We start from the raw sequence: 102,142 nt of genomic DNA, 5'->3' as shown, positions 1-102,142 counted from the left end.
CTTGGTTGGAAACGTAGAGGACAGCATCATACAACAAAATGATTCAGTGTACTGTTGAGTGGCCTTCAGAAACTTTGTATAGCAGTGTGAACACTAAAAATTAAACTCCAGATCTAGATATTATCACCAATGAGTACTTTGGAATTTATGTACAATGTATACCATCGCTCTTACGGTTAAGTAATTAAAACATCGTGATAAAACCTGCACATCTAGATTTTCGAACCCACCAACCTGCAGAGGACCAGCGTGGTAGGAAATGGTCCAAGCTTAGGAGTGGAGTTTAGACCTTAAGGCGATATGCACAAAGGCTCCATTCGAGTGAGCCAGGTGCAGGTACTGACACCCCCACAAATAATATAATACTTAGGGTCTGTTTCACAATGTCTGGTTAGTGGCTACCTGACGGATAAAATACATGCTGTCACTCTCTGTTATAATTTTTTAGACAGTGACAGCATGTATTTTATCCGACAGGTAGCGCCTAACCAGACATTGTGAAACAGGGGCTTAGTATACTATACTACCATTATTTAGTTTCAACTAACAACTCAACCAGCATTCATTGTGTGGATTACTAATGTGTTATATTTTTTTGTATAGCAGTGTGTTTAAACGGAAAGGATAAATAAAAGTTAAATCAGTGTGTAATTCTTTTATTTTTATTGTATTTATTAAATGCCTAACTAATCCTTATTTACATTATGTTCTTTCTGAAATTGGTTATAATGATTTTCACAAACAAGAGATTGTCGGATAATAATTATTTCACATGCCACTGTTTTAGAACAGTTTTATCACTTGTTAACATAAGTCCTCCTTTTCTTTCCGAACATAACGGATCTACACTACATTGCGGCATAGTAACTCGATGTGATGATAGTTATTTTATAATTAATAAGCTTATAAGATTCAAAATTTTAAAACTTTATTTCGCGCCAATTTGATACAGTCTCTTTTGATAAGTTTGACAGCTATGGTACCTCTTTACCTCAGCCGACAGTGGCGCCAACTGGTGAGCAAAAAAACGGTAGTCCCCATTAAGTCAATAGTCTGATGGAATAACTACCGATATCAATTTTGCGCGCATTTAAAGCTATCGTAGCGTATTGCTTCGTCAGCTAGCCAGGTCTCACTCTCCATCTACATAACTCTCCAGGGTAAACATAAATTAAAAACATAATTCGCATAATTATTATATAATAACCACTTTTTAAAAACCCACACACCACATCCCACACTGCAAATCACCAATCAAAGTAATCGAACTCAAAACACGAGTTAGCATTCCCGCAGTGTTCCCTCTCAACCAGCGGGGGGCAGGCGCGGCCGCGGGGCGCGGGGGGGCGCAGCACGCGGCGGCGTCTCTGCTTGTCCCCGAAGCCGCAGGTCGCTGAGCACGGTGACCACTCGCCCCATGGGGAGACTAGGCAGTCGATATCTGGGGCGTAGGAGGCTTAGTTAGTGTTGTAAGGAAGTATGTATATAGGCACTGTTGCTGTTGGAAGGAAGCTACGGGAAACAAGTGACGACGAGAGAAAAAGACAATAATAGGGGGAGGTTAGTTACGTAGCACGGCGACCACTCGCCCCAGGGGGATACCGCGCAGTCGATATTTGTAGTGTGGTAGCCTAAGCCCCAGTTTTACTATACTCTGTTAGATCATAACAAGGTTAGTAGTTGATTTTTGACACATCTGTTAAGAATTTAATATTATGGAGATGAAGTATAATTGATTACAATGTGACAGGGTTGTTAATGATCTCAGACTATGGTGAAATTGGGGCTAGGTTTGATATCAAGAGGCACTGCCTGAGGTCTTTTGAGCAGTTGGCTTTTGTGGTTTAAATGTATACTGACAAAGAAGAAATGCTTTCGAATTGACTTGTACCCTTTACCCAGATCCTCCTCTTCTAGGGTCCCATAGTCTTAAAGCTCCTACTCACCGGTGAGTTTATTAACTGCATGGTGCAGTCTGGATCTAAAATGCCTTGGCAGATGCCGGCCCAGCCCCAGCTTGCGGCCGCGCGCCACCGCCAGCATCACGTCGTCCATGCTGCGGAGGTTGACGCCGAATTCTGGTTCTGTGGTGGTCGAGGTTGTAGTAGTGGTTGTTGTTGTGCTGGAAGTTTGGTACATATTATTGACAATATGTATAGCCACGGTGGACAGGACAGGATCAGACTCAGCATGACCTGAAGGAATTTGTTGAGTGGAATAGAAAGAATATCCATGTTTTGTTTGCTACAAAAAATATTTTTTGGATAATAGAAGCGTCCGTAGTCGATCCAGCATCTGTAGTGGGGTCCACCGACCCAAATTAGGCCAGCGTGGTGGACTAGTCCTGAAAGCTTTCTTTCATTGGAAGGAAACCTGTGTCCCAGCAATGGGGACGTGATGCGTTGTTATGGGGATAATAATAATATGGTGAGTTTGAGAACTGTTTACTACTTACGTAGTCTTAGGAGCTTCAGTGACAACTACAACATTATTTTCAGGGACGTTTGGCCTTGGAGTACCAACTGGATCCTCCTCTAAATCTTTCAATTGTTCCATAGAATCTTTAGTGGTTAATTCTTCAACTGGCTCTTGTTCATCTTTTTCCATAAGTCTTTTATTCTCTTCCTCTGCTAATCTTCTTGCTTCTAACAGCCGTTTTGGGATACCTTTACGGACGTCTTTGCGTTTCAATCTTGCCATGACTTCTTTACGAGCCAGTTCATTTAATTCTTTGGAGGAATACTCTTTGATCTGAAATAGATACACAGAAGTTATTATCATGGAGTGAAACTAGAGTTCAACCACTCTAAATGAACTGGATCAAATCATTCGAATAACATCAAACCAAAACCTGCTGACCGACGAAGAAGCTATATCCAGCAATGGACGATTACGAGCTGATGATGGAACATGCTAACAAACTTATAGGCTTCAGAGTAATCATGAGTCACAGGACAAACCCCTCATCTTAGCGAACTGCACCGTAGTAATCTAGTTATAAGCAAGTTTATAGGTATAACTGTGATATACTAAGATTTGGAGACTCAGGACTTACCTTAGCAAACTGCACCGTGGCAATAGTCGGCAGCGTGTTCAGCTCGGGGTAGTAGAAGCCGGCGGCGGGGTGCGCGGGCGCGCGGGGGGCGAGGCGCGCCACCGCCGCCGCGGGGGCCGTCTCCCAGCGCGGGGACGTGAAGGCCAAGCCTGACGCCGCGCCGCCGTCTAGCGGGTCTAGCTGGAAGTGGGATAGAAGGATGATTTGGCAGCGCTGATTTACATGAGACCGAAAATTAAGTGTACTTTGACGGTCGAATGGTGTAGTGGTTAGTGACTCTGACTGCTATGCCGAAAGTCCCGGGTTCGATTCCCGGCTGGGGCAGATATTTGTTTAAAGGCACATATTTATACTCGGGTCTTAGTTGTGTTGATATTTATATTTAATATGTATCTATCTATTTATTTGTGTAGATATCATATAATATCAGCTGTCCGATACCCATATCAAAGGATCTGCCAACTTTGGGGTCGGATGGCCGTTTGTGAGATGTCCCCACATATTAATTAATTTATTAAAGTAGTAGCTGATGTTTAAGGATAAGGTAAACCGTACAGTCTGGAACAAAGAAACCTGACAACTCAGCTCCATTCAGCCTCTGACAATGCTACTTCTTTGAGTCGCGTCAGGTGCAATTGCCCCGGGCTGTACAAAGTACATAACATAGCCAATATAACTTGCATCAAGAGTGATCTCCTCAACCCAAGCCGCGTCCACGCAGAGGTCTACACTGTCCACCCCCACGAACCAGTCCGGGGACGGCACCAGCCGACACATCAGCGACACCTGGAGCATACAAACAAACATTAGCAAAAGTAGCCAGCCTACCTTCAGGTGGACTTTCACCAAAAGATAAAGGTATTTAGTCAACCGTCAAAAAAAATATCAGTAGAAAACGAAATTAAAGTTGGATTTAATACAATTTTAAATCTGGATCAGTATCAAAATTGGTCTCGACACTAGGCTATATAAAATACTTACCTTCGTACGTTTAGAGTTTGCTGAAAGTCATCCTAAATTAATAATTGTGGCGCAGTTTTTTTTTGGTTAGTGACCCTGACTACTGAGCTGAAGGTCCCGGGTTCGAAATTGCTAACCTTACAAAAAACAAACCACACTCACAACCAAAAACACACACTCACCAAACTATGCCTGCCATCAACAAACACCATGTTCCCCGTCTCCCCCTCCCCGCTCTTCACCCCCGGGGCGGAGAACTGGTCGTACACCTCCCCCCGCCCCTCGCCCTCCTCGACCAGGGCGGGCAGGGCACCCGTGGCAGTGTACTGGAGGACTGAGGGACGGGAGACCAAGCCGACGCGGTGTAGGGTGTAGGATGAGTTGTGTGATTGACCTGTAGTTAGTTGTACACAAAAACATGGACAAAAATTAAAAAAAAATAATAATTGTCTAACACATATGAAAGTAATTTATGAAAAGAACAACTTATAAATAAATCAGCACAAAATCGCCTTATTGCTTAAGGAAATCTCTACCAGACAACCTTTTAAGAAGTAGAAGGAAGTGAGGTCTGCTGTGATATACACTGGAGCTGGGCTAGAGTTTGTCGCCGTGGAGAAAGAATTAGCTTAGCTTGGGATTGGGGCCCCGGAACATTTGTTTCAACTCGGGGCGGCAACTTTCATGCACACTTTTACAGCAAGTTACAAGAAAATCATGCTACGCGATGCAGGTCTGTGAATATAGCAGCAGAAACTAGCAGCAATTTTTGTATGGCCAAAAAAAGGCAATTGTAGCAAAATTCTGTTAGCACTACATGCTAGAGAATATATCAATGAACTTATAGACATATATCACATTTACCAACGTGCTCCGGGAGATGAATTACGTCACAATTACTTTACGGCGTGGCGTGCGCCTTATAAAGTGCAGCTAGCAGCAGTTACCAGTTTTGCTAAACTGCTAGCTGCGTGTCCTAAGGCGCGGGTGTGTGACGATGACGTCATGTCATCCAAAATCGCTGCTGGCTGGCAGCGATTTTAATAACGCCGAAGTAATTGTAATGTAATTAATCTCTGGGAGCACGCTGTTAAATGTTTTGTATGCCCATAAGTTCATTGCAGTGTCCTCTATCATGTAGTGCTAAGCGTATCGTGTAGAATTGGTATTTTTCTTAATAATTATGAAAAAATAGTCGCCCATATAGGAAAATTTTATGTTAATCAAGTTAAAACTTGATAAGAACTAAATCTACCACTCACCGAGTGTATGTAATGGATAGACGATGGTATATAGATCGTAGCAATAACTATAGTGTGGCAAGTTACTTGGCGACCCTCCTTGCGGGGTGAAAGAAGTGGCGGGGGCGAGGTAGCACGACATGCTACACACGTAGAAAAGTTTGCCCAGATTAATCTCGCGATAGCTTGTAACTATTTCTGACGTAAGTAAAATTTTATTCTATGAGTGTTCCCGTAAATGTCATATTTAGCTTAAAATGTATAGTTTGACAGCATTAAAATTTGGATGTTTACCTTCAGAATATCTACCAATTGGAATTTATTTTTGTAAAAGTGTTTTATTTTATAAATCAATTTCCATGTCACTTTCATGTTCACTCTCTGTTTGAACTTGTTCATCGTCGTCGTCATCCTCATCTTCATCATCGTTTTCATTAACTTCAATTATAAATCTAAGACAAAAACCAAAAAACATTATACCTACTTTAAAGTATAATGTACTAGAGTACGCCAGTCATATTAGTTCAGTGTACACCTATAATATTTTATGTTTAATTTATATTAAATTATAAATAAACAATAACATACCTGTCCAATACATCGTCAAATACTCTATCAGATTTATAATATTCGTCTTAATTTTTTATGACATGGTCGTCACAATTTCTCCACTTTTCAGGCGAATAATTAGAGAAAAGCAACTCTAAGTCTTTTATCTCTTTATCTAAGTTAGAGTCAATCGACGTTCTTGCGAGCTCGCCTTTCACGTACCGCCACACAAGTTCAATAGGATTTAATTCCGGGTGGTATGGGGGTAGGCGAAGCACGATATGACCATTTTCTTTCAAAATTTCATCAATTTTGTAATTTTTCTCTGTGTTTTGCTCATTAATTACTTTCATTAAATCACATAAATTTTGGTTGCTTTCCTAGTTACAAGAACTGACAACTGACGCACTGTCATATGGACTCTTCGTCTTTGTTGTTTACTTTTTCGTATCTGACTGCGCAGTACCAACCTTTAGCCGCGTAGCATGACTGATCCGGTACGCTGTTCTACAAGAAGCCCCTATATTGAGATATTATACAATTTGTTGTTTTTAACGTTATTTTTTTGACGAATTATAGATACCTAATAATAATATAACGATAATATTAAAATGGCCTCAACACTCATCCTAAGACTAATGGTCTCAGGATCAATGATCTCATGTGGGTCGCACTCAAATTATGACAGACTATATAAGACATGTGGCCGCCTCGGCTGCGCGGCCGAGACTGCCGTAACAATGACATGCAGTGTGTAACAGGTGGCGAAGGATGGCGAAAAATAAAGATGGCTGGCACTTTCACTTTATTTTATTTTCGGGCAGAGGTTCCCCTTAACTAGGTGTCTAGGTGACGGTGCAGTAAAGAGTGAGGCTCTCTCGGCCCTTACATCTAGTTTTATAAGAACTCCCAACAATTTGAAAAGTATCGTAATCAAAGCGGAAATGGAAACGCTTACAGTATCTGGATATTCTAAATATTAAAATTATATAATCCAAAACAACTCGTAAAATCATTAATCATTTAGATTATAATTACTACATATTAATTATATTTTTTAAATGGTTCTTTTAATTATATAACAAAACTTGATACTTAATTTAACTGTTCCGGTAGTATAATGACGCCACTGTCGCTAGTGCGAAAATAATGTAATATTATAAAGCTATTTATAACTGTATATTTATAATTTCAGATATAAATCATATTCTATAAACCTTAACAATAATTTGATCAACATATAAACAATAATTCAAATCCCTACTAATATTAGAATGTACATCCGGTAGTGACGTAGCTACTGCTGGGATGCATTCGCTAACACTCGGCCATCCTGGAAAGCGCGTGTCCCACGTCGCTCGGGCTGCACCCTGGAGTCTCCACCGCTGCCGCTGCCTCCATTTTGTATCTGAAAAATAAATAAATTCAGGCAGAAAATTGGTCGTCGAATAAAATATAAAGTGGAGTGATGAAGTATACTTATATTATTGAAAGTGAAGCAACATCTCGTTCCTCAAGCGAATGGTAAGTTAGTAAAGTATAATATGTATATTCAATTGCTTTCATGTCTACATTTTGTTCAAGTCACACAGACTTATTTTTTATTAGTAAGTACCCCTCATTGTTAAAACATGTCACACAGACATTTTTGATCTCATGGACTTATTGGCTGTCACACAGACTTTAAATAACACCTAGCATTGTCACACAGACTTTGTTGCATCTAGAATTGTCACATAGACCCATTATTATGTTATACACATCATCACACACCATGTGCTTGCTTCTACGTGTCACATAGACCTTAAGAGCTAAGTATGTTTAAAATTCGCAAGGCGCCATGACGTCACACAGACTAGTTTTGCCACATAGACTTAGGTTAGGTAACGGTTATCAATAATGCTATATATGTTTTTAATTGCAGTTTACCGCATGAGAAGATCTTCGTGGAGTTGCAAGTATTCAGCCAGATAATGTACCTACTTATATCCATAATATTGTTTGTACTGTTTACCATATATTCAAAATACCAAGACTCTGTAAATCATTATTTCTATTAAACATACTATTTGGCCTGCTTTTAATTTCATACTCGTACACAAGATATAAGTTAATAGTCAGTGAATCAAGCCTATAACATCATAATTATTCGACATTATTTTGCAAAGCTCTATTTTGATTATGAACAGTCTATTTACAGGATTAACTTCTACTTATTTTATACATCATTAACTCTCTAGCAAGTCTATTAAATCATCTCTATCCACATCTTTATCACTAGATGAACAGCTATCTGCATCGGAAACACATGATTTATATGGTCTTAATACTTCACCCCGAACAACTGCACTGAATTTCTTATATCCTTTCATCCCTTTTACACTACATATTGTATAACGATCTATGTTTGGTTCTGCCTTGCATACCCTGTACGGCCCGCTGTACGGACTTTTCAGTTTTTGTGAAACTTTTGCTGTCGTTACTCTACTAGCGCCGCCTTTCCACAAAACTAATTGACCTACTGTGTATTTTTTGCACTTCTTACGGGAACGATCGAATCGACTTTTCATTAGTGTCATATTCCTATCAATACGTAACTTTGCGTTCTCTCTCCTATCTTTTAAAGCTTCCTCTTGAGAAGTAGGCCTATTAGTAGGGTAGGCCGGCAAACGGGAGTTTTCGTGTCCGAACATAAGTTTGAATGGGGGGAATGAGGTAGTAGCATGAGGCGTATTGTTGATTCCCCACACAATATCAGCAAGTTTATCGTCCCAAGTACTCTCGCTCTCAGACATTGTATTGAGACCATCTATGATAGTGCGGTTGACACGCTCAACTTGGCCATTCGACCTCGGACTAGCTATAGCATTGAGAATGTGTTTAAATTGGGTTTCTTCCGCGAACTGCTTAAAATAACGACTCGTAAAGGCCTTTCCTCGATCTGTAATGACTCTATTTGGATTTCCAAACATTGTAATAATTTCTTTCATGTGTTTTACTGTTTCTATAGAGCTGCAGTTTCTGACAGGTCTTGCAAACACGAATTTTGTGAAAGAGTCTATTACCACCAAGATGTATGCATTTCCTTTTCGAGTTTTTGTAAAGGGGCCTAAGTGATCTGCATGCAAAGTATGCATGGGGATCGGTTGTTTTTCGATTGGGTATAGCTCACCCTGCGCTCTACCATACTCTGACTTGCCATATGCGCACTGTAGACAGGAATTCAAGTATTTTCTGATAAACCGTGTCATACCCGGAAACCAAAATTGTTCCTTAATAGTTTTCTCGCACCTATCAAACCCCGGATGTCCTATTTGATCATGGTACTTCTGTAAAAGGCCATATTTTGCTAATTTTGGTATTACAAAGCGTTCTCCGTGCAATGTTTTTCGGTACAAAAGATTTTCTTTCAGAATATAATTGTTGGTTATATCTGGGTTGGTTGTATTTTCTCGTAATTGGGTAATAATATTTTGTAAATTATCATCCTGTAACTGAAGGGTCACAAGCCAATCAGACTCGTCTATTTGGTACACGTTTTCAGTGACAGGGTTCCTACTAAGCGCGTCTACGTGTTTCATTCGTTCCCCCGGACGGTACTCTATTTGCAAGTCAAAATCCTGTATAGTAAGCCACCAACGGGCAATGCGTGGTATTAAGTCCTTTTTAACCAGTGTAGAACGTAAAGCTGCGCAGTCGGTAACAACTTTTACTGGTATTCCCGTTAAATAAATTCGAAAACGTTTTAACGACTCTACAACCGCTAAAGTTTCTAACTCATAGCTATGATAGAACTGCTCCTCTCTAGTAGTAACCCTGCTAAAATACGCAATTGGTTTTAAGGATCCATCAGGCTGTACCTGCATAAGTATACCACCTAATCCTAGTTTGCTGGCATCGGTATGCAGTTGGGTCTCGGATTTACTATCGTAGATACCTAGTACCGGTCTTTCAATCAGCCGTTGTTTTAGAGTTTGAAATGCGTTTTCCTGTTCTGGACCCCACTGCCACTCTACGTCTTTTTTTGTCAAACGCGTTAAGGGTAGAGCAATTTCAGCGAATCCGCGGATAAATTTGCGAAAGTACGAGGTTAATCCAATAAATTGTCTGATCTCGTGGACATTTCGAGGTTGACGATACTCGGAAACACAATTAATTTTGTTTTGACCTGGTCGTATAGTACCTTCAGTAATTTCGTGACCTAAATAGTTGACACTAGTTTTTAAAAACGAACACTTTTTTAGGTTCAATTTTAAATTGGCTCTTTCGAGAAGTTCCAAGACACGTTCTAATAATTCTAGTCCTGACTCTACAGTAACGGTTGGTAGCATGACGTCATCAAGATACGTTGCTACGTCATTTCTGACGTCATGTAGAGCTAGACGTATTAATCTAGAGAAAACTGCGGGAGCATTAGCTAGACCAAACGGCATTTTGAGGAATTCGTACTGTCCCGACGGTGTAACAAACGCAGTTTTAGGTACTGACTCCTCTGATATTTTAACCTGGTAATAACCTTGGGCGAGGTCCAAGGTCGAAAAGTAGCATTTTCCCGCTAATTTCGTAACTTGGTCATCAATATTTGGTAACGGATAGCGATCTTTAATAGTTTGTGAATTTAGTGCTCTATAATCAATGCAGAGCCGGTAATCTCCATCTTTCTTTTTTACAAGTATAACGGGACTTGCATATTCAGACATCGACTCACGAACAATTTCCGAATCGATTAAATCCTGCACCTTTTCATTAACTATTTCGTTTTCTTTATGTGACAATCGGTATGGCTTAAAATGAACTGGTTTGTCAGTCGTTGTCTGAATTTGCATCTTAATTAGATCTGTGCAGCCTAAGTCTTTTGTATCTTTGGCAAACATATGACTATATTTACTAAGCAAGGTCAATAATTTATCATTATCTTCTCCTGAAAGTTCACCTATGTCAATTTCGTTAGGATCTAATAATGGCACGTTACGTGTGGACTTTGTATGTAATTCAACAGCCATGACGTCGCGAAAATTATCAGGAACCAGCGAAACAAGCTCGGCTCGGGCCACTAATTTATGGGCTGGTAAAGATATGACCTCATCACTTAAGTTAATGAATTTCAAATATCCCTCGATGCAGATAACTCGCCCGGGTATAGCATAGCACATCTGACCGTTATGAACATATATCGAATTAGTCAGAAAACAACAACTATTGTCATTACTTTCAATATCTACAAATACGTTAATGTAACAGGCGCTTTGAGCTGGTATTTTAACATCACACTTGAGATACACACAATACTTTGAGTTGAAATCATTGTCCTCTAGTTTACAATTCATAAGACAGTTTTCTACTTCCTTAGTTTGTACGAACTCTACAGTATTTGTAGTAGTGACTAGACTAATACCAGGTTGATTGATCATAGACTGTCCTATGATTAGATCTATATCTGATAAATCGTAATCAGTAATTTCAACTTCTCCACTTAAGCAAATATCATCTATTGATACATCTATGCGCGTTCTGCCTAACGATTTTATATGAGCACCCCCAAATCCTCTCATTACTATATCCGATGGAACGACATTAAGATCTAGCATTTTGGCCCGCTTTGATGTAAGTATATTCAATTTACTGCCAGTATCAATGAATGCTAATAGGACAATCGCACCAATGTAAACTAGTCGTTTATAGATGTCCTGACAGGTACTGATAGTTGTAAACATAATACGACTCACCCGTGATGTCGCCTGCTGCACCGGTGCCCGAGATGAACTTGGGGCGGATGCAAACCAGCAGGTGGTAGAGGTGTGGCCGGCCCGCTGGCAGGTGTCGCAGCGTTGTTGAGTCCGGCAGTCCCGTGCGTCATGTCCCACTCGTCGGCACGCGTAGCACCGCTTCACTCCAGACGGCTGTGATGTTGCGACATATACGTCAGTCGCGCCTCTTCTCCATGTTGACCGCTTGGTTGATGCAGCCGCTTCGACTTTTCGGTAGTTTTCTAGTGACGACAGGTAGCCGTAATAGAGAAGCTCAGGTGTTTCGCATTGATACGCTTTAGCATTAGCGCGCAGTTCCACAGGCAGACCACGAATAATGCATGAGATTGCACTTTCACCTTCTATTTCACACTTTTTGAGGAGTGAAACTTTGTCGTGGAAATAGTTGGTCATGGTTTCCGTGTCCCTTTTTGTTCTGGACAACATGGCCTCAAGACGATCCACGTAGTCAGTTGATCGTGGAAATGCAGTTCGTAGTGCACTTTTCCAATCTTCCCAGCGTAGATTGTAGTTTTCTAGCTCGTCATACCAACGTCGAGCCGAACCTCGCAGGCGGAGTTGCATCACGAACTGCTTCTCGGTCGCGTCCCATCCGTAGACGTCTCCCAGCTGGTCGATCTTGTGTAGCCAGCTACTGACGCTGCTGTTGCTGTCTTCTGGTCGAAATTTTGGGACTACTTCAGCGTCGGCATGTGTGACTCGCCGTCTTTTCGTCGGGGCAGGCATGGCGTCGTTGGAAGAAAAAAAATTTTCTTCGTTTTCTTCGTCGTCGGTGGTGGACACGTGGCTGATTGTCCTCTTCTTCATGCCCAAACCAGCAGCATATGGGCCGGACATCTTGGGCTGATCCCACTTCTGAGGTGTAACAGGTGGCGAAGGATGGCGAAAAATAAAGATGGCTGGCACTTTCACTTTATTTTATTTTCGGGCAGAGGTTCCCCTTAACTAGGTGTCTAGGTGACGGTGCAGTAAAGAGTGAGGCTCTCTCGGCCCTTACATCTAGTTTTATAAGAACTCCCAACAATTTGAAAAGTATCGTAATCAAAGCGGAAATGGAAACGCTTACAGTATCTGGATATTCTAAATATTAAAATTATATAATCCAAAACAACTCGTAAAATCATTAATCATTTAGATTATAATTACTACATATTAATTATATTTTTTAAATGGTTCTTTTAATTATATAACAAAACTTGATACTTAATTTAACTGTTCCGGTAGTATAATGACGCCACTGTCGCTAGTGCGAAAATAATGTAATATTATAAAGCTATTTATAACTGTATATTTATAATTTCAGATATAAATCATATTCTATAAACCTTAACAATAATTTGATCAACATATAAACAATAATTCAAATCCCTACTAATATTAGAATGTACATCCGGTAGTGACGTAGCTACTGCTGGGATGCATTCGCTAACAAGTGCACGCGTTCCCCTCCACCACTACCCCTCCCGCTACCCGCTGTCGTCTTGGGTGCCTCGTCCCCTCCGCGTCTTTCACCCCGCAAGGAGGGTCGCCAAGAAACTTGCCAATCTATACTTTACATACGTACATGGTCAAGGGACTTCAAAATAATGAATTAAATTGTAAGTAACTGAAAAATAGTCACGCTAGGAAAGAATGTGAAGGAGTTTTTCACTGATTCAATTATCAGTACCGTGGTCTAGTTGGTTAAGAGATCTATACGTTTGTCCTTATCAGTCGTTGGTTCGCGACACACCGCGGATCTTTCTTTTGTTTTATGTTATTAGTGTGAAGCGTTTTTCTTTTTGTATTTTATTTATTTTGATAGTGTAAAGCGTTTTTCTTCTTTTATTTTATTTTGATAGTGTGCAGTGTTTTGGGATTTAACGTTTAATGTTTTTGATGGATGTTCGACATGTTAAACTGCTCAACATTAAATTTAATTTTGCTAATGGGTGCAGATAGGAAAATATTATGTTTTGTAAATAAAGTTAAACCTTGATAAGAATAAAAATCAGCAAGCTGGGTGTGTACAAACATAATTATATATTAAGTATAACTCATAGGTGACACATCTCATAAAAGCGCCATCTATATACATTTTAATTAACTATCTTGTACTCTTTAATACATATTATGTGTAAAATGACGCAGACGCAATGATAATTAGCATTAGGCCTAACCTACGTATTTGATGATGAATTGATGACGCATCATGATGCTATGAACTACTAAGTGTATCAATAAACATCAAAATCAACTATACCGTATGACAACTTACGTTGAAATAATAATTACATTTAAGTATTATATATTGATCCAGTAGCTAGTTAAAATAATTTTATTTATCAGTGTATGTAAATAAAAGTTACCGAGACAAAATGTTTTTATATTGTTCAAATCCACATTAGAAACTACATCAGCATATTAAATTATTTTTATTTTATTGCGATGAGTGTTGTTGCACGCTACTGACCAACAGATGGCGTTACTGATATCTTAAATGGTGTATTTAGAGATATTTACTTCTCGACGAGAGAGACCAATCTTCAAGGGATTTGAGTTGACGTGCAACCCACCCTAAGTGTAGTCAGAGATATAAGGGTGTATTGCATGATGAATCGAAAGCAAACATATACTTGCACATTCCTTCAACATCCCTCAAATTGTAAGTTGTTAAATTAAACACATTTTATACACATTCACTTTATATTTATTTAAACAACAAATTAATCACAGTTTGTTTATTTAAGTCTCTTTCCTAGAATAACCAAATTACCTAAGTATATGTTTTCTAAAGTCAGATATCCACTGCTGACTAAATCATCTTGGAAAACAACAAAGCTTTAATAAAACTAATAATATTAATGATAAAAGCCTTATTTCCCATATAAGTCTTTGAGTATTCTCATAATCATTCAGTAACAATCAAGTTATTACATAATTAGAACTATTCCTCCTTTTTCTCAAGAGCCTAGAAAAAAGTATATAACTTAGGTACCATGTTGATGCATTTAAAGACATGTTTTTGTTATATTAAGTAGGATTCATTAATGAATTACGATTAGGAATACTATCTACATTTTTCCACAACTCAAGTCCTGCTTCTATGAATGCCATTCATCTGGCATTGTGGGCCTAATTTACAGCAGTTTGTGTATTTCTTGCTGCAGCTACCATTTCCATGGTGTCCGCCTTCTTGCTATCGCATTGTATCTGCTCGCGCTGCAAAACCATCATGTCTCCTTTGGCTTCAGCCTCTGCGCTGGGAGTTCCTGAAATTTTGAAAGATGTTTAATGGATGTAACTATATAGGTATTCTATAATGTACTTTTTAATTTCTATGAATATAGGGGTATGTATCATCATCATCAGTCAATATTCATCCACTGCTGGACATAGGCCCCTCATAGAGGGTATGTATAATTTGTATTTTTAATACTCATGGCGCCCTTTTTTTGACTGGAGTGGGAGTAGGGCTACAGCTCTCTTCATTCTCAGTAGAATCTGAATAAGGCAAAAATGAATCAAGTTTTTTGTTATCTATACTAAGGCTTATATCTATCCAGTGCCTATAACACTTTTATTCATTAATAATTATACACACTTACACATAATTTCAATTCCGTCGGGCAAAGCACTATTTGTAGCAACAGCATCAGCATTAGTCACAGTGGCGGTGCGGCATTTTCATCACCAAGGGGAAGCACCCTGTAATTAAAAGGGTAGCACCAAATTATTACCCTATCATTAATAGTCATAGAAAGCAGCCCGCTTTAACAACTTTCTAAAGGCCCCCATTCACGGGCGTACCAAATCAGCGTGTGAATGGGTGGGTGCGTGCAGCTCGCGGTAGAGAAATAGGTTATGTGCCTTGTGTATAATGCCATAAATAGCTTTGTCAGTAGTAATTCTAAATCAATTCGACATAAGTAAATAAATTTCATATTAGGTACAATACCTTCTGAGTATTGCAATCTTTATATTCAAACCATCTAGGTATATTGATACTTACTTTGGATCTTCTTCTTCTTTTAGTGCCTCTCCACTACTGGAGGTTGGCAGTCAGCTCTGCATACTCCTCTCTATTCTTCGCCAAGCGCATCAGCTGTTCTACGCTGACCACTCCCGTCCATTCTCTTACGTTACGGAGCCACGACTTTCTCCTTCTGCCCACACGTCTTTTCCCCTCTACCTTGCCCATCACAATGACCTGAAGAAGTCTGTATCGATCGTGTCTGAGCACATGTCCAAGATAGCTTGTCTTCTTCAGTTTTATGGTCAAGGTGAGTTCTCGGGATCTTCCGACGCGTCGCAGAACTTCTTCGTTCGTCACTTTATGGACCCAACTTATCCTCAACATTTTTCTTACTTTGGATACTTAAAAGAAACTTCTTGAGACTTTTTCAGTTCAAACAGTTCAGACAATTTCGGCTAAAGTTTTCAACAGAAAAAAGAAAATAGTAACTGTCAAAAGTGACAAGACTTACACACATATAGTGCCACAATCTTATCTGTTCCGGTGGTCAAAATGTGCAACTAACGAAACGTCATTGTCAAACATCATTTCATACTCTGTGCGTTATTTGAGTTGTCAATTTCAATTGTTGTTATTTAATTTGTTTTGTGATTTTCTGGGTGAAATACTATCAAAAGCGCTGTAATGTAATGCAAGAAAAGTAGTACTATATATATTGGCTTTTATGCAGGAAGAATAACGTATTCAGGCGCCTTTAATTCCGTTTGAAAAATTGGAAGAACGAGTTGCAGCGGCTACAGGTTAGTGTTGCCAAATATGACGAATAATTTTACCCATATACTCCATGTAATTTTATGTAATATTTTCCAGAGAGGCCCGTGCCCCAGCAGTGGGGACGGGATGAGTCGTGATGATACTCGTGATGAAAATTATATAATCTTTATTTTTCTTTGATTACAGGTGTGATGACATGACATGATACTTTAAATCTTAGGCAGTATACCAAGAAGAATTTCGCGCACCTGCAGCGATTTTAGACGAAATAATGATGATTTATGACATGTCATTGTTTTCCCAACCAATCAAGAGTTGGCTGAAAGAAATTTCTATTTGGCAATTAGCCTTTGGAAGGAGACCCGTGCCCCAGCAGTGGGGACGTGATGGGTCAAGATGATGATGACGATGATGTATTAGCCTTTGCACACTGTCTGAATTTATTTTAATTGTATGCTATTGTTTCTTGTTACTTTAGAAAATGTAAAATAAAGTGTTCAAAAATAATAATAATAATAATACTTAATTAATTGTTTTTTTTAAGTCTATCTATCTCGTTATTCCCACGACCCACATATATTACCTATAGCATTGTAATCTAGATTTAGGGTCTGTTCCACAATGTCTGGTTAGTGGCTACCTGACGGATAAAATACATGCTGTCACTTTCTGTTATTATTTTTTAGACAGTGACAGCATGTATTTTACCCGACAGGTAGCGACTAACCAGACATTGTGGAACAGGGGCTTAATCTCCTATATCAGAAGCAGAACATAATCAGAACTACACTGAAACAAATGTCGTTTGATATATTATATCCACTTTCATTTACTATCGACCCTATATTTTGATTTATCTATAGTACTATACTTATGAATGTACCTAATTATTACAATAGGTAATAGCAGAAATGCATTGTCGTTTAAACCAGAAATAGGCAAAATTTAATCGAAAGCAACACTGGATTCGATCACAGCGATGTCGCCACCGGAACAGATAAGATTGTGGCACTATACATGGTTTTTTTCTTCAACGTTGAATAAAAAAGTCGTTCCTCGATACTTGATAAGATTAATATCGATTTTAAATCCCACAAAATAAGTTGTTGGAATAAATTGGTTTATTGAAATTTTCATTTATTTATTATAATATCGATAAAATTCTCGTACCTATTTATCAATAAAAATAAAACCCAATGATTCGTAAAGAACTGCTTTTATAATCATAAAATGCGATAAAATTAATGGTAGATATTGATTTTTTACGCATGGCAATTTTTATGATGAGATTTCATTTCAACGTGCCTATGCCTGCACCCACATTATCTAACTCGGGTGTCAACTATTCTCGAATACTTGCCGTATAAATCTATGATGGATTTCTAACCGTCTTTTGGTATCGGCTAACTCGGTCATGATCACTAAACGAATAATAGGTAACAGCCGGGCCATTATGTAACTCGGGTGTCAAAGATTCGCGATTACTAACCGTATAAATCTATGATGGGTTTCTAACCATTTTTTGGCATCGGCTATCTCGGTCATGATCACTAAACGAATAATAGGTATGAGATTTATCGATACACTAGACTAGAGGTTGAAAAATTTTTATGAAAATATTCTGTGATTTGGTTAGCCGACTAAATGACAACTTCATTTCACTTCAAACTACAAGTACTGACATTAGGGCTTTTTAATTTGCCGCATTATTTAGTTAGAAATGGCGAATAAATGTTGAAAATAATAAATGTTGACCGCTGACAGTTATGTGTTGATCATAGTTAATTCACTGCGGATGTGTTGATTTTGTGTGTAGGTAGATAGTTGATAAATATCTTGTCAGTCATAATGAATTGATAAATAAGTATAACACACAATCAATAATTGTGTTATTATTTTATTTCAATGGACAACATTTCATTTTTTACCCTATATTTTTATTAGCTATTCGGAAAGCTTGTTAAAAATTAGAGGACCTGTATTTTTTTATTTTTCATGTACATTTATTTTTCCATGTTATATTTAACTTTAAACTTTATTATTTTAAAACCGGAAGTGACGTAGGCATTTTAGGCTCAATTTCGATTTTAGTCCTTTGCCTTAGTCTCGAAAAAAAAACATTAATGACACTGACAAGTGACATAAACTTTGTTTACGTGCCAACCAACAAATGGGTCATTTTCAAATGACAGAAAAGTGTGACATTGATATTTCTGATGATAAAAAAATACTTATCATGAAATAATATTTTTACTAAGCATTAAAGTCAAGCATAATTGAATTCATAATATATTACTATTTTAAAATAAATATAATATACCCCAAAATTTTTCAGCTATGTAGGCCGGGGCATGCTCTGGGACATTTATTATACAGGGTGATTGGTAAGTCGATGTATTCCTTCAAATAGGTTATAGACGAAGGCATTTCCAGTCGATTGAACCCCATAATGCATTATCCGAAAGTCAACCATTTCAGAGTTATTTAAGTTTTAAGTTTTTTTAGGTTTTTGCCAAAATGTATGTTTAAAAGCAAAATATTTAAAAAAACTAACCATTTTTTTAATACTTTTTTTATTGTTTTGCATTGGTGACACCTTAGCCAACTAATTATAATCATTAAATGCGGAATATTCAACTTAATTAAGACAAAGTGCTTCAAAATAGTTGAAACATTAAGAAAATGTAGCGAAAGGTGAAAACAAAAATGCTAAATTAAAAAAGAATTTTATCTGAAAATTTTTCAGGCACTACAGCTTAAAAACATATTCAATTTATAAGCTTTAAAATGACATATTCAAATCTAAAGTCGATTAAGGTAACGATAGAATGCTTTTTCGACAGCACAGCATGTGAAATTGTTTAACCGAAAAATGACATCTCCTATAATACCTACTATTCGGTGAAACTTTTCAGCTAAAACATTTGGCACAGTGTTTGAACACGGTGAAGTTAAAACAATCATTATCGGTCAGTGCTACTGGAAAATCATGTTTTCGGCGAATTAACCGTCGTCGAACTACTGTTTTGGGGAACCGGGTTGTGAAGAATTAATTTGTTTTACCAAACATTACTGAATAATACTTTCGGCTAACGAGTTATCGGACAACCATTATTTCGGTGAAGCAACATTGTCGTCGATCTGTGCTTTTGAGGATCCGTGTTATCGGAGAACAATAATTAGTAAAAGGTTCAGAGCTCTACAAAGTCCAGTTATAAGACATTTTACCTTAAAACTGGAACAAATCTTGTTCGTTTCCCTACTGAGATTTGTCCGCCTATGCAGTTGTTTTTGGCTATATCTTGGAAATACCTTAATCGATTTTAGATTTGAATATGTCATTTTAAAGCTTATAAATTAACTATGTTTTTAAGCTGTAGTGCTTGAAAATTTTTCAGATAAAATTCTTTTTTAATTTAGCATTTTTGTTTTCACCTTTCTTAACATTTTCTTAATGTTTCAACTATTTTGAAGCACTGTGTCTAAATTAAGTTGAATATTCCGCATTTAATGATTATAGTTAGTTGGCTAAGGTGTCATCGATGCAAAACAATCAAAAAAGTATTAAAAGAATGGTAAATTTTTTAAATATTTTGCTTTTAAACATAAATTTCGGCAAAAACCTAAAAAAAACTTAAAACTTAAATAACTCAGAAATGGTTAACTTTCGGATAGTGCATTATGGGGTTTAATCGACTGGAAATGCCTCCGTCTATAACCCATTTAAAGGAATACATCAACTTAACAGTCACCCTGTATAGCGGGTCATCTCTTAATGCGTACTAACCATTTTATATGATCAATAATAAAAAAAAGTCTAAAAGTGTCAGAACAGAATTTATGAAAATGACCCAAATAAACAACAAAACGTCACGATAAAACGTCAACGTCAATCAAAAATGAAAGTGACAGTTATTTTTTTTTTTCATCTATATAGGCTTTGAGCAACAAAATGCATCGCACCTAATGAATGACATCATCAGCACTTTTAGACTATTTTATGAATTTCTCCAAAATGATATATCCTAAAAATTCAAAAATATTTTTTTTGTGGCCTTTAAAGCTAAATCTCGAAATGGTTTTCGATTTATAGCCGCTTAGGTTTTTTGAAATGTTGTCCATAGATATTACCTTCACTGTATAGCAAGTACTTACATGTAAACTAAATTATCTAAAAACATATAAGTAGTTGTCTTGATCACGTAGACTAGCTGGATTTCCGACATATAGGTAGGTGACCGGTACCTAAAGGAAGATGAAGGACAACATTTTATTCCGCTCCTATAAGGAGACATAAATCCAGCTATGGACTATGAATATTATGATGAATGATGATAGATTCCATGATGCACTTGGGTACCGAGACTACCGAGATATATTTTTATGAAGTACCACATAAGTGCATAATTAACTAACTACTTACCTATATTAATTTCAAATTCACATATGAATGCATTACCTACTAAGTCATATACCTAAATAGAAAAAAGTTTTATTATGTTCATAATTTTCATAGAAAATTCCCTTAGAATAATAATAGTCTCGCGCTAAGCTAGGAGAAAATCGTTTCAAATTTCACATTACGAATGCACGAGCCACTATATACTTATGAATTCTGGGTTTAGTCTCATAAAATTCACATTTGGACATAATATGAGCAATTTAATTGTTTATTTAAAAGCTACTGTTTACTAGTTGCCCAAGACAAGACAGTTGGGCCACCCAAATTTGTACTTATGATTCCAACTATCCAATACAAAATACCAATCTCGGGTTTCGATGAAATATTCGCATAATATATATAATTTTAACAAGATGGCGGCCGGTGGGGATTGAAGTCTATACCCATGATGACGTCATTATTGGCAACCAACCGGACTTACATAATGCGAATAGTATCAAAATTTGCTTTTTGACAGTCTGCTTACGGTGAAAAGAGTTATCAACGACATACATAATGACCATGCTGATGTACCTACTTTAAAATAAATACTTACGGTTCTATTCTAGTTAAGTAGGTATGTTAATGAAGGAACCTATTAATTTACAGGTAGGTAGGTATGTGAGTACTATTGAAAGTAGGGATGAGCTGAATATTTTTTCACGAAATTGCTGAACTTCGGTACTTACGTAGGTCATATTATAATTAAAACAAAATCAAACATATATTACTTTTCACTCTCTTACTGTCAAATTTCTCGAAATCAAATAGGTAGGAAGCTCAGACCAACTACAAAGTAGGTAGGTAGGTATTTCGGCAAAATACATTGTCTGCGCGGCGGCGCGGCGCGGTGGTGGCGGCGGCGGCGGCGGCGGCGGCGCGCGATAGCCACGCAGCCCACGCACACATAGTCAGGCTCACTTACACAACGATAGCGCGGTAACCGAGTTAAAAAGAGACGGCCACAGAGTATGAGCGGGACAAAGCATAATGCCATCAAAACAAAAACATACCTAACTTGTAAAAAATGCCAAGTCTCCCAAACGTAAAAAAGTCGGTTTCTTTTTTCTGTTTCTACCTACTAAAGGGTTCTCCTATTTTAAGTAATGAAAAAACCTTAACTCAACATAAGCTTGTAGTGACCATATTCATAGGTATATAATATATAAGAAATCTTGTGATGCGATTGGTGATCTATTTATTTAACGAACGAAATAAGTCCAAAGTGATATGTTTAGCGACCCCCATTGTACATTGTACCTATACCTACACCAACGCCAAGTTAATTTTAATGATCGACCCGTCATTGTATATCCACATCAAAAGTGCTACGAGTACGAAGGGAAGGATTTGTGGAAGAAACTACAAACTCTTGACATCAGAACCAAGAGGGCCGATGTCCATTTTTGAAACTTTTCAGTAGAGCCAAAATAAACTTTTACCACCGTTAAAACAAACAAAGATGTTTGTTTTGGAGTCGAAATACCTACATTATTTCGCTCGGCTAGTTAATGAAAATACAAAATCGTTTCATTTGAAGACAATATTTATGCAATATTAGCGAAAAAATCTAGTTTTGTATCTTTGAGTATGGATATCAGCCCCATTTTTCGACTATAAATATAAATAGTAACTTAGAGGCTCACGTCAATAAAAGACTTTACGGCAGTATAGATTTTAGACTAAAAGGCAAGGCTTTTGTTAACATCGGACCTTTTGGTCAAGAAAATAAAATTAACTTTAAAAAATGCGTATACCTATTATAACAACAGACTGTATGGTTCGGGGAATAAATAGTATTCAAGTTGAATTTTGGCTTGTGTATGTCTACATAGGGGGGCTTGTCGCTCACGTCCGTAGGTACAAACCCTAGTTACCCTACACGTGTCCCCTGGGTGGTGCTAACGAGTGACAACGCCGAATGTCGGGCGGCGGTAAATCGACCCGACCTCCTCTCCTAGCAGAGGCGGCGATCTCCCGCCGTAAAAAAGGAGAATCACCAACACGCCTGCCAAGCGCGGTGATTATGGCAAACACACCTCCTTATGATGGAACAAACAAAGCCCCGGCCCCCAGTCTCCGGCAGCCCCGCTATCCCGGACTCCGGTAGCGGTTACGGTAACGGCGGGGCAGGGGGTGCGAAGAATCTCCGGCAGAGAGTCGGCTACCAGCCCAACCGACCCTTGCACCTGGCAACATATAACGCACGGACACTGAGGGAAGACGTGAAGATAGAGGAGCTGGAAGAGGTCAAAAAAAAAAAAATCAAAAATCAAAAATGTTTATTTACATAACACTTAGCCTAATTTTGACAAGTGCGTGCGGTATCCCCATTTAAGCTAGAAGGCCTGTGTTTGGAGATACCGCTCTTCCATAATAATAGGTTACTTAATAACTAAGAATGGCCGAATGGCATACATAGCATAATCTTAAGAAAAGAAAAGAAAAGAAATTTAATTATTGATAAAGGTAACTAAAGGTATACATAGTCAAGTTAAAGTGCTAATCAGCAAATTAAAATGGGACATTATAGGGTTATCCGAAGTCCGACGAGAGGGAGAGGATACGGAAATTCTCCAGTCCGGAAACGTGCTGTACCACCGGGAGGGCGACCAACTGTCCCAGGGGGGTGTCGGGTTCATCGTCAACAAGTCCCTCGTCAACAACATCGTTGAAATCGGAAGTGTGTCGACACGGGTTGCGTACCTCATCCTGAGAATATCTAAACGATACTCAATGAAGGTCATACAGGTTTACGCACCCACATCTAAGCACACCGATGATGAGGTCGAACTGGCGTATGAAGACGTATCGTCTGCCCTGCGTAAGTTCACTACTAATTTCACGGTGGTGATGGGAGACTTTAATGCGAAACTCGGAAAACAAGAAAGCGGCGAAAACCTGGCCGTATCAAAACTGGATCACCTGCCGGAATGGCTGGAAAAGTGGTGGGCAACGTGGGCACCGAGATGTTGTCCGCCGCACCTGGCTAAGAAGCTGCAACTCCGAAGTCATTTCGTCTCAGTCAAGTACCTGGGGGTGGCGATCGAGCGCACGCTCACCATGAGTGTGCAAGCGGTCAACTCAGTCTACTAGGCGAAGGCCGCACGGGCTATGCTCTGTCCCATGTTGGCTTCCCGACTCCCCCTGCGCAAGAAGCTGAGGATCTTTAAAACATACATGCGTTTCCGTATTACCTACGCTGCTCCGGCGTGGTACGCACTATGCTCGATGACCAACTGCATGAAGCTCCAGCTACAGCAGAACCTGACTCTGAGGGCCGTTCGGGGTTGTATGAACTTAACTGAATGTGTTTCGAACCATAAGGTCTGACGTGAAAATTTGACCGCATATAAGTAATATTTAGTTGGACAAAAGGGTACGTTATTGATATGGGACGAACTATTTGCAGGTATTTTTGAACTGTTGTTTACAACCGACCGTATATAAAATAACATTATTTTCATATTTGTACAGCCATAACGTCTGAAATTATAAAAAGTCCGTATGGTTCCAGTGTACTGTGGATATGCGACCACTTTTAGGAAAATGAAGTTTTGAACAAAAAGAGATAGAGATACGTGTGTTAGACTAAAAGAAAGAAGGGTCTTTAAAAAAGTGATTTTCGCAAAAATTTTACATCGGCCCTAATGGTTCTGATGTCGAGAACTATGTTCGACGATTCCGGATTCTCTCGAAGAATAACTTTATTGCGAAACCTGAAATCAATTCGTCTGGACACCAGCGATTCAATGACGAATTATACAATACAATACAATACTCTTTATTTGCACCAAAATAGATCAACATACAAAATTAAACTTAAAAATAAAAACAGATTAAAAAGGCGGCCTTATTGCTTATAGCAATCTCTACCAGACAACCTTATTTATTAATTATGAATTAGTTATGTGACGCTAATCTAATAATGGAAACGGCGCGGCGTAGAAATTGTCTGGAACAGGTTTTAAAGTGGATGACGAGTGGATTGGATGCCTAATACTAGCGGGTTTGCCAAAAAATACTTCCCTATGATAATGGTAATAGAAAATTCGGGAATCACCATTACGGGTGACGTAGTTACAGAGTACATTATGACGTAGTGAAGACAAAGTTGATAGATCTTGCAGTAAACTACAATAGTACCGAGCTAGCAAGTGCTTTTTTGAGCAGAGAGTAGCACAGTCAACAATATAAGGTTTGCAGCACTGCTAAGAATAAAATTCACAGCTTAAATATAACATTTCGTAAAGTTTTCAAGAACAGGGGTATCAATATTTACAATATAAATAAATACACATGCAATGTCATTACATGATACTGGCAGAAATTGTTGGCACACCCGACAGATTGCCATAAAAATGCCATCATAGCGATAGCGGCAAGATGGCGGCGAAGCAGATGTTGGCAGCAAGTGAAGAAAACTAATGCCTTATTATTATGCCTGTATTCTGTGAAGGAAAGCAGTCTCGTCTGCCATTTGGTCACAACGGTGCAAGGAGCAGTGGACCCCTGGATGTAATAAACATGCCGATGTCTGTGGGCCAATGGAGATTGGAGGATCCAGGTATTTCCTAGTTTTTGTTGATGACTATAAATCTTGATATAATGATTATAATATTTCATATTATCCTTTATCAATTAACCATTATTCAGTTTAAACGCTTTCTCATCTCTAATCATCAATTCATCACATTTCAAACTTTGGATTTGCTATCCAGTCAGCCAACAGTGATTATAAACTCACTGTTCTATCATGCATTGTCCCCAACATAACATCTTCAATGCCTCATTTCCGTGTCAATGTACAGGACATCAACATACCATCTCACATTCAGCTTGCCGATGCTTCAGCGAACCTAGAAATATAGATATTTTACTTGGGTGTGACATCATGTTTCAGATCCTACTGCGTGAGAGACTGCCAGTGATACCAGGTCAGCTGTTTCTACACAACACTCAGTTCGGCTACATTGTTGCTGGCACTGCACCATTGAACAGCGAGGGATGTTCATCACTACCAAGTAACTTTTGCAAGTCAGTATCTGAGGCTGTCTCAACAGAGTCTTTAAATAGGAAAATAGATAGTTTCTGGGAATGTGAGCAGGTACCTGAAAAAGGGAACTATATTCCTACTGAATTAAATCCAGCTGACTGTCTGTCAAGAGGTGTAGATCCTCACAGTCTACTGAATAATCAATTTCATGAAACTGAATTCAAACATAGTGTAGAATCAGTAAATGTGCCTCAGAACTTACCTGAGTTAAAGTGTGAGGCTGAGAAAACAAATATGATACATGCTTAGAGTATATAGATACCTACATGCAATCGGTTTAATATAACCATAAGCCCATAAGCAGTTTATTTGGTTCTTTATGATTGGCTTTGCAGACATACCATCCCATTGTCAGCTTGCCTTCTTACATCTCTTCTTATATCTTTATTTAATATTTTTTTTCTTCTAAATTTCAGCTTTCCTATTTTTTCGGGAATACCGCCGCTGCCCCCGGGCCATGCCTCTATAATGAGAAGGTAAGTGTAGAAATACATTAATTTAAAACAATAAAGTCATTTAAATGATATTGAAACTGATAGACCAGTGTAGCTCAGTCGGATAAGCGCCCGCTTCTCGCGCCAGAGATACGGGGGTCAACACCCACATGTGCCAATGAGTTCTTTGAATTTAAGTACAATGTATACCATCGCTCTTACGGTGAAGAAAAACATCGTGAGGAAACCTGCATATCTAGATTTAGCTCATCTAGATATGTGATCTGTTCCTCTCTACTAACCCGCAGTGGACCAGCTGTATCAGGGCCTCTAGTACGGGTTTTGCAATTTACGTAAACGAAAATTTTTTTGTTTTCTTCTGTCACCTGCATAGATTATCTGTCAAAAGTTTCATGATAGTTTCCGCTAGAGGCGCCACTTTGTATGCGAGAAAACTGAAACTTTTATAGTTTTTAGTTCACACAGCAATGTTATTTATTTGGCACGCCTATTTATTAATGTATCGTTTCTTGCCAACAGATCACCTGGGTGAAGATGACGATGCAACATCGACATGTCGAAGTACCCAGCGAATGTGACGACAAAACTACTAAATGGATTTTGATCAACAGACAACCTGGATAGGCAACTTTTTAAAAATCCTAGAATCACTACCAGAAAACTTTTTAGCTCTAAGTTTTATTTTACAGTTACTAGAAAATAAAACCGAGAGCATGTTAAATAAAACAAACCAACACCTATCCCAAAAGAAATGGTAGAAACATAATCAACAAAATATATCATACAGGTTACCAGATAAGGCAAGTAATAATGAAAAATAATTTATCTATCTTTTATCATTGCATGTTATTGTTATAATGTATTTCTACCTATGGGTACAATAGTGGGAGTAGCCTGTATTTATAGTTGGTGAACAAATTGCTTGCTAATGATAAGGCACGGAATTAAAAGGGACAGACAAATATTTAACAAGACAGAAATTAAAACCCTAAAGAATACGTATGTTTATAAAAATGAAAACAGCTGTATTTATTTTAACTCTTTGGACACATGGCGCCATCTGTTGCCGAGTAGCGGTAATAATAGCGACGGGTTCCGCTCATCTGGCATAATCTTTATTGACCAAAACCCATTTCGCATAACTCGTATGGTCTAAACTTTTTTGGCCGAACCATCACTTTGCCAAGACTTATGTGGCATAAGGCTCGTTTCGTCTAAAACTCTTTAGGCACAATCTTTAAACACCTAAGTTTCGTTTGCTCAAATTTATGTTCGTCTATACCTATGTATAATCTTGTTTCTCCTAATGTTAACTTACACACACACACACACACACACACGCACTCACGCCTTGTACTAATGTACTCCCTTGCGGGGTAGGCAGAGGTGCATTGCTGCACCCACTTTTCGCCAGAGTGTTATGTTAGTCCCAATGTAATAGGGGGCGAGCCTATTGCCATTTTACGGGCACATCCAAGACCCGAGAACAAATATCTGTGTTTAAACAAATATCTGCCCCAGCCGGGAATCGAACCCGGGACCATCGGCTCAGTAGTCAGGGTCACTAACCACTACGCCATTCGGTCGTCAACTTAATAAATAATATATTAAGTATGTAGTAAATGTACAAATTGTGGTATTTTTCTCCTACATCCCGAAAATCACGATATTGTATGATCAAAAAATCGAAAGTTAACGACCAATATAATTATTACAAACCCCATGAGATCGAAACCTAAAAATAGATGCGACGACGAGCAAAGCGAGGAGGAGCGTGTTAGGTGCACATGTTCATCAAAACCAAAGCGGAGCGCAGCGAAGCGGAGCGGAGCGTTTTCCAAACAGCGGAAACAATACAAGGCACCAGTTTGCGCTATGTAGGCAGACGCTCCGTCAAAGTTAAAGCCAAACGAATATTATTACTTTGTATAATATAAACCTATGCCATAGCATTATTAGGCTATTCAAGATTTGGCCATACCATTATTAGGCTAAACAATGTTATGCGAAATAACTTTTTACTAAACGAGATTTATGCCATACGATTTTCGGCGTAACGAGACTTTGACCAAACGTTACTATGCAATACGAGATTAGGCAAAAAAATCTTATGCCAAAAAAGGTAGAACCAATAGCGACACCTGTTGTCGAGTAGTAGTAACAATGAGTTAGTGCAGTGAGAGTGAAGTGAACGTAACAATTATATTATTTATATATATTTTAATATTTATAGGTTCTATTTAAGTTTAGGTTTATTAGTAGATCACATTTTATTCTGTTTTATTTAATAAAGTATGCTCTTACTTAAAAGAGCTATGATATAATTCAAGCTATCGATTTTAACTGTTACTTGTATCCATATTCTGATTGATAAATAATAAATTTAGAAATATCATTGTGATTTTAATCATACCTACTTATAACAATATAAAATAATTTAACATGATTGTGTTGATGTAGTTTCTAATGTGGATTTGTATACTTAAAATAAAATAAATTTGTCTTGGCATCTTTTATTTACCTACATATTAAGAACCCAAAATAAGTCTGTAATATAACTGGTTACATTCATTACTGTATGTATTTTTAAAAGTAACCATCATTAAAATAAAAAAAAGAAAAAAGATCTTTAGTTGCTTTAGTTAGATTCGATCCACAGACCACAGGGATTTAGTTCGAGGCCGTAACCAACTGGGCTGAGGTGCTGATTGTTGTTTTAGTGAAAAATTCCTTCACTTTCTTCCCTAGCCGACAACTTACTTAATACATATTTCAGATGCTTACACTTTTCATTATTTTGAAGTCCCTTGACCATATACGTACATAAAGTAGTTATTGCTACGATCTATATACCATCGTCTATCCATTACATACACTCGATGAGTGGTAGATTTAGTTCTTATCAAGTTTTAACTTGATTAACATAACATAATATTTTCCTATATGGGCGACTATTTTTTCATGATTATGAAGAAATAACCCATTGTGGCGGGATACTGTTAGCACTACATGCTAGAGAATACTTCAATGAACTTATAGACATACAACACATTTACTAACGTGCTCCGAGAGATTAATTACGTCACAATTACATTATATAGCGACATAACCGCAAATATGAGCGACAATTTTTTCATGATTTTGAAGAACAAGCAAATCTACCCAAATTCTGTTAGCACTAGATGCTAGAGAATATTTCAATGAACTTATAGACATATATCACATTTACCAACGTGCTCCGAGAGATTATTTACACCACGATAAATTTACGGCTTCTTTGCGCAATTTGCTGTACAATGTATTCAGGCGCTTTCTCTTTGATTGATTATTTTGAAGTCAATTGAGCAAACACAAAGATGACATATATAGATTTATAATGTATTTACCATCGTCTATCCGTTATTTACACACTCATGTGGGTAGATTTAGTTGTAATTTTTTTTTTAATGAGTGACATTAACTTGTAATGTAATTAATCTGCCGGAGCACTCTGAATGGTGTAATAGTAGTTAGTAAGTTAATTGCAGCATCCCCTAGCATGTAGTGATAACAGAATTTTGCTACTTTTTCTTATTTCTTCATAATCATGAATAATATTTGGCCGTATTGAGTGTCCTTATAATTAATAATTTTGACTAATTTCGAGCACACTGTTAAATGTGTAATATGTATATAGGTTCATTGCAGCATCCCCTAGCATGTAGTGATAACAGAATTTTGCTACTTTTTCTTATTTCTTCATGATCATGAAAACAAATTCACTCATACAAAAAATTTGCTTCTGCTGCTATGTTCACGGCGGTAGCAGGTCTGTGAATATAGCAGCAGAAACTAGCAGCAATTTTTGTATGGCCGAATATGTTTTAAAAAAAGGCAATTGTAGCAGAATTCTGTTAGCACTACATGCTAGAGAATATATCAATGAACTTATAGACATATATCACATTTACCAACGTGCTCCGGGAGATTAATTACGTCACAATTACTTTACGGCGTGGCGTGCGCCTTATAAAGTGCAGCTAACAAAAGTGCAGCAACAAAAATTGCTGCTAGTTTCTGCTGCTATATTCACAGACCAGGTCTGTGAATATAGCAGCAGAAACTAGCAGCAATTTTTGTATGGCCGAATATGTTTTAAAAAAAGGCAATTGTAGCAGAATTCTGTTAGCACTACATGCTAGAGAATATATCAATGAACTTATAGACATATATCACATTTACCAACGTGCTCCGGGAGATTAATTACGTCACAATTACTTTACGGCGTGGCGTGCGCCTTATAAAGTGCAACTAGCAGCAGTTACCAGTTTTGCTAAACTGCTAGCTGCGTGTCCTAAGGCGCGGGTGTGTGACGATGACGTCATGTCATCCAAAATCGCTGCTGGCTGGCAGCGATTTTAATAACGCCGAAGTTATTGTAATGTAATTAATCTCCGGGAGCACGCTGTTAAATGTTTTGTATGCCCACAAGTTCATTGCAGTGTCCTCTATCATGTAGTGCTAAGCGTATCGTGTAGAATTGGTATTTTTCTTAATAATTATGAAAAAATAGTCGCCCATATAGGAAAATTTTATGTTAATCAAGTTAAAACTTGATAAGAACTAAATCTACCACTCACCGAGTGTATGTAATGGATAGACGATGGTATATAGATCGTAGCAATAACTACTTTACATACGTACATGGTCAAGGGACTTCAAAATAATGAATTAAATTGTAAGTAACTGAAAAATAGTCAGGGTAGGAAAGAATGTGAAGGAGTTTTTCACTGAATCAATTATCAGTACCGTGGTCTAGTTGGTTAAGAGATCTATACGTTTGTCCTTAACAGTCGTTGGTTCGCGACACACCGCGGAACTTTCTTTTGTTTTATGTTATTAGTGTGAAGCGTTTTTCTTTTTGTATTTTATTTATTTTGATAGTGTAAAGCGTTTTTCTTCTTTTATTTTATTTTGATAGTGTGCAGTGTTTTGGGATTTAACGTTTAATGTTTTTGATGGATGTTCGACATGTTAAACTGCTCAACATTAAATTTAATTTTGCTAATGGGTGCAGATAGGAAAATATTATGTTTTGTAAATAAAGTTAAACCTTGATAAGAATAAAAATCAGCAAGCTGGGTGTGTACAAACATAATTATATATTAAGTATAACTTATAGGTGACACATCTCATAAAAGCGCCATCTATATACATTTTAATTAACTATCTTGTACTCTTTAATACATATTATGTGTAAAATGACGCAGACGCAATGATAATTAGCATTAGGCCTAACCTACGTATTTGATTATGAATTGATGACGCATCATGATGCTATGAACTACTAAGTGTATCAATAAACATCATAAATCAACTATACCGAATGACAACTTACTTTGAAATAATAATTACATTTAAGTATTATATATTGATCCAGTAGCTAGTTAAAATAATTTTATTTATGAGTGTATGTAAATAAAAGTTACCGAGACAAAATGTATTTATATTGTTCAAATCCACATTAGAAACTACATCAGCATATTAAATTATTTTTATTTTATTGCGATGAGTGTTGTTGCACGCTACTGACCAACAGATGGCGTTACTGGTATCTTAAATGGTGTATTTAGAGATATTTACTTCTCGACGAGAGAGACCAATCTTCAAGGGATTTGAGTTGACGTGCAACCCACCCTAAGTGTAGTCAGAGATATAAGGGTGTATTGCATGATGAATCGAAAGCAAACATATACTTGCACATTCCTTCAACATCCCTCAAATTGTAAGTTGTTAAATTAAACACATTTTATACACATTCACTTTATATTTATTTAAACAACAAATTAATCACAGTTTGTTTATTTAAGTCTCTTTCCTAGAATAACCAAATTACCTAAGTATATGTTTTCTAAAGTCAGATATCCACTGCTGACTAAATCATCTTGGAAAACAACAAAGCTTTAATAAAACTAATAATATTAATGATAAAAGCCTTATTTCCCATATAAGTCTTTGAGTATTCTCATAATCATTCAGTAACAATCAAGTTATTACATAATTAGAACTATTCCTCCTTTTTCTCAAGAGCCTAGAAAAAAGTATATAACTTAGGTACCATGTTGATGCATTTAAAGACATGTTTTTGTTATATTAAGTAGGATTCATTAATGAATTACGATTAGGAATACTATCTACATTTTTCCACAACTCAAGTCCTGCTTCTATGAATGCCATTCATCTGGCATTATGGGCCTAATTTACAGCAGTTTGTGTATTTCTTGCTGCAGCTACCATTTCCATGGTGTCCGCCTTCTTGCTATCGCATTGTATCTGCTCGCGCTGCAAAACCATCATGTCTCCTTTGGCTTCAGCCTCTGCGCTGGGAGTTCCTGAAATTTTGAAAGATGTTTAATGGATGTAACTATATAGGTATTCTATAATGTACTTTTTAATTTCTATGAATATAGGGGTATGTATCATCATCATCAGCCAATATTCATCCACTGCTGGACATAGGCCCCTCATAGAGGGTATGTATAATTTGTATTTTTAATACTCATGGCGCCCTTTTTTTGACTGGAGTGGGAGTAGGGCTGCAGCTCTTTTCATTCTCAGTAGAATCTGAATAAGGCAAAAATGAATAAAGTTTTTTGTTATCTATACTAAGGCTTATATCTATCCAGTGCCTATAACACTTTTATTCATTAATAATTATACACACTTACACATAATTTCAATTCCGTCGGGCAAAGCACTATTTGTAGCAACAGCATCAGCATTAGTCACAGTGGCGGTGCGGCATTTTCGTCACCAAGGGGAAGCACCCTGTAATTAAAAGGGTAGCACCAAATTATTACCCTATCATTAATAGTCATAGAAAGCAGCCCGCTTTAACAACTTTCTAAAGGCTCCCATTCACGGGCGTACCAATCCAGCGGATTTGTCGCTGGCGACAAGTCCGCGGACAAATCAGCGTGTGAATGGGTGGGTGCGTGCGGCTCGCGGTAGAGAAATAGGTTATGTGCCTTGTGTATAATGCCATAAATAGCTTTGTCAGTAGTAATTCTAAATCAATTCGACATAAGTAAATAAATTTCATATTAGGTACAATACCTTCTGAGTATTGCAATCTTTATATTCAAACCATCTAGGTATATTGATACTTACTTTGGATCTTCTTCTTCTTTTAGTGCCTCTCCACTACTGGAGGTTGGCAGTCAGCTCTGCATACTCCTCTCTATTCTTCGCCAAGCGCATCAGCTGTTCTACGCTGGCCACTCCCGTCCATTCTCTTACGTTACGGAGCCACGACTTTCTCCTTCTGCCCACACGTCTTTTCCCCTCTACCTTGCCCATCACAATGACCTGAAGAAGTCTGTATCGATCGTGTCTGAGCACATGTCCAAGATAGCTTGTCTTCTTCAGTTTTATGGTCAAGGTGAGTTCTCGGGATCTTCCGACGCGTCGCAGAACTTCTTCGTTCGTCACTTTATGGACCCAACTTATCCTCAACATTTTTCTTACTTTGGATACTTAAAAGAAACTTCTTGAGACTTTTTCAGTTCAAACAGTTCAGACAATTTCGGCTAAAGTTTTCAACAGAAAAAAGAAAATAGTAACTGTCAAAAGTGACAAGACTTACACACATACATGGTTTTTTTCTTCAACGTTGAATAAAAAAGTCGTTCCTCGATACTTGATAAGATTAATATCGATTTTAAATCCCACAAAATAAGTTGTTGGAATAAATTGGTTTATTGAAATTTTCATTTATTTATTATAATATCGATAAAATTCTCGTACCTATTTATCAATAAAAATAAAACCCAATGATTCGTAAAGAACTGCTTTTATAATCATAAAATGCGATAAAATTAATGGTAGATATTGATTTTTTACGCATGGCAATTTTTATGATGAGATTTCATTTCAACGTGCCTATGCCTGCACCCACATTATCTAACTCGGGTGTCAACTATTCTCGAATACTTGCCGTATAAATCTATGATGGATTTCTAACCGTCTTTTGGTATCGGCTAACTCGGTCATGATCACTAAACGAATAATAGGTAACAGCCGGGCCATTATGTAACTCGGGTGTCAAAGATTCGCGATTACTAACCGTATAAATCTATGATGGGTTTCTAACCATTTTTTGGCATCGGCTATCTCGGTCATGATCACTAAACGAATAATAGGTATGAGATTTATCGATACACTAGACTAGAGGTTGAAAAATTTTTATGAAAAAATTCTGTGATTTGGTTAGCCGACTAAATGACAACTTCATTTCACTTCAAACTACAAGTACTGACATTAGGGCTTTTTAATTTGCCGCATTATTTAGTTAGAAATGGCGAATAAATGTTGAAAATAATAAATGTTGACCGCTGACAGTTATGTGTTGATCATAGTTAATTCACTGCGGATGTGTTGATTTTGTGTGTAGGTAGATAGTTGATAAATATCTTGTCAGTCATAATGAATTGATAAATAAGTATAACACACAATCAATAATTGTGTTATTATTTTATTTCAATGGACAACATTTCATTTTTTACCCTATATTTTTATTAGCTATTCGGAAAGTTTGCAAAAAATTAGAGGACTTATATTTTTTTATTTTTCATGTACATTTATTTTTCCATGTTATATTTAACTTTAAACTTTATTATTTTAAAACCGGAAGTGACGTAGGCATTTTAGGCTCAATTTCGATTTTAGTCCTTTGCCTTAGTCTCGAAAAAAAAACATTAATGACACTGACAACTGACAAGTGACATAAACTTTGTTTACGTGCCAACCAACAAATGGGTCATTTTCAAATGACAAAAAAGTGTGACATTGATATTTCTGATGATAAAAAAATACTTATCATGAAATAATATTTTTACTAAGCATTAAAGTCAAGCATTATTGAATTCATAATATATTACTATTTTAAAATAAATATAATATACCCCAAAATTTTTCAGCTATGTAGGCCGGGGCATGCTCTGGGACATTTATTATACAGGGTGATTGGTAAGTCGATGTATTCCTTCAAATGGGTTATAGACGAAGGCATTTCCAGTCGATTGAACCTCATAATGCATTATCCGAAAGTCAACCATTTCTGAGTTATTTAAGTTTTAAGTTTTTTTAGGTTTTTGCCAAAATGTATGTTTAAAAGCAAAATATTTAAAAAAACTAACCATTTTTTTAATACTTTTTTTATTGTTTTGCATTGGTGACACCTTAGCCAACTAATTATAATCATTAAATGCGGAATATTCAACTTAATTAAGACAAAGTGCTTCAAAATAGTTGAAACATTAAGAAAATGTAGCGAAAGGTGAAAACAAAAATGCTAAATTAAAAAAGAATTTTATCTGAAAATTTTTCAGGCACTACAGCTTAAAAACATATTTAATTTATAAGCTTTAAAATGACATATTCAAATCTAAAGTCGATTAAGGTAACGATAGAATGCTTTTTCGACAGCACAGCATGTGAAATTGTTTAACCGAAAAATGACATCTCCTATAATACCTACTATTCGGTGAAACTTTTCAGCTAAAACCAATGATTTCAAAAGAAAGGATACGCCCTACAGAACATTTTACTCAAACCTTCTTCATACAAGCAAAATAACTGTCATCTGTCATAATTTGTTTGAACTATGTCAGAGCCGAAATACTTGTCCTGACGACGCAACCTTGTACGTGCGTTCATATTTTACCGTGATCGTCACCGGTCAGTAGGTAGGTAGGTTAGTATATAATAATATGAGTGAGTTGCATGCGGTTGCTTTGCGATGATATTAAACGGTGACAAATAAAAATGAACTGCACACATTGAATTTGAGGGTACTTATAATAAAACTGTAATGAAAAATCACGCTAATCACGCTTAGGTTTTTTGAAATGTTGTCCATAGATATTACCTTCACTGTATAGCAAGTACTTACATGTAAACTAAATTATCTAAAAACATATAAGTAGTTGTCTTGATCACGTAGACTAGCTGGATTTCCGACATATAGGTAGGTGACCGGTACCTAAAGGAAGATGAAGGACAACATTTTATTCCGCTCCTATAAGGAGACATAAATCCAGCTATGGACTATGAATATTATGATGAATGATGATAGATTCCATGATGCACTTGGGTACCGAGACTACCGAGATATATTTTTATGAAGTACCACATAAGTGCATAATTAACTAACTACTTACCTATATTAATTTCAAATTCACATATGAATGCATTACCTAAATAGAAAAAAGTTTTATTATGTTCATAATTTTCATAGAAAATTCCCTTAGAATAATAATAGTCTCGCGCTAAGCTAGGAGAAAATCGTTTCAAATTTCACATTACGAATGCACGAGCCACTATATACTTATGAATTCTGGGTTTAGTCTCATAAAATTCACATTTGGACATAATATGAGCAATTTAATTCTTTATTTAAAAGCTACTGTTTACTAGTTGCCCAAGACAAGACAGTTGGGCCACCCAAATTTGTACTTATGATTCCAACTATCCAATACAAAATACCAATCTCGGGTTTCGATGAAATATTCGCATAATATATATAATTTTAACAAGATGGCGGCCGGTGGGGATTGAAGTCTATACCCATGATGACGTCATTATTGGCAATCAACCGGACTTACATAATGCGAATAGTATCAAAATTTGCTTTTTGACAGTCTGCTTACGGTGAAAAGAGTTATCAACGACATACATAATGACCTACTTTGAAATAAATACTTACGGTTCTATTCTAGTTAAGTAGGTATGTTAATGAAGGAACCTATTAATTTACAGGTAGGTAGGTATGTGAGTACTATTGAAAGTAGGGATGAGCTGAATATTTTTTCACGAAATTGCTGAACTTCGGTACTTACGTAGGTCATATTATAATTAAAACAAAATCAAACATATATTACTTTTCACTCTCTTACTGTCAAATTTCTCGAAATCAAATAGGTAGGAAGCTCAGACCAACTACAAAGTAGGTAGGTAGGTATTTCGGCAAAATACATTGTCTGCGCGGCGGCGCGGCGCGGTGGTGGCGGCGGCGGCGGCGGCGCGCGATAGCCACGCAGCCCACGCACACATAGTCAGGCTCACTTACACAACGATAGCGCGGTAACCGAGTTAAAAAGAGACGGCCACAGAGTATGAGCGGGACAAAGCATAATGCCATCAAAACAAAAACATACCTAACTTGTAAAAAATGCCAAGTCTCCCAAACGTAAAAAAGTCGGTTTCTTTTTTCTGTTTCTACCTACTAAAGGGTTCTCCTATTTTAAGTAATGAAAAAACCTTAACTCAACATAAGCTTGCCGCTTGTAGTGACCATATTCATAGGTATATAATATATAAGAAATCTTGTGATGCGATTGGTGATCTATTTATTTAACGAACGAAATAAGTCCAAAGTGATATGTTTAGCGACCCCCATTGTACATTGTACCTATACCTACACCAACGCCAAGTTAATTTTAATGATCGACCCGTCATTGTATATCCACATCAAAAGTGCTACGAGTACGAAGGGAAGGATTTGTGGAAGAAACTACAAACTCTTGACATCAGAACTAAGAGGGCCGATGTCCATTTTTGAAACTTTTCAGTAGAGCCAAAATAAACTTTTACCACCGTTAAAACAAACAAAGATGTTTGTTTTGGAGTCGAAATACCTACATTATTTCGCTCGGCTAGTTAATGAAAATACAAAATCGTTTCATTTGAAGACAATATTTATGCAATATTAGCGAAAAAATCTAGTTTTGTATCTTTGAGTATGGATATCAGCCCCATTTTTCGACTATAAATATAAATAGTAACTTAGAGGCTCACGTCAATAAAAGACTTTACGGCTGTATAGATTTTAGACTAAAAGGCAAGGCTTTTGTTAACATCGGACCTTTTGGTCAAGAAAATAAAATTAACTTTAAAAAATGCGTATACCTATTATAACAACAGACTGTATGGTTCGGGGAAAATAGTATTCAAGTTGAATTTTGGCTTGTGTATGTCTACATAGGGGGGCTTGTCGCTCACGTCCGTCCGTAGGTACAAACCCTAGTTACCCTACACGTGTCCCCTGGGTGGTGCTAACTAACGAGTGACAACGCCGAATGTCGGGCGGCGGTAAATCGACCCGACCTCCTCTCCTAGCAGAGGCGGCGATCTCCCGCCGTAAAAAAGGAGAATCACCAACACGCCTGCCAAGCGCGGTGATTATGGCAAACACACCTCCTTATGATGGAACAAACAAAGCCCCGGCCCCCAGTCTCCGGCAGCCCCGCTATCCCGGACTCCGGTAGCGGTTACGGTAACGGCGGGGCAGGGGGTGCGAAGAATCTCCGGCAGAGAGTCGGCTACCAGCCCAACCGACCCTTGCACCTGGCAACATATAACGCACGGACACTGAGGGAAGACGTGAAGATAGAGGAGCTGGAAGAGGTAATCAGCAAATTAAAATGGGACATTATAGGGTTATCCGAAGTCCGACGAGAGGGAGAGGATACGGAAATTCTCCAGTCCGGAAACGTGCTGTACCACCGGGAGGGCGACCAACTGTCCCAGGGGGGTGTCGGGTTCATCGTCAACAAGTCCCTCGTCAACAACATCGTTGAAATCGGAAGTGTGTCGACACGGGTTGCGTACCTCATCCTGAGAATATCTAAACGATACTCAATGAAGGTCATACAGGTTTACGCACCCACATCTAAGCACACCGATGATGAGGTCGAACTTGCGTATGAAGACGTATCGTCTGCCCTGCGTAAGTTCACTACTAATTTCACGGTGGTGATGGGAGACTTTAATGCGAAACTCGGAAAACAAGAAGGCGGCGAAAACCTGGCCGTATCAAAACTGGATCACCTGCCGGAATGGCTGGAAAAGTGGTGGGCAACGTGGGCACCGAGATGTTGTCCGCCGCACCTGGCTAAGAAGCTGCAACTCCGAAGTCATTTCGTCTAAGTCAAGTACCTGGGGGTGGCGATCGAGCGCACGCTCACCATGAGTGTGCAAGCGGTCAACTCAGTCTACTAGGCGAAGGCCGCACGGGCTATGCTCTGTCCCATGTTGGCTTCCCGACTCCCCCTGCGCAAGAAGCTGAGGATCTTTAAAACATACATGCGTTTCCGTATTACCTACGCTGCTCCGGCGTGGTACGCACTATGCTCGATGACCAACTGCAAGAAGCTCCAGCTACAGCAGAACCTGACTCTGAGGGCCGTTCGGGGTTGTATGAACTTAACTGAATGTGTTTCGAACCATAAGGTCTGACGTGAAAATTTGACCGCATATAAGTAATATTTAGTTGGACAAAAGGGTACGTTATTGATATGGGACGAACTATTTGCAGGTATTTTTGAACTGTTGTTTACAACCGACCGTATATAAAATAACATTATTTTCATATTTGTACAGCCATAACGTCTGAAATTATAAAAAGTCCGTATGGTTCCAGTGTACTGTGGATATGCGACCACTTTTAGGAAAATGAAGTTTTGAACAAAAAGAGATAGAGATACGTGTGTTAGACTAAAAGAAAGAAGGATCTTTAAAAAAGTGATTTTCGCAAAAATTTTACATCGGCCCTAATGGTTCTGATGTCGAGAACTATGTTCGACGATTCCGGATTCTCTCGAAGAATAACTTTATTGCGAAACCTGAAATCAATTCGTCTGGACACCAGCGAGTCAATGACGAATTATACAATACAATACAATACCCTTTATTTGCACCAAAATAGATCAACATACAAAATTAAACTTAAAAATAAAAACAGATTAAAAAGGCGGCCTTATTGCTTATAGCAATCTCTACCAGACAACCTTATTTATTAATTATGAATTAGTTATGTGACGCTAATCTAATAATGGAAACGGCGCGGCGTAGAAATTGTCTGGAACAGGTTTTAAAGTGGATGACGAGTGGATTGGATGCCTAATACTAGCGGGTTTGCCAAAAAATACTTCCCTATGATAATGGTAATAGAAAATTCGGGAATCACCATTACGGGTGACGTAGTTACAGAGTACATTATGACGTAGTGAAGACAAAGTTGATAGATCTTGCAGTAAACTACAATAGTACCGAGCTAGGAAGTGCTTTTTTGAGCAGAGAGTAGCACAGTCAACAATATAAGGTTTGCAGCACTGCTAAGAATAAAATTCACAGCTTAAATATAACATTTCGTAAAGTTTTCAAGAACAGGGGTATCAATATTTACAATATAAATAAATACACATGCAATGTCATTACATGATACTGGCAGAAATTGTTGGCACACCCGACAGATTGCCATAAAAATGCCATCATAGCGGCAAGATGGCGACGAAGCAGATCATCAGTTGGCAGCAAGTGAAGAAAACTAATGCCTTATTATTATGCCTGTATTCTGTGAAGGAAAGCAGTCTCGTCTGCCATTTGGTCACAACGGTGCAAGGAGCAGTGGACCCCTGGATGTAATAAACATGCCGATGTCTGTGGGCCAATGGAGATTGGAGGATCCAGGTATTTCCTAGTTTTTGTTGATGACTATAAATCTTGATATAATGATTATAATATTTCATATTATCCTTTATCAATTAACCATTATTCAGTTTAAACGCTTTCTCATCTCTAATCATCAATTCATCACATTTCAAACTTTGGATTTGCTATCCAGTCAGCCAACAGTGATTATGAACTCACTGTTCTATCATGCATTGTCCCCAACATAACATCTTCAATGCCTCATTTCCGTGTCAATGTACAGGACATCAACATACCATCTCACATTCAGCTTGCCGATGCTTCAGCGAACCTAGAAATATAGATATTTTACTTGGGTGTGACATCATGTTTCAGATCCTACTGCGTGAGAGACTGCCAGTGATACCAGGTCAGCTGTTTCTACACAACACTCAGTTCGGCTACATTGTTGCTGGCACTGCACCATTGAACAGCGAGGGATGTTCATCACTACCAAGTAACTTTTGCAAGTCAGTATCTGAGGCTGTCTCAACAGAGTCTTTAAATAGGAAAATAGATATGTTCTGGGAATGTGAGCAGGTACCTGAAAAAGGGAACTATATTCCTACTGAATTAAATCCAGCTGACTGTCTGTCAAGAGGTGTAGATCCTCACAGTCTACTGAATAATCAATTTCATGAAACTGAATTCAAACATAGTGTAGAATCAGTAAATGTGCTTCAGAACTTACCTGAGTTAAAGTGTGAGGCTGAGAAAACAAATATGATACATGCTTAGAGTATATAGATACATGCAATCGGTTTAATATAACCATAAGCCCATAAGCAGTTTATTTGGTTCTTTATGATTGGCTTTGCAGACATACCATCCCATTGTCAGCTTGCCTTCTTACATCTCTTCTTATATCTTTATTTAATATTTTTTTTCTTCTAAATTTCAGCTTTCCTATTTTTTCGGGAATACCGCCGCTGCCCCCGGGCCATGCCTCTATAATGAGAAGGTAAGTGTAGAAATACATTATTTTAAAACAATAAAGTCATTTAAATGATATTGAAACTGAAGACCAGCATAATGCATAGGAAAGCCAAATAAATAAAATCATGGTGCAGCACATCCTGTATCAGGGCCTCTAGTACGGGTTTTGCAATTTACGTAAACGAAAATTTTTTTGTTTTCTTCTGTCACCTGCATAGATTATCTGTCAAAAGTTTCATGATAGTTTCCGCTAGAGGCGCCACTTTGTATGCGAGAAACTGAAACTTTTATAGTTTTTAGTTCACACAGCAATGTTATTTATTTGGCACGCCTATTTATTAATGTATCGTTTCTTGCCAACAGATCACCTGGGTGAAGATGACGATGCAACATCGACATGTCGAAGTACCCAGCGAATGTGACGACAAAACTACTAAATGGATTTTGATCAACAGACAACCTGGATAGGCAACTTTTTAAAAATCCTAGAATCACTACCAGAAAACTTTTTAGCTCTAAGTTTTATTTTAACAGTTACTAGAAAATAAAACCGAGAGCATGTTAAATAAAACAAACCAACACCTATCCCAAAAGAAATGGTAGAAACATAATCAACAAAATATATCATACAGGTTACCAGATAAGGCAAGTAATAATGAAAAATAATTTATCTATCTTTTATCATTGCATGTTATTGTTATAATGTATTTCTACCTATGGGTACAATAGTGGGAGTAGCCTGTATTTATAGTTGGTGAACAAATTGCTTGCTAATGATAAGGCACGGAATTAAAAGGGACAGTCAGAATTGATGGAGCATTTACAACGTAGGTAAACAAATTCCTACACATATCTCAAGTCCTACATATTCAGACACAGTCATATAAGAAAGGGAATGACTGTTTATAACCACAATAGCCGAAACTGATGTGGCATTTCTCAAAAATTAAACCGGGGGAAATTACAAAGATCTTATCAATGCTATGTAAAAATTGGATATTATCTATTAAGTTTTGTATTGACTTACCTGTAATTCTATTGTACACAAGCACCAAAACAAAACCAAAAGCTAGTAACTTTTTACAAACACTCAGCACCAAAAACAGCACAACGAAACGAAGAGGCTCTTGTTAGCACTGACAGTTCCGTTCCGTTCGCAGGTCGATCGACTCGAATGCGAATGCGCAATGTTTTGACTATGCGCATTGACCTTCATTAATGCCATGCGCACTAATTATTTCCAATATTGTAGTTTAATAATTGAATTAGCAGAATATTTAACAAGACAGAAATTAAAACCCTAAAGAATACGTATGTTTATAAAAATGAAAACAGCTGTATTTATTTTAACTCTTTGGACACATGGCGCCATCTGTTGCCGAGTAGCGGTAATAATAGCGACACCTGTTGTCGAGTAGTAGTAACAATGAGTTAGTGCAGTGAGAGTGAAGTGAACGTAACAATTATATTATTTATATATATTTTAATATTTATAGGTTCTATTTAAGTTTAGGTTTATTAGTAGATCACATTTTATTCTGTTTTATTTAATAAAGTATGCTCTTACTTAAAAGAGCTATGATATAATTCAAGCTATCGATTTTAACTGTTACTTGTATCCATATTCTGATTGATAAATAATAAATTTAGAAATATCATTGTGATTTTAATCATACCTACTTATAACAATATAAAATAATTTAACATGATTGTGTTGATGTAGTTTCTAATGTGGATTTGTATACTTAAAATAAAATAAATTTGTCTTGGCATCTTTTATTTACCTACATATTAAGAACCCAAAATAAGTCTGTAATATAACTGGTTACATTCATTACTGTATGTATTTTTAAAAGTAACCATCATTAAAATAAAAAAAGAAAAAAGATCTTTAGTTGCTTTAGTTAGATTCGATCCACAGACCACAGGGATCTAGTTCGAGGCTGTAACCAACTGGGCTGAGGTGCTGATAATTGTTTTAGTGAAAAATTCCTTCAATTTCTTCCCTAGCCGACAACTTACTTAATACATATTTCAGATGCTTACACTTTTCATTATTTTGAAGTCCCTTGACCATATACGTACATAAAGTAGTTATTGCTACGATCTATATACCATCGTCTATCCATTACATACACTCGATGAGTGGTAGATTTAGTTCTTATCAAGTTTTAACTTGATTAACATAACATAATATTTTCCTATATGGGCGACTATTTTTTCATGATTATGAAGAAATAACCCATTGTGGCGGGATACTGTTAGCACTACATGCTAGAGAATACTTCAATGAACTTATAGACATACAACACATTTACTAACGTGCTCCGAGAGATTAATTACGTCACAATTACATTATATAGCGACATAACCGCAAATATGAGCGACAATTTTTTCATGATTTTGAAGAACAAGCAAATCTACCCAAATTCTGTTAGCACTAGATGCTAGAGAATATTTCAATGAACTTATAGACATATATCACATTTACCAACGTGCTCCGAGAGATTAATTACACCACGATAAATTTACGGCTTCTTTGCGCAATTTGCTGTACAATGTATTCAGGCGCTTTCTCTTTGATTGATTATTTTGAAGTCAATTGAGCAAACACAAAGATGACATATATAGATTTATAATGTATTTACCATCGTCTATCCGTTATTTACACACTCATGTGGGTAGATTTAGTTGTAATTTTTTTTTTAATGAGTGACATTAACTTGTAATGTAATTAATCTGCCGGAGCACTCTGAATGGTGTAATAGTAGTTAGTAAGTTAATTGCAGCATCCCCTAGCATGTAGTGATAACAGAATTTTGCTACTTTTTCTTATTTCTTCATAATCATGAATAATATTTGGCCGTATTGAGTGTCCTTATAATTAATCATTTTGACTAATTTAGAGCACACTGTTAAATGTGTAATATGTATAAAGGTTCATTGCAGCATCCCCTAGCATGTAGTGATAACAGAATTTTGCTACTTTTTCTTATTTCTTCATGATCATGAAAACAAATTCACTCATACAAAAAATTTGCTTCTGCTGCTATGTTCACGGCGGTTCACAGACCTAGACCTGCTACGGGGTGCTACGGGCTACGAGTTGCTACGCACTTGCTACGAGCTACGCCGTAGAGGGTCTAATAGTACGCATTTGTACCAAAACAAATTATAATGTATTATTACCTTTTAAAATACAGTAATTTTATTTAGAAACATACTTATGTATAATGAATTATTGCAGTAAAAAGGGCACAAAAACAAAGGCTTTTATCAGTAAGGTTTATGACAGCATTCCCAACTTGATTTGGAAATGTTTAGCCATGATACATATTAGTTTTGCTAATATTCACTGGTTTACAGTTGCAACAAAACATTGGAAATAAATAAGACTAAACCAAACATTATAAAACAAAAAAAACTATGAATTCAGAGCATAATCCCTAAGGTTTCATTCGCAAAACCAATAACTCTTAGTTGCAATTCTAAAATCACTGAACCGAATAAAACGATAAAACTACAATTCGCATTTATCCCAATAATTAGAATGAAACCTTCATAAAATCCCGAGCTGCTTTATTTGCATATCTCTTTCGGCTATTCTGCAGTTAATGGTCTATAAAATGCTTCGATAAAAGCTAAGGTCGAACGCTGATTGGGTGATTCTACTGCTGGAGGTGCCATTTTATTCTCACAGTACTACTGCCTATAGCTTCATTCCTGTTGCTTTAAATCTTTTATTGTAATCTAATGAAACACTTGAGTACTTTAGATTGTAATTGAAACTCATGGTGAAAACCTTTGGAAAGTGAAGGTGAAAGTCAAAACATAATTAATTCAACGTTTAATAACATCACCTGAAAAAAAAAGACCACGTTAATTATTATGGTGATGTAGGTACGTACATATTTCAACGATATAACAGATACAATTTATATCTTTAAACGGTAACAGTTTCATACTACGTAGGTTTATCCTGCCTATAATAATAATACGTTATATAATTTGAAACCCGTTTCCTCCCACACCTAAGTACCGTGAATTAAAAGAGGATAATGCCTTTTAACTTTTCCTTATCGAATGAAAGTTTCATAGAGCAGGGAGAGACTGCATACTCCCGAGTTAAAGAAGATAACCTCATAGCAGGTTCTACTGGTACTTGCGGTAATGTTCAGATTCAGATAACCTGCAGAGCTGCTCTGTCGTAAAAATAAGGCAAAGAAGTATTAGATATAAGGCCATACACACATACATACATGTCATACAGCATTGAATTTTGATTTTCAAACCACGGACTACTACTGTCTACGGATGGATTCTTATCCTGCACAATAATAACAATGAGCGAAAAAACGAGTGCATAATATCAAGACAGTGCATAATATACCTACACAAATAATGTCATCCCTTTTAGAAATACATACTCATAGACATATACACTGATAATCACGTTAAATACTTTTAACAACCCTCTTTTACGGTTACGGTGGGATGGATAATAATTAAAACAAAAAAATAGGTATGAATACACAATCGCATAAGCAAAAGCATCCCTAAGTTCAACTTCAATACCTTACATGAAGTTGGTTAATCCAAAGGTTATCTAAAGAAAACTTAATCGGAATCATAGTTTTCTCAATAGGTACCTACTATGGTAAAAAGTTAATAAAGTTGGTATTGTGAATTGCGAATCTTCTGGCTTGTTTGCATAAAACCAAATAAACATGACTACTTATTTATTTAGCTATCGGTAAAATTAAGCTATATTAGAGAAGTGTATATTGATGGATAAATCCAAAGTTTACTCAGATTTTATGTAATTTCATCGAGAGATTTATAGCGTATTTTATACGCGACTCAGATATGCTCTTTAGTAACTATTAAACATCACTCAACGCACCTCATCATCATGCTAATAAAAATAAATAATAAATAAATCATGCTGAGGCACGAGTCTCTTTCCAATGAAGGAAGGGTTTTAAGGCTAGTCCACCACGCTGGCCTTGTGCGGGTTGTTAGACAACGCACCTATTCAAACAAAATTAAATTTACGTACGTACGTACCTAATAACAAAAAAACAAAAGCAATTCTCTCACTTCCATTTCTTTGACCTCAGCTATCCACATCGATTCATTGCTTCGTAATTAATTTTCCTAAAAGCACGTCGCCCAAACCCATCATCCTAAAAGGCTATACGGCGCGTACCTGTCATGTTGGTAAATACAATGGTATATTCGGTAACTAACGCACGCGTTTGATCTGTGTGACCAGCGGGCCGTATTAGCCGCGGCTGAATGCGGTACTATGAATTACATCCCGCTGTAATTATATTTTAGTGTCGAAATTTCGTAAGTGGAACTTTTTTATTGCTCGTGAGTGTTAAGATAATATTATGAAGGGGACATCTCGCACACGCTGTAATTTGGACCAAGAATGGACTCAGGTGCGGTGAGGTGTTGATTTGTGTCTGAAAGCGATTACCGGTAACTATACCGGCACCTACAACCTTTTAGTAAATAGTACCTACCAATATCCCAAACAGAACAAATAAATATATTTTAAATATTGCTTTTTGATCGATGAGCGAAGCCATTTGAATAAAACTTCTTTCAAACATTTCATTTAACCTCGTGATATGTTAATTGGAAAAAGTATAGCTTACCTTACACTAAATGATACGGGAACCATTTTTATTTTAGTTACACTCATTCTAGTCAAAATAAACGAGTACTTACCTAGATAATTTGTGCAACTTTATATAGGTATTGAAAAAGTTCAGAAACTCTAACTGATCGCTATCACAGCCGCGACCGCTCGCCATGGTACCGCAGCTACTTCCCTCCTTTTCATTGAAAACAGACAAAAGGATTTCTCGACGGGAAAAGGACAAATGCCTTTCGAATACCCGAAGATTTATATCCTACGAGATAATTCAATATCTCCGGCTTTTCTCATAACATAATGGAGATGACTGCTTTCTGGTCACGCCGTCCAGCCGTGGAAAATGCGATACTTTTTTGAATGAGTTTGATGGTAGATTGAAAAACCGTTTTTGCAACAAAAGGTTTCCGGTCGGGCGGATGATGAAATGAAATATGTCTTTGTTTGCTGAGCCGATTGGCGGGTGGGTCGAGGGGAGACACACAATTGACAAAAGGGATTTTGTAGACGGTAGTTATTTCGAAATATAGGTAGCTACTCGCACTGCACACATCACGAATTACTGTTCTCATAAGAAAGAGTTCTAAATCTAATGTTATCGGCATTCCTGCTCCAGTTACAATGCCGGAAAGCGGTTATCTATTTCAGCATTGCCTGTTATAATACGTATATTAGTTAGCTTTTATAACGTCATAAACACAAAATATACAACGCTAATAAATTATTCGAAAAAAAGTTAAAATTCATATCGCAAAAGTTTTTATTGTTCTCCTGATACAATAAAAGTTAATACAAATTCTGAAGTGATTAAAAAGTAAAAACAAAAGAAGTGGAGATTAAAATGCGAAAGTTTTCCCAATGGCCCTTCATAACGGGGTTGTTGCTCGATTTTATCTAAAGATTAATTGTTGTTTGAAGCTACAAAAGCCGGCTAAACGTTTTGTAATTATCGGAAAACCCTTCGGAAAATGACGAAACAAGTATATAAGCTGATAGGTTAGAATACCTACTTAACGTGACTTCTAGAGGTAGGTACCTACATCTTTACAAGATATTAGAGTCATTTTTTGGGTATATCTGGGACTCCAGAAATCTGTGTTTAAGAAAATATTTGTTATACATGGGATTCCATCTCTGGATCTTGTGGGTTTTAGTCAGTGTTCTGTAACTGCTACACCGTTTTTATGTCTTGCGTTATAAATTATCGTCATCGCACTTCAAATACGGCCGCTAATCTCATTCATACAACTGCGCAGGATTTTATCATAGTGCCAGAGTAATCAGAGTATAGACTACAGGTATACTGTATACGGATACACGACTGGACTTGAAAGAGTTTTTAACAAAGTATGCTCAACATGGTTATCTCTGGCAGTGATATATTTTTTTCTATGGAGGAGCGCAAAAATTCACTTTTCTTCGGTTTACTATACAACTTTGGAAACACCCTGTAAAATTTATTAAGTACTGATAAAAAAATCATCAATCACACATGTTTAGGTACTTACCAAAAAGCGGCGCCCATTGCGCTTTCGGCCAGGTCTTAGGGTAATCCTTCGGAAACCGTTCCTCGCTCCAGAGAGTACGCAGAGTCACTTTGTACACCGCCACCGTGTCCACGTCACATCCGGCACAAAAACAAAATGGCGACGCGAAAAAAAACAAGATGGCCGCCAGACGCAACTGAGCCGCCATGTCGAGCGGACGTTGGCGCCAATGCGCTGTTGAAACGAATTAATTTCACGGTCCCGCAGGTACGGGAAAGTTTTATTTCAGAAATTCAAATGTTTTAATTCCGTTTGGAATGCGCGTGTCCGCTCCACTCCCTCGCTGAGGAGATGTGAATGGCTCTTCTATTTTGGTTTCGAGTCGTCCGCGCACAGAAATAAACACGCGGTGATAGTTCGTATTACGTTTGTTGACTTCTGCATTTCATATTATAAAATGATTATTACTATGATATGAGTATTGGTAGCGTAAATTCATATTCTACTGACGAAATCATTTCGTATACAATCAGGTACTCATCATAACTCATAAACTAGCACTCATAAGACTCATAAGAGGGAACAATCTCATATTTGCGTTTCCAAGTTTACATAGGTACGTAGTACGCAATTACTTGCAACAAATTAATAAAGATATACATTTACATACCAATGAAAAACTTAACTAAAACTCTCACAAAACACGGTATATTAAAAAAAAACGATACAAGTAGGAAGTGCCCTAATGTGTACACTCATAAAGCCCACTGCATAGAGTAGGGGGTAGAGGTGTGTGTACATATTTATTCTCTCCTTCATCACGTACAGTCAACTAAAACTCAATACATCATCATTCATATTGACCTGTGGCCACGACTACACACTGTGTTAAACCGTCCCCGGAAACTGAAACGTAATCAATCAAGTTTTGGCCCTATAATAGTGTTGTACCTAATAATATCAGTTGTTAAACGTAAAGTTTTATAATTATTTGTTAATTGTAAAGATTATGAGTTTACCACACTTCAGTCGTCTTGAATTTGCGGTATAACCGGATAGATCACCTGCCTTCCTCTGAAAGGTTCATGAAATCACTCAATGTATCTTTACAGTAGTAGAAATAGTTTTCAGAAAACTGTAAAGCTGAAATAGTTTTCAGAAAACTTTAAAGCTAACGTTTTATCGCATACAAAGTGGCGCCTTTAGCGGAAACTACCATAAAAATTTACACAGATAATGTATGGAGATGACGAAAGAAAACGTAAACTAATTTCGTTTATATAAACTTCGAAACCAGTACCTGACGTACTGCATAGTGCACGCCTTAAAAAATAAATGCAATTTCTCAGCATCCGACTGTACCTACCCTGCTTGTCAGCCGGGTACAGACGGGTACAGACAGGGTGGTAATTCAATTTTTTGTTGCCTGTCGACTCGCATTCAATAGACACCTGTTGGTCTGTGAACTAATGGATAAAATCCCCCTGTATATAGTATATACGACTAGTGCGCTAAGTTTGTAGGTGTACTAACAATAGGTTGGTTTTTTTCGTTTTGCTGTGAGTTCCATCAAAAGTTGTTTGTTGAAAATAGTTGAATAGGGTTTTTCAGCTATTCCAATGGTAGGTTTTGTTTTTAGAATATATATTTTTGAATTCCATAACAAATAAATACTTAATTATTATATTTACACATAATATGGGAATTTTGTAATAAAAGAACCTATGGTATTATGGTTTATGATGTATAATTTTTACCTTTTAGTGGCTGATTGCTGATAAGTTGATAACTGATATTGTGGTGGCAAATATATTGAATATTATAGAAACCTACAAAGAATATCGTTCGTTAGGTATATCAAATAACTATAACATAAATGTTTAGTACACATAATAATACAATAATTATCTACGTATTTCAGGTATTAGTAACTTAATACGACCTGTATTATTTTAACATCTAATATAATATGTTAGTTAAGTTCGTATTTAATACCGTGTATTAATTGAGCCAATCACAGCGCTGCCAGTCATAGTCAAGATTTGCTTAATTTGAAGTTCTCAAGTCTGCAACCTACTATTCAACTGACCCTCTAGTACGGGTTTTGCTATTTATATGAAAACGAAAAAAGGTTAAGTTTTCTCCTGTCATCTGCATACATTATCTGTCAAAAGTTTCATGATAGTTTCCATTAGAGGCGCCAATTACAGTGCCACAAACTTATCTGTTCCGATGACAGCTCACGTTAAATGTGTAATATTTCTTCATTCTATAAGATTTTAAGATTGCCCATAGTAGTAATTCTCCCTTGCGGTATTAATAAACCCATCTAATCCTTAACAATATATAATTCATAAGTAAGTAATGAGATATGGATCAATTTAGTTCGCTCTCACCGGAACAGATAAGTTTGTGGAACTGTAGTATGCGAGAAAACGTAAAATTTTATAGTTTGCGACAAACTATCAAACCTGTACTAGACCTCCTGTACTAGTAGGAGGTAAGTCCATGCTTAGGTAGATTTGGCAACACTCTGTATACTTTAGGGAAAGGTAGGTAGCGTGAGTAGGTTTATTACATCTGTATGAATTTGAACGATGCCTAAACCTTTTATATGCAAAAGACCACTTAAAGCATTATGTAAGGAGATAATATCTGTTTATTTTTTAAGGGTTTCTATGGATTTTTTGGGAGTACGTGAAATACGAAAGAGTTTTGTGGAACTCTTTTAGCTATAAGTTATAACTTATGTACTTAAATTAAAGAACGTTAGGTTAGTTAAAATTGTCGATTTTAGTTTTTTGATTTTAAGCATTGCGGATATGGAACTCGTTATTACTCGTTTTTGTTGGTTTATAAAATATAAACATTTACAAACAGCCATTATCAAAATGAAAATAAACAAAAGAGTACTGAAAGAGGTAGCTTTTGCGTTATTAAAAAACTTTTCAAAGATGAACGTTGCTTCTCAGTTGAAGGTGGAATTTTAGTTACTTCAGATACTAACATTTTTATTACTATTCTTAGCTTTTTCTTCAGAACAACAGTATTTCAAAAGAATGTGTAACGGGAAGTTCGTCGAAACTTTGCTTCCTTGGAAATTATTTTGTTAATTTCTTGATGAAATTTTAACACTTCTTTAAGTAAAATAAGAATTTTCAGCTTATATAATAAGTAGGCCTATAGGATAGCATGTTTTAGTTTCATTACGACTGAACTTAGTTCTATACCTACTAGGAAATCCACGAAGTATATCTACAGTAGTGGGTGGCACAAGGACTATTTTCCGAAGAGCAAAGTGGTAGCTGATCTTTATAATAAGTTATAATACGTACATTAATTACCGTCACCAAAAGACACAGCGCAAACTATTTAATAATTAGTTTTATGGGTGGATGATAGAAGAATTAAATGATATTTTATCGATAGATACATGCTCACACAAGCTGCATTTTAAGTGACACATAATATCTCGTTTTTTGAGCTTTAAGCATAAACTAATGGATAAAATCCCCCTGTATATAGTATATACGACTAGTACGCTAAGTTTGTAGGTGTACTAACAATAGGTTGGTTTTTTACGTTTTGCTGTGAGTTCCATCAAAAGTTGTTTGTTGAAAATAGTTGAATACGTTTTTTCAGCTATTCGAATGATATTTGTTTTTTGAATATATATTTTTGAATTCCATAACGAATAAATACTTAATTATTATAATATATTATTTAGGTACACATTATATGGGATTTTTTCAACAAAAGAACCTATGGTATTATGGAATATGATGTATAATTTTTACCTTTCAGTGAATGCCAATAATATGTTAGTACGTACCTTTAGGCTGAATGCTGACCTAAGTAAAGTTGATAACTGATATTGTGGTGGCAAATATATTGAATATTATAGAAACCTACAAAGAATATCGTTCGTTAGGTATATCAAATAACTATAACATAAATGTTTAGTACACATAATAATACAATAATTATCCAGGTATTAGTAACTTAATACAACCTGTATTATTATAACCTCTAATATGTTAGTTCACTGCGTCTTTAATAACGTGTGTTAATTCCGGCAATCACAGCGCTGCAAGTCATACTGAAGATCTGCTTAATTTGACATTCTTAAGTGTGCAACCGACTATTCAACTGACCCTTTTGTACGGGTTTTGCTATATATTATGAAAACGAAAAAGGTTACGTTTTCTACTGTCATCTGCATACATTATCTGTCAAAAGTTTCATGATAGTTTCCATTAGAGGCGCCAATTAGTATGCGAGAAAACGTAAACTTATATAGTTTGCGACAAACTATCAAACCTGTACTAGACCTGCTGTACTAGTAGGACGTAAGTCCATGCTTAGGTAGATTTGGCAACACTGTGTATACTTTCAGGAAACTAGCGTGAGTAGGTTTATTAAATCTGAATTTGAACGATGCCTAAACTTTTTCTATGCAAAAGACTACTTAAAGCGTTATGTAAGGAGAAAACATCTGTTTATTTTTTAAGGGTTTGTATGGATTTTTTGGAGTACGTGAAATACGAAAGAGTTTTGTGGAACTCCTTTAGCTATAAGTTATAACTAATGTACTTAAATTAAAGAACGTTAGGTTAGTTAAAGTTGTCGATTTTAGTTTTTTTATTTTAAGTATTGCGGATATGGAACTCGTTATTACTCGTTTTTGTTGGTTTATAAAATATAAACATTTACAAACAGCCATTATCAAAATGAAAATAAACAAAAGAGTACTAAAAGAGGTAGCTTTTGCGTTATTAAAAAACTTTTCAAAGATGGACGTTGCTTCTCAGTTGAAGGTGGAATTTTAGTTACTTCAGATACTAACATTTTTATTACTATTCTTAGCTTTTTCTTCAGAACAACAGTATTTCAAAAGAATGTGTAACGGGAAGTTCGTCGAAACTTTGCTTCCTTGGAAATTATTTTGTTAATTTCTTGATGAAATTTTAACACTTCTTTTAGTAAAATAAGAATTTTCAGCTTATAATAAGTAAGCCTATAGGATACCATGTTTTAGTTTCATTACGACTATTTACGACTGAACAACATAGTTCTATACTAGGAAATCCAGAGTGTATATCTACAGTAGTGGGTGGCACAAGGACTATTTTCCGAAGAGCAAAGTGGTAGCTGATCTTTATAATAAGTTATAATACGTACATTAATTACCGTCACGTCAAAAGACACAGCGCAAACCATTTAATAATTAGTTTTATGGGTGGATGATAGAAGAATTAAATTATATTTTATCGATAGATACACCGCTCACACAAGCTGCATTTTAAGTGACACATAATATTATCTCATTTTTCGAGCTTTAAGCATAAACGCGGTGTACATAGTCTCTTTTGTTGACTGTACATTCATAAACCTGACTGCTTAACTCCTGTAACAATCGAGATAATAAACTGATTAATTATTCACCTGATAATTTTATTTGACTTCACGAACTAATCCGAGTTAGTCTGAAAGTTGCCCGCTGTGTGCTCTATTTCATTGAAATTCAGTGAAACAGCACTGAGGAACTATTACTCAATAGAATCACGTAAGTCAAATAAATCTGCGGAGTCGAGTTGGGCTATTCCGTTATCTCTTCCGTTCGAGAGAGAGAGATTTCTGACATACAGGTTATTCTATTTTGTGAACTATGTACCTTCTAGTGCCTACCCTGAGGTTTGGATTATAACAGCTACACATATAGCTATGTCTCCCTAGTCCATCCTCTGTCTATAAGATGTAGGATATTGATAAGTGCCAACGTTGTGCAGTCATGTACGCAGTTTTGTACCTTGTCACAAGAAAATTACGGTACACTAGTGTAAACGCTTAATAGCGATGACTGTAATCCATACACAATTATTTCAAATCTCATATTGAGTTAGGTAACCTAAATGGTAGTGTGCGATTGGTACATTAATTGCCAGTATCCATCCCTATAAGGGGTTAACACAGTGATGAAGTGCCAGAGTATCTTGAAATTGAACCACACTTTACACGTGAAATACCTGCAGTCGACGTCCAGCCCAAATTCAGGAGAATCACTGAAGCAATGCGCTGCTACGCTATCTGCGACTCTATAACGGTGTGTTAAATATACAAATAGCATGGCAGCTCTCGTGTTATATTGTATTTGTATGGAGTGACCCCTCGTCGTAAACTCGTGAGGTGAGCGTACAATGTGCAGATCGGATATTGCAGCGCCCGCTGGTTGAAGCGGGTTACTCTATATTCAAGAAAAATTAACGAATGAGAGCTTTCTTGCAATCGAAACGTTTATTACAACGAGATAGAGCCGTGGCTCGCGCAGGACCGCTCCGAAACGTCACTTTTTGTCAATATGGAGTGACCCCCAGGACTGAAGTGACGGTTTCGGAAATTGACTGAAGAGCTATAGAAATTGACTATATTTTATTGATTTCATTATTAACTGGCTTTGTTTATCAACAATGAGGAAAAGGGATGTATTATTATTTGTTAACTTATATAGGTAATTGTTGTTATTTATATATTCTATTCAGAGAGGGGGCGAAGCTCCTGTACGTGGCTCTCTCGATTGGAACCTTTGTACATATTCAAGAATAGATAATCTCGTCTCTGTTGTAGATGGTATAGGTATTAATACTCATTATATTTTTGTCAGCACATATTTGAAACTACATAATACGGAGACACAGACACAAGTCCCACAAGTGATGAAGTGTTAACGTTCATGTTCACAAACTTGGAACTAAGTCGAGTCCTTATTCACTGCAACAAAACATTCCCAAAGTGAGAGTGATATTACAGAGGTTATGAAATGAAGATGATCAGGTGTATGCAACAAAACAGGGCCTTCAGTTTAGTGTACTTATTCGTGACTGTTTTTAAAAACTGTCCGATTAGAATTTAAGACCTAAACCCACACCGAATGATCCAACGTGATCTGCGCTCTAACTGTCAATCTGAAAGACTGAATAGGCGGTTTATTAGTTTAACAAAGCACATAAGTGTAATCACATCCAACTTCAGAAATTTTCAATTTGCATGGACCGAAATGTATGTAAAATTCCTTGGATCGCGAGATCGGATCGCGTTGGATCGTTCGTTGTGGACCCGGCTAATTAGCCTACTATATTGACTGTACCCTACAGTGGCTTTGAAAACGCATGGCTGAACTGAATAGCGATTATAGCCTCTATCGATTTGTCATCGCGCCAGTCGATAGCAAATGATAAATCGCTTTTAGTTGTCGGACGCGGGACATATGTATGCAGGATTTATGGACATTCTAAGGAATCAAATTGTGTGTTTTGAACGCTCCTTTTCAGTTTTTATGGTTCTGTATCTCAAAAGTTGAAAGCAGAACCCTTATGGTTCCCTGTCGGTTAAGTTTACTAATAAAAATCTCGCTGAAGTACCTACCTATTGAATAACTTATCGGTAAGACGTTCTGAAAAGTATTCTTGATAAACATTCGTGGCAACAGTACAGTCTTGTATTGTCTTACTCATAGAACAACGAGGACTCGGGTGTACCGTCTTACTCGTCGTTTATCGTTGTCGTATCATATTATTATTGAAGATTAAGAACTTAGTTCTTAGATAGGTATAGGAAGTTTTGGCAAATGTTGTGAATACATATAACTGGTACAAGTACTAGAATAAGACCTATGTATCTATAGTTTAAGAATGATTTGTAATGTGCACTGTTTGTATTCCTTTACCAATAAATAAAATAAATAAATAAATAAGATTCAGTAGTCGTGATTTCGTTAATAACGGCATGCATATATTATGTATGGTACAAGTATTAAAGTTTACATAATATTACGTTGTATTAATTAGGAAGTGAATATGCAAACATTTGCAATAGTAGGTAGGTACATAATTTACTTTCATGTCGTATTCAATTTCTGATGTAAATATATTGAGGTGATTTCCCGTTGGTAATTGAAACTGAATATGACTGTACGTAGTTGCAGTAGCCATCCCCATATTAATTTCAAACAGTAATTTTAATCAGGGATTGCTTTCATAAATATTAATTGAACGCAACCGAAAATCTGTGACGGTGGCCGTTAAATGGGATTGCTAATTTGCCATAATCCCCCATACCTTTGGTTAATTCATTAAATTCGTTCCCCCTTGATGTTGGAATTAATTGGCTGTACTTGTTATACAATAGTATTGCAAACAAACCGGCAAATTGGCAATTAACTCAGCTATTTTGCGAAGCCGAAAATTGTTTGCAGATACGCTGTCAGGTATTGCGATCCCGAACATCTGCCTTCGTCGGTGCCGGACGAGCTACTCATTCTAAAGCCTAAGGGTGCTTACATAGAGAATCGCTCATGACATTAAAAAATCCGGGAAATGCTCCGTGAGTGAGCGCTTTCGCATAATCAGGTTACCGGTACAGGTAGATACACGGAACCCGATTCTCTATGTAAGCACCCTAATACGAAAAAAACAAAGAAAGATTTAATTTGACACCCTGAAAACAACAACAAAAATACAGAATATTATAAAAAACACTAACAATATACAGATTGACAATACAAAACAAACAATAATACGACAGGTCCAGGTCGCTGTCCAGAGCGTCAAAAACGCACCAGCTCAGCATTTACTGTGGACAATAAGGCCACTACGCTGGTCATTATAAGGTGACCTCACGAATACGTTCAACGACATACAGACACATACGTCAAACTTACATCACCTTATGCCGCGGCGGTTAAAAACACGATCACATCGTGCAGCCAAGCGTCTCTGGGATCCTTCACAAAGTAACCGCAGAGACCCTGAAAGCTGGAACTAAATTGAATCCCCTTTCAAAGATATTCGATCAAGAAATAATTTCCACCTTGAAGGAGCATCATCCATCAACCCGCGGACGGCACAAGATGGAATGTAATGGACAGTAAACATTGAAATTGATGAAAAGTGCCCACACGACTGGAGACGGATGTTAACCTTTTATTCGTCGTTTTAAAAGGGCCCTTTGAATTTAGGGAGTCCTATTACGGAAGAATGCTAACCAATCAAAATGATGGCTGGAAGAAAATTTATTTTGGGAATTTTAGTCTGCAGTTACTTTTTGTGCAAGTTATATTTTTAATTATTTCATAACATTATCATTGGTGCGTAACTATGTATATACTTACTTAAAATACGTAAGTATCGCAGTTTAAAACACATCTGCCCTACTTCAACCGACTTTTAACAGCGCCAATCCGCCAACCCTCCCCCTTTCCCTCCCCGAGTTGGGGATAGTTGGCCGCAGTTTTAAGTATCGAGTCTTATGAAAGTGCCCTTTCCGTCAAACTGTCCTAAGAGGTCCTAATAGCTGGATAACGAACCATCCTTAGCCGCGCGGCCGGGCACAAACTTGGTACAACTTCTGACCTCTATCCGGTGTATGTCGTTAGACTTTACTATTACATGGACATTGGAGAGGGACTGATAGTTTTTTCAGTCTTGGAAGAGAGAAAGGTTTCTTATAAGATGGTAGTCGTATTTAATTATCTTGTCTTGAGTGACGAATGATGAATCTGATTCTTACCTAAGTTTTTAAAGGTTATTTATAGCTATCTGATACCTACCAATAAAGGATCGGTCTAGTTTGGGATCCGTACTTACGTAATTACTTACGTATAACACAACAGTATTGATAAAATTACCTAGATGGACGTATACTTGTCTCTTGATTATTTGTGTCATTTTCAGTGTTGCGATGCGTTTCAGTGTTGAGAACCAACTATAGACCATAGGCCACCAACGTTGATCATAATTTCCAACTCTTCAGTAGTGGGTACGCTTAGATAAAAAAATTCGAACATATGGTGTGTCGCATACATAAAAACAAAGCAAAAAACTGTCTGCATTTTGTTTACTATCAAACAGTTTTGAGTTTAACCAAATCACAACCATTGTACTTAAGTGTACTTACCTACCAATGATTAAAGTCACAAATCTTCAAACCGAACGTACTCAAAATAACAGATGAGTAGTGGAAGTGGGGTGTTATTTATCGAGACGTTTCTTTTGCACTGACATTCCATCTAGTACGTATTAAAACATAGTTGTGTACCCACACGACTGGCTAGTAATATAAATGACACCGCTACAATACCCAACACAGGCGTAACTTGAAGACATTACACGAAGTTATTTCGTATGACAAGCTTGCTAGGGGCTGCCTAAAGCTATTTTAATGACAAGGGAAAAGTTGTATAGTGTCCAGTGTCAGAACCCTATTTGATGTTTGAGTTGGGTACAGTAGTGCTCTAGAACATAAAACAAGATGTAAAGTAAGTGAGAGACACTTACTTAGCAAAAAAGTAGGCACATTGTCACAGACTGGATGTTTTATGTCTATGTTGGACGTGATACATGTAGTTACAGTTACAGTAGTTTGTAAAATATTAAATTTCATAAAAAATAAAAGTATAATAATGGTAATTTATTAAACTTCGATTTACTTTAGGTACCTGCCGTATTACACACATAAATACATATGCTCACGACTGTAATCCCCGAAGGGGTAGTCAGAGGTGACTCGCAAGCGAGTCATCCGATTTTCGCTGTACGTAATTTGTACTCACGTGATAGGTCGCGAGCCGTATCGCCGTTTTTGAATCAGTGCAATGCGCTGAAGTTATCGGGTAAGTGGGCAACCCGACTGTCGTACCTACCGTATTAGTTTTTTTTTTTTTTTTTTTTTTAATAAATGATTATCACTCCACAGACTTTATGTCCGTGCCTTTTGAAGAGTGGTAATTTTTATGAGATAGTTTTTAATTCTTTTATCTACTTTCTACTCGGTAAGGAAGTTTATTTTATATATATTATCTTTTATATATATTTATTTTGTCTTTAGTTTATATATTCTTTCTTTTATATATATATTGTTCTTTTTCTCTTTTTTTTTCACTGCTGGGGGAAAATCCACATGGACACCTGGGAAGAGGACCCAGGTAGTGTCGGGCGTTAACCGACTAAAAACCCCCAGCCGTGTATCTCATTATACAAGAAATGTCTTTTTTTTTTTTTTTTCCTTTTTTTTTTTTTTTTTTTTTATTAATGGTTTTCAGAGTCACACTTACATTAGTAATGGCAACAAACTTAAGAAGGACAGGGCCAATGCCAGCTTTCTTCGGAGAACTTAGTAGACACCTGGCAATGGCTCGGCCCCTCAGTCGTTATAGGTCATGTTTTGCCTGATGTTAGTGTGTGACTCTGTTCTTAAAGATAACTTATTTTAATTGTTAGTTTTTATAATAATTATATAATAATCAATTTGGCCTATATTTTGAGCTCTTAACCAAAATTATATTTTATGTTTTATTCCGCCCCGTTATGCCTTCTTAACATTTCCCCAGAAAGTGCAATGACCTCTTCGTCTCGATTCTTAACTGCCATTTTTAGATTGTACTCGAGGATGCGTTTCTTTGGCGCTGTTATTGCCGTTTTAGCGAGGTTGCCGATAGCGTCCTCGGTGTCATCCGCATAGTAGGTGCAGGTGGTGGTGTGCCTCGACAGCGCCACTACTGCGTGAGGTACGCTATCATGCAGCTTTATTTTATCTTTTGTTCTAATGATAATAACGGATTCGTACGTCAATCCCTGTGCTTCGTGTATGGTTAGGACGCGTGAGCCCATTCCTTCACCATACCCTTGGCTGGTCAAGGTCTCTTTTTCTTCCTGTGTATGCACCAGGAACAGAGTGTTGGTTTGGGATTTGGGAATTACTGCGTCTGTTAACCTTTTCAGCTGCAGGGATTGGATGCGCGCTGTGGCTGCGTATATGCCTGAGTATACTTCCTTTAGGGCGTATGCAACATCCATGGGGTTTCTGTATGAGCACAACAGCTCCTGGGTGATGTTTGCTACCAGTGTTGGGCGATTGTACCTAAGCTCGAATAGGTTCTCTCTGTCGATATATGGTAGCTGATTGATGTCTCCGATCAGAGCAATATCACAGGCACGAGACAGGTGGGCGGCCATTACGATTGCCCCGAAATGGTTCATCAGGGCTTCGTCAATTATCAGGCGTTGGCATCCGACATGTTCTCTAAAGCCGTTTACCAGGACTGATGCCATCGTACGCACCCTAGTTCTGACCATGTCACCAATACGATGCGCTAGCCTGTTTCTTATGTCGATGGCCGCCTCAGTTGTTGTTGTGATAATGGTGTCTTTGCTCACATCGAAGTTATTTATCACCCAGGTTGTCTTCCCACATCCAGGTACCCCGTTCACCCAAGTGATAGTGGGCATCGTCCAGTGATTCCAGTTGGTGTTGATGGTTTCCACTTTTGCTAGGATTTTATCCTCTAGCATAATCCTGGTGCACTGGGCGACGACCACTATTTGGTTGTTGTGTGGGACAGTAAATTTTGAGGAGTTGCATTCCCAGGGTACAAATCCGCTTTCCTCGCTGTAAGCCGCCATATACGCTCCAGTCATTTTGCCTCTGAGGACTTGGCAACTACTGTTATCGTATATGCAGGCTTCGGCCTCCTCGAGTAGAATTTTTAGCCGGCCTTCGTTTTCTTGCCTGTAGGTCTGCATGATGGTTTTGCAGGACAAGAGGTTTACCTGCTTTGTGGCGGTTGTTATTGCCACAAATTCTATGACGGCATTCTCCAAATGCTCTTTAGGGGAGGTTGCTGTTTTTAGCTTCGGTGGGACCACCTGACCCATGTCGGCTCTTGTTATGGTTCTTTGGGCCGTTCTTTTTCGGATGGGGCCTTTGGGGATTTGGCGCCACTCAGGTGTCCTCTGTGGTTTCCCCATAAGGCTTTGGGCAGCTGATTTGAATGCCTGAAGGAACCCTTGTGCGCGCCCCTGCGAGATTCTGCTCTGCATCCTCATATTTATTTCCTGCTGTTCAGCAGCAGCGACGGACTCGGAAGCCATCCTCTCCTGTAGGCGTTCTGATCCGGTGGCCGCTTCAGTTTGTTGGTGGTTGTTGTTCCTCACGGGTATGTGTCCACTGAGAAAGCTTAGGTCTTCACCTCTGTCCTCATACACAACTATTTCGTGTTGTTTTGAGGCTTTTAGGCAGCCCAGCTGGTCAACAATTTCACCTTTCTTATGCTCGATCACCATTGCGTCTACACTTATTATCTTGGGGACGTTACTATCTTGTGCTCTCTCTCCAAGCATAGTGAGCCATGAGCATGCCTGGACAAACGGGGTGTCATCGGCCCATTCCAATAGTGCGATGGTCTTGTTACGGCATCGTACTAGTCTGCAGGACTGATCTCCCACTAGTGTTACCGGCAGTGCGTCATAGGCTTTACGTTTCATGGTAGCTTTGGATGTGCTTCCATTTAGGAGAGAGGCTAGGCCGGGTGATATGGCTACACGCTTTCGCGCCCCCGAGACGCAGAAGCTGATGCCGAGTCTTTCGCTGCTACTGTCCATGAACAGAGCCACACTTCGGCGTCTTAGTCCGGCTTCTCCTTTTTCGCCACAAGACAACAGCTGGTTTGTCGCTGTTGCTTTTGGAGTCACTTGTTGTGGTGCTGAGATGGTCGGGTTTGATGATTGGACTACTGATGTTGATGTTGTTGATGTTGATTGGGCTTCAGGGCGAGAAATTGTGCTGTTTCTCCTTGCTGCTACTCGGAAGATTCGATCTGCGTATGATAGAAAATGAGGTCTGTGATTGGTGTCTGCCAGAATATCTTTTAATTCCGACTCCACCAAGTTCCTGTCTATCAGTGTCTCCAGATCATGTCTTGCAGCAAGAAAACGGGGGCAGTCCAGAATGATGTGCCATACCGATTCACTGATGTTGGGGTCGCAATCACATCCAGGGCTTCCTTTAAGTTTGAATCTGTACAAATATTCTCCTATCCCCCCGTGTCCGGTCAGCATTTGTACGTGAGCGGGGGTCAATTTAGAAGTTCGCGTAATTCGGTATGCTTGGTTGACATCCGGTAGAAATTTACGCGTGACTGCTCCTGTACTCGAGGTCGCGTATCGATCTTGCCATTTTCGGACCGATTCCTCTCTGATCTTTTTTCTGACATAGGACAGGGGGACTTTGTCATAGTCGTGGGAGGTGCTGTGTAGTGCTGCTGTTTTGGCGAGCTCATCAGCTCTTTCGTTCCCGGCAGTTCCTACGTGCGCCCTCAACCAGAACATTTGTATCTCTCCGCCATCGCTCACAGCCCTCGCAATGTTTTCCTTTATGCTTCTTGCCAGGGGGTGGCTGAGTTTCGGATTTTGGAGCAGATCGAGTGATGATCTCGAGTCGCTCAAGATGTTCACTTTTTTATCCGTGCTAGAGCTCACCAGTTTTGTTGCCCTGTGAAGTGCATAAAGTTCCGATTGGAAGACCGTGCACGATGGGTGGAGACCAAAAGTCTCGGACAGTTTTTCTTTGCCATCCTCCCACCAACTTAGGGCGGCGCCGACTTTTCCCTCTATCTTGCTTCCATCCGTGAAGATTTGGGAGCCGGTGTCCAGCAGGGTGGTGTTTTCAAGGATCTCGTACTTGGTAGAGGTAAGTGTGGACGGATGTGGTAAGTCCAAGTACCCTACATTCCGTTCGAGATCTTTGCCAGGTGGGAGGTAGTCAGCTGACAAGAGTTTTTTTGATTTGTACAGATTTGCTGCCTCCTGTATTCTGAGATCGAGAGGCAGCAAGCCCGACAGTGCCAGTGCAGATGTGAGCGACACTGTTCGGTAGGCTTTACATATTTTTTGTGCGAAACCTCTTTGTAGCGAGAAAAGTTGTTTTTTGTTACTTTCCAGTTCGACGGCTTGTGACCAGACGCTTGCGGCGTATGTCATGATGGGCTCCACTACTGCGATGTAGATTGTCCTCACAATTTCACCGTTTAGTCCCCAGGTTACCTTCGCTGCGCGCGCTAGCTGTTTGTGAATGTCTGCTGCCTTTTTACACTGAGCGGTTATGTGAGCTTTGAAAGTTAACCTGCGGTCTATGATGAGGCCCAACAGTTTTATTTCCTCTACGAGGTTTATCTTTGTACCAGCCATGAATAGTTGGGGCAAATCGTATTTCAACTTCTTCGTTAACAGCATCGCGTTGGTCTTATGTGGTGCAAAGTTGAGTTTGTTGCGAGTTCCCCATTCCACTATTTTATCGAGTACTTTGTTAGCCGACACCTCTAGGGTTTTTACTGCTAGACCTGTGAAGACAAGGGCCACGTCATCTGCGAATGCTTGACAATACACTCCTTCAGCCTCTAGTTTGTGCAACAGTGAGTCGAGGATGATGTTCCAGAAAGTTGGTCCTCCTATGGAGCCTTGGACACATCCCTTAGTGGTCCCCTTCTCACATGCCGCTCGAGCGTAGTTGACCTTGATCTTTCGGTCACTGAGATATGAGCATACCATCTCGTACAGATTTTGTGGGCACCTTTTTTTTGCCAGTTGATGTTTTAAAGCGGGCCACCATGCGTTGTCGAAGGCGCCCTCTATGTCCAAGGAGATAAGTACAACAAATTTTTTGGTGTTCATTCCCTCTCTTAGGTGTGCTACAAGGTCATAGAGAGCGTCCTCGGTACCTCTCTGGGGCATAAAGCCGTACTGGTTTTTGTTGAGCGTCGGTAAGATATGCCACTGTAGGCGAGCGACCATTAGTTTTTCAACTATTTTTCCGAGAACTGAGAGTAGCCCTATAGGTCTGTAGGATTTTGGGTGCGTGTAGTCCTCTTTGCTAGCTTTCCGCAAGATCACCACGTGCGCCGTTTTCCATTGCGATGGGAAGTGTCTAAATGATAAGCATTTATTGGCTATCGCCATAAACACCTCCCTCTCGCACTGGATGGCTGCGCCACAGATATCGGCAGTGAAGCCATCGGGTCCTGGGGCTTTTTTTGGGTTCATTGCTTGTAGCACAAGGTCGAGTTCCACGGTTGTAAAGGGTGGGTCGTTATCTCTTAGATGTTTCCGTGGTATTTCCTTGGTTTTTTCTCTCAGTTCCGCATGGAATGGTTGGTCGGTGCTTTCGGAGTCATCTGGGTAAAACGTCGTTGCTAGGAGTTCTGCTGACTGTTGTGGGGATAAAGTGTTGCCCGCAGTGTCTCTGAGGAGCATGTCTTCCTGCCTGCCTGAGGTTTTCTTTATCACCCTGTAGATTTTGTCCCACATGCTTTCTTTTTCCTGAGTCGTGCAGAACTCCTTCCAGCTCTCTATTTGGGCTTTCTCGGCTTTTTCGGAGTATTCTTGTTTAGTTTTTTGGTATTCCGCTATGACATAGGGCATTCTGCTTGCAGCAGCATTCCTTATTCTTCTTTTTTTCCTCAACACATCTTTTTTGAGATCTTCAAGCGACTTTGACCACCACGGGGGTTTGGGTTCCCCTTTCCATTTTCCTGCGGTTGGGATGGACGTTTCGCAGGCTTCGTGGATGGCTTCAGTGTACGTTGAGATCATATTTTCAAGATCTTCTGGATTGTCACACTCTTGTACGGACGTGGTTGTGATATTTTTCTCAACCAGGAGGGATTTTAGTTTTGACGCAAATTTCGACCAGTTCGCCTTTTTGGTATTATACATACGCGTTGTGATTGGCTTTAGGTGTTCTAGTGCCTTTCCCGTTCGCAGTGTAAAGGTGATTGCGTTGTGGTCAGAAGTTATTAAGTTTGCGTCGACTTTCCAGTCCTCGATCTTACCCAGAAGTGACGTGCTACAGGCGGTGACATCTACCGTACTTTTGCAGATTTTTCCATTTCTGTAGGTTTCGAAGGTTGGTGTGTCTCCTGTGTTGAGAATTTGGAGGTCAATTTCTGTTAGGAATGAGCTGTACGCCACCCCTCTGTCATTTTCCGAGACGCTTCCCCACCAGTGACTCCATGCGTTAACGTCGCCTGCTACAATGAGGTTTCGCGTGTTCAATTTTTCGCAGAATGTTTTAGTCCTTTCAATGTATGGATCTATGTCCTGATCCCCCTCAAAGTAAACTGATACCAGGCCCAGTTTTGTCCCCCCTCCGATCGCCACGGCTGCTGCTTCGGTTTCTGTCACCAGCTGTGGATCGTGGATTACCTCTAGCAAGTCGCCGAAGACGATGATGGCTGCCTTTACTGGCTTTTGTCGGTTTAGGGTACACTGGATAAGGCGTGTTCCTGGCTGTTGTTTCATATAGCCATGTTTTCCCACGTAGGGTTCTTGAACAAGAGCTATTGAAACTTTTGTCTCCATTGCCACCTGGTATAGTTCTGCGGTTGCCAGTTTAGACCTATGCAGATTCACTTGAATTACGTTTAATTCATTGTTACGTTGATTGACACTTTGGGGGGATGAGTTTTGCATCTGTGAGGAGCCTTTAGCAGTAGGATATTCGAGACCGTGCTATAGCATCCCATTTCATTCTTTCGGGACACTCACTACTGAACGCATTGTGCTTGAGGTCGTTACCTTCACCGTTGGCTGTGGAGGAGCAGTTTTTACACTTAGGTGGCAGTCTGTCCAGTCTCAACTGACATTTCTCCCACGTGTGTTTACCTCCACAGTGGCTGCAGAGGTCCTCTGTTTCCCTGCAGATTGCCTTTGTGTGGCCAAACCCAAGACATTTAGTGCATTGCACGAGAGGGGAATGGTCTGCCACAGGTCTTCTTTGTAGCCCGATATACACTTTCCCTGCCTCTACAAGTTTTTTGTGGGCGAGCGGGGAAACTTCCAAGACCGGATGGCACTCAAGGGTGTTGCGTGCCTTTTTCCTGTATCGCACTTTCATTGTGCATTCCTTGAGGTCTTGGTCCTGGAGGAGGTTCTTGTTCTGCGCCAGGAGGTTCTCCACAATTTCCGCGTCAGTATGGGCCTTAATGACATCTCTTATAATAATAAGAGGATTCCCGGCCTTCGCCACCTGCACCTTTAAGCCTTTGTCCAGTTGGACTCTGTTGTGGATGAGGTTCAGATCCTCGCGCGTTCCACAACTAAGGACAACCTTTTGATTTTTGGCTTTTCTAATCCTGTCCACCTTTGCCCCCGTTTTCTTTGTGTCCAGTGCTACCGCTATCCGGTCTATTAAGTTGTCTCCGGTTTGCTTGTTGTCACTGGACGATATAATTAGGGTATGGTTCGGTTTTAGTGGTGGAGGAGGTAGTGCGGCTACTTTGGCGTAAGTCCTCTTCGCTCCTTTTTCACACTCCGCAATGGCCATTTCTGCCTCGAGACTTAGGGATGACGGTGGCAGAGTCCGCTTCTCCTCTCGCATAGTGCGGAGCTCGGACTTGACGGCCTCCAGCGTTTCAGTTATGGGTTGTAACTGCTCGTTAAGGTTGACAACGATGGGCTGCGGGGTGGACTCAGGAATCCTCTTGGAGTCGATTTTACCTAGGATTTCTAGGACTTTGCTCATTTCAGCAGTGGTATCGGTCTTACAATATTTGGGCTGAGACTCCAGGAGACCGATCATTTTTGTATTGAGGCCATGGATTTCGGAAGCCTTTTTACCTTCTGTATGCATGTCCCGCCGTAGCTCATCTATCTGGTTTCTTAAACTTTCGACACCTGTTTTTATGTAGGCGTGATCCTTAAGAATAGGCTCGTTTGATGTAAGGTGTCCAGATTGGCTAGCTACGGTGTCATTTAACAATTTCAGGCGCTTTTTGAGGTCTTCTATGGCCTCGGCGGTCTCCTTTATGAGCCTGTGTGGCTCTTGAGTCTCGTACCCTTGCCAGTCCCTAATTGCCTTGGTTTCGGCAAGGTTTGCAGCTAGATCTTTCCTAGCAAGTCCCAGTTCCCCGGCGAGCATTTTATTGAGCTCGTTTATGTTTTTTGTGTGCGCTCTTTCCACTCTCATCAGTTCTATAGCATTCCTCGCCTTTTCTTTCTCCAGGTCGCACTTGGCCCGCGATCTAGAGTCCGAAACGGAAAGCACTATTTCGTACAGGCCAGAAATGCTTTCTAATACGATGGTCTTGTGCTCTCGCTTTATCTTACTGGCCTGCTCGATTGCATCTTTCCCCTTTTGGAACATTTCGGTCGCTAGTTTTGTCGCCAGGTCCATTTCTGCGCCTTTGCGTTTTCCACTGGGGGCAAATAGCATGCTCGGCCGCCCTTTGCTTGTGTTGGACCCGGCAAGGTCGAGGCTGGACGCTTCGGACTCCGTGTCTGAGAGGACTTCTCGAGGAGGGGATATGTCACATTGCTCCCAATTTATTACTCTAGATACCACGGAGGCAGTTGCTGACGTCTGCTCCAGAACTGATGACGTTGCTTCCGATTGACTGTCTGATTTTAAGTCTGTAATCGCTGGTGGTGATGGCGACTTGCGCTTCTTCCTTTCGGGCACCTCTGGGACGGACGTCCTTGTACTGGCCTCGGATTTTGTCTGGGATGTCTTTGTGACTCTTTCCGGTATCTCCATTCTCCCCTGCTTGGCTGTTTTGGTTGACGTTTCTTTAGTAAGAACCATTTCACGAAGAGATCGTTGCCGTTGGGTAGTTCGTGGGTTGGGAGCGGAATCGTTACCGTATTAGTTATAAATATTTATAAAAAAGGCTGATAGTGACTGCAAGAAAGTAGGTGTATTTTTAATTTTCATACCGCAAGAGCGCACATTTGAATGTGCAATTCGGATGCTCCTGAAATATTCCCGCCACACTCGTTCACGCTGCCGCGGTCTAAATAACAGCCGAGGTGAAAATAATATCTTCTAGTTGCACGTTGGAGCCTTTTTATTATTAGAATATCATTAGTTGGAGCTATGTTTTGAAAACATATCAAGATTTAACCTAAAAGCTGTCAAAAGATGATTGATGATGACCTTTGATGATTGGTACGAGTATGTACTCTTTCTTGATATGCTACGACTACGTCTCAGAACTAGAGAAAAAGCATATTACAGAGTTTTTCTTACAACAACCAACGACCAGCTTTTCTCATAATATCGAATGTTCAATAATTCAATTCGTAATTTCATGAAGCGAGCTCACGGCAACTAGTCAATTAAAAATTCAAACTTTTCCCCAGATTATGTGAGTGAAAAGTTATTTTTTGCCCCGCACTGGCCATTTATACAGGGTGTTTAATTATGTACTGGCCACGGTCTGCTCATTTTCGACGAAAGCTCGTTTTCGTGTTTTGGCTGAAGCGAATAAATAAATAACGCAAATCCACCTCGGCCAGTTACGAATTTACGACATGACCGGAAACCTAAATGAGGCACCAGGTTTGCTAAATGTATCGTTCCAGTGAGGTTAGGACTGCTAGAAGTAGGTAACCCTGTTTATACACTCGCGAGAAATAAAAAAAAAACCAGTGACAATAGCACCAAATTATCCTAAAGTCTGTAATATTGAAGTACATTTTGATGGTGGATGTATATAATATTAATAATATAATAGCATTATTATGTGGGGGTATGTATGTACCTATGTCACCTATTAGTTGATCTTTAAATAAAAATGTCCGCACTGGTATAAGTACATATCTTTTTTGCTGACTGCATAAGTGATTCAGATAACAGATAGGTATTTTCGATAAAACTTATAACAACCGCCATTTAACCATTAACTCACCGGGACGAGAATTATCTAAGTTTTCATCAAGCATACTTTCATGAAAGTGGGGGGTCACTCTCTAAATTGACGAACGAAGAAACGAGAATTGTCTTGCAATCGGCTCTCTTAATACACTCACAGGCAATGAAAAGGTGTCATGGAGAGCACCAAATTATTCCTAAACTGAAAAGGCTAGCTTAATGACGCCTTCTGCAACATTGAAATACATTTTACAGAGCATCAGGATATTACCAACTCAAAAAGGGTAATATTTATTCAAATTTTAAATTAAATGTTTGAAAAAATTAGGGTCGTTTGGTGTCGGCATATTGTAAGTGGAACTTTTTCATTGCCCGTGAGTGTATTAAGAGAGCCGATTGCATGACAATTCTCGTTTCAATGAGATAGAACCGTGCTTAGCGCTGGCGCTGCATTTTTGTTTTTCCGAAGCTACATAATAGCCTTGCGCGAACCACGGCTCTATCTTGTTGCATTAAACTTGCCGATAGCGTGACAATTCTCGTTCGTTCGTTCGTCGTTAGAGAGTGACCCCCCTGAAGCCTTGCAGCACTAAATTCCTCCAGCAAGTATGCATGAAGTATCAAGTAAGTGTATTTTCAGGTTTTACTAGTAAAGTTAGTTAAGTTTATGCAAGTTATCGCTAGTATAAAAGCTGTGACCGCGTAGCTTGAGATTTACGGTAGTAGCGGCTTATCCTGAGTGCCAAGTTGGTGCATAAATGGGGGCTCCCCGAGTGAAGTATCAACAGTTCTTAATATACGTCCAGAGCACTGTGGGCAGTAAGCAAGTGATGCTTTTCTGACTGGTTAATCCTTTTATCACGGTTACAAACCCTAAAACTAACAAGTACTTACATGCAGAAGAAAGAGGATCAAACAGCAAACAGCTCGTCATGATAGACTAATTTATTTTTACGATTGTTAAATTAGTTTTTCAGTTGTATTAATTTAAAGTAGCAAAAAAATAGTATTTTGAGGTAGATACTTATTAGGAAATGCTGCTTCTATAAATAGCACGTTCCTAGTTTATTTTTGATAGGTAGATAACCATCGGAACTAACATTAAAACAGGGAAAGCTTCGTCTAGCCCATAGGGTTCGGTAATCGCCTGATTGTACATAACAAAACAAAAACTATTGGCAAACGGGCCCACTGTTGACAAAATTTGATCTTATTCTCGGTCAATAATAAGATAAGTATTATCTACGTAGTTAAAGGTGATCAAATAACGTAGCTACATAAGCATAATGTATTTACGAAATTTATGATTATTTCCTATGTTAAAATAAAGTAGAGTACCTACCTACTGTGATTGCATGACAAAAATCACTCTACTGAAAAAAAATATAGTTAAGTAATCTCTTCTAAGTTCTATAGGTGGAAATTTAAAGTGTTCGAATGTTAGATTGGTTTCAAAAGTGAAATATGAAAGTTTATGTAGAATTCTGCAAGTACGCCGCTCGACCCACTGTGAGTGTAACGTCAGCCACATCTGTTACAGAAAGTTACATAAACTAAGCTGTTTGTAACTTTTACTACACTGTACTTACTTGTGTAACTGAAAACTTCATTGATGGACTTCTTTAATAATGCATTTGTTTTAATTATTGCAGTCGATAATGGTGGCGAAGCTATTAAGTTTTAATTTACTTATAAAAGCGCAATCGGAGTTCAATTAATCTTAATGGATTTAATTAAACACGTAATTTTTGGTTTTTTAACTCGATGTAAGATGAGCGTCTAGTTTTCATAGAGTATCTTACATGGGCTCTACACCGCAGTCAAAACGAAATAAAATTTACGAAGTAGGTACCTAATTAGTATCAAATTCCATTTTGAATCCGAAAATCGTTTGAGAACCAGTTTACGATAGGTACCCACACTAGCGTTTGTGTTAAGGTAAGGCAATGTAAGGCCATTAATGTCGATCTTTAAACCATTGTGACATTGACATCACTATCGTAAGCCATAAATTAACTATATACAGGGTGTCCCACGGGCCCCCGCTGACCTCCGATAGGAAACCGGTACTAATTCTAATAATGGTGTGTCGTGATATCGAAGCTATGGCTATAGTTATACTTCACTACAGGGCATTGTTTGTCTTTTGTAATTTAGTTAATGGGTTCTGGATAGATTATATTATTTAGTGAAACATAACTTCTGTACAGTTAACGTATACGAGTTTATAGATAAGACGATCTTACTTTGCAATGGTTATTATTTTTTGAAGGTCTGCTCAAAATACTTACACATACAACATACAACCTTATGACCTCTTTTACGATTTAAAAAGCCTGGTATACTTACCAGCAGGGGCCTCTTCCGCTATTTGTGTACATACAGCGGGGCTATTCCAGCTTAACAAAATTCCAAGTTTCAGAGTCCAGTCAAACAATCGGTTAGTTTAATACAATGAGATAGAGTGCCAATTTCTCCATAGTCGGTTACAGCATAACCGGGGAGTAACGGTTGACTTTTGACACATCTGTTATGAATTTTATATGGAGATGACGTTTAATTTATAAATCAATCCCTGTCGGTTAGATAACCGACTATGGAGAAAATGGCCACAGAGTCGTGATCTGCGGACCATACGCTCTGAAATATCGTGTTCATGAAGCTGAAGTGACCCTCCAATGCCGGACGGCCGTGCGCCCGCATTCGTTACCCGGATCCGATGTTAAAACAATTCTCACACTTTAATTGTGCCCTTTTTGCGGAGACAATATTTGACAAGCTTTTTACAAAATTTCGGTGTGTTTTCCAACGAATTTGCTTATTATTTAAATATTTTTTCCAGAATTTTAAAAATTATGTTGTATCTATAGGCATTATGCACAAGTTCGCTATGTTTTATGGTCATGTACTCGTATGTATCAAATATTTTTTGTACATAGAGCTGCTAGTGGCTGGATGAAGAAGACCATGATTTTTTACCAGCTGCTAAGTTAACCTTTAAACAGCCATGGCTTCTCAAATTATTCCATCGGTTTTCATCCTTAAATCAAAGGGTTGAATTTCGAAACAAGGTAAGATAACACTATGGCCGATTAGGGGTTATTATTGTTATTTCCAATAAAGGTAGCCTACCTACAAAGTTTCCTGTTGCTACGAACAAAGCGCATACATTCATACTTTACTCCGGAAACCCGGGTTCCCAAGGACACTACGGTTAAAGTTGGAAATAGATTTATCGGTACAAGTTGTGCGCGAAGTTCCCTCAGCAAGATTGGGAGTTGTTGCTCCCCAGATAATCTAGATATCTAGAAAACTACGAGACAACAAATTGTTTCTGTTGTCTTCAAACGCTTGTAACGAAATGGAAAAGTGTGCGCCCGAGAGCAAGAAAGTAAATTACGTCGCGGTCCAATGTGTATGGTAAAAACTACTACGGGTAAAATATGTACTAAGTTAAATTACTAATGGTACTGTACTTAGTCCCCTGCGGCGTAGGAAACTAGGCATTTCTGTCAGATGCTATGAATACCCTATTTTATGTTTTGTTCCAAAGCAGGAGCCTCCTCGATAATCACAAATGTACCTTAAATTTTTTATTACTGACTTTTAAATTGCAATATCTTAAGTTTGTGACATAACAAACCATTATAAACAAAACAACAAGCACAACTGAAAACCGACTCAGCCAGTAAGTAACTGGCAGCATGCAGAGCTTATATTTCTCTGTCAGATCTATAGGACTGTGTATTTGTCTGTGCAACTTTCAGCTTACACTGACTGTACCCAGTGACATTTCAGGATAGGAACAGTCCGTGTGCCAGATATTAAATAAGACAAATATTGAATTGACTGGTAGAAAATGCTTTTAGCATTAAGTCCACCTAATTGTACATAATTACTTTGTATATTGTGCAATGAAGAATAAATAAATAAATAAATACCCAGAGAGATACACATATATCCCTCTTTACAATAAAAATATTACTATTATTATTACTCTTTGCAATAAACATATTACTATTACTATATATTTAGATCGTGATTAATGACATTTTATTACTTCTATTTTAAAGACTCACCGGCAAATAAATAATACAAGCATGAAAGTCCAGTTCATTAAAGCCTGATTACCGCCACAAAGTGAATGAAATATTATCAGCTTTCACCTTAGCTGGCAGTTTGAGCTTTCCGCATGAGAATATTCAGGTAAATAAATCTTTTGGTGCAATTTTCCACGCGGACATTTTGTAAATCTGCTACCTTATTGTCTTGTTCTATATCTATCGCTAACGATTTATAATCGTATTGGGTTTTATTTATGTCAATCTTAATATTCTTCTTTTTAGCGTACCGTTGCTGTTGTGGAAAGAATATAGCAAGCCTTAGCAAGTGCCCCGGACGGTAGTACAAGTCCCCCGCAAGTGGACGGTAGTACAGAACGTCACTCGTAGTAGTGTAGGCACAGAATAATGACTGCTGGTGTAGGCAAGTATTCATATTTTTACATTAGAAGACTTATAAGTACAATTATTATCATAGAGGTATGAGGCATGAGGTATGTAAATTAGAAGTTATACCTATTATGTAATTTGTATATTTGATCGATGCTAATGGGTACATTTTGTAAATAACAATTGATATTTTAGGGAGATTTTAAGATGTTAACTTACCTTAAGAAGAAGAAATAAATAACAAGGTAAAATTAAAAAAATAATCATTTACTTACATATGTACCTCTACGGAAAACAAGGGGAATTTAAAACATGTATTACATTTACATATATTTACATGGAACAGTCTGTCCTTCTTAAAGCGATAGATGAAAAAATACCACAATAGGCCCGCAGATTCAAAGTGATCGCGTTAGGAATAGACAATAAGGCGCCAGTCCCTGGGAGATGGGGTCAACAGAATGTCTTTTAATCTGGAGTGAACGGCAGCTGGCTTTCAGTGGCTGAAATTTATAGCTTCAGCTGAGTTGACGATTCTAGAATATTCCCTACATATTGTGAGATTTACATTTGTTGCTCTTCCACCGCTTTCCACCACCAGTATAAGATAGATGGCTTTTTAGAGTATAAACTGAACATATTTTTGATATTATTTGGCTTTTAAAAATGTTTTTTTGAGTTTTCGAATAAACTAATTGGGTACCTACCTAGGTTAGTAAGTAAAACTTTCAAAAATAAAACTTAATCCTGAAAAAAATAATACTTTCATCTGACAATCGGACATGTCACTAAATTTGCCATCATGAACTATAGATACAAGTGTTTAGATCAAACCTATAGCACCCCTGTTTCGCATAAGTCTAAAAAACCACTTACAAAATTCTAATAAAATAACGGATTAGTTTAAAATTGGCGCGCAATTTCCCCGGCAACGCGAGTCGTCGCGTCATCGTGACGTAATCCAATATGGCGGCCAACCGACCGTTGCGCCCGCCAGCCAGTCATAACCTCAAAATCACATTATACTGGAATAGATTACCGTCAAATTAATCCTGGGAGCAATTATACACACTATTCCAGTGATTTATTGACTCAAGATCGTGGCTCGGTCGCATAGATCATGGGAGGACAAGAATTATAGGTTAGATGTAGGTAATTTCAGACAATGACATAACACACTATTAGAATCTGTTGTTATTATTAATTATTAAACTCGTATCGTCACTCGGTTTCACTCGGTGTCCATTAACATTCCCTGAATTACCTGACTACAATAATTAAAGCTTTATAATACCGCGACGGAATGTTGACTGTTGTATGTGCCCGCGCCCTTAATGCCGCTGGTCCGACGGTCATACTAGCTCACAAAAAACTAATATTGTACCTACTTATTAAAAGCACTCGCTCGTTTATTTTCAAGCTAGAGCAACAGATATAGAGCACAGATGCGTGTTTTGAAACTATACAAGGCCAGAACGCACCCATAGTGTACTAGCACTGTATAGTTTCAAGTGAAAAAAAATATTATTTTACTTGAAAATATACACGATTTGTGCGTACTAATCGCGTATACTTTCAAGTTGGGATTTACTGAATCGTTCTTGAAAATATACATTGCTATTACGCACATTGCTTGATTGGCGTACTTGTCGCATATAATTTATACCAACATGGTGATTCTGATGTACTTAACTATTTCGGTAAATGTACATGACTACAATTTACTTGTTCTGCCTGTCATGCCTATAGAATGTTAATAAATAAAGATGAACAAGCTCTAATTAGATTGATAAATTGATATTTACAGCAATCATACTTGCAAGTAAGAATACTGATATCTTAATATTTATATGAATTAAGAGTAATACCTACTACACTCACGAGAAATGAAAAAGTTCCAGTGACGATAGCTCCTGAACAGAAAAGACTAGCTTAATGACGCCGTCAGCAATATTATTATAATCAACTAAATACGTATTTTTTTCAAATTCTAAATTAAATGTTTTAAAAAATTGGGGTCACTTGCTGTTGATAATTTGCAACTTGGACTTATTGATTGCTCGTGAGTGAAAAATATGTCTCTAATAGGTCATATTTTTATAGACATATTAGAGACATATTTTTCACAAAGTTTAGGGGAGCCTACCCTATCTATCTATGGGTATTCAATATAAAAACCTACTACCTGATAACTAATCACGTATAGTTTCAAGTGCTCGCATTGCCGCTTGGCACTTGAAAATATACACGATAAGTACACAGTGGTAACTGCTGCAGTATATTTTCAAGCCATAATTTTGACCCAACTTACTTGAAAATATACGCGATTAGTGCGTAATGGCCTTGTATACTTTCAAGTAAATCATGGCACCATTTTAATTTGAAACTATACGTGAGCAGTCCCACCCTCTGCGTTCTGGCCTTGTATAGTTTCAAAACACGCAGCACAGATAGATAGATAGAACCCTACAAATCGTCTCAACTACGAATCGGTCATCGGTTTTTCGACAGACATGGCCCACTATCACTTAGCTTCAAATTGCAACTTTTCTGAAGTGACAAGACATTTAATTTTATCTGTTCTTGAACTAAATAATAAATAGAAAGCTTCCATTTCATAACATTTATATAGCTAGGTTCCTATACATCCATACAACAACACCAGTATATCAGGTGTATTCGTAATTACACCCCGAGGGCCAGTGCTGCTGAAGTAGGTCCTTAATTAGGGTTCCGCAGGTCACGTTATTAGGGAGGGTTCCGTGACACGCCTCAGGAAATCAGCTGTTATTGAGTTACAGCCTGACGAGCCACGTCCTCCTCTAGATGGTTATTTTGGGGTAAGTTAGTAAAGTAAGTCATTAAAAAAATAGTAAACACGTAGATAAGGCCCTCAGGTATTACTCACAAAAGCAATAGGTCACATGCTAAAAAGTAAAAACACAATCGCAATAAACGGCAGCAAAATAATAAAAAAAAACATTTTAGGTACCTTCAATTATACACACATTGCAAAAAATAGCGAGCGCAAAATTCAGTAACATGTTCATCTAATCAGCCGCTGACAACGACTGTTATAAACCACCGTGGGGTCACGGTGGGGGCACGGTGGGGTCACAGTGGGGTCGAGTGACCCCGCAAATAGGCTCCCGTTAACATTCGGGCTCGATTTCCGAATTTGTTGCGGTCTAACAAGCCGCAACTTTCAGCCGCGCTAGTGATGTCTGTCACATATTTTATCTACACTAGTTTTTTAGGGTTCCGTAGCCAAAATGGCAAAAACGGAACCCTTATAGTTTCGTCATGTCCGTCTGTCCGTCTGTCCGTCTGTCCGTCTGTCACAGCCGATTTACTCGGAAACTATAAGTACTACAGTGATGAAATTTGATGGGAATATGTGTTGTATGAACCGCTACAAAAATATGACACTAAATAGTAAAAAAAAGAATTGGGGGTGGGGCCCCCCATACATGTAACTGAGGGATGAAATTTTTTTTTTCGATGTACATACCCGTGTGGGGTATCAATGGAAAGGTCTTTTAAAATGATATAACATTTTTCTTAAAGTGAACGGTTTTTGAGATATCAGCTCTCAAAGTCGTAAAAAGTATGTCCCCCCCCCTCTATTTTTATAACTACGGGGTATAAAATTCTAAAAAAAATAGAGGTGATGCATGCTAATTAACTCTTTCAACGATTTTTGGTTTGATCAAAGTATCTCTTATAGTTTTTGAGATAGGTTGATTTAACTGTAATTTTGCTGCTACGGAACCCTTTGTGCGCGAGCCCGACTCGCACTTGGCCGGTTTTTTATACAGGGGATACTTAGATTAACAATATACTTACGAACAAGATGGAATATCAAAGATGAGGAGTAAGAGAGGAGGAGTGTTAAAGAAGCCTCTCGAAAAACGGCGTAACGAGACTTTGACCAAACGTTACTATGCAATACGAGATTAGGCAAAAAAATCTTATGCCAAAAAAGGTAGAACCGTTGTTGCTAGCTGTTCGTAGGGTGCTCGGTATCCGGGCGTGGGTGCGCGGGCGCCGCCGCCTCGTCCCGTTATCTACGCACGGCTGGCGGGATGACGCGGGCGCACTGAACGGGTCGCGCCCGGATACTGAAAAAAAATATTTTACGCCGCTGCAGGCTGTGGGTGCCGTTTCATAATGGCTTATACCCACCTACATAATATAGGTATAATAATGTATTCGCGATATCCGGACCGGCTACCTACTTACTATACTGACGTACTTTTATTTAAACTCTTATCATAATTATTATGTTATGCATTTATATTGTACCTATTGTATTATTTATCGTTTATTAATAAACTTAGTATTATGCGTCTTATTATTTATAAATATACAGGGTGTTGCAAAAAGGGTATATCAAGCCGAAACCAGCATGTGCAGCATGTTATATCTAAGCCCGGGAAAGAAGTCAGAATCTCAAAATACGGTACCGTTTTTGAGTAATTAACGTCCAAAGTTTTACTCGAAAACTGGGTACCAACAACCCTGACGTGACACAGTGACCTACATATCAACGAGTGTCAACGACCTTATAAAATCACGTACCTATGGAAACTGATCCGTTCATTTTTAAATATTTTATTATTTAAGCCCGCCCTACACTCGCGCCGCGAACATCCGCCAAAGCGTGAGTTCACGCCGGTATTTATTTTTACTTGTCTCTAATATTACGTAAATAATAGACAGTGAAAAAAAAGACTTAGTAAAACTATTTTTTCTGTTTATTAAATTGGGTTAAGAAATCCGACGAAATAAAAATGCCGGAGACGGGAACGGGTCTTCGACTTACTGGCAAATTTTCTCTATTGGCAACACGGCAACAATATGGCAACGGGTGAAAAAATTGCTTTCTGCTTTTTTATGTTTACTAGATAATATTACTAGTAACTAATTTGAAAGTTCATAGGAATAATTTTAATCGTGATTTAGTGCCGATTTAAACTTTAGCATTTAATTATGGAAGAAAACTTGGAACTTACACAAGTCTGACCGATTTAACCTTTTTCTCGTGGTTCAAGTGTTTTGTTGTTTTTCGTGTTAAGTATTACTTCAAAACAGTTAGTATTGTGAAAGTGGAATGTGATTAATGTGATTATTTGAGGCTGCGGTGGTTCATCAGATGTCTGTTGAAGAGTTGAACATGATTGTAGTGTTGTGTTTGTTGTGGAAAAGGATTGTTGTGAAAATGGATTGAACTTTGGAACTAACTAGGTATGTTTTCTTTGATTGTATCCCAAGAATGTTCTTGTTGCAATGTTTCAAAACTAGGGAGGTATAACGTACAAATTCCAAACATACTCTTGTGTTTCTAATCAGTAATATTTCTAATTTGCGGCCTCCGATTTATCATATGTTTTTGAGGTTATGTTTTTGTTTACAATAAACACGTCAGCTTTTGACGTAATGCTATCAGAACGTAGGGTTGCCAAAAACGATACAGAATAAAATATGGATTAAATTTTGTATGGGACGATAAAAATGTCGTGCGCCTGATTCCAACATCGAAAACGTTATCTCCGGGATAAGTTGTGTGGACCCTTTTCGGCTTGATATACCAATTTTGCAACACCCTGTATATATTTTACTTAATGTACCTACTTACTTATATCTACTTATACACCTACCTACCTTACTCAAATATACACACATTCCACACATACACACATACACACAACACAACACAACCCATCCTAATTATATACCTCGCGTTCGTGACTGAGGTCACAACAAAAAGGGCCAGCTGAAAACCAGCGCTGTGGCCTCTCTGGCCACAGCACACGCTGAGCTGGTGCCTTTTTGACGCTCTGGACAGCAACCTTGTCTGTTTATATTGTATTATTTTCTGTTTTTTCATATATATTTTTTGTAGTATTCTTTTGTTCTTTTTGTTTCTGTGTTTATTGTTCAGTGCGTCAAATAAATGTTTCTTTCTTTCTTTCTTTAAAAACAATATCCCATTTCTACCACTAAGCACTTATTTTGAATTAGTTCGTTTAGAAGATTTGTAAATGAATAATCATTGGTTCTCATCATAAGTTTATTTTTTACAATATGCGGCATACTTCCTTATTTTCTTCATGTACGAAGTTATCATCAGATATATTTATATATATAACAAACCCCCATCACTACAGGGGCGGTAAAACTGGCTAACATGCCTCAATTAGCGACCAACAAGTTATCACGAAAAGTGAGATACCTACATGTACTTTTTGATAGAGATATAAACAGAAGGCTGGGGTAGTCAGAATATACTCTCACTGTGAAGACGAGTGGACACGTAAAACTAACGAATTGGTATTGGACAGAGCAAAAACAGTTTATAGACAACATAAATACAGAGTACCTACACGGCAAAAACCGTTTATAGACAGCATAAACATAGAGTACACAGAAAGAGCCTTCCCAAGAATCCCGAGTGACGTATCAACTGTATTAGAACGTCCGGGCACACCCAGGCTACTGAACAGTCAGAGAACGACGCTTTTCTTAGGGTGGGTTGCACCATTTAACTTTAACTATTACAAACGTCAAATCCCTTGACGAGAGAGATCAATCTTCAAGAGATTTGACGTTTGTAATAGTTAAAGTTAACTGGTGCAACCCACCCTTATTGGCTTGTCCTCTCACCAAGTTGAAAAATCGTAGACGAGTAGTGAGTAAGAATTAGACAAAATGAAGCATCATTTCGTGATGTAATGCGACCTCAGGTGAATCATGCACTTGTTTCTAGCTGTGTTCGATTTATGTATGTAAATTACACTCACGGGCAATGAAAAGGTTCCTCTAAAATTACTCCTAAACGGGATAAGCTAGCTTAATGACGCCTTCTGCAACATTGTAGCACATTTATTAGACCATTAGGATATAACCAACAAAAAACGGTAATATTTTGTTCAAATTTTAAATAGGTCAATAAAATGTTTGAAAAAATTGGGTTTGTTTGGTGTCGGCATTTTGTGAGTGGAACTTTTTCATTGCCCGTGAGTGTAGTATGCGGAGTATGCCAGCAAAAACATAACTTGTACTTAATTAATTATTTCTGTTTTTGTTTTATGTAAATGATGATTAGGTATACTTAACAAACAAGTCACTACTGTCTGAACGTTAGCTTACGGTATAATTTCAAAGTAATTTTGCCAGAATGCATCTGTGAATGTATGTAAATATTCCCTTTCATACGTAGTCTTGATAGTGTAGTGATTGCGATTCCAAATACTCTGTTATGTATAGCAATAAAAAAACTAAAATATCTTAATCTTAAGCCGTAAAACTATATATTTTTTAAACATTTCATTCAATATGTATACCTAAGTATTTACAAGAACTATTAAAGTTTTTGTTGAATATTTAAGGCTTCGATACACACCAAAAATTACGAGTAGGTACTTCAAAATGTACCCTATAAAACCTCATCTTTATTTAAAACTAGCTGTTCCCGCGAGCTTCGCTTCGCCTTAAAAAGTTTTCCCGTGGGAATTCCGGGATAATAAGTAGCCTATGTTCTTTCTCGAGGTCTAGACCATATGTATACCAAATTTCATTCAAATCCGTTCAGTAGTTTTGGCGTGAAAGAGTAACAGACAGACAGACAGACAGACAGACAGACAGACAGACAGACAGACACAGTTACTTTCGCATTTATAATATTAGTTAGGATTAGGATATCCAATCTTTCAGTTACCGCTGGATAAACTATCCACCTAATCCAGGCTTCAGGAATTCCTGAAATAATAAATAGCTCGCTGCGACATCGCGGGGGTTCGGTTTTGTTAATGGCTTCCCCGATGCCAGTCTGTTCTGCTTCGTTAACTTTAGCCAAAGACTTTGACGTCCCACTAGTGAAGTGATGCTGTAATATCGATGTCTATACACACTTGTCCAAAATTAATAATGCACATGCAGATCTTCACACCCGAATCATTAAATCGTAAGATCCTTAAAAAAATACTTGCATTTTGCATCTTGTTCGAAAGAAATAGGTGTCAATATCATGTGTCACATAATCGAAAACAAGCGATCTGTCAGATTTATATGCGAATTATCAATTTTGGAGCTCTGTGTACATGGTATTGCTAAAAGGGTATAGCCGAAAGATCGCGCATTGGCAAAACTCATAGAATCAAAGTTGCTCAGTATGAACCTCGGAGTCATCCCGTTTCGGCTTATATATAGTATACCACTTTTGCAACACCTTAAATAATGACAGCTGTACAGTTGTTACTGAAGACAATAAATACAAATGAGTGAAGATCTTTGTCATATAAAGTGGGGGCTTGCATAACTTACATGTAAATTAGTATCTGATGCGTAAGGGCTGATTTTTCAATGGTCAGATAAACGCTATCAATAGGAATAAAATTGTAGCTGTCACTGTCTAATACAAACAGTCAGACGCGACAGCATCAGAATTATTTCCCAGATAACCCTTATCTTACCATTGAAAAATCAGTCCTAAGAAGAATAATAAATAAAGAACTAGATTACACACCAAAAAGAAAGAATAATAATTACCTACTTGTTCTGCAATAGTCAAATAGATTGATAGTTCGGGCCAGTCTTATTAATAAAATGGTTATAATATCTGTCTTAAATCAAATATCTGCCCCAGCCGGGAATCGATCCCGGGTCCTTCGGCATAGCTGTCAGGGCCACTAACCACTACACCATTCGACCGTCAAGTTCGTCATGAATTAGTTTATTTTTATCGGTATTATTGACATCGATAGTTGTCAGTCAATAGCTAGGAGCATCACTATTTCCCGGAAAAGTTGTAGTAGAAAGCATAGACGTTGGTAAAAGTACCAAAGGTTATTTTGACCAAGAGTACATTATTTGTACCTAAGTTTTATAAGCGACAGATAGCTAAATTGTTAGCTTACAATATTTATGACCCTGTTATAAGTAGTATAACAGAAGTAGGACCAACTGATACGATAGTTAGTAGTAATACTAATGTAAATTTAAACTGCCATGCACGACAAGAGATGAGCAACTGAGAGTTGTACACCAGAACATTCAGGGGCTTTCTCGCAAACTTCTAATGCTAGAGTTATTTTTAGAACAATACGACATAGACATAATTTGTATTACTGAGCATCACCTTAAAAATGATGACATGAATTTTAATGTAAAAAATTACAATGTTATTAGCTCATTTAATAGGAAATCGTTAGACAAAGGAGGATCATTAATATTTGTAAAGAAAAATTTAAAATGTAAGGATAGGAAAGATATTGTAAAATTATCGGTCGAAAGAATAGCTGAACTAGCTTGTGTTGAGATGGACAAGTATATAATTTTAAGCGTGTACAGGCCCCCCTCTTCTGACTATAAAGTATTTGAGAAAGTGATGGAGGATAGTCTTACCATCTTATCTAAGAGCTCAAAACAAGTGGTCGTGGTGGGAGATTTTAATATTGATTTATTAGTTGAGACTTCTATGAAATGTTGTATAATTAATTTGTTCAAGTCATATAATTTAAGTAATGTCTTCCTGGAACCTACCAGAATTACTCCCACCTCAGCCACTTGTATTGACAATATTTACTGTTATTGTGATTTTACTAATCATTCTGTAATCAATTGTTTACCATCCGACCACAGTGGGCAAATTATTACGTTTCCTTGTACTTTTGAACGTAAGTCAGCCACTTTCAAGTTCAGACCAGTAACATCATACAGAATTGATAAGTTTAAATCTCGATTGAGCAGTAAACTTGGCTACTGTAGAAGCTCTGAAAGAAATCCCAATGATGCCTTTAAGGAAATATTTCAAGGTTTGTCTCAAGAATTTGAAAACGTGTTCACTAAGAAAGAAGTAGATGTTAATTGTAAACTAAGTCTTAATGACTGGGCAACATCGGGAATTTATAAGAGCAGACGTAAATTATATGATCTCTATGAACAGCGTACATTTACTCATGACGATAACTTTAGAGATTATGTAAAGAAATATACAAAGATATTCAAAGCCGTTTGCCACCAAGCTAAATCAGATTATATAAATAGAAAGATTAAAAACTCTAATAACAAGATTAAAACCGTATGGAATATCATTAATACTGAAACCGGGAAGAATAAACCACGTGATTTAAATTTTGAACTTAAAATTAATGATAAAATTGTTTCATCTAGTGAAGAAGTGGCTTCCGTCTTTGAAGATTTTTTCCGTAGTATACCGTTAGCTACAACTGAGAACCTTGATTCATCTTGCGCTGAAGCTGAACGTTTGCTAAGAGGGAATGCACCGCCTTGCGATCTCGACTTTCAATTTCATGGTATAAATACACAGACCATAATTACCACTTATAAAGAATTAAATTTAAAAATGACAGAAGATTTATGGGGCATGTCCGTTAAAGTTATTAGTCATGTTATTGATATCCTAGCACCCCACTTGGCTAATCTTTTTAACAGATGCATTGAGGTCGGTGTATTCCCCGATTTGATGAAACTTAGTAAACTAATACCGCTTTTTAAATCTGGTGAGAAAAATGATCCCAATAATTTTAGGCCTGTATCAGTTTTGCCAGTACTGAGTAAAATATTTGAAAAAATTATGCTGCATCAAATGCTTTCGCACTTTAATATTCACGGCCTTCTCCATAACCAACAGTTCGGTTTCACCAAAGGTCGATCTACAACTGACGCTGGTGTCGCGTTGGTCAAACACATATTTAGTGCTTGGGAGGAACGTCTTGATGCTGTGGGTGTATTTTGCGATCTATCGAAGGCATTTGATTGTGTGGATCATGCCACTCTACTTATGAAACTTAAATATTATGGGCTAACTGGCAAAGCTCTTACATTATTGGAATCATACTTGAGCAACAGAACTCAACTAGTTGACATAAATGGAGTGCGTTCGGCTGGCTGTCCTGTCAGTATGGGTGTTCCCCAAGGCTCGATTTTAGGACCATTCTTGTTTCTTGTATATGTTAACGATTTACCGTTTTTGGTAGATAAATTATGTGAGATAGTACTGTTTGCTGATGATACTTCACTTATATTTAAGTTGAAGCGACAAGAAGTCAATTTTGACAATGCAAACAGTACTCTTTCCATAGTTGCTAATTGGTTCACTGTAAATAATTTAGCTCTTAACTCCAAGAAAACAAAATGTATTAAATTCACTTTGCCTAATGTAAGACAAGTAGAGACATATTTGACATTGAATAACGATAAGCTAGAGTTAGTAAATGAAACGGTATTCCTGGGTATTACAATTGACTCAAAGTTGCAATGGGGACCCCATATTGAGAGGATAGCCGGTAGATTGAGTTCTGCAGCTTATGCGGTTAGAACCATTAGACAGTTAACAGATGTAGATACAGCCAGGCTTGTGTATTTTAGTTATTTTCATAGTGTTATGTCTTACGGAATTCTATTGTGGGGACGAGCGGCTGACATTAATCAAATCTTTGTTCTGCAAAAACGAGCAATTCGAGCCATATATGTATTAGGGTCTAGAATTTCATTAAGAGATACGTTTAAGGAAATAGGTATACTAACTGTTCCATGCCAATATATCTATGAAAATATTATGTATGTTCGTAAAAACTTAAATTCATTTAGTAAAGTAGGAGCCACTCACGGTATTGAGACCAGAAACAAAAATAAGTTGCTTTTCCCCACACTCAGACTTTCGAAAACAAACACATCATTCATGGGGAACTGTATACGTTTTTATAATAAATTATCAAATGAAGCAATAAACCTTACTGAGCAAAAATTTAAGAATTTTGTTAAAGCTACATTATGTAGTAAAGCTTACTATAGTATAAATGATTATTTAAACGACAAAAACGCGTGGTCTTGTCCACCTCAGCTAAGGCTATTGAAAAAATGAAATGGATATAGGTACTTAAGTAAAATTGTAGGTACTAGATATAAGTAAAAATTGTAATAGATTATAAGGAAAAAGTTGAAAAGATGCTCGAGGAGTTTCTTTCGCCATTTCTTTCCTTCTCAATGACGGGGCCTTTGTGAAATGGTGGTAGATGACTATCGACAAATAATTGTAAAATTTTACGTCGATTAAACCATTTGAATTTGAATTTTGAATTTGAGTACCAACAAAGTTGTGTACACATCGATAGGGAAATTTTGAATTGGCTTGTAAATGTAAACTAACTAACCCACAGTTTCTGCTATACCATATTAGTTAACCACCGATTAATAACGTATTGATTCCGGATGTAATTGATAAAAAAATCGGTTTAGCTAAAATTGTAGCAGTATCTTTAACTATGTAGATATGTATTATTGCCCGCCCCTAACATTCTCACAACTCATAATAAATTGAATAACTTGTTTAAATGAAGTATTTGTGAAATATTATTGAGTTTGCATTGATAAATAATAATTATATTTGAGTTTGCATTGATAATTATGTTGGGTTGAGCGCTACGCACAATGAACTCCGAATACCGAATCACATTGACTTTGTCCATTCCAATCCACTCAGTATTCCGGTTATTTAGAACTATGAATAAAATTTACCGTGTGTGCTACAAAATTAGATTCGTTAGCCACAAATGTGTTAACTTTAAATAACATGCGTTTTGGTATGTTATTTTAAAGGGTTAATAACTGTTAGCGTAGGCTTAGTTGCACGAAGGATTGATTTTAGCGACTTAGCTGATGAGAGTTCGTGAGCTATGAAAAAGTTTCAGTGACATAATATAGTACCAAACTGTCCTTTCTTTATCCAACAAATATTGCATCTAGAGAGCGAGAGCCGTAACACAGTCACTAACACAATCCTCAGCATCCTTCAAGCAACGCCTACTTTTGATGGTCAGTCCAGACGGATTTTCCTTATAGTGGGTTCTACTTGAACCACGCTTCAGTACACATTTTATCAGTTACTTTCGTCACTTAACTACTTATATGCAAACATGTACCTGTAGCGTGTAAATCCTTGTCACCAGATTATCAATTTGCAGTCCATCAGAATGCATTAACGCAACAAAATTCAATAACAAATATGCCAAACGATTCTAACCCCTATATCCTGTTCGTATTTCCCCTCGAAGCCTCACTCATACTGTATCAAATTTGGGCGAATATCGCAGTCTCATTTTCAGCCCATTAGTTCACATCACGATATGCAGGATCTCGCTACGAGGTTTGGGCTTCTATGGGCTGTTCACTGAAGATTGTGCTATGTTACGGCGGCAACTGATCTACTTATATAATATAGCATTCATCGTTATCGAAGAAATTTATCGAAATGTTACAGGGCAGAACAGCGATCATAATAATATGAAATGATAATATCGCTCGAATGAATCCGTGCCAAAGTGTGCAATTAATGTTATGGAAGGTTCTAAAGAATTAATCATCTGTTTCACTTAGGATCAAATTATTTGCTCAAACAAGTAACTAAATAAATACGTTTTTTTAATACATAGACAAGTAATACGTTGTGCGGTAACGTGGCATGGTGATCGGACTGTAGTCGAGGCCTCTTTATAGTGGTAAATGTTCGTCACATGTGTTGCCAGGGTGCGTCATTATTGGTGAAAATTTACGTGGTAATTTGTTGATGGAATAATTTATCAGGTTTCAGGGAATTACATCTTGGGTCTAAGAATATTGATTGCCAATACCTAATATGAGCAAGTTTCCTCAGTATTTTACTAAAAAGAATAATAAATAAATCCATCTGTGTCTGTAGAACATATTTGTTTTTTAAAACATTTACATGTAACAGTGTAAGCAGATAAATGTTTATCCAAAGGCCTCGAGTGCGAGCCTAATGTGAAATTCCCTGACTCAGTATGTCACGATATTACAGCGAAGGCATGTCGGCTGCGTAGTTTAGACTATCCTGAATACCTACTACACATGTATATACTAGGGATGGGTGAGTGTCGATAGTTAACGCTGTCGATAGTACGCTGCAGCGGCTAGATCTACTGCTCCATGGATCCCTGATGTCAGACTGCCGTCTGACTGAAGGTATAGTGCCTGTAGTTTATGACCAAGTCGTCGGAAATTACAGGTCACTATAATTATGTCAAGTAGTTTACAATAATACTAATAAAAATATCATCATCATTATGACAATCAGCCTGTAGTAGTCCACTGCTGGACGTAGGCCTTTCCCAAAGCACGCCACTGGATGTGATCTATAGCTCTTCCTTTCGCGAGTCGTCACCCCATTTAGCCGGAGGGCATCCTACACTACGTAAGTGAAATAAATATCGATTGTCTTAAAAAAACATAAGTACACAAATGGCGGTCTTATCGAATAAAGCGATTTTTTAAAAACACCCAAAGGTTTTCTTGAAAAAATCGCATTAAGCGATCAGACTGCTTTTTATGGACCTATGTGTTAGTATATAAGTTTTGTAATTTCTTTTCTGTTTGTGTACAAATAAATAATATTCTATCTATCGATATGTAAATTTTTCAAAACATTAGCAGTAGTAGACACCACTAGAGTGCGCGATGTAGCGGGTGGTACGCGCTCGGCGGTATGTTAATAGGCGTTGAGTTTCACTTGAATGCCGTAATGCGTTGCTTGAAATGTCAGCCCAAATACATGTGTGTGGCTTAGGCTTTTGGATTTTCAGTTTTGGGCTTTATTTACGTGGTAGGTATAAAAGAGTGAAGATTATGTTTGGTATCTAAAATATGCCAGCAGCCTGCTGTAAACTTTCAATGAAATTTAAGTTACACTTAGGAATAAATAAGTGTTTTATTAACTGGTGGTCTGGTAGGTAATTTCAAATTTTTAATTCACTGGAACTTACATTTAATCCTATAAAAATCCAACAAAACTGTGGTCGCGATTTAAATATTAACGATACACCAATTAAACTCCCATCGGACAAACAATAAAAATAAAGAACAAAACTGACACATTTCCATTAAAACTGCAATTTTATTTTAAAACCGATAAACCAGTGGAGTCTCGACTCAATAAAACCCCACTAAAGTTGTATGAACTTTGCAATAGTGGAGTGTGGGTAATTTTTCAGTAACAGCGGGATAACACGGCACTGGTAACGACGCGGGGTCGTGCCAATGCATAAATTATACATTCCCCGTTTTAATTTCACCCGAGAGAGGCCCGGATACATTTCAATGATACAGCCAGCAAATTTATTAAAGCGGGAATCTATAATGTGTGGCGAAAATGTAAGGATTAACCCGCGGGTTGATGCTTGCCCGCTAATGGACGCTACGTAATTTCATTGTGGTTTTAGTTTTTATGTTATTGGATTGTCTTTGTTGCTGTTATTTTTATTATTGTTTTTTTATGTCCTGTTGAATTGTCTTATCTGGCATACCTAGCACAGGGCGTAAGAAGCGCATGTTAAGACGTGGAAAAAGTTTTCCGTCGCGTTCGCTCTTGAGGCCGCTTGATGGAAGCAAGCGCGACCCTTATTTTACACGACTTGTCGCGCGCGTCATGACCTCTATATACAGCAGCAAGGCATTTCGGCCATGGCGACTGCGGTTGCTGTCAAAATCATAACCAAACAGTAATATTAATAATGTTGTTTTGCATTTCTTGTGTAGGTACGGCCAGCAGCTACAGCCGTTCCAATCTACTGTTTAGTTTCTTACTTATCTTCCAAGGGGCGTCAGCAGAACTTGACGCAACCTTTACAAGGAGACACAAGAAGACACCATAAATCATTCTGAGTTGTCTCTTTTTATGAAGACCCTAGCAGAAACCCCCTTTGTCTCTGCTATCTTAAATGTGGTCTGATTAAGCCATTGTATTGTATCGAGAAACCGTTTTCTCTCTAAATAGATGGGACAGTCTACATATCTGTGTTTTGTGATTAATATTATAAGGAACTTAATCGCAAATGGTTGCCAATATACCGATAAATACAATAAATATCTATCTGAAATAACTTAAAATACTGGGATACCAATTTTAATTATGCTTTTATTATTCGCAGTTTTAAGATATAAACCGGTGACAGTAATAATATTATTTGATTCAATAGAGTTCTACAATTCTCGATATTAAATCGAATATCCGCAGTTTGACTGCTTGGTTCCAGCTGTTCCCTTAATTTATCCAGCTCCAATATTGAACATTTTAAAGAACTAGATATTTGAATGCATAACGCGCCTGCTTGTCACAAATAGAGGCGGGTTGAAGTAGTATTTTAATGTGTTCCTTAGATATTAAAATCTATGTATGTAGACACTACATTGTAAATACAACACAACAATACCTACCCAAGAAAATAAAACTTTCTCATAGCAGTGATGGTACTAGTACTATTAAACACTTAATTATGTAAACGTTACTCTACTCGTACAATAAATATTTAACATCAATAAATCCTGTACAAACTCTACATGTCTATGACTTTTATACGCTTTTACTATACTTACAACTTTTTTATAGTTTCCTAGTGGCTTATAGCAAAATACAACTGCCTCTGTGGTCTAGTGGTAGAAGCTTTGCTTCATGACCCAGAGGTCCCGGGTCAGATTCCCGGGTGGAACTATCAATTTGTTTTTCTAAATTGTGGTTCTAAGTTTGGTTAGGACATTAGAAGGCTGATCACCTGATGTCCGAAACAGTGAAACGATCCATGCTGTCGGGTGGGCATGTAAAGCAGTCGGTCCTGCGCCTAGCTCTCTCCAGTCGTGTCGGTCAATCCGTCCCATTGGGCTATGAGAGTGATGGAACAGAGAGTGCTCCTGCGTACTGCGCACACACTTGGGCACTATAATCTACTCCTGCGTAGATGGCTGATCTCAAATGAGATTGGCCGCCGTGGTCGAAATTCGGCTAGGAGGACATTATTATTATAGCAAAATAACAATTGCATAAAGGGGGATGAAAGTTTATTTTTAGTTTCGTCAGCAGTTTCAGAGTCACGCCAAGTCATGGCTATCTTAATTCTTTCAGTTTTCCTGTTATCCCCTGTCTCGGGGCTTGGAAATAAAATAGCCTAGTCATGACAGTAAAGTTTCCTACTGACCGATGAGTTTAAAAAAATTTAGAGGATGCAAAAAAATATATTAAAAAACACCTAACTGTGTACATACGTGATAAAACCATACATTATAATACCTATAGGAATAACATCTCTATCTAGCTTTGTAGTTTGTATAATTTGGATAACATTTACTTAGCAACTTATTTGTAAACTTTTTTGGTTTTGGAAATATTAGCAGCAACAAATTAAAGGAAATATTTAACCAGGAAACACCGGGAAGGAATATGAACAGCAGAATTGCAGTCTCAACTTGTGACAATATCACTGAACAACCTGAACTACGAGGGAAAATAAACTAAGTTAATTACTTTGTTGTGCTTTAAAACATCTCATTTACTTACTCCATTCATTAGCTTAAGCATGGATCTGTGTTTTCCAACGTTTTTTTTACTGCCTTTTCCTTTGAGATGTATTTTTACATCGTTGGGCGGTGGCAACGATGATAATAAAATTATAAAAAACACCATTTTTTTTTCAGATTTTCAGTCATCTATTTGGGATAAATACCTATACACTAACGAGCATTGAAAGAGTTCCACTTACATAATGTAACGTCAATGGTAGGTGGAACATCATTCGTTCGTGAGTGTATTTTGATAATTTCAATGGATTAACCATTGATTATTGAAATACATTTCCGGAAATATAGGATAATATTTGACCCAATAAACTGACGCAGTACGTCTTCTTCATTTATTTAGACTACCACCTTGTGCCAGTTCCAAGGTAAGCGTTTTCGGACTCCATCATTGGTGTACAAAACAAAACGGCACTTTTTTCCAGTGCATTTATTGGCTCACAAATGCAGTAGCTTTCAGTAAAGGATTTACGTTGCAGAGTGCCGCTCGGCGGGACTTTAAAAACGTTTATAAATCTCTCAGAATAACTGGAATAAATGTGTTTTCGTTTTAAACTCGGGCCGTTTATTGAAGAATTATAGATATTGGATTTGGTCGATAAGAAGGATTTAGCCCCCATGAGCCCAAGTTGAAATGCAAGCACTTGCTCTTCGGTGCATTTAACCTGTGGAGTAGCATAGTAAAGTGCTCTTTGGAAGTACCTACCTAAATCTAAGTTAATGCTTCCATTTCTACGGGTAATATCGGGTATCTGAGTTTGGGATTTGGGGTTTTATGCAATACATAAAATGTCTTTCTAAAAGATAGGAATTAGTCTGAAATCGAGCTTTGGCATTAATTATAATTTGTTTTGCCTTTGTATCCACCACCTCATATCAGAATCACTGATGTGCAGGAAAAAATACCTTACGACTTATGAATTGCTCATTATTGATACGTACGTCAGTGATTAAACATTCACACCTTATTTTTGTATACTTATAACTACGTATTTACATATTTTTATATACTGAAGTGTATCTACATAATTATAGCGAGCTTACGCACGATGACGTTCCTAATCACTGCTCAATATTAACCCTCCAGTGGTCACCACCTAGCCAGTATTTATAAACAGAGCGACCCTTACAGCCCTGAAAGCCATGGCAGCGAGCCATGAAGCCTCATTCAGGCGTCCCTTTCAGGCCTCGATCGTGTTTTCAGCGGAACACTGAATAGGTTTTCACTCAAACCAGGCTGCACTTTGATATTCATGGACGTTTCAGGGTTAGACTAGGGTGGTGGGGGCAGAGTCTTGCGAAGTTTTTAACTACGGTCAACGGATATTATGAAATTAGGATGTGTACCTATGAAAAATAAAAACTAGTAGCTGAAAAGTGCTCTTAGCTAATATTTATTAGGAAACATAATATCATCAAAATAGTTTCAAATGTTCTCGTAAATTGTTCATAATTTTCAGGGGCTAAGACAAAAACTCACAGAAGTCCTAAAAAGCCCCTCGTAGGTACTTTCGGCACCAGTGCACTGCTCTTTTCCGGGGATTAGCCATTGCAACATCTGCTACTAAACATTCAACATAACCTTGTCCCTTCAAAGCCACCCAAAAGTTCCTCATCTCAAACAAAAGTAGCCCTCTTGCCTTCGACATAAAAGCTACAAAACTAAAAGCCAAGGGACAAGATACAGGCGTTGTCGCTTGACGAAGCATGAGAGGGGTAAAAGAGTGAGAATCGACTCCTTCAACTGTTAAGAGTCTGTTGGCTCTTTGCAGATGATACTTTTGCAACAAGGGTATAAGTGATAGGGGGACTCCCTGTTTTAATACTTCACGTTGACACCTCAGTGAAGGTTTATAACGGGTTCTGGCTCCTATAATACTGTTTTAAGTTTTAAAGTTATCATTAATAGGTGCTTATTAGAAAGAGTTATTGTAAATTTCTTCAATATTTTTTCATGTACCTACTTCTGTGTATTTTATTTATAAATCATTTCAACAGTTATATAGGTTTATTCTGACTGTATGGATGATGTTTTACTGCTGAATAAAACTTATTATTATGAAATATAGTTTTTTCCGCCATGCTTATCACGAAAAACTACCTCTAAGAACTATAGAAACATAACCTACGTGTCATTTGGCTCTTGGGGGAGACTTTTGTAAGTGCAACACTCTGCGACAGCCTCTGTAAGCCGATAGCCGGAGATTTAAGAGTTTGAAAGCAGAATATGAAACCATTTCCGCTAAGTTTTGTTACGCTATGTTTAATGTTGTTTAGACAAGGGAAATTTAAAATACAAGTGTTTCAAAAATATAAGTTAAAAAAATATATATTTATTTATGTACAACAGAAAATACATAAGTAAATTGTTCAACGTCATAAATAACTTTGCCGCTTACATTTGCGAATGATTTATATTAAGATGTGAAATTAATAATTCAACAGACTTTTAAATATAAGTTATGAGTTGAACCCACACTTTTAAAGTTACTGCAAAGTGGAGAGTAAGGGTAGTTGGTAAATTACACGATGGTCTCTGAACCTTAGCACACTACGTGTTGGGTGAAGTGTATGTAGAGTTGGCATTCTCCTTACTAACAATAAATATTATGCTGTAACGTAAGAGGTGTACACATAACAGACGTTTTACACAGGATGTCCAGTAAAGAGAATACTAACGTAAAACTGGAGACATTAAAGTTGTCAGGAATCCAAAACATATTTTTTTTTACGCTATAACTTTTCAAACTCTCAAAAAAACAGGTTAAGCTCAAGCTTAGCTAATGAAATTCCTATGAAAGAAATATTCCTCTAGTGACGTATTTTTCGTTTCTTATTTATATAGTTATAGGTAACTTCCGGCTGCCCATTTTAGTCAGTGACTGACACTCAATGCACCAATGTTTTCTTCACGGAGAAAACCCCTAGTATTATTGTTTCAGGCACTTCCTCTTTATTTTGTGTGTTACAGCTTTAAAGTTTACGAGGTCGGGAAGATGCCAGTGACTGGGTTTAAATTTACTGATGGCTAATTTCGAAGAGCATTTCCCGTAGATACCGGAACATTATGGACTAAACGTTTTAAACTATATTGTCGGGCTTTCACTTGCATATTTTCAGGATTTTTATGCCATAGTGCAAACTAGTTTTAATAAAAAAACTCCTACAAAAGAAAACTGATAAACTTGGTAAACTTAAAAAAAAGATCTCACATACTCAAATTGGAGCATTATGTCAGGTATGTACCAGCATAATGACCTTGATAGAAAAGAAACCACTGAAAAGAACCACCCTGTATCTACCAACATTATAATTTTTTCCCTACTATTATTATACTCAATACTTTTTGTCTCACCGTAATCGGTTAAAAAGAAAGACCTGCACTTGTATTATCGTTCCTCAGCTCCACTGGCCGGCGCTGCGGAGTGCAGTGATGCAATTAGAGCCGCTCTTTCTGCTAAGTGAATCAACGACGGCAGTGTCTCATTCGTTTTTTTCTTAGAAGTGGTGTTTTTTTTTATCTTACGGTCGAGTTTTCAACAGTCGATAGTGAAATGGTTGCTGTCTTATACAAACATTCAGACGCGACAGCATCATTATGTACCAGATAACTTTTAACTGAAAGCTTAGACAACATACTATATCATAAAATATATTATCACAAAATTCAATGCTGGTTCTTTTGATTACATGTGATTCAGAGCGGTGCATGGTAGCTCAGTCGGCAAAGGCGCATCCATGACATGAACTAATAAGTTCATCATCCATCGCTCAAGAAAAATGTACGAATCCACCAACCCACAGTGGACCAGCGTGGTGGGAAATGGTCCAAGCTTAGGAAGGGAGTTTAGACCTTCCTAAGCTTGGATTCCATTTAAGAGATTACATAAACGCAATCACATGGAATATAATGAATGGGTATATCAGTAAAACAAGACTGCCTCCTAAATACATCATTATAGGACCTAATCCTAACTATATATTAATATATAAATGCGAAAGTAACTGTGTCTGTATGTCTGTCTGTTACTCTTTCACGCCAAAACTACTGAACGGATTGGAATGAAATTTGGTATATATATGGTCTAGACTCTGAGAAAGAACATATGCTACTTTTTATCCCGGAATTCCCACGGGAAAACTTTTTGAGGCGAAGCGTGGGAACAGCTAGTAACATACATATAAAATGTAAGAAAATTGGGCAAGTTAGTACTTTTTAAGTACTCCGAAAAAGGGAGAGAGGTTTTGGTGTTCCATATTATTGAGTACATGAGTAAAATGTTTGAGTACATAACAAACGGAGATTAGAAAATTATCTTCAAGGGGAGTTTTAAACGTCTATGTATAAGTACTTACATACATATATAAGGGAGGAGCAAACGACTCCTGTATAACTAGATTTTAATTATTGTTACGGAAGTTTTAAATGAAAACATGCTTTTACTCTTAAGATTTTACATCTCTTTTACCTTGTTGGTGTACTTAGAGTATGATGATAATGAATCGGAGTTTAAAATACAGGGTGAGTCTTCATAAAGTGCACATCCGAAAGTATGTCACCGGGCTTTTCATTCTGCACAAATTTTGGTACAACAACCTGTATAATGTAATTGAAATCCTTTTCCAAAGATGGTGGGGACAAAAGTAATAGTTTTATTGATTTTAGAATTCTCCGTATTTATAAAAAATACTGGCATTTATTTGTAATTGGTTACGTACGATGTATTCTATATTATAGTATTATTCGATCTTTGATTGTTTTAGTTCAGAATAAAATATTTTCAAAATCCAATCAGCAAAAATATGAAATGAAATAGTTAATTTTGATAGCAAAGTCTATTTAAAAAGTAATACTGTAATAAGATGTGCCACTTCGCGTCTGCCCCCTCCCTTGCCTGCACAAACACGCTGCAGATGCCATTAACTAATTGGTAATTTTCTGCAATTTCCCCAACCCTCCACTAAGGTGTAAAGATCCGGTTACATCGACATACATATTACATGCTGAACATTAGAACTTTTTGATCTGAAACTTTCATTCTAAGAAGTAAAAAAATTTACAAAAAAAATGCATAAAAAAAGTAACATGACCATCAAAGTTTTTATGCAGAAAGTATTTTTTCAAACTCTACAATACTACGCGCAGTTTTTAAATTTCAATTCTTATTATTTATGCAGTAACTTAACCTATTTAATTCCAAAACAACTTATTACTTGCAATGTGCAACGAGCCTAACCAAAACCCTAATGTCCTTCCTATCTTAAATTTTAAAGGGGAGTTAAACTGGCCTAATTTAAAACTGTTGATTAAGATGTCAAAATTAATATGGCCCCAGCATCCAGAATCCATTCACCTTATTAGAAAATCAATTTAGTTTCTTTTGTGCTTATCTAAAATTTCACTTACCTCAGCCACCCCACAAGAAAAACTCAAATATTTAGTTAATTAACGTAAAACCACAAATAAAGGGAAGTTGTGTAAGCTTTTCTATATGTATACGGTACGGCGAACCCTATTCGAAGCCGGCAAACGAAAGCATGACCAAATCCCTTCACATTCCTGTATTTACGCAGACACCCTCACAAAATTCCACTGATTGAATTCTAAATCTGTGGTTCATATACCGAGCCATGGCACTGCTTCAATCGTTCACAAAGACCGGTGCAAAACGAATAAACAAGTAAAAAGGCTACGCAATAAACTCTCTACGTGGTATTTGAAATTTCTAGATCGTGAAATTCAATGACTATAGGAGCGGTTCCAGACACATCCCTTGCGGGATCCCGTAAAGTGCACGTCAAACAAAAGGGGGGTACGAAATGCACGTGGGAGCCTATGTAGTGTCCTCTTGGGGACTTCAAAACGACTGAAGTAATGGGAAAGCAAGTCATTGCTTCCTCGTGAATGTGATTTTTCCGTGTTGCGCGCAGAGTTCCAACAGACTGGATTTGAATGTTTTCTTGAAGTGTTTGCTTTGCTGTAGACGGTGGCCGAATGTTAAGCGTTTTGTGTTACTGCTGAATGTTGAGTTTCTTATGTTATGTCAAGAAACGTTTATATTTATAGTATAAAAAAACAACATCTAGGTACATACATTTCTCACATAAATTGGTATAATTCATTCATAAATTAATTATGTGCATCTAGACAGAAGGTCTCAGTAAAACATCAATATTACATCAAACCATATGGGTATAATACAGATTTTAAATAACATTATGAATGAGATACCGAATAGTCAATGCAAGTTATAAATAAACCTGTAAAACTTGAAACTAAAAAGTACAAATAAGTACTTTATTTTGGGGCATATGCGAAGAATATAACCGCAAAGGCTCAAATTATCTGAACCACGGAATTACACATTTGCCACTAGAAAGCGCGAAAATCTTTCACAAATATCATAAGTTTTGAGATTCAAATCTCGATACTGATCTTCAATTTAACTTTGTCTATCCTCAGTTTTGTTCCAGCGCGGTACAAATGCTGCAATGCTTATATCCTTAACTTTTCCAATATATTCTTGAGCGAAACGTGTTCTGTGCTCAAAACAAAGAAGGTAGTGTTAACTTAAACTTCTTGCTAAGCGATCAATATGTTGCCAAGAGGTTTTAAGAAACTTTAAATAATTTTGGTACAGGTAAATTTGGACACATACGAACTTAGATATTCAAACTACGATATTCGAAATCTAAAATATAAAATCTCTATGGTATAGATTTCGTAAGTATCCTCCCGATAGTAACTAAAATGGCTTAATAAAATATTATGTAAGCTATGAGACAAAATACGAGTAGCGTGGTGATGAAGCCAATTCTGTGAAGTTGTACACGTTACTTTATATAAAAAGTAAGTATAAATAAAACATTTTACATAACTGAATATAGCGCACTAAATCTGAATTTAAAACACCGTACGCAGTTTAGAACGTAAAACCCATGAAAACTAAAAAAAGAACATGCATGTCCTTTCACGTAGGAGAATTTTGCATTCATTTGCAAAGAGCAACTGCCGGGATCATTTGTGCCTCAGTGTCCCGGATCTAAGCTATTTGTCGTGCACTCCGGGCGCCAGTCTACTAAATAAAAGTAACCAAATTATGCGGAAAGGTAATATTGTGTCTAAAATCGCTCAGCAGGAAATGGAAAGAGTTGTGCTTGGGGTTTCTTTGACCGACCACATCAGAATTGAAGTCATTTGGAAGAGAACTCAATTTAAAAATGAAATAGCTCTATAGTCTCAATATGTGCAATCTAAAATGGCAGTGAGATGGCCTCTAAATATCTGTGAAGGAATCGATCAGGATAGGAATAAGCGAGACCACAAATGGACAACTAAGGAACCAGTGGCTCGATGAGGAAAAACGAAAACCGAGTGCTCTGGCGTATATAAGCATGTATAATGTATACCTAATCAAGTATGGCCTGTATGTGTATCCTGCTGTTTCTTCCAAGACAGAAATCAGCAGGATGATTGCCATCCTCCGCTATGAGACGGCACTTGTAGAAGAAGGATCAAGTGGCTGTATCATCGCAATACCGTGGCAGTGGCGTGGCGTGGCGCCAACAACAGCAGATATGTCTACAGTACTCTCCCCCGGGGTAAAGGAAGGAAAGGGGGGCACACACAGGATAAAGGGATGTTTTATTTCATGCGAGCTTTTTGCATGACTGGCTGGCTGCACGGGAGTTTAGATGACTTTATGTCCGCTGAAAATGTTGTCAGACGATTTGTATGACCGGTGGTGGTTGAAAGGCCATGGGTATGTATAGTGGTGAATGGTGAATTAGGTTCACTGCTTGCTTGGACTGATTGAATGATGATGATGATTTTTTAACATGGAGTAAGTACTGACTCTACATTGTGTCTAAAGGTTTATTCTTGCTCTCAAAGTCCAGCCAAATACCTAATTATTGAAAAAATACGAGTGAAAAATACACTGTCATACGAGGGAAGGAGAAGAAGAGATAAATAAGAGTTTTTTTCATAAGATGGAACATTTGATCTGTTTTGCAAACTTCTCAAGTCTAGGCTTGAGCTTGACTTGAGCTTATTTAAGTAGGTAATGTTTCTCCATAGCATTTAACTTATGTACTAAACAATCCTTCGTGTAAGGGACAGCTAGCTGCTAACAGCAGACGGGAAAATTAAATTTTATTTCCCTGACGGTGTTATTTATTTGTTGTAAAGCTTCGTCTCGACTTTGAGAATGCCGCAAAGAGGTTTATTTCAAGATATATTGCGTTGCTGAACAGGCTTCTTCCCATTCGACACAGTTATGTGCATTTCTATATCAAAGTCAAAGTCAAATATTTTTATTCATCATACAAATATTAAAAAAAAAATTGATGAATGTCAATTTTTACAAACTACTCTCCGTTCGGATAAGGGGGGGCTCATTCTGTATAGGGATTGCATGCATTAGCGGTACGATGCTTTCGTTATGAGTAATATTTGTGTCTCTCTCTGTTCATCTGCTGCACTTTCGTTTTATGATCCACTGTCAGGGGATGCGTGACATGATAAATAATATTATTTTTGATCCATCTGTTTTCCACCAACGAGTCTTAGGATCTCTATTGCTGACTGTACCTTGTCATATTCACAAACCCCCTATTCTTTTATTCAAACATAGACGGTTTTTTAACAAAGTGTATAGGTTCTGGAGCTGACCGTCATAGTCATTTTTACCCGACTGCCGAAGGAGGAGGGTAATGTTTTTCGATTGTATGTTTGTATGTGATGGTCCCCGCCTGCGATACTTTCCATTAACATTGGGACTTGTTTTTATCTTTTTAGCGTGCAGTCGGGTTTTTTGTTTGTTTATAATTATATTTTATTGAACAATATTTTATTAAATTTCAGTAAATTGAGTGGGCGCAATGGGAATACACCATTTTAAGGACCTCGCCTCGTAAGAATAACGATTTTGTCGCGATAAAATATGTGGTCTGTATGTCTGCAGCCTTCCTTCCTGACTGCAGGCACAGCGGCATTGGCACTGTGCAGTGATGGTAGTTGATTAGTTATCTGATTATAAGCCGTGAAGGAGCTTGTGGAAATGAGAGGCCAAGTGTTCAAATCCTGGTGTACGTCTTTAAGTATGTTTCGTGATTTAGTCGGGTTTTTAAATCACCATTATACGGAAAAGGTCTCAGTTCTCATTCTGCCATGTGCCTACCAATGAATTCTATAGAAATAAGGAACGAGGTACAAGGAAACCTGCACATCTACATTTCTAGATATGCACCGAAAAATAATGTAATTTTATCCAAAGTCATAAAATACGGCCTAATATGTTTCTCTACTGCACTCTTATTTGGCACTTTCCAGTACTGTGCCATATTCGGCGGTCACCCATTTCGCGAATGTCACGTTTTGAGTAACTGTAGCAGCGAGTGCGGTTCCGTAGTGGCGACGAAAAGTTGAGTCGAACTCGGGAACCCTGACAAATTGTTGTATTTTATATCGGAAAGATCTCGAACACGCTGGACAAAATGTGGATTTTATTTGGGAAAATAGAGGTTTAATAAGTTGAAAAGGATCACCTACAAATAAGGGGGTCTCATTCCTCTATAGGTTAGCTTCAGTAGTACACTTTTGTACCTTGTCAAAATCACAAACCATCTTTGCCTGAAAGAAAAGCTGGAAACTAATAAGAATTGATATTTATTATGAAATACAAAAAAAAGTGAAAAACCCACATGGCACCATAAAAGAACGACATTCAAACAAACCATGAACTTCAGAATTTATAATATTAGTATGGCTAAGGGCTTCTTCTGCCTCCGCATGCTCATAACAATAATATACGCAATTTCAGGAATTTTATGAACGTAAATACAATATAAACTGCGGAATTTCATATTTTCATACCATAAGGGGCTTTTGTGTAATAACCTTATGACATTTTCGCGCCGCGCCGAGACAAGTGACGTCATAGTGCGAAAATTACGGGCTGTTAAATATTGAGTGTTTTTTTTTTCTGTGGACCATTTGTAGGAAACCTGACCAACATTAAGAAAAACCCCGACAATCGCAAACTTTCGAACTGATGTACCAATTATCATAAATCATGGCTAAGAACACTCGGGGTAGGTTACATTAATCATTAACCCAAAAATTACAAATCGAAATCGGTTCAGTCGTTTGGGAGCTACGCTACTACAGACAGGTACAGAGACTCGTTAAACTTATAACTCTCCTTTTTTTCATCGAAGGTAAAAAGATTGTCTGGATATGTTGCTACTTCTAATACTACAAAAAAATCTTTAGCTGTTTAATTGTTTATATGAATATCATCCTAAAAATAAAGCAGGTGACCAATGAATCTAAACCACTAACCCTTTTATTCATAAAAAATATAGGATGTTGTAGCTATGGAACTGTTCCTCATTGCCAAAGATCAATTTATTATTTGACAAAGAGGGACAAAACGTCCTAAAACTTTTCCATGAATAAGGGGGTAACAATCCGTAAATTAAATTACGTAAACATCAGAACCAACAAAGGCGCAGGCAAGCAATATTTGCTCTCTCGCACAGAGAGCAAACAAAATAAAATAATCTAAGTTAGGTAATCCAGCTCAGGAGCAAAGTTATGATCCAGATGAATTGTTGAAAAGTTCAGCGACTTGCACAAAGCGTGCTCTTTGCAGCAAGATCTCGGCTGAATGAAAATATCAACTCGAACTATTACGGCTACGGCTACGGCCATAAAACAGGGTGGAATTTTGTGAGGGTACGGAAGTGTATAAGCGAATGTAATTAACCGAAATAATGATCAACTGTCGTTATAAAAACTCCAGAAATCGCAAAAAAACAGCTGTTTCAGATGCATGTTAGATGAGGTAAGGTATGAAACTGCTTTTTTCCTAATATGAAACCTTTATATGTATTTACTTGTCAACGGGATGGTAGTTTACTATGTGGATACATTGACCTACTAACGGGAAGCATACTGATAAAATTCAACTCCGTATAG

At 37.7% G+C, this 102,142-nt stretch overlaps 2 protein-coding genes and 5 long non-coding RNA genes across 9 annotated transcripts; 2 read left to right on the top strand and 5 right to left on the bottom strand.

The window, feature by feature from the left end:
- Positions 1-1,227: 1,227 nt before the first annotated feature.
- LOC105394983 (spondin-1) lies at positions 1,228-49,198 on the bottom strand. The gene is made up of 7 exons (XM_048629518.1): positions 48,872-49,198; positions 4,198-4,409; positions 3,737-3,841; positions 3,056-3,235; positions 2,456-2,751; positions 1,947-2,122; positions 1,228-1,441 (listed from the first exon to the last, which is right to left on the bottom strand). Exons 1-7 carry the CDS (start codon positions 49,056-49,058, stop codon positions 1,248-1,250), a joined length of 1,350 nt encoding a protein of 449 aa, XP_048485475.1. The 5' UTR covers positions 49,059-49,198; the 3' UTR covers positions 1,228-1,247.
- Positions 14,245-15,606, bottom strand: LOC125490403. 2 transcript variants are annotated; one of them, XR_007267663.1, is made up of 3 exons: positions 15,565-15,606; positions 15,161-15,260; positions 14,245-14,824 (listed from the first exon to the last, which is right to left on the bottom strand). It is a non-coding gene; the product is annotated as an uncharacterized LOC125490403 (long non-coding RNA). The 2 variants fall into 2 exon arrangements; XR_007267662.1 differs by lacking the exon at positions 15,565-15,606 and having other exon boundaries at positions 15,161-15,386.
- LOC105385960 lies at positions 25,169-27,090 on the top strand. The gene is made up of 4 exons (XR_005254692.2): positions 25,169-25,310; positions 25,647-25,780; positions 26,216-26,275; positions 26,774-27,090. It is a non-coding gene; the product is annotated as an uncharacterized LOC105385960 (long non-coding RNA).
- LOC125490404 lies at positions 25,490-26,289 on the bottom strand. Its single transcript, XR_007267664.1, has 2 exons — positions 26,141-26,289; positions 25,490-25,602 (listed from the first exon to the last, which is right to left on the bottom strand). It is a non-coding gene; the product is annotated as an uncharacterized LOC125490404 (long non-coding RNA).
- Positions 32,046-42,865, bottom strand: LOC125490402. Of its 2 annotated transcripts, none has more exons than XR_007267660.1 (5): positions 42,726-42,865; positions 41,454-41,710; positions 40,943-41,054; positions 32,962-33,061; positions 32,046-32,625 (listed from the first exon to the last, which is right to left on the bottom strand). It is a non-coding gene; the product is annotated as an uncharacterized LOC125490402 (long non-coding RNA). The 2 variants fall into 2 exon arrangements; XR_007267661.1 differs by having other exon boundaries at positions 41,589-41,710.
- Positions 40,579-43,470, top strand: LOC125490401. Its single transcript, XR_007267659.1, has 4 exons — positions 40,579-40,762; positions 41,099-41,232; positions 41,664-41,723; positions 42,062-43,470. It is a non-coding gene; the product is annotated as an uncharacterized LOC125490401 (long non-coding RNA).
- Positions 49,199-60,372: 11,174 nt separating the features above from the next.
- On the bottom strand, positions 60,373-66,147 carry LOC125490383 (the record flags this gene model as incomplete). The annotated part of the gene is made up of 1 exon (XM_048629426.1): positions 60,373-66,147. A coding segment is annotated over exon 1 (5,775 nt), but the record flags the coding sequence as incomplete, so codon positions are not given.
- Between the last annotated feature and the right edge of the window lie 35,995 nt (positions 66,148-102,142).

Source organism: Plutella xylostella, chromosome 23 (genome assembly GCF_932276165.1).
Source record: "Plutella xylostella chromosome 23, ilPluXylo3.1, whole genome shotgun sequence".
NCBI lineage: Eukaryota > Metazoa > Arthropoda > Insecta > Lepidoptera > Plutellidae > Plutella > Plutella xylostella.
Note: the sequence above shows the minus strand (reverse complement) of the source record. Positions and strands in the feature narration are given on the sequence as shown.

Coding starts and splice junctions, on each gene's coding strand:
- LOC105394983 (XM_048629518.1), bottom strand. CDS start 49,058: ATGGCGGCTCAGTTGCGTCTGGCGGCCATCTTGTTTTTTTTCGCGTCG. Junction 3,842..4,197: donor TTGATGGCAGGCATAGTTTG/GTGAGTGTGTGT, acceptor TGTATGCTCCAG/GTGTCGCTGATGTGTCGGCT. Junction 2,752..3,055: donor CCACGGTGCAGTTTGCTAAG/GTAAGTCCTGAG, acceptor TATCTATTTCAG/ATCAAAGAGTATTCCTCCAA.